Source organism: Selaginella moellendorffii, unplaced genomic scaffold (genome assembly GCF_000143415.4).
Source record: "Selaginella moellendorffii unplaced genomic scaffold, v1.0 SELMOscaffold_4, whole genome shotgun sequence".
NCBI classification, from domain to species: domain Eukaryota; kingdom Viridiplantae; phylum Streptophyta; class Lycopodiopsida; order Selaginellales; family Selaginellaceae; genus Selaginella; species Selaginella moellendorffii.
In genome coordinates this window covers 675,131-797,026 of record NW_003314265.1, presented here as the reverse complement: position 1 = coordinate 797,026, position 121,896 = coordinate 675,131, and the positions used below count along the sequence as shown (strand labels likewise).

The following is a 121,896-nucleotide window of genomic DNA, read 5'->3' as shown; positions in this document are numbered from 1 at the left end:
CCAGAAATATTTACCCCTGATTCTCTTCGGCTGAAAGCTATTAGCCCATAAACAAGATACTTCAGAAACTTAAGCAAAGCTGTTTTCTCTGTGATGTCCTTTTCAATGATTTGTCTTTCAGCATAGCAGACTCAAGGGCTGCCAAAGTGGCAAAGAAGGACAAAGACAAAAATATTTAAGATGGCAAACCGATTTGTGAATCTAGATTTATATCATTTCTCCTGTTTGACAGTTCATGGTGAAAAAGGGACGTGTTTTGACACCCTCTGCCAGATTACTGCTGACCATAACATCTTCATTAACAGAGTTTCACACAGCAGATGAGGTATCATCTAGATGGAACATTCTTCCAATGCTATAGGTGTGGACAACGGGAACAATGGGAGAGCTCACACTGGTATTTACTAGCTTTCCATATCATTTTCATCTGTGAATTTGCAAAATTCCTGATGATCCAGGTCATAGAGATCAATGGCCAACAAATTAGAAGGTCATGTCTCATAACCTCGAGGATCCAAGCTGCTTATGAAGCTCTCACAGACAAGGAAGGCAAGCCCTTGCAAGTGCTGCTGTCTTTCTTTTCTCAAGGCCACCTTCTTGGTGAGTTTTATCTCATAATTTCTTGAAAAGGCTTAAACCGTGGGTTCCGTGAATTGCCTTTTCTTGTTCCATATAAATAGACCCTTAGGTTTGACGAAAAGGATTATCAGCGATGGAGAGCGTGGACAAGAAGGCCAAAGCTTATAGCGTGGCAGCGATGGAGAGCGCCAAAGGTAACAGCGACGCGATCAGGAAGGGAAAGAACACGAAGAGGCAGCGAGAGGAGGAGGGACAAGCGGCCGGGGCCCCAAAGAGAAAGCGCCTCCAGGAAGTAGTGGGCATCCCGAAGAAAAATCAGGTAGCATGTAACATTGATGGGTTAGATATCACTTGGCATCAAGATTTCCATGACTTCTGGCCGCGACCGACATCCAAGCTACTGACACCGGACTACCTCCACTGCGCTGGAGCTCAAGAGCTTTACACGCTCCTCACCCAGGAGCTCTACTGCGTCCAGGAGAGAAGAGATTGCGACGATCATGACAAGAGGAACGCCCAGCTCTTGGTGGTGATTGGCGGAACGCGATGCCACATGATGAGGCGCCTTGAGGATCTGTGCAATTCTAGAAGATCTAGGGGAGATAAAGTCTGGTATGGGGTTCAAATCAAAGAAGGCGGAAACTTTTGCACGCTATTCAAGTACAAGTTTGATGGGATGAAAGTGCGCATGATCCGGGAGATGTCCAAGGAAATCCATACCCAGAACTGCGTGAAGAAGACAAACAACACGATCCAAGAGATCCTCTCCCATATCACTGGGAATGGTTACTTCTCTCCAATCCGTGTGGAGAGCGTCCACCATTGATCTAAAACAGTGTATTTAATGACTCTATAAAAATGGAGAACAAAAAATAGTGTGTTATTTCTCGTGTCTCTGTCTCTCTCTCTCTCGATCGACATTGTCAAAGCATGTTTCGCTTCTTAAATTCCTGGTGCATCGCTTCACCAATCTTGGCTGGTGATTCTACAACCGTGACTCCCGCAGCTTTCAGTGTTTTGATTTTGTCCTGGGCCGTGCCTTTGCCTCCCGAGATTATAGCTGCAAGGAACACACCATTTATCTTTTATGCTTGAAATTTCAAGCTTACCTCCAGCGTGACCCATTCGACGCCCGGGCGGGGCTGTCAATCCTGCAATGAAGGACACTACAGGCTTTTCCGTCCCACTCTCCTGCAAGAGTGTCCTCCTCAAGTTATGTCCAAGGCGTTATACAAATTAAGAGATCGAGTTTCACCTTGATAAATTGCGCAGCATCCTCTTCCGCGGTTCCACCAATCTCTCCAATCAAAACAATGCCTGGCAAAGCGGAAAGGACTTGAACCGACACTCGCAGCGTAAATAAGAGAGCGTCATACCTTCCGTTTGTGAGTCCTGGACAAAACGCTCCAAACAGTCCACGAAATTCGTTCCGTTGAATGGATCGCCTCCGATCCCAACGCAGGTCGACTGGCCCAGACCAACAGCAGTCGTTTGAAAAACCTGCAAAAGAAGAAAAGAGAAAAGCAAAGGATGTCACATAAGCTAACTCTGATAAAACGAGAAAATGTTTCAGTACCGCTTCGTAAGTCAGTGTACCGGACCGAGAAACAATGCCAATGCGACCCGGCTTGTGGATGTATCCCGGCATGATTCCGATCTTACACTCTCCAGGCTTGATGATCCCAGGGCAGTTTGGTCCGATCAAGCGCGTCTTGCTCTGGGATTTCATGGCAGACTTCACCTTAACCTGTCAAAAGAAAGTATATTCAGAACTTAGAAAAGATAAACTTTCAAAGTCATATCTAGATCTAGAGAAGAAACTTAGAAGTCCTAGAGAACAAAACTTAGAGCTTTAAGTCAATCATAGCACACAAACCAAGCTCTAGAAGCAAAACTACTAGTCAGTCACGACTCCAGGAAAAAAATGATTCCAAGTAGAACAGCACAACTCTAAAGAAGAAGAAGAAAAAAAAAACTCTCGTACCATGTCGTGCTGTGGGATGCCTTCCGTGATGCAAACCACCAGATCGAGCTCGGCTTCCACGGCCTCCATGATCGCGGCAGCTGCGAACTTGGGCGGAACGTAGATGACGGTCGCATTGGCCTTGGTCTCGGCCTTGGCCTCGTGCACCGAGTTAAACACCGGGAGCCCTAGGTGCTCTGTGCCTCCCTTTTTGGGAGTGACGCCCCCGACCTGGACCACCAAAGTATACACGAATCCATCGATCCCAATTCCAATCCCAGATCTTCCCTCTTTGACCTAGAAATCGCGAAAAGGCTTACCATTTTGGTGCCGTACTCGATCGCCTGCTCGGTGTGGAAGGTCCCATTCTTGCCCGTGATGCCCTGGCAGAGGACGCGCGTGTTCTTGTCGACGAACACGGCGGGCGTGGACGCCGAGCTCCCGAAACCCCGGCGCTGCGATCCAGCGCTGCTGCTGCGCTCCACGAATGCCGCGATCCTCCTCGCCGCCGATCTCATCGCCCCGCCCTCCCTGTGGCTCCTCCTCTCAAAGCATATTTCCTAGAGAATATTCCAAATCCCTAATTTATCGCCAAGAACCCTAAAAGCGTCGTCTTCTACCTCGGGTACTGGAGAGTCTTGCGAGTCCTTCAATCCTACACGCGCTAGTGCCCAAACTGCGTCGTCCTTGTAGGATGAGTGGCCAATCAATCGATCCGACACGCCACAGAGGACAATGTTGGTGTGATACACGATTTAATCGGAACAAGGCAACAAACGGTCCGTGCTAAGATTCTTTCCCCTGGCCCATTTGTGATCGAGCGACACACTGCCAAAACCCTCAATCGCTGGATCGTTCTCCATTTGGTCTCTAGCGATTAGCGTGTTACCGTGTGTGTGGCTTCCAATGGCGCTAACAAGTGTTTTTGTCCACGAGGGCATCCACGTCACAGGACGTGTCCACGCGGCAACGCCGGCGGCGGTACACGTGGCAGTCGCATTTATAATTCTTCTTTCCCCTTTCTCACAAACCATTCTCGTAGAGGGCTCTTTCTCCTCCTCCTTCCTCGAGCAAGCAATCAGCAACTTGGCTATGGCCACTGGCGCTTGCTCGATCTCATCCAGTCGCATAGGATAAAGGGTCTCTCGGGTTTGGGTCTCCTCGTCTTCTTCGCTACTCGCTCGATTCCTTCCGTGTCTTGTTGCGTGAGAGCACGCATTCCCAGCTCCCACTTTATGCCAGGATCCAATCCCCAAGCTCTCGGGCTGATGATCACACCAGCGGCCAGTCTCCCAGGACTCTGCTCGTCGCTGCACTCTCCACTCCGTCGAGCAGTGACCCTCTTGCTCGCGGCGGCGGCGGCGGCCAAGAATGGAGCAGCTTATGCCCCGTAAGTTACCCAAGTCGTCCATGTCGCCGTCTTCCTCACGCTCGCAATCCACCTCGCGCTGTCCGAGCAAGAGGAAGAAGAGCCCACCACACAAGGATGGCTCCTCGCATACTCCCAGATCTTCCAAGCTGCCACCTCCACGGCCACACCATCCTGTGCATCCGCCTTACGGCTCCTCCTACTCGTGGGACTCCGCCCAAGGCCAAGCTTTCATGGACAAGGTCGCCACTCGGACCCAGTCCGCTGCGTCGATCCATGACGCATCCCAGCAGCAGCAGCAGCAGCAGCAGCGGCAGGACGGCACCAAGGATACTCCATATCTCGCACTCGTTCAGCTCTTCAATCAGTTCCAGGTACCTTTCTTCTTCTGGTTCTTCTTCCATTCTTTCTTCCGGTTCTTCGTCGCTCAAAGCTTCTCCTTCTTCTCCTTCCAGGGGATGCCGATTGATACCAAGAAGACCCTTGTAACTGTGACTGTTCTCGGCAGCACGGGCCCTCTGAGGATGGTTGTCACCAGCGACGCCACCGTCAAGGAGGTGATCAAGATGGCGCTTCTCAAGTACGCACACGAAGGCCGTGTTCCAGCTCTCGGTCGTAGCACGCGGGAGTTCGAGCTGTATGATTCTCAGTTCAGTTCCCAAGGTTCGCTCCATCTCTCCTGCTCGTGGAAGTGTCAGTCTTACCAAACGTTTCCTGCCGCTTGGTTTTGTCAGCACTCAAGCCAGATGATCGGATCGCCAACATGGGAACCCGGAACTTCGTCCTGTGCCCTGTTACCCTCAAGAACAGCTGCGGCGAAGAGTCCAAGACTTCTTCCACCTCCAAATCCTGGTGGAGTTACGTCACTGGCATCAAGTCGTTGGTTTAGCTCAACCGCAACGCAAGGCAAAGCCAGAAGAAGATATTTGCCGTGAATGGTTGGTCTATAGCGTAAGGCATCTCCGCGCATTGTTTATCATTGTTTCTCCATCTAATCCACACGAAACCATTTCTTGTGTGCATAAGTCTCCAACGTCATGCCTGGTGATAAATCCCATCTGATCATCTGATCGTGCCGAGCCTTTTTTTATATTCTCGTGTCTTTGCATGATCCCAGACCGGAAACGGTCCCACGCCTGCTTTCCAGAAGCTGCCAGGAATCAAATTCTTGAATGTACCTGTGACCACCACTGCGGTCAAACTTGTCGGTCGATCATCCTCCCACTGCACCGTCCACCAATCCATCTCTATCTCTGTCCCTGTCTCTTATGTCCTTGTCTCCTCCACTGCCTCCACCACCCGTCTACAAGCTGAAGGAGAAATCCTCGTTTTCGTAACGGACGGAACAGTGATTGCCCGAGTCGCCGCTGTCCTGCCACTTCACCACCCTTGACGAGCTCGAGCTCGTTCTTGTCCTGGAAACTCGCTGGCTGTCGCTGCTGAAGTCGCTGGACGAGAGTGCCGACTCGACGCCGTCGGCTCCACGCGGCAGTAGGACGACGCCGTTCCACAGCATGACGAACATCTGGATCGGCTCCAGTGACTGCTTGTGCAAGGAGAGGATCTCGCTGATCAGTAGCGTGTCGAAGCAGCGAATGGCGCCGGAGGACTGCACCATCCAGGGGGCGACTTTTCTTCCAGTAATCCGGGAAATCACTAGTAGCTTTCCGGCTGCACGCCCGGAATCATGCAGTTGCTTTAGTCCAGCACGGTCGGCTGCAGTTCCAGATTCGACCGATGATACGTAGAGAAACCCCTGGAAGTTCTAGACGTATAAACAAAGAGCAGTAAAAACAAATAAATCCAACATACCTCCTCAGTGTGACTGATGCCGACGCCTAGTCTTTCGCTTTCATGTGGAACAAGATTCAATGCCAACTCTGATGCAGCAGGAGCGAACCACAGACGAACTCCTCTCAGCACCCCTATATCGCTTCCAGCCTCATCGTGAACAGTATAGCTTCCCGAGTTTGCAACACTCGATGCCTCTTCTTGACCAGCCACGCCAAATCCTCTGGCACTCGAGCCCTGCAAACAGAATTTTGTTAAGAAACTTTAACTTGCTACTAAAGGCAGTTACCTGTCTGAGAATTGGTTCTGTTTGGATGTTCACAAAAATGATAGGTACTCCTACCTTTTGTGAAGCCGACAGCCACGCCATTGCTCTTGCTGAAGTGTCATCGACATCGTTGTAACCTGCTCCCAGTTGAGCTTGCTTAAACGGCATAACGAGCAGTGAGAAAACAATTGACGAATTTGGAGGAGGAAGAAAATGCTGCATCTTTTGTTGCCACGCGTACGAAATAACGCAGCCTCTCATCTGTGTGTTGGAAGTTCTGGACTTGCCTCTGCCTTCTAAAACCTTCTGCGTCTGGTCTAAAAGTCAAGAAAAAAAAAAAAAAAAAAAACTGGCGAGTTGAAAATTCGACGCAACTGCTAAAAACGCAAAGGCCTTACCTTGAATAAGAGCGCATTCCTCTTCAGTAGCATCCATAAAGGTGGCCGTGTAGCTCTTATCTTCATAATCTGCCAGTGCATAATGCTTTCGAAGCACAGACTCCTCAGCAACCACAGACGCAGTGATTTCTAGCCTCCTCCCTTGCCGAGAAATTCTCACATAGATCCTTTCTTTTGCAGAGGCAAGTTTCCGGAGCTCTCGACCAAAGCCAGTCTTCCCTCCCGAAAAAGGAGATTTTACAGCAGCAACCACCTGGCTTCCGGTTCTGAGCTGCTCGATCACGTCTCCCGGAAGAAACTTATCCTCGCTCCAGGCCTCTGATCCCGCAGAAACGCTTTTCACAGCCAGCACAGTCTTCTGGCCGACGCCCATTTTACCCAACCTGTCGGAGATCAGAATCATGGACCCGGGAAGAGCATGGACCCGAAAACTGTCTCCAAACTACTCCGAATCCAGCTATGTGATGTCAAATACTGATCTGCAAGTTACAAATCAAAATGCTATCTGCCATACAGCGTTTTGCACTAGAAATCTTTCACCTTGCCAAGAACGCCCAACTCCTGCTGGAAGTAGCCGGCAGCAGCACTACTGAAACGTAGAAAAGCACATCATTAGGGCTCTCCTCCTTTCCCAGGTTAAAGAAACTCACTTTAACAGCTGAGCAGTGCGTCCTTTCGAAAATTCTCCTATTGTTTTGCAATCACAATCGCAGAGATAAGTCAGCTACGAGACACCGAAGGAAAAGAAAAGAGGAGCCTCACCTTTAGTCTTATGTTGTTGACATGGACAGTAGAACCGTGTCCCCCTATCGTTGACTTAGAGCAGTATTTCGGTCTGAGCCCGGGCTCCGAGTAGCTCGCCGTCTGGATCGTAGTCTCTCTCAATCACCAGATTCGTTTTCTCTTCCAATCTCCAGCCAGCACCGATTCTCAGGACGCCTGCTGTGGTCAAATGGACGTATGTGTAGATGTCACCTGGCAGCCACAGCACGGCCGGTTCTTGCTCGCTGCTGGCCGCTGGTATCCTCCTGCGCCTCTTGAACTCTGTGCAAGTGAATACTCCGCTATCCTGCTGTTGAGTGACTGAAGAATATATCTCAAACACCTTCCAAGTTCCGACCAAGTCCTTTGATTGGAGGCGTGAGCGCTGTGATAGCAACTTGAGCTCGGGGTTGCTCGATGACCTTTTCAAGTTAACCAGCCATCAGTGCCAGGCATGTACTGCGAACTTGATTTACCTGAAGCTTTGCTCATTTACAGGTCCTAGCCATTCTTCCTCGTACGCAGCGACGCGCAAGACTTCCACTTCGTCTGTTTCGTCATTCACTGAGATCGTGTGACATATCCGCACCCGCTTATGCCCAGCTCGAACTAGACACTTGAAAACACCGGCTTTCAAAACATGGAACCAAGAGAAAATGTCTACTCACCTGCTCTACTTTGTGCGTTGGTGAGTAAAAGTAGCCCCTTGCAATGGTTGTGTCATCTTTCGCTCTGAGCAGGCGTGTTGGTCCCCGAGAAAAAGCTCCGTCCTGATGTAGAAAGAAAAAAAATAGCAGAGGGAGTAAAAAGGAAACTGTTACTTGACACAAACCACAGGCGGGCTTTACCTCAAAGAACACAAGACCCGGCTCCATGCCGATTGTTTCCTTCTCCATCACATCCTTCATGCCTTCGTATGAGTGCTTGGCCTTGAGTTCACATAAAGTAAACGGTTCGACACTTCCTTCCTGAGACGTACTACCTTCAGTTTCAGAAGAGCTTCCTTCAGGATCTTCGACCCCTGCAACATCGTCCGAATCTAGTTCTTCTTCGTCATCTTCATCAAAGTCATCCTCATCGTCATCAAAGTCATCATCAAGTTCCTGTTCGTTATCATCAAATTCTCCATCACCGTCCGTCAACTCTTCTTCACCACTAGTCCCATCGGCCTCTCTCTCCACATCGTCTTCGTCGGAGGCTCCATCTTCTACAGAACCTTCTTCGCCACCACTATCAGTCTCCAAATCTAATCCTGCCTCTTCTATCGCCAAATCTTGCTCAATTAATTCGTCTTGTGATTGGACCTTCTCCTGTGTTTTGCTAGCGTAAGGATTCTGCAAATTCCACAGCACTTCCCTGTCGATGCTTCTCTTCTCGGGAACAGACTCCACGAAACTGACGATCCGGCAGTCGTAGAGATACTCGTTTCTACCACCCAGACCCACTGGCTCCACCGCTGCTGTGTCCGGAGAAAAAACTGCTCCGACTCCTCTCCAAACACCATGGCTGTTGCTAGCAAACGTATTCCAAGCCGGTGTTGGCACTATTTCCTGCCAGGAAAACGAGAGTCACAAGAATTCTAAGGAGGTTGGGATGGAGAAACTTACTTCTTCTTGAAGAACTTCCTCTCGATCGATTATAAACATTCCCGACACATCCTTGGACACAGGTTTCTTCTTCTTCCATTCTGTCTTCTGTTTAGGACGAGGAGAGCTTCCATTCCTCTTCTTAGCCTCGTTCTGGAGCGCTTGGTTCCAGGCATTGTCGCTTTTCCTAGCAAAATTCCTGTGCTTGGGAGCCGCGGCGCAAATCCTCAGCGCCGGCATTCTTACCGAAAATCCAGCTGCATTTCGATGCCGCGGACTCGGCCAGCGATCGAAATCCACGCCGCCGCAGCGGAGGAGCGGCAATCCAACCAGCGCTGCCATGCATAAACCCTAAAAAAGAAAATAGGGTTTATAATGCCGATGGAACATCATGAGCACCAATTTTCCGGTATGCGGCATTCCTCTTCTCCTCCCCAGCTAGGGTTCTTCTAGATGCGGCTATGATGAATCCAACAGCGCTTTCAATAGCATGCGCGCCTCCAGGATGCCGGCCGATCGCCAGATCTCTCCGCAGGCTCTCGAGCAGTTTCGATCCGCTGACAATCCTCCGCAAGCACAGATTCCAGCGGCGGATTATCAGAGCGAGCAATTCGGAGCCGCGGGCCGTGAATCCGTCGCCGCCGCCGCAGCGCAAATCCAAGAGCAGCCTCAAGGCGCTGCTGGATTTTCCCCGGTCGATGTGGAACCAAATCTCGCATCCTCTGAGTAACTTTGGATTTGGAAAGAAGAGCCTGTGGGAGGCCGGGCTCGGATTGTTTCTTCTGGGTGGAATCGTGCTGCTTGGGCTCACGCTGGCTTGGGTCAAAGGCACACAGCTGAGAGCTCGCTCTCGCAAATACTTTGCCACATTCGAGTTTGCCAAGGCTTGGGGGATCACTGTCGGGACTCCCGTGCGAATTCGCGGTGTCGACGTCGGGACTGTGATTCGTGTCAAGCCAACTTTGGAGAAGCTCGACGTGGAAGTCCAGGTATTTCTCTTCCTCGTTTTTTTTCCCTTGGTGTTTTCTTTGGTTCTTATCTTTTCTCTTTAGATTGTCGATGCAAACCTGGTGATCCCTCGCAACGCGCTCGTGGAAGTGAACCAGTCGGGCTTGGTGAGCGAGACGCTGATTGATATCACGCCGCAACATCCCATTCCCAGTCCGACAGTCGGTCCCCTTCATCCAGACTGCAAAGGCGAGGGCCTCATTGTTTGCGACCGGGAAAGCATTCGAGGCGAGCAAGGTGTCAGTCTGGATGAACTCGTCGGGATATGCACTAAACTCGCGAAGCAGATTGATGCACAAGGAGTAAAGAGGCTTTACGACGTTGGCGAGCGCATGAGTCTGGCGGTAGAAGAAGCCAAGCCTCTTCTCGCCAAGGTAGGCATTGGTTTCCCAGTTTTCCTAGTCCCAAGTGTGGATTTTTGTCTAACAAAGTGATGCTGGCCCAGGTTCAATCAATGGCTGGCGACATGGAACCTCTGATCAAGGAAATCAGAGATGGTGGGCTTCTTAAAGAATTCGAGAAGCTGACAAAAGTTGCAGCGGAGGCCGGGGAAGATTTAAGGTGCCAAAGTGGTTTTTTCTCTTTCTCCTCTGCCACCACTAAAGCTTATCCAGTTTTTTCTTGTAGAAAGCTCAACAGCTCAGTTTTGACGCCAGAGAACACGGAGCTGCTTCGCCAGTCGGTCTCCACATTAACAAAAACTTTGAAGCACATCGAGGTAAAGAAAAAGCTCTGTATTTCTAGAACAGTACAGGGATCTCATCTCTGTCGCCTTTGGAATCTTGTCCAGAGCATTAGCGAGGACATAAGTGGGTTGACAGGAGACGCTGGAACACGCTACAACCTCAAGCAGCTCATCCAATCGCTGAGCCGGCTTGTCGCAGACTAGAAAACCCAAGTAAGAAGAATCTACGGTTTTTTTTTTTGCAACAGCAAAGATGAAAACAATTCTTGGTTCTTTGCTTGCGAGAGGTTTTAACAAAATTCCAGAGCTAAAAACCTCTACTGCGCTCTCGGCGCCACAGGTTCCAGAGCTTCGATCATGGCGACGCTGTTTCCCCTGATCACCTGCGAGAGTAAAAAGAAAAAGGTGTGACGAAAGCTCGAGCGCAGAGTTTTGCTACTACTTACCACCATGCCAATCTCCGTTCTCTCGTTGCCACTGATCTCCATGGTGTTGTCCAGGACGAGGTTCATGAACTGATCGAATCCTCTCAGCACGCCCACCACAACTCGGTTTGCGTTGAGCTTGACTGTTAGAAACAAAGGAAACGAAAAGAACCATAACGAAAGACTGGGAAGAAGAGAATACTCACTCATAAGCTTCAAATCCATGTACCTAGCGCCGGCGAAAGAAAGAAATCAGTCAAGCAGTGGCCCGAGGAAAACTTCTACACTTACTTCTTGAGATCCGGCGGCTGCCCAGACTTGCTCATGGTGCTTTGGCGCTCGCTTCCCTCGCCAGGAACCCTAAAAAATGATCTTGGCTACGTGGCAGCATCCCAGCCGTTAGAGTACCCAAAAACGGCCCTAGGGCTTAGGGTTTTTAGCTTGCATTCTGTGCTGACCACTTTCGATGGATCAATGCACTTTTGTAGAAAGAGCTCTCGTTTTTGGTGATCAAAATGGCTCCAAAGGGCCTTTGACTATTAAAATTCTTCGTGAATTTTCTCTGACCATGCTTGGTTGCTCATCCATCAAGTCATTGACCGGGAACCTTCTCTCGCCATTGTTTAGGAGCGTCCCATGGGAGAAGTCCAAGCGGTGCCTGTTTTATAAGCCTGGGGCGTCTCACTCCACAAGCTCTCCCCCACAGCCGGGATACGAATCTAAATCCCCTCGCTCGAGCCATGCAAGCTTGATCTTGCAAATCTCCACAAAACCTAGAAAAATGAAGAGTCGGTTAGGGTTCTTACGTGCCACCGTTGTACACGCCAGCGTTTGCAGGGGCGGTGGCATGCAAGGCTCGTGCTTGTGTTTGCATGTTGTGTCCTCTCACCCAGAAAACCCAATGTAGCCCCGTTCTAGCTCCCGCCAACTTTTTCTTCTTGTGGTCCTGGAGAAGGATCATAGGGCAGAGAGCCTATAGAAATCTCGACCTTTTACCGTGAAATCTACCATTGTTAATCACGAAGCTTGAGGGGCGAAGGGTCCGTCCAAAAGATTTGTACTTCGTTCTGGGATTTTAGTATATAGGCTATGCGCACTGGTCTCTCTATTGACAAGAAAGAAACGTATGTATGATCAGTCCACCACGGGTCACTCATCTCGCTGTGTCGGCTTTTTCTCCGTGCTAACAAGCAAGCCCCAATTCCCTACACATTGATTGAGTGGGGAGAGAAAGAGTGAATAAAGGGACGTGGTGGCTATGGCGACCTAATTGGATCCGTCGTTTAGTCCCAGTCGTATGTTAGCACTCTTCTTGCTTCTTATCCCTCGCATTCGTCTTTATCTCCTCCACTGAAAGAAAAAGAGAGAGAGTGAAATGTTCGTGTTCTTCCGGAATTCCCGATCCAATCGTCTCGGCATCACACACAACAACACCACTTTGGTTGGTGGATCGACATTTTCCTTCCCTCGCTCTTTCTTTCCTGCGAGCCCCAAACTTTGCTTTCGTCACAGGAAACATGCCGGTATTTGTATTGTCGCGATAGAAAGTTAGCGCAAAATCGATCGTGATCAATCACTCTCCCCACCTTTTCCCCCTGCTCTTTAAGATCCCACTTCCTTTCACCATAGAAAACATTTTGCTTTACAGCCCCCCGTGTGTGAGTGGTCCTTGTTACGCATTTCATGATCGACCATTCAAAGCTTGTGGTGGTCTAGAGAAGATTTGTAAAATCTCTTTACAGCCTTTAAAAATCTCTCGCTCACAGAGATTTCCTCACAGTCCAGCGCCAACAAAGAGGCCAGAGAGCTCAGGAGTGTAGAAGAATAGCAGTAGAGCAAGAGCATCCCCAGCCCCGGCCCCAGCTCAAGGGCCAGGCAGCCAACAAAGCTCTGTGGCCTCTTTGGACACTGTGAAGGCTGGTGGTGTGTGCATGGTTTTAATTGCAAGTTTGTCCTTCTTCTTGGAAGAAAGAAAACAAAGGAGAAAAAAAGAAACAAAGAAGAAGCAAAGATCTCCCCAGCCAGCAGTAGTGGAGGAGTGATTTGAGTGAGTGTAGTGAATGGTGGTATTGCTTTCTTCTCCAGGAATCCAATTCAATTCAAAGTCAGACAGGAGACTTTAGTCCACCGCATCAGTGAGCAGTGTCTCAAAAGGGTGCAGTAGCAGAGCTCCCCAGTTCTTGCCCCCCACAAGGAGAAAAGGAAAGAGGGGGAAAAAAAATCCCAAGAGACAAGAGGCATTTAACGCACACTGTCCCTTCTTCTTTCTTCGTTTGCTCTTCTTTCTTGTGAGTCGGATCGCATCTTTCTATAAAAATGGGGAGAGGAGCAGCGCAAGCAGCAGCAGCAGCAGCAGCAGCAGCAGACGTGCCTTCCATTCCAAGCAGCGCCAGCAGCGGTCTCGCTAGCGGCAGAAGATTCATCAGCAAGATCAAGCTCACGCGGCTGCCATACCATCGCCTGGACGAGATCCACGAGGAGGAGGAGATCGGGGGCGACGATCCGGTAGATTTGTTCCAGAGCTACATCGAAGAGGAGGAGGAGGAGGAGGAGGAGGAGGAGCAGGAAGAAGAACAAAAAGGAGAGGAAGTTTCAAGAGCTCAAGAACAGCAGCAGCACCAGCGGTCGAAAACGAGGAGGATGTTCACTCGATCGTCCAGCAGCAATTCATGGCGTGTGCCTCTCCGGGTGGGATCGGCGGGCTACCACGCGCGAAGGAGGAGCCGGTGGCGGCGGATGAGGCTCCGGATTTGCAGCCGCGTACGATGGAGCTGGCTCTCGCCGCTCGAGTTCCTCAAGAAGCTGCGAAGGGCTTACATCCAGGCCATGATCGGCCTGTCCACCAAGGAGAGCCAGTGTGGGATCGTCTTGCTGAGCAGTCCCTGGAGCTTCCCTGTCGTCGTCCCATTCCGTAGTGGAATGTGTTGATCGATCCACCCAGCGATCGCAAAGCTTGTTCCTTCTCGGTGTCTTCTCTTTTCTCTCTCGTGTTCTTCGTGCTTGTGGGTCTTTCCAAAAGGGTGCTGGCAATTCATTTAGATAGGATTTGATTAATTTGCAAGAGCTCCGCGCTCGCTGTAAATACCCAGAGAAAGCAATAGCCAGATCGAGTGATCCATCGCTCCATCGATTGACAAAGCTGTCGTTTGACTCTGGATGGGTGGAAACGACGAGCAAGCGATCCTGGAGGAGGATCGGTGCCACCCAAAAAGATATACGGGCTGCGTGACAGTGCTCAGCGGTGGCAGATCATCAGGATTCAGGACAGTGGTGGCAGTGGAGCAATTTGCAGGAGAGAGAAGAAAATGCGCCGATCTCCTAGGTAGGACTCCGAGGGAGCACGGTAAGATAGAAAAAGCGTATGGATCGAAGAAGCACACTGTTCTTCCTGTGAGGAGAAGCGTGAAAGAGAGAGTGCTGCCTGTGACTGTGTCAATTCCCAGTCAGAGAGATCCTTGGGAAGAAACAGGGGTATAGCGCCATGCCATACCGTAGCTAGAGAGTAGATCGTACCGTCTCGAAATGCGATTTGCCGACGTGGAAGCATCGCAGCGGGCATCATCCGTCGCCATAGAACGGGAGGCGCGCTAGCGCCGCTGCGACGATACCCATGGAAGCCGCCGCCAGCAGCATGAGCTCCAAAATCATGCGCCAGTTCGCCATTCCCGCTCCTGGCGATCGATAGAAGAACCCTAGAGATTGGATCCAGAGGCAAACGATCACTCCTTGCTTCCAATCGTTCTTGACATTTGAAATTCACGCGCGGGCTCGAATCCTGCCAAGCGCAACGAATGTATTACTCCATAAACCGGGAAAATTCTTTTTTATTCCACTGTCAGGAAATCTGGGCCGTTAATCGGGTGGCATTTTCCGGGTCGAAATAGTCAAACCTGCGCGTTTTCTTTTCAACCCCAAACCCTACAAACGAGTTGTTGGGATGGATCGTCGTTTTGATGCGCTCTAGCTCGGTGTCGCGCGCGTGATCTTTCCAAATCGCGGCGAGGATCGTTTCGCGCGGATCTGGTATGATATTTTGATGCTTGGCCGGGGCTTTCACCGTGATTCTCCTCACAGATCGCAATGAATCGTCTCACCACGAATGTGGAAGAGCAGCTCATAGTCAAGGCTATCCAAGAGGAAGTGACATGGGAAAATCTTCCCAAGCGTCTCAAGCTCTTCATGGCTTCCAAGGATGACTGGCACAGAAAGTAAGCGATCGATTCTATTTTCCAGTTTTAGGCTTTAAGCTTGGGCTCGCAGGATCAAAGAGTACTGCATCAAGAAGCGATTGAAGTGGAGCGAATGCCACGCTCGGAATGCCTGTAGAGAAGGCGAGTACTACGACGATCTAATGCGCTACCTACGTAAGAACCTTGCGGTGTGCATTCCAACCTTCACGTTATCATTTGAGAGACTCTTTTCTCACACAATGTTGCTTTCTCTGGACAGCTTTTCCCGTATCACCTCTCCGAGAACATATGCCGACTCATGCGAGTTTCTCCATTTCGATACTACTGCGATATGCTTTACGAGGTGATGAGAAACGGTAAGGATTTTCTTCTTTCGTAGTGGCAGTGGTTTTACCTCTCTTTTTTTGCGATCATCAGAGAAACCATACGATAGTATTCCCAATTTTAGTGCGGCTGATGCTCTGAGATTGACCGGGATAGGAAGAAACGAGTTTATAGATACCATGAATAAGTCTAGAGGAAAGGTATTTTAGTGATTACGTTCCTCACTTTCTTCGAAAGATATTTCACGTTGCTACTTTTGCAGAAGTTTATGTGGAAGATGAACAAGTCTATTGTGAAAGATATGCTGCCGACCGTGCCGGTGGATATTGCTATAGAACCATGGTGGACTGTTTGCGTGGTTAATCTTTCTCTGGAGGAGTATCGGGTATGGTTTCTTTATTAGCTGCTTTCTTAGAGAGCTTACTGTTGTTTTTAGAAATTGTCTCCAGAGGAGCTGTACGTGATCGACAAGATTTGTAAGGAGGACATAAAACTGTACTGCGAGTTTGATCCGAAGGTCGTGCGGAGTTTGTATCGCAGGGGACTCGTCTACTTCGACATTCTGGTGCTTCCAGATGACCGTTTTCAAGGTTATTGTTTTCTTCATTTGCAGCCTCTTGTCCTAAGAATTATTTTTCTTCAGTATCGAACTTGGAAGGATTTGTCTCCAATCGAGAACAGTCATACGAGGATCCTATTGAGGAGTAAGTTATAAGGATTCTTGTGGTCTTGAGTCTAGTTTTGTGTTGTACAGAGTTTTGTATGCCGTTTTCGTTGCCTCAAGTGAACACGCAACTATTTCCGAACTGGCAGCCACATTACAGGTCGATCTGGATCAGCTAGAAGCTGCCGTTTCGGTTGCCTGTCGCCTTGGATGGGCGACTAAAATGCTCGATCCAGCAGCACTATTGAATGACTCCAATCAACCCGGATCACCTGGAAGCGAAGGCGAAGGTCTTTCTTTCTTTACAAGTCCAGGAGGTCAGAGTCCGTCACACGACGGAGGTGGAGGAGACCAACCCCGTTCCAAGTCCGGAATTCGAGTTGCATTTTTAATAGACGCAAACATGACATCGTACCTCATGATGGGATCTTTTTCACCAGGTATTCTCCTTGCTAGTGTATCTCCGATTTACTCGGCTTCTGAACGTGTGCAGGGCTGAAAAATCATGCGGTGACTCTATATGAGGCTGGTAAGCTCGGTGACAGCAATATTGCTGAATTCTGCAGCGACTTGAAATCTTTAGAAAGTACAAAGCTTGAGGGGGAGCTTCAGCAGTTCGTCGACCATGCTTTAAGCCTTCGTTACGCATTGGAATGTCTAAGGTCCGGAGGAACAGCTACAGACACTGACGACGAGCTAGAGGAGGCAGGTCCTGGGGTTGTTAATGGAGAGCTAGAGAACGCTTCAGACTTTGAGTCAGAGTTTTCCTTCATCAACGGGCAAGGGACGACCGCCAACAGGCTTAGCTTGTCAAGTGACACGGGGCTGGCAGGAATTGTCCGGGGGAAAAGGAAGAAATACTACAGAGTGGATGTTCTTCGATGTGAAAGCCTGGCAAGTCTGGCCTCAGCCACGCTTCAACGTCTCTTCCAGCGAGACTACAGCTTCGTCGTTTCTATGATCCCGCTGGCTTGTCCACCTCTAGTTGCCTCGTATAACGCGGCGGGTCCAGTGCACTTCGGTCCTCCATCTCGAGCTGCCGTGACGCCGTGGATGAAGCTGCTTCTGTACACTGTCTTCGAGTGTGGCCCCGTGTCTGTCGTTCTTCTAAGAGGCCTACGACTGCGATTGCTTCCACCACCTTTGGCAGGCTGCAGCAAGGCTTTAGTGTGGACGTGGGACGGGTCTACTTTTGCTGGGATAGGTGGCCGCTTGGAGGGGACCATGATTCCGGGAGCAGTTCTCTTGCATGGCTTGAATTCGGTGCTGAGGCATTCAGCAGTCCTCGTGCAGCCTTTTCAAGAAGGGCCGGACTCCTCTCCTGTCACGGTGGACGTTCCACTTCCGCTGAGCGAAGACAGGTTTAAGAGTCACCTTAGCGGCAGCGACGACGAGACACTCCAGTCGTATATGGAGTCTGCAGACGAGCTCAGCTTGAAGACTGTTGGATACATTCGTTTTCTGCGGGTGGGAAGCCTCGAAGACAGTGTGCGCTGGGTCCCTCAGGCTGTGGAGTTCGGAGTGCCTCTTTCCGACACCGAGCTGTGCAAGGCTGTCTGCGAGGGTGCCGTTTCTTGCGAGCTGTTCCACTTGTTTTCGCTTCCGAAGCACCAGGATGCAATGCAGCAGCTGAAGAAGATGCTTCATGACTTTATTGGAGAGTACCAGGCAAATGGACTAGTGGCGAAGCTTGCTTATACGGCAGAAAAGACTGAGACGGGCAGGAGGCCAGAGCTTACTGTCAACTTTAGCAGCCGGTGGAACCCGTTTGCGGAGCCTGATAGCCCGTCGCCCAAGAAGAACCCACGCAGCAGGAGGAGGCATTCCAGCATGATGAGCTTCGACGGAGATATCTTGAGGTAGTGTAAAACTATAGCCTGTGTTTCAGGCACGACTAAATTCTGTCATGCAGAGCTTTCTCGCTTGCTCCAATCGATCAATCACCAAGCGAGCCGTCCTCTGCAAACAAGTCAGACCCTCTCGACGATCTGGACGTAGGAGACGTCCCTCTTCCGGGCGTAAACTTGGTGTTCGACGGCACCAGTCTCGTGCCTCTGGACATCGCCCCGTGCTTGCAAGGCAGCCTTGCTCCGAGTCTCGTCGCTCGGGCGAGCGCTCCAACACCGTCGCACAGATAAGTCTAGTTTTCCGTTTCTCTGGTCAATTTTTTTCTTCCGGGGGTCAACACCGGGTCAGCGATCGTATATATATATATATATCTTCGACTTCTGGGGTCCAGACAGCAGCAGCAGCTATGGGGGAGGTTGTCAATCCCGCTGTGAAGCTCGGCATCCTGGGATGCGCAAGCATTGCCAGAAAGGTTTCCAGAGCAATTCTACTAGCAGGGTCCGGGGTTGAGCTCTACGCGATTGCCAGCCGGTCCCTGGAAAAGGCACAGGAGTTCGCCAAAGCCAACGGATTCCCCTCTTCGGCTAAAGTCTATGGCAGCTACGATGAACTCCTGGACGACGACGCCGTGGACGCCGTCTACGTTCCTCTGCCGACGGGGCTCCATTTGGAATGGGTGCTCAAAGCGGCTGCCAAGGGGAAGCACATTCTGCTGGAGAAGCCACTGTCGCTCAACAACGAGGATCTGGACAAGATGGTGGACGCCTGCGAGAGCAAGGGGCTGCAGCTCATGGACGGGACTATGTGGATGCATCACCCGCGGACCGAGCGCATGCACAAGGATTTGCAGGCCCTCGGGGACATCAAAGAGGTACTTTTCTCCTTCCGAAAGTTCTCTCTGTTTCGTTTCTTGTTTCCATGCCAGGTGTTCTTGAGCTACAGTGCTTTAGATCTTTTGAGCTTGCTGTAGCGTTCATTTGGCTGCTTCTGTTTGTTTTTTTTTTCACCATCTTTGATTCATCGTGATCCAAACTCATTTTTTTCTTGACTTTTTTAACTCCACAGGTCCGGTCGACTTTCAGCTTCCCGGCTCAAATCCTCTTCCCGGGCTTCCTCAAGAACAATATCCGAGTGAAAGCCGGGCTGGACGAGCTGGGGGCGCTGGGCGATATCGGCTGGTACTGCATCCGCGCCATCTTGTGGGCGCTCGACTACCGCCTCCCGGATCTCGTGACGGCCTTGCCCAACGCCACCATCAACGAGAGCGGCGTGATCACCGCCTGTTCCGCGAGGATGGTGTGGATAAAGAAGAATCGCCAGGACGAACAGGACGAACAGGAAGAGGGCGAGACAACAGTGGCGACATTTAGCTGCTCCTTCCACGCCTTCATGACAATGCACGTCACGGTGCAGGGCACGACGGGCGCGCTCGCGTGCGACGACTTCGCCATACCCTTCAGCGACGCGCGGGCGGCGTACCGGGTGCTGTCCAATGCCGGGTTCGCGGACATGGATCTGACGTGGCGGCTGGAGTCGCGGGACGTGGTGGTGGACAACGAGGTGCCGCAGGAGGCGGCCATGGTGCGCGAGTTCGCGAGGATCGTGTCCGGGATCAAGCGCGGTGGCGGCGCGGTGGAGCGCGGGTGGCACGACAAGGCCAAGAAGACGCAGGCGGTGCTGTGCGCGGTGAGAGACTCCATCGCTGCGGGATACAAGACGATTTCACTGTCCTAGGACAATACGTCGGTACTACCCCTTCAAAAATAACAGTTACCTGTTTTGTTTTAGACCATGATGTCCGTACTATTAAATAAAAAAATGAAACCATCATGTTCGTACCATTAGTGATGTCCGTACTATCAAAACAAAAATTTACCAAAACTTACAGGGTTGGAATATGACTTATACTTCGAGACAACCCAACAAGTTAATGCGCCTATGCCCTACAATTTAAATAGAAAGTTTATAATCACGCCTATGCCCTAATCCTTGCTAGGTTTAGTCCGAGTTTAACACAACCCACTCTAATTTAAACTTTGGATTCCAAACGATGCCTTTGGCGGCAAAATAGAGGAGAGCGTCTCGGCCACCATGGCCATGGACGGCCTCAGCACGGCCTCTTGCTGGGCGCAACACTTCCAGATCTCGCGCAGCCGTTGATCTTCCGCGGGCGCGCCATCGCCGCCGTCGAGCAGCGCCGCGACAATGGCGCCAAACGCGCGCACGTCATCGCTGGGGTTTGGGGGCGGCCGACGCATGAGGGAGGCCAGGCCATAGCGCGCCAGCCTAGGGCTCGAGCTCCCGCCGTGCTCCAGGTCCAGGAGGACATTGCCGGGGACGAGATCGCCGTGGACGCCTCCATTGGCGTGGAGGAAGGCGAGGCCTCTCGCGATTCCCAGCAGGATCTCCTTCTTGGCGCTCCATTCCAGGGCCGCGCGCTCCAATCCAGGGTTCTTGAGGATTTCGTCGAGCGATCGGCTGCCGCTGGTGCTGCCGTCGTAGATGATGTAGCGCTTCTTGCCGTGGATGCAGTAGCCGAGCAGCGCCACCAGGTTGGAGTGGCTTCCCAGGCCAGCGATGGCGGCCAGCTCGGCCTGGAATTCCCGCGGCGAGCATCCCTGGAGCTGGACGACCGATATTCTCCGGGTGTTCTTGGCGGATTCGATCTCGGAGAAGGGGAAGCGCTTGGGAAGACCTGAGATCGTCTCCAAGAAGGCCTCTTCGTCCGAGTGGTGATTCACCTCTTCCTTGTTCTCGTCCCTTCGTCTGGATCGGCGGTAATAGCAGGCGAAGATCAAAGCGGCGATGGCCAAGAGCACAGCCAGCACGAGGATGGAGATTTGCAGGGCTCTCGAGGTATGGTGCGATCGGCCTCTCTTGGCGATCCGGATGAATCCCAGGTTGTGCGGGTTGGAGCTGGGCAGCATGCTTCGGATGGAATCCGTGTGGAAGCAGACGCTGGAATCGTTCCGGAAGAAGAAGGCCTTGCACGAGCAATTCCCGAGGCACAAGGCGCGGCATTCCTCCAGGGTCACTGTGGATACACCAAATGCCGCGACGACAAATCGGATCGCGAAGTAGTCCACGCCCTGGATCATCAGGAAATCATCCTCTGACGAGTTCTTGGACGGAGTCTCCATGCAAGAATTGGCATCCGCGGCATCACTCCGGCATCCTTTTGCGGCGTCTCGCGAATCCACAGGCAGGAAGGCGATGGTGGAGTTTCCATCTGCAGTTACCCCGACCGGGCATTTGCAGCTCTTGTTTTGGAGCTCGGAAGAACAGATGCCATAGCTTCCGCAAGAATCCGGGAACTCACAGGGATCTCGGAGAGCAGCATAGTCTTCCACCATCCGGCCGCCCTGCCAGTAGTAAACGCGGAGGTTTCCATCGGGACCCAGGCGAGCTCGCCGGGTGAAATTCGTGGACGCCCTGTTCAAGCTCGAGAATGGCACGAAGTGGACGCGAGTTTGCTCGCTCTGGTAGAGGCCGATGTAGCCGTCGGGCTGGATTCGCATGTAGATGGTGGATCCGGAACCATTCTCGTGCTCTTTGAGCGCGGCCTCGGTCCAGTATGGCTCGGAGCCTGCCAGGAGGAGTATCCGATCTCCCTGGAGCTGGAGCGAGTAGGATCCAGAGCGTGGATCTTGGTTGGAGATGGAGGAGACGAGCCGCATGGCCTGGGTGAAGTTCTGGCCCTGGAGCAGCGTGTCTGTTGGGTGATCGAAGCTCTGCCACACCACGCCAGCTTGATCATCGCTTGGAGGACTAGACGACGACGATCGAGAAACGACTCTCAAGTTCCCGGAATCCAAGAGCTCGAGAAAGTCTCCGCTCGAGGAGGAGGACGGACTAGTGGTGGATGACGAGGAATTCCACTGGACGTTTTGGTGGATGGTGACAAGGAGGGAGCCGGAGAAGAGGAGCTCCGGGGTAGCACGGAAGGGATCGTCTCTGTTGGCCATCCAGATGGTGTCGAGCGGCTGCGAATTGGCATTCATCCCAGCGACGGCGAGCGCGAAGTATCCTGCTGCTGGATCTCGCGAGAAGCCAGCGGCGAAGTCCCTGTTGGAGCTGACGAGGAAGGCCGAGAAATCTCCAGCGCCTGCTGGTGGGCTGAAGCGAAATCCTCTGGGGACCGAGCCGACGCTCTGCGCGGCGGAGGAATGGAGGTGGAGGAAGAAGACGAGGCCGCCATAATAGAGCTTGGCGAGACTCTCCATGCTGTGCTTTGAAAGCGCTAGCGGCGAGAGGAGAGGGCGAGGACAAATAAAGATCTCGAGGCAACTTACGAGCGATTACATCAGGAGCTAGCAATGATCCATCATCCGTGCGTGACCTACGCGCGAGCCCAACCATAGGCCGCTCGGGGCTACCAAAGTCAGCCATTGGCAATTTCGTGTCAACTCCATAGCGGGCTTCTTTGTCCTTCTTTCCGGCTGTATTAATGTTGAGATGCCCAACAGGCGCGAGAAAAAAAACTAAAAGACTGCTGCTTGGGCGTTGACTTTTCTGTTCCGGACGGGACGGGGTGAAATGTCAACGCACCAATCGCGAAAAGAAAAACAGTAACAAAACAAAACGGGGGCGCCGTTTGACCCGTGGCAATTGGATTTTAAAAGACCAACCCCGCCATATGTGGAAGTGGTAAAACCCTCGCTGACCACGTGGCATTTGACACTTTTTAGGGTTTTGTGAAGGATTTGGGGGTTGGACAGCTGGCTTTAGGGTTTGCGGATCATGGCTGTAGAGAGCGCTTCCACCGACGGTGCGGGGCTTCTTCGTGTGGAGCCTCGCGAGTTGCAGTTCCCGTGTGAGTGGATCTAGCGGAATTTCGCTTGTGTTACTGGATCTGAAGGTTTCTTTTTTGGCGGCTGCGATGAACAGTCGAGTTGGATCGGCAATTGTCGTGCAAGCTTAAGCTGGGGAATGACACCAAGCATTATGTTGCTTTCAAGGTATCAAGCTTCTTCGTTTGATCTCGAATTTCTTGTTTGCTGTTAGTTTTTGTTTGATCGAGAGTTTCTTGTTTCTTGTTAGTGTTTGTTTGATCGAGAATTTCTTGCTTGTTGTTATAGTTAATGTTTGATCGAGGATTTCTTGTTTGTTGTTGCAGGTTAAAACAACATCTCCCAAGAGTTTTTGTGTAAGTCCCAGCACGGGTGTGCTCCAACCACGGAGTGCTCTTGAAATTAGTGGTAATCCTCTCCCTCTATAAAAATGTTGGCTCTTTCCATAAGAGAAACTTGTTGCAGTTACTATGCGAGCACAACATCGAAAACCGGTGGACGGGCAGAGCAAAGACAAGTTTTTGATCCAAAGTGTTGTTGCTCCGGATGAATTCCTGGCGAGTGACATCAACCAGGAAATGGTAAGTAGTGGCGATTTTTCTCTTCGCAGCTTTGATGGCGATGCAGTTCACAAAAGACCTGGGGAACGAGATCTTCGAGACCAAGATGAGGGTGTCATTCGCGTTCCCTGCGAAAGAAACGAGCAATGGAGCTGTGCCGAATTCTCATGACGTATGTGTTATCAGTATGATTCAGTTTTGTTTACGTTCTTCCTTTGTTCTTCCAGGCTGGTTATCTGAAGGAGAAAATCCAAGAGGTTTGAGCTGTCATTCCTTATTTTCCTCGTTGTCCTAGCTCACTTTATTTGCAGGTAAATGCGGCTTTGACAACCGTTTCGGAAGAACGAAACGCCGCTGTTGCATTGAGCCAACGCTTGCAGCAAGAACTGGTAACACATAAAACTTGCCTTGCTTGCAGCGACTTTAGCTTTGTTTCTTCAGGAAAGTTTGACAGCAAACAGGAACCGATCGGCCGCACAGAACGCTGGATTCTCCGTCCTGGTAGTCCTCCTGGTCGCTCTCCTTGGCATTGTGCTTGGATTCCTGCTTGGCACATAGCAGTAGTATCTCTTTCGGACTTGGTATGCACTCCAAAAATCAGGCTGCGTGTTATATAATCGACTCTACAAATTCTTTTCACCGCGTTCCCAGATGTTTCTAAATCCTGTGTTCTCTAGTGTGTGTGAGAGAGAGGTCACGCAAGCCGGCCAAGCACGAGCGCCGCGGCTAGAACCCACGCAAGCTGGAAGCACCGAAGCGAGGCGGAGGAGGAGTCCGCCGGTGGCGGTGGTGGCGGAGCAAACTTATCAAAGTTGGGAAAGTTTAAGTCGTCGCCGTCGTCACTTCCATCCTGGGGAGAAGGCGCAGCCTTTGGCGTGGCTGGCAGTCCCTGGCCAAAGCTAACCTGGATCGCGAATCTCATTCCCGAGTCTCGGCAGTGGGAGCCATCGTCGGCGGAGCAAAAGAAGTACGTGGTGCCGGTGGTGGTGAGCATCACGGTACTGGAGCCGCTCGAGGACCAGATCTGGAGCGTCTCGTCGTCGGCGGTGGCGTCGCACGACTGGTAAGTCGTCAGATTGTTGGTCTGGACGACAGTGTGGCTAGGATCATATCGAAACACTGCCGAAAAGAAAAGAGAACTTTGCTTTTAGTGCTCGCTAGCTAGCTTGAGAGAGGCTTACCCAGTGAATCTCCGAGCGAGGCTGTCAAGCTGGAAGCCCAGGCGGTGTAATTCACGATGGTGTTGCTCGCCGTTGGGATGGTCCAGCCAGTGTCGCCCCCGACAATGTAGGTGGTGTAAGCTCCCACGAGCTGGGACGCGATTTGGATCCACAGTGACACAAGCAGCAGCAGCAGCGGCGACGAGTTCCTCATCTCTTGGAGCTTAGAACTTGGAAACCGGTGGCCCTGCTCGCCGCTTGATCGCTTTGCTCTGCCTGTTGGTCCGTAGAGATGAATTCACTCCTGCTCGCCACGACGGTGATAGTTGTGAAAGTGTCGCTTTTAAATTGGCTCCGACGTCACGTATGACAGGCCACGTCCTTCTCGCGGGTCCACTCTCGCTTTCAGCTGGAGGAGCTTTCTACTTCATGTTGCGCGGTGGTGTTTTCCGTTTCTTCCATGTTCTTCCCTCTCGGTCGATTTGTCTCTAGGCTTTTGTCGTGAAACGCGGCTGGCTGGTTCTTATTGCACAAAGCGCCGAGGGAGTTACTATCCTCCAGCCGAGCTCGCGGATCGTGGCTCTCGTTCCAGAATGTCCGCCTCGTTCTTCCAGTCGAATTCTCTAGCAGCCCGATCCACGACGGTCGTCGCGATTGCCAGTGATGAGGTGCAAGCCGGCGATGGAGCGTTCCTTACGTTGAGAACTCGACCAGCTTTGCCGCTCTCGAACAGAAAGTCGCCGATGATTTTCCCTGTGTCGTCGATGGCGACGGCGTGGACTCCTGCCCAGCCTTTGGTCGTGTGTTCTACTTTCAGACTCGGGCAGTATCTGCGGCAACAACAGTTCGTGAACTATTCATTGTTGACGATTCTGATACCTCTGTGCCTCCCCGACGAATGCTTTAATGTTGATGTCTCGCCAGATCTCTTGGAAAACGATCTTGGGATTGCCAAGAACAAGCTTCCACAGGCCCTTGGTAGCAGCAAACGTGAGCGCGTCCTTGATGTTCAAGTTCCAAAATGCATAGCCTTCTTTCGAAAGTGCTAGAGCCGAGTTTGGGCCTATGAGCACCCGTCCATCAACACGAGGTGTCAAATGCACGCCAACCATGGGGAACCTGTTCGGTGCTCGAGATCAATTCTCTAGAAACAAAACACAAAATACTTACTTTGGATCGGGTACCGGATAGATATTGCGCTTGACGAGCTTCCGGTACTCGGGCTTTAGCTCATGATAATTCCCACGAAATGGAAGAACAGTCGGTCCCTTCGCACCACCGGCCAAGCGTGCTACGTAGTCAGAATGGAGCCCGGCACAAGTGATGAGCCACTTTGCCTTCACAGTCTCATTCCTCTGACTTGTAAGTTCCACACCTCGGTTCTCATCGGCATCGATCTTCTTCACTTCAAAACTACGCCCAAGATCGAGCTAGTGTCACGAAACTAGGCAAAAGAAAGAAAGAAAGAAATGGTGGCGACTTACTTGGTGTGAATTTCACCCCTCCCACTGTGAAGAAAGTCTCGAGCATACGATCGTCCTACAGCAGCATAGTCCACAATGCCAGTGTTGGGCGAATGAAGAGCTTGGAGGCAGCGAACGTTGGGTTCCAGCTCTTGTACCTGGTGTCCATCAAGCAACTCTATGCCTTGTACCTTATTGGCAGTAGCTCGCTCGTACAAATTCTTTAGAATGGGGAGCTCCTCCTCGGCAGTGGCAACGATCAGCTTGCCCACCCTCTCATACGGCAGCTTGTTCGATTCGCAGTACTCGTACATACGGCGAGCTCCATCCACGCACAGCTTCGCCATCGCGCTGCCGGGCTCGTAGTAAATCCCGGCATGAATCACTCCACTGTACACTGCAAGCTCAATCAAAACCCAGGAAAGAGAAATATTTCGATCGAATGATCGATCACCTGTTGTGCGACGTCTGGTGAGGGACCAGATCCTTCTCCTTCTCCACCACTGTGACGCTCGCCCAGGGAAATCGCGAGACGATCTCTCGCGCTGTAGCTAGCCCTACAATCCCCCCGCCAACGATCGCGACATCGGATTCCTTGCCGGAGAGAGCGCTCATCCATCGCGGCTGGCGTGGATTGAAGCGATTCCTAGCCGATCTGGGCAAGATCCGAGCTGCCGCCATCGATCCCTCGCCACTCCCACGAAGACCCACGAGAAAACACCAAGAAACAAAATTGGGACGCCAGTTGGCACGCATTTATTTGCTCGGCAAGGTAAAGGTTTTATTCCCGATTATCACTAATACAATTTTAGTACTAGTCTCATGCTTTAGTATGTGGATCCATTATATCCAACATTGCTTCCCTGGATCATCGAGAAAACGACCAGATCAAAGAGTGTTTGCTCCAAAAATCACGACAATTTCCAGAAGAGAAGCTCGAGAAGTGACAAAAGATGATAAAAATCTCACCTTGACATCGTAGAACTTGATGTAGAACCTGGAAGGCGGCACCGAGAGCCTGGACTCGAGGATCCCAGCAAGAGCTTTGCTGACTTTGCGATTCGAGTCGGGTGCGATCGCTCCGATGGAGACGAGCTCGCCATACGCCGCCGCTTCTCGGCTGCCCCCAAAGAGGATTGGAACTCGATCATTCAAAAGCACCATCATGCTCTAGAAGTTTGAGCGACAAAGAGTTAGACAAGGAAATCTGGGAGCAACGATCCATGATCAGAGCTTACACTCTCGGGCTTGCCAAGAACTCGGGCCACCGCGGCTGTGGCCTCCTGGAGAATGTAGAACGAGGTGCTGCTATCCACGCTTGTGTTGGTGCTAATGGTGAGAATCGGCATGATTTCTTTCCCCTCGCGAGTGTTGCAAAGGCAGAGAAAGAAAGATCTTCTCGAGCTCGAGAAGGAACTAGCAAGCAGCAATGCGAAGAAAAGAATGCCTTTGATCTCACAATGTCACGAAGAGGCCTTTTTATTCGGCTCCTGGAGCCACTGTAGTAGTCTCTCGCCTTTGTACCGCCAAAAGCTGAAAGATATTCGGAAGCTTTCCAGGCATATCCGTGGGGACCAAAGTACCAATACCTGTACCCGCGATGACACACTGCGCGTCGCAAGCAAATGCGACCCAATCCATTCGATTAATGAGTCCAACCAGCACCTGAGGCAAATCATCATAGAAATTATAGCTCGAAGAGCCCTAAAATATTGTGAAGCCCTAAAATCTAGCGGTTTCCACGTCAGCAATGCATTGGGTTCGAATCTCTTTACAGAAAAAATTCGCTTGTCCCACGCGTGGAAAATTCATAATGGTATGAAAACAAAGAGACATTAAAGAGGAGATGCCTGCGTCAAAACAAAGACGCAGTTGGGTAAAACGTGAGAAGAAAAGAGGGGAAAAGAATGTGCGCCGGGGAAGGGATTCGAACCGGCCACCGCTTGGCCGCATAAGACGTTATATTTAAATCCAGTTCTCATGTCCGTAGGAGGTCTCTTCTTCTTGGCCTAACGAAGGCGGGATACTTTCTTGACGCCGCCGCGCGCGCGAGGCGATCGATCGCGCGCTCTCTCCTCCACGATATTTCCTAGCTGCGCTGATTGATCGATCAATCGATCGCCTGGATCCGCCGCCGTGCGTAAGACGCAGGGAAGTGGCAGTGCGCGCAATGTCTTCGTGGCGTTCTTCCTCCTCCTCGGCGCTCGTTGTGCTTCTATCCGCGCTGCTGTTCCTCGCCTCCCAGGATCGCGCGGAGGCGGTCCAGTTCGTGGTAGGGGGCAGCGCTGGCTGGACCTTGCCCTCGTTCGGCCATGTCAATTACACACAGTGGACGCTCGGCAACAGATACCATCTCGGCGACACTCTCGGTAAGATTCTTCTCCTCCATTCTCCAGAATCTCTCGATCTCATTCCTCTGCTCGATCGGCTTCCCTCTTCTCGCTATGCCATTGCCTGATCGAACAATGACCGATCCGGGGCTTTGATCTCTCGCAGTGTTCAACTACTCCAAGGATTTCCACAACGTGCTGGCGGTGAGCAAGGCGGATTTCATCGCTTGCAGCACCGCCAATCCGATCGCCACATTCCAGGACGGGCACACCATCATCAATCTGGACACCACGGGCCCGCATTTCTATGTTTGTGGAGTGCCGGGCCACTGCGGCCAGGGCCAGAAGCTCCTGGTGGTGGTACGGAAGCCGCCGGTCGGCCGCCACCATGGCCCAGCCCCGTCGCCGCTACCGGGCGCCCTCCCTGCCGTACGAAACCCGGGCAATGGACCGGCCGAGGGGCCTATGAGCGCCGCCAGCGCCGTACCGTGGCCATGGGCCACGGCCGTGCTCGCGGTCGCGGCGGTGCTGGCGTTATGAGGGGCGCCGCATTTCCGGTTCTTGGCGGGATTTTTTGTTCTCTTTTGTTGCCACCACCCCACGCCCGTTCTAATTTAAAGCTCTATCGTTTTCTTTGCTCGTTGCGTTGCGTAGGGTGGACGCGAATTGACTGTGGGGATCTATGGAAAATCTCTGTGGCTTTAATGAGTGTTGTGTGTGTTTGGTGTGAAACAAAATCTTGTTGTGTTAGTTCGAGGAGGTGGCCTTTAAAAAGTCTCGCCCTGCCAGACTTTAAGGTGTGAAAATCACGGCAAAAGCTTTTCTTGTGATTGTGATTTTGAGGGAGTTGCTTGCGGTGGTGCTATGACGCTAAGTTCCACTGATCGTGGTGGCGGTGATGGCAATTCTAGACTCTCGATTGCCTTCCACCGGCCATTTCATCATAGCTAAGTTTATTTCATCCATGTAAAATGTGGAAATAGCGTAAACGACAGCTTCACGAGACGGAAACTAAGTTACCTCGCTCTTTCAGAGTTTTTGTCAACGCGAAAACAAAAAACCCGACTTTTGATCGCTCAGAGATATTATTTCTTGCTCGCGGCTACAAACAAAGCAACAACAAGATCTGTGTTTCACGTGAATCCACCAAATTAAACTTAGACAAAGCCTTACTTCGCCAAAACATTTCGTTCCGTTGTCACAAGATCCTGAAAATGCCCTTGAGCTTCATTATGAGTTTCCACTCCTCGCTAGAAAGCTCAGTCTGCAACACAAAATAGCCGTAAACACAACAAGGATTCGCTGGGAACATAAATCCTACCCGGTAGTTCTCTTTCAAAACGTCGATTGATCTTCGTGTGATGTGGCTCACCAGCAAATCGTCGTAGTCAAAATGCCTTCCAAACATCTTCTGGTTCTCGTCACCCATGATCTGTGGCACGACAACACTATGAGCAAAAGAAAAGAGAGTAAAACCTGAGCTTGCCTTCATGGCCACCTCCTCGCCTTTCTTCGCAACGTCGACCACCTTGTGATTGATTTCCAGCGACGCGATTCTTCCCAGATCAATAAACTCGCCGTCTTTACTTGGAACACAAATGGGCGTTCCAACCTGCGTGAAAGACAAGCACACCGATTATCTCACAGAAGATGGAGAAACAAAGGTACCTTTGCGAAGCCATCGAGAACCACCACTCCGACAATGATTGGATCTTTTTTGTTGAAGACACAGTTGGGTAAGATCTTGAGGATGCACGGAAATATGGCTTCCTCCGCTGTATCCCTTCTTTTCTCCTCTCTTGTGTTCTTGAGATAGGCCGTGAACTGGTCGAACAAGTGATAGATGATGTCCGCCGTGAAGATCTTCACACCCAGCTCCTCGGCCAGCTCTCTTGCTTCCGGTGTCACCTTAACGTCGAAAGCAAGTATTGTAGCGTATTCTTTCTTCCTCTCGAGCATCACACTTGCACGCATGATGTCTTTCTTGTGAACCGGACCGATACTGATGCCACTCACAGGAATGTTGACGTCGGGAGTTTTGAGGAACTCGAGCAAGGCTTCCAAGGATCCCAGTGTCGAGGCCTGAACGCAAACTCCCTCCCCGCTCTTGTCAATACGACCCATAACGCTCTTCATGTCCTTCATCGCCTCCTCTTTGATGGTCTCCACGTCCTCGTCTTCTCCCACAACATAGAGTTGTGTTCCTGCTATCGCGTGCTCGAGACCCTGAGGAAAGCATTAGCAAAAGAACAGTCGCAATGAGGAAATATTAGAACGAACCTGCGCCGTGATTTTTATTCCTTGGGCTGCTTTAAGCTCTTTGTGATGCTGATATGATCCCTGAAAGCAACAAGATAAGATCCTCTACTCAGTCGAGCTAAACCAACCTTCACTCGGAGCTCTTTCATAGGATGAGGAGTTAACAGTGCCCTGATAGTTGTCACAATTGGTCCCTGCAACCGAACGTCGTAAAGCTTTTAACCGAAATGAAAGCACTCGACTACGTACTTGCATCCCGCAGACCACGATCTGATCGCCTTCGTGCAATACGCCGTTTACCAACACGACGTCGATAGTCGTCCCAAGTCCTTCTACAACCTTAACTTCCAGCACCGTGCATTCGACCTCGCTTACATACATAAGCTTCTTTTCCATCATCTCTTGTGTCAGCAGGACTAGCAAGTACAGGAGATCAGGTATGCCCTCGCCACTAAACGAAAACTTGAGAATTCTAGAGAAAAAAAATGAAAGAAAAATCAGCAAGCATGCCTTATCGCGCTTGTGGGAATTATGCTGACGGCCTTTCTCTTGTCTTTGTTTTTCCAGTAGAGCTCAGAGTTAAGAGACTGTTCTTGGAGCTGCACCATTATCTGCAACAAGCAAATACCGCTTGATAAGGAAACTGCTACTAAGGAATGACACTTCCACGTCACCTGCTTGGTTCTCGTCTCAAATTCTGATTTCGTATGGCGCTCCTGCTCTTGCAGAGTGGTTCTTATCGGAGCATTGTTGCGGGGCTTCCATTGGTAGAGACGATCAACCTGCACTAGAGCATAAACAAGTGGTAAGGTACACACAAAACAGAGGAGTACGCACCTTGTTTAGAGCAACAATGAACGGTGTCTTTCTCATCCTTAGCAAGTTTATGGACTCGATCGTTTGAGGCTCCAGCCCATGCATAATGTCGATCACCAAGATTGCAATATCGCACAGTCCGGAACCTCGAGAACGCAAATTTGTAAAGGACTCGTGACCAGGCGTATCTATAACCAGGAGGCCAGGAACGCGCATGTTGGCCGCTTCTGGTAACTCTTTGGTTCTCTCTCGTATGTTTTCCATCGGAAAATAAGTAGCTCCAATCTGCTGCGTAATTCCACCCGCTTCTCCTTCTTGGACGTTAGTCCTACGAATGCAGTCGAGCAGCTTGGTCTTGCCGGTATCAACGTGTCCGAGGATACAGCAGATGGGAGATCGCAAATCGTCAGCGCTGCGCTTTGTGAGAGCTTCCGCCATCCTGGCTTCCCTTGAAATCGCTGGCTGCTTTGGTGGCTGTGGGGATGGTACTTCCTCAACCTTCGGAGCAACCTTCACGAGTTTTTCTGGAACAACCTGTTCCTCTTCCTCCTCGTCCTCGTCTGCAAATGCATCCTTCACGGTTGGAAGTTTGGATTCGTCGTCCCAACTCTTAGCTTCCCAGTCATCATCCTCGTCTTCTTCTTCTTCCTCTTCTTCTGCTTCTTCTTCCAGCTGGCCCTCTCCTTCAGGTTCATTCTCAACTTCAGGCTCGTTCTCTTGCGCCTCAGTAGCCGTTTCACTTTGGACCTCGGCAGCCGCTTCACTTTCTTCAACGTCCGGTTTCACATCTTCCGAGCTTACTACTTCCACTTTCTTCTTCTTCGTCTCGTACTTCGGCTTCCTGGGAGTTGGCGACTGCTCTTCACCAACAAGCGCCGGACTACTTGCTAAAATCTGCTCCTTTATCATGGCCAGACGACGAGCTTCCATCTTCTGTTTTCCAGTGAGATAAAGTCCCTTGGCTTTCTTTTCCTTGATTTTCTCCTTCTCACGTTGCTTTCTTCGCTGCTTCGCTTCTTCTCTTAACCTCTCTTCCTCCTCGAGTCTCAGCCTTTCTTCCTCCTCTTTCCGCAACCTCTCTTCTTCCTCACGCTTCCGGCGCTCTTCTTCCTCCTTGATTTTTGCAAGTCGCTCTTGCATTTCCCGAATATGCTTCGGGACCTTCTTCTCGACCACCTTTGGCTTCGCCTCTTGAGTTTCCAAAGGACCTTTCTTCTTTTTCTTTTTACTACTGCCAGTGGCTTCCGTCGTCTCTTCTCCTTTGGTATTATCCACAGCATCCACCTTCTCTCCTTCAACATCTGGTACAGCCACTTCGACAGTCTCCTCGGCCTTCTTCTCCCCCTGTTTCTTCTTCTTCGACTTCTTCTTCTTGGCCCCCGTCAAGTCTAGCTTGTCTTCCTCCTCATCTGGAGCAGCAGCAGCAGGTACTTCACTCTCTGGAACACCAGCTGCAGCCGCGGCCTCCGCAAGCTCTTCTTCAAAAGTTTTCTTTCTGTCGTCCTGTTTCTTCTTCTTCTTCTTTTTCTTATTCAAGTCCAGCATCTCTTCCTCGTCATCAGGAGTAGCAGTAGGTTCTGGAGCAGCGACAGCTCTCGAAGAATCATCTTGAGCAGCACTAGGTACTTCCCAATCTTGTGCAGCAACTTCCGGATAATCGTCGTCGAGAATCTTCTTCTTGTCCTTCTTCTTCGGTTTTTTCTTCTTTGCCGCTGTCAAGTCTAGCATCTCCTCTTCTTCGTCCGCCAGCGAGGGAATGTCCGGGGCAGTAGGAGCAGCAGCAGGCTCTGGAGCAGCGACAGCTCTCGAAGAATCATCTTGAGCAGTACTAGGTACTTCCCAATCTTGTGCAGCAACTTCCGGATAATCGTCGTCGAGAATCTTCTTCTTGTCCTTCTTCTTCGCTTTCTTCTTCTTCGCCGCTGTCAAGTCTAGCATCTCCTCTTCTTCGTCCACCAGCAAGGGAATGTCCGGGGGAGTAGAAGCAGGAGAAGGAGCAAGAGTATCCTCCTCCAAAATCTTGTCTTTCTTCTTCTTCGGCTTCTTCTTCTTCATGCCTGATAAATCCAGCTTCTCTTCTTCTTCCTCCTCGTCATCTCTATCTAAAGCTAACGCTGGAGCTACTAAATCATCCTTCTTCTTGTTTCTCTTGCTCTTGCTCAAATCCATCTCCATTACCAAATCCTCGTCGTTGCCGGCAGCTGCCACAACCGAGGCTCCCGTTGTCGATCCAGCAACAGCCTCACCATCACCGTTCAACTCCTCGTTCCAATAATCGTCCAGCGATGGCGCGACCTTCTTCCCCTTCTTTCCCATCGCGCGTGGAGCTCCTCGCGATGCCCTAATTTCCTAAACCCTAGCCCTAAACACTAAAGCCGACAGCGAGTAAAGGGCAAAAGCTCTCATTTCTTCTTTCTTAACTTCGTTTTTACCACATAGAATGTAAGCCCGGAGAAATAAACAAACCGCAAGAGATTTGGTGTTGCTGATTCGGGAGGCTCGTCACTGGCCATCCATCTCGACTAGCCCTTCTGCCAAGAACAAAAATTCTCTTTTTTAAGAACTATAGAAGATCAAACAAAGCCTTTGGAACTCGAGGAGCACTTACTCTCGAGCTTTGCGCTCGTTGTAGTCGAGTATCTGGGAACGGAGGACGTGATTCGGCCGAAGAGTTCTATCCACATTGTCTGGAGGAGGAGCTGGAGGCAGCTCGATTCCAGTGATCGGACTAGTTTTGTGCTCCCTACTCAAACAAAAAAAAACCACTTTGGTTAAAAGCTCGGAAACAAAAGAACTTACTTCAGCCATGCTTTGATCGTCGATCGATCATACGAGTGCCCGTCAGCAGTGGTCACCGGATCCACCATGATATCACGAGTTATGCAATCCAAAAACTCCGGAGGAACGTTGTCCACCTCGTAATCGTACTGCGGTAGCCAGCTGCTGGTGTCGAGCGAGGGTGACAGGCATATATCCTCTGGAAGCTGGATGCAAGGATCTCGCACGGTTTTCTGGGAGAACGGGCCAGGCCAGGCAAAGTCACTCGACACTGAGCGTGAGACTGGCGAGAGCAGTGTCGGGGACATGACTGAATAAGTAGCATCGATGCTAGTCGGAGGTGGTAAGACGGTGGTCGATGGGAAGAACGAGGAGAAGAGGGAGGTGGAAGACGCGACTGGTTCGCTAGTCAGTGTGTTATGCTGTGGAGCAGAGATGGGAGGAAGTACTGGAGCGGTACCTGGGAAGTAAATGGGATCGGTGGACACTGGAGTCGAGCCGCTAGCTTCTTGACAGGGAGGGGCTGCTGTTATTTCGGGTGATAGAGGTTGCGGCTTCGAACTTGTGGTTGTAGCAGCAACAGCACTCTTTGAGAAGAATGAACCACCATTTGCCAGTGGTTTTGGAAAAGCCTGTAAGTTAAAGTTAGCAACATCCACTGGAGAAAGATAAGAAAGCACCTCCGAGGAAGCGCTGCAGGCTTCCACTTTGGTGTTGGCTGCTCCACACAAGGCTTTGGACCAGCTCATCGAAGTCCCGGGGGGCGCCACCTCCTTAGGCGGAGCCGCACTAGTCGACTTCGCTGGCGCGTTCGTCCTAATCTTTGTCGAACTTAAGTTCTGGTGCTTTCCGAGAGGGGTTCCACCAGAGCTGGAGCTTGCTCTAGAGTTCCTATAGTCGCTGAAGTAGCTGTAACCCCTCCTCCTGCCAAAATATCCCACCTTTTCAATCCTAGTCCGTGCCTCTTCTGTACTACTACCAGGACTACTACCACCAACACTCTTGTCGCTGGCCAACTCCTTCTCCTTGGGCGACGCCTTAGTTTTCTCCTGCCTCTTCTTCTCAGCCTCTCTATCCCTCCTCAACTCACGTTCCCTCTCGGCAGCGGCTTCTCTCTTACTCGCATTCTCGGCCTCAAGTAGCTCAGCACGAAGTTTGCTCCTCTCGTCTACGAGTTTCTTAAACTCCTCCCTGTCCCTCCTTTCCTCCTCCTCCTTCTTCTCCCTCTCTAGTCTCGCTAGACGCTTCTCCTCCGCCTTCCTCCTCGCCCTTCCTCTCTTCTCCTCCGTCTCGTCTATCTCCTTCGCGTTCTGCTGTCGACCCTGCGAGCCATCCCTGGAGCCATCCTGCCGGCAAAACTGCTTCCACAACCAGGCCAAAAGCTTCCCTGCCAGCGCCACCCACCTATGCACCAGATGGAAAAATCTCTGCTTGTCCAGCTCCTCCCAGAGCGATCTCCAACACGTCGAGTGGTCGATCAACTTTAAGTCCCTGGGCCGAGGATCCCCGGGGACGTGTAGCTCGGGCTTCTTCGAGGCGTGGCCACAGTTGGTGCACATATACTTGCCACTCGCCTGTGGAGTCTGGTCGCGGTAAGGAGTGTGGCAATTCCGGCAGTGCTTGGTCGCCTCCTTTCGCCACCTTGCGGCCTTCTGTGCCTCTATACGCTGCCTCTCGCGGAGAAGGATCGCTCTCCTATCCCGCCACTGCGAGAGATTGGGGACGACGAACTCGTACCAAAAGAGGCTGCTCAGAAGCACTCCCACGCATGCCAGCCTCGTGGACGTGATCTCGAAGCGGTAGCCGGGTGGCAGGAACTGCGAGAAGGCCCAAACGATGACGAAAGGGATGATCAACCATGGTAGCATGGCGACGATGCGTCGCGAAAACTTTGCTCCAGCGCACAGTATGCACATTCTTCAGCCCAATGCGACCTGTTGAAGCCCTTCTCTATGCTCTAATCTTTCTTTTCCAGCTACAACCTGCTATAGCAACCAAAGAACCAATCAGCCGATCTGGCAAAGAGAAGAGGCGCACAAAAAGAAACTGAGAAGAAAAGAAGCAAACTTGCAAGGGAGGCAATGCCGGTTCAAGCAGTTCTACACAGTAGCAAATCTTGGAGGGCGCCCATGGAATGCTTACCCTAATCCCTGGCGCTATTGCTGCTGCTGATGCTACCGCGCCCTGGAATCGACACCGGCATTTCCTATGGCAGCCCCAAGAGGGCCAAATCCTCGCCCTCGTCTAGCGCGCGCCGGAGGAAACGCCCATCGCCAAGCTCCAATGCCGCGGCGCCTTCATTAGGTCTTGGTCGTGGACAACAAGCATCATTTCTCCCCAAAGACGAAAAAAAAAACTTGTTGAAATGGACGGCTGCCGTGACTGACACGTGTATGCCATCAGGCCGTTTAAATCAAATAGGGGTAATTTTCCTCTGTTTCTAGGGCAAGAGAGTGGAACGAGGAGGAGCTAGAGATGGGGCGCCCGCCTCAAGCCGCCGGCGTGCCGGTGTTTCGATTTCTTCCACAGGAGGTATGGATCGATGGAAAGGATTCCTGCGCTGCATTCTATGGCGTGTGAATTCTTTGTAGGTCGCTCAAATGGAGAGGGCGCTGGAAGCTAACAACAACATAGCGTTGCCAAGGCCGGAATGTGACGACCTCGCGGAGGCTTTCACGTACGTGTTTCCTCAAAGTTTGACATCGTTTTACCTTCACTGAATTCTTCGTTCTTTTCTTTCGTTTTTTCTCTCAGCAATACTCCAGAACGGGCTGGGCAACTTCCAATAACAGGGAAACAGGTTCGTCCGGCTAGACGCTTTTTCTGTTTCTCTTCTCGTGTATACAAATAGTCCTCAAAGTTTGGCCTCTTCTGATAATGCTCCTCACCTTATTTGTGCTTCTTTTCCAGGTCTTGAATTGGTTCCAGAACAGGAGGCACTCGCAAAAGGCGAAGAAAATCCTCCAAATGCAGCAGCAACAGCAGCACCAAGACAGCGGTAGAGGCTTTACTCCCTCGCCTTTGGCGAACGCCGCAAGTCCCATGCAATACATGTACGCTCCGCCGCCAGGTTTGTTTTAAGTTCTCTTCCATCCCGCTTCTTACACGTCGGGATCTCACAGAAGTCGAGAAAGAGATGGACTTCGAAGCCAAATCTTCTCGTGACGGTGCCTGGTAAGAATGTATGAGTTTATAAACTCCGTTACTAAGACCTCTTCCAGGTATGATGTATCATTGTTTCTGGCACATCGTATAGAAGCCTCTGAGCACGTAAGGCAGAAAGTTTTACTCTTTTGCTCCACATTTTGTTTGTACTGATTGATCCAACTTCTCAGGAGGTCCGTGTTCGTTTTGTTGGGTTTGGATCCGAGGAAGACGAATGGGTGGACGTGAAGACATCAGTCCGGCAGCGCTCTATGCCGTGTGACGTTGTGGAGTGCATGGTTGTCCTTCCGGGAGATCTCATCTTATGCTTCCAGGTAGAGGAAATGCAAAACTTTGTTTTCTTTGTTAACTTCTTCGTTTCTCAACAGGAAGGAAACGAGCAAGCCTTGTACTACGATGCCACGGTTCTGGACATCCAGAGACGGAGGCACGACTTAAGAGGCTGCCGGTGTCGATTTTGGGTCCGCTATGATCACGATCAATCAGAGGTAACATCAGTCTAAGCTCTCATTTACAATCATCGGAATTTTCTTTTCTTTTTTTCTCGCAGGAAGTTGTGCCACTTAAAAAGATTTGCAGACGGCCAGAGACGGATTTACGAATCCCCAGGAACAAACAGCACTAAAGAAGCGTGTGAATATTTTTGTACGGACGACAATGAGATTAGGGTTCTTGGGCTTTTTTCCCCAAATGACGAGATTAGGGTTCTTTGATGTTTCTCTGTCGCCCAGGCTGGGCCGAGGAGTTTGCTGCTGCCTCGGCATCCACCTCCTCGCCGCAGCAATCGGCGTGCAATGTGGTGGCGGAGCTGGTGGAATCGCTGGTGGCGCAGCGTCAGCGGCGCGAGGTTGCGCTGCGGCTGCGCGAGGCGCTGCGTGATGTGAAGGCCAATTTCTCCTTCGCCAGGGTCAAGGGCCTTCGCCGTCTGCTCGCATTCCTGATGCTCGCCGCTGCGTCCGAGAGGGGTGTGGAGCTCTTCCGGGAGAGCCAGAGCTATCAAGAACTCCAAGGTGAGAATGTGTTTGGAGTAAATTCGATTGCTCTGGTTGGTGGATGCTATGAATTTCTTTCCTTTCCTAGAATCGTTGTTTGCTTGCGTGGATCAACGATCTCATGAGCGAAAGTTCTAAGATTCTTTTGTGATCTTTGGTGTAGTGATACCGGCGTTGTTCAAGCACACATTGGCACCGCAAAAATCACCAGCGAGCGCGCCACCGGTGTTTAACTCCTCGGAAGAAGCGGCAGAAGTCTCGAATCCTCCCACCCCTGCGGAGATCGTCCTCGCTCTTCGCGTTCTTGAGGGATGCTGCCTCGTCGACAACTCGAGCAAAGCGGCCGCGGCTCACCACATGGCCGTCAAGGTGAGCGATGAAAAGCACCAACTTTACCTGTCAAGAAGAGCTCCTTTTCTTGTTCCAGGAGCTGCTTGATCTGCTATCGGCGACTGGGATCCCGGAGCGCACGGCTTGCCTGGACGCGCTCTTGGCACTGTTGCTGGATTCTCCTGCCAATCAAAAAGTACGTTCTTCTCTAAGATTGGCACGCAAACACTCTCTTGGTTCGCAGGAATTCGAATACTACCGAGGTGTTTCAAAGATCTGCGACTCGCTAAAGAATCGCCATGTCGACGTCGCACTCAGGTGATCGAAAAGCTTCCTCTCCTTCCTAAAACGCAACAATTTCTTGGCTGTTCCAGGACGAAATGCGCCGAGTTCTTGTTGCTGCTCGTGGGAGACATACTCCCCAAGACGGAGGCGCTGCAAGATCAACTCAAGGAGTGGATGGGCACCGAGTGCTGCGTCATTCTCTGGGACGTTTACTCCAACCTCGAGCCTGCCTTTGCCGATCCAGAGAGGAAAAAGAGGTCGCTCAAATCGCTAGCGGAGAAGATGCTAAGCCTTGTAGATAGCTAAGCATCGATGCTCAAGCCATTCGTGTAAAATTGTGCGTCGATCAAAATCTTTTATCACGTTTTAGAAAAACATAAAAATAAAAATAAAATGGCAAACTTCATTGGTATGACTGGGACGTGACAACCCATCAAGTTAACTGCATTATAATCTCCACACTATTTAAATAAAAGTATTACAACCCCAATTATCTCAAGAACCCTAAAAACAGGGGAGAGGAGCGATGGAGAACCTGGCGGCGTACGCGGTGATGGCATCGGCGTCGGTGGGGCTCTGCAAAGGTGAGTCGCTCGCCCACATTTGGATTGCCTTAGCGCCTACATTTCTTGGATCCAGAGCTCTTGTTTCCCTACGAGGACGATCAAGCGCTCCTGGGCAGCGATTCGAGCTCCTTCCTCCATAGCCGGCTGGCGGCGCTGCGGCGGCAGGAGGACGAGGACGACGACATGACGGTCGCGCTGCTGTCGACAATGTGGCAGGACGAGATCGTTGCCTGCCTCGCCGCCGACAAGAACAGCAGTAGCAGCAGCGGCCAGGACCACGATCTCCCTCCCGAGGAGGAGAAGATCCCCGAGAGGTCATCGCCATCGCCTCCTCCATCCTCGTCTCGCCTCAAGCGCTCTAGGCAGCAATCTTTGGCGCCTCGCACTCCTTACGAGGACGAATTTGGGCTGCGATTGAATCTGGATAGCGGCAGCTATGCGCAGCAGCAGTTTGAGATCTATCCGGGATCCACGAGCGATCATCATCCCCGGCGCGTCCATCACTTCGACACCCACCACGAGGATCATCCTCACGCTCTTCGCCATCGCCACCACCAGAGCTTGTCCGGCGACCTGGCCGAGCACCCTTTCATGACGCCACACCATTTTCCTGGCGCTCCGTCGCGGGATTGGCCCCAGAGCTCGCAAGACTAGCAAGCTCGCCAACTTTTTTCCACTGTTCCTCCATATACTTGAGATCACAGAATTCTTCCAAGTAATCTGCCCATCTTCTCATCTTTGCAAAGAAATGGAGGACTTCTTCCAAGTAAACGAAAGAGAGTCTGGCATCGATCTGACCACGAGTCTCTAGTAACGCGAAACAAAGATATAAAACGCACAGCGCACCTTTGACTTGGAGCAAAAGCTCGAGAACCAAATATTCCTGGGCGATTGACAATGCGAGCCGGGCAAACCCAAAGTAGTTTAGTCCCCCCTCGCATTGCTTGCATCACCCAAAGGGGTCACTTCGCAGCGATAGATTTTGCTAGAAGATGGATGTGGCACACTTATTAGAAAAGCCCAAAGTACGCATGCCTTCGCGCAAAGCTCTAGCAAGCGTTAAAAGATAATTGCTCACTCACCCACCCCTTACACGCATGCCAAGCGAATACGTCCACCTCCTCGAAAGCCGAGGAGAGTCGCTTAGAATAATCACTGGGGGGGAACCAGAGCATCTCCGCCTGCAAATGCAAACACAAAGGTAGAGTTAGAAGCCATTGCTTTTTTCCTTTTGTTTTTCTAAGGCTTTTTGTTCTCTCTAGAAGGAGGCAGCAAGGAGCAGTCACCCATGCAAAGCTTTGTTTCCAAGCACTTATTATGAGACCAAAAGGTCGGAGGAGAGAATATAGAACTCCAGGCAAAGCGGTACGATGATTTGGCATATCAGAGCCTGTATGCCTGGAATGATAGCAGAAATCTAAGGTGCCATACCTTGACAAGGAGGAGGGAGTACTTCCAGTCCTGGAGGAACAGGGAAGGCCCACGGATCTGAAAACCAAATTTGACAGCCGAACGAGACGACGAGCAGGATCAAGCAGGCGAGCTACATGACAGAGGCCGAATAAACAACGAGGAAGAAAAGAGCATATATATATATCATGAAAAACTCACCCCGAGCGAGGAGATATGTTTCTTTTCGTCGTCTCTTTTTCCCCTTTTTTTCTCTTTCGGGTTGAGCACTTTGTTGCGAATAGCGGCCATAAGTAGCTGAGTTGTGTGCACTGTGCAGGCCAAAAGATTTTATCAGTCGGTGCTCTCCGCTGTATCTGGCTGGCTTGCCTCCTGGTAACGAGTGCTGCTTCTTACAGTGACAAAGGCCATAATTCTTCAGGCGCTATTGAATTCCGATTCCAGGACGCTTGGCTTTGTCCACCCTGGGACGAAACATATCATGTTTGGTGTTGCCTGCTGCGCTGCAATCGATCGAAGAAAGACGCAGAGCTACTTACTGTAAGCGTCTCTCCAGTTAGCGTTTTTCCATGTTCACGAACGAGCAAGACAGCTTACCTCGCAAACAAAAACTAAGTACGCTGGTTTAATAAAACTGAGCAAACCTCTGTGTGCGTGTCTGCTGCTCCCGTAACAGCTTCGCCTACATATTTTTATTCCGCGAGCCACTGCTTGCACTTCTGTGCGCTATTAAATTACGTCCCATGCGCTGTGTGCCGTGATGCCTTACAAAAAGAAAGCTCAACAAGAGACTGCGATTAGAAAACAGAGCCTCGCTTACCTGGTCCAAGGATTGGATCGTCGCACAGCTCGAATGAAGCGCAAGTTAGACGCGCACACACAAGGGAAAAAAAAACAAAAAAACAAAAAAACAACCATGACGATTACGAGCAGCAAAGGAAAAAAGAGAGGATGTATTGAGATCTCACTCACCAGCAAGAGAGAGAGTGTGTCTTTTCAGCCTGGACCGCGCTTTCAAACCACAGTGGAGCTCCCACTCTTTTTCTTCTTTCTGCTCTGATATTTGCATTACTGTTCTCGCTCGTCGGGACGACAAGACAATATATGTGTGTGTACGCAAGTCGCACCTCCTTGACCCCTGCCTTGTTATTCCCCTCCATTTTGTTTTCCAGAAGTTGCTGCTCGTCTTGACTTGTTCGATCCTGCTCCCTACCTCGTTCTTCGCATATCATGTCAAGATGGAACGTCCTCTCCTCGTCTTCGCCATCGTCGTCTTGTTCGCATCTCACCTCCCGGCGATCCAACTTCGTCTCCGGGTCTGTCGCTCCATCACATGTCTTGACAGCCAGCACGCAATTCCGAGCATGATCAAGCCAGCACCACCCCTCCATGTCACCACCACTGTTCCCTGCTAAAACTCGTGCTTCTTCTTCCCCCAGTTTCTGCTCTCTCTCTCTCTCTCTCTCTTGTTTTCCTGAATCCCGTCCGTGAGCCGCCAGCAGCAGTGAGTGAATGAGTGGCGGCCGAGCACGAGAAGGATCTTTGTGATGAGCCGCCTTGTGCTGCTCCTGCTCGTGATAGCGCTGCTTGTGCTTGTCCAGGTGAAAGGCGCACCCGAGAGTGAATTAGTGTCGAGATTGCCCGGGCAGCCGCACGTTTCGTTTAAGCAGTACGCCGGTTACGTGACTGTTGACAAGAACGCCGGCCGTGCCTTGTTCTACTACTTCGCAGAGGCCGAAACGAGAGCCAGCTCGCAGCCTTTGACCCTCTGGCTAAATGGAGGTAACCATGCCTGTCTAGAGTTTCTTCTGCATCGATTCTGGAACAAAAAAGAAAGAAAAACAGCATTGTCTTGTCTCAAGTCTCGACTGAGAGAAGTTTAACTCTGGTTCTTACTCGATCGGCAGGGCCTGGTTGTTCCTCGATTGGTGGAGGAGCATTTACGGAGCTTGGACCCTTCTATCCCAATGCTTCTGGACAAGGGCTGTTAGTAAATCGACAAGCGTGGAACAAAGGTGCAAACCTGCATTTTCGATCGGTGCTTTAACCCCTCTTTCTTCGATCCAGTGTCCAATATGCTCTTCCTCGAAGCGCCTGCTGGAGTCGGCTGGTCCTATTCCAACAAAAGTTCCGACTATGAGCAAGTCACGGACAGGATAACAGGTAACTAGAGCTACTTAGAACATCAGAAACTTACCTCGTGGTTGCAGCCGTGGACACGCTAAATTTTCTTCTCGGTTGGATGGACAAGTTTCCCGAGTACCAGACGAGAGATTTCTACATCACCGGCGAGAGCTACGCAGGTCCAAAGCTTTCGCCCATTTCCGACGAGCGTTCTTACAAGAGCTCTCAGTTTCCTGGTTGATACAGGGCACTACGTTCCTCAGCTGGCCGAGTTGATCATCAAGCACAGCCAAGTCCCTGGAAACTACGCTTTCAGATTGAAAGGAGTGGCCGTAAGTTAGTGAATCTAGATAGGCACGAGCTGACCTTGACGGTTGAGTCGACTGGAGCAGATTGGCAATCCGCTCCTCAACTTGGCCGTGGATACATCAGCGATGTACGAGTACTTTTGGTCGCACGGGCTCATCTCGGACGAAACATTCCAGGCGCTTTCCAACTCCTGCAAATTCGAAGACTATGAGCTCGGGCTCGCGGACCACAACGTTTCCAACGCATGCAACGACGGCATCCTCCAGTCCAACACCGAAGTTGGAAGATTCATCAACAATTACGACGTCATACTCGACGTCTGCCTTCCATCAATCTTCTTGCAGGAAGTGAGGCTCAAGCAACAGGTAAAAGCCTCTCTGTTCCTCCTAAAACGATGAAAGAACCGTGGAAACAGATGGCTCAGAAAAGCTATGGAGTGGACATATGCATCGACAAGGAGAGGGACGTCTACTTCAACCTTCCAGAGGTGCAAAGAGAACTCCACGCGAACACAACTGGACTTTCATACTCGTGGAGTATGTGCACAGGGTAATCAAAAGAACAACGCTACCAAAGTTTCGAAACTTAACGAAAAGACTTTTGCCATTTCCCGTGAAACAGGCCTGTGGACTACGCAATGCAAGACGGAAGCACAAACATGGTACCTCTTCTTGGAGACATCCTCAAAGCGGGACTCCGCGTTTGGATCTTCAGGTACGCAAGTGGAGCTCAAAAAGTTCTTCCCATTCAGAAAACGAAAGAGTTTGAAGCTTACCGCGTGTGCTTTGTAACAGTGGAGACCAGGACTCCGTAGTCCCTTTGACAGGGACGAGATCACTCATTGGAGGCCTGGCAAAATCGCTGGGAATGCAAACCACACAACCATACACGGCATGGTACCAAGGTGGTCAGGTATAAAAAACCATAGAGATCGATGAAAGAAAAGGAAAGAGGAGCAGAAACTGAAAAATTCCCTTGCAGGTAGCTGGATGGACTCAAAGCTATGGCAACTTGACATACGCGACAATACGAGGAGCGGCCCATATGGTTCCCTATGCCCAGCCGGAGCGCGCCTTGCTGCTCTTTCGGTCCTTTATCCGGGGAAATGCGTTGCCGATCAAGAGCGCCTAGAATCACACACACACTGCATTCTTTCCAAAATGTACCTAAAGAGAATACAGGAAAAGATCTACCGGAACCCAGACTTTAAGCGAGCTGGTCCCATGGTGTAGTGGTTATCACGTCTGCTTTACACGCAGAAGGCCGCGAGTTCGAACCTCGCTGGGGCCATTTTTTATTTTTATTTATTTATTTATTTATTTATTTATTTTTTATTTTTATTTTTATTTTTTATTTATTTTTTATTTTATTCATTAGTAGTAAAATTAATTTCTAATTCATTAACTTGATCCACTTCCTTGAGTATCTTTTGCTTTAATGCTCTCAAATCATTTAGCATTTTATTTATTGTAAAAATTCAAAGTAAACAATGAATTTACTAGTCTATTATTTAAGTAAAGTTTATGTTTATGTGTTCTTTCAGATATGCTACAAATTTATGCATATGAATAGCATGTGAATCCATGATTAAAAGCATATCAAAATGAAACTATAATAAATATCACCTAAATGTCATGTTCATCCTTTATTACCCATTCATAACTTATGAAACTAACATTGTTCCCTATGATCCCAAACACCGAATACACTAAAAAAAATGGATTTTATACTCTATCAATGTCTTATGAATAACTATTAAATTTGTAGAATTCACAAGTATATATTTGCCTCTCTTTGTATTTATTAAGGAGCATATTCACTACTATTTATTTTGAAAAAACTAAAGCCTAAACAATTGCTTATAGGATTTGAACTCAAGATTTAGTATGCATATAGATGAGTATTTTCAATTAGCATGGACCTATACCTAGATTAAACTTTTGGATGAGCTTGGGGTTGGACTAGATTATTTAATATTTTATTATTTTTTTCTTTTTCTAATAATAAGCTCTATGAGGTAACACTACTAAGACTCTCTAAATTGCATCAATGTCCAGTTCCAAAAGATTAATACATACATGATAGAATATACCTAACTTGAGTGGCTCAAAAATGTTAGGATTTATATGTGTCAGCAAAATTTACATGCACAACCAAGTCCACCTCATCCCATGCATATGCATGCTCTACCATCTCTTTGATAATGACTTTCTCCATAGTGTCAAGATTTATCCCCTCTCTCATTGTTCCACCGGTACCATGCCCAAGCTTTGTCGAGTAATCAATTGAGTATTGTTCTATCTCTCTTACTTCGTTGTAATGATAAAAGAAAAGGGTGAGCTCATTATATTTACCTAGAACAGAAGAATTGTGGTAAGCACAACTCTTAACAAAAATAATATAAAGTAAACTTTATAAGATTTTAACTTTTAATTTTATTCTTGGTAGAACATGAAAGAAGATGATGATTTATTTCTTGATAAGAAAATTTAAAATAATGTAAAAATATTCATATAAATATCATGATTAAAATTCATATTTTTTAGTTGAAAATAATTTAGAAAAACTGTAAATTGTCATTCACTCCACTAGAGTTTTATTATTAATTTTATTGATTAAACTGTTTAGTGCTAAATAGAGAACTACAGTTTAAATCTATATTTCTAAATATAAAATAAATTATTATTTATTTATTAAATATAAAATATATAATCAAAACTGTGAGTGCATGGAATATGGAAAGGGAATACAGAAATGTGCATATCAATTAGCCCAAAAACCCTAGCTTATATACAGGAGCGAGTGGTCCGGATTGAAACCAATCCAACGGCTACCAAAATCCACTACGCTAATATTAGTATACGGCATCGTAGCCGTACACTTGGCCCTCACATCATCCCTTCCTCTCGGAATAATGGAAGGCCGTCAGGGTTCTCTTATAGATGGGCCGGGATCTGGAGGAACGTCAGGAGGAGGCATCGGTGGATCTGTAGACGGTATTAACTGCTCCTGATCCCTTTGTATGAAGCGTTTTAACCGCTGCACATGCACAATCTCCGGAGGATCGGCCTGCTGAACGTTATGCCGAACCTCATAAACTTGTGGTCCAACTTGCCGCAACACCCGATACGGTCCTTTCCACTGCGCAAGGAGCCCCTTAGAAAAACCACGTACCGTAAGATGGGGAAAACGGACTAACACCAAATCATCCACTTTATACTCCGCAAGTGGACGATGATGGGAATTGTAGTGCCGTTGTTGTCCCACTTGTACGCGGCCTAAGTGTTTAGCAGACTCTGCTCGGACAAGTGGAAGAATGCTTGTCAAATATTGATCCCATGACCTAGCATTAGGAGCTCGTGGCAATCGCGAAGGTAAACCCAGCTCTGTTGGTAATATTGAATCATGACCATATAGAAGTTTATATGGTGAAGCACTAACAGAACTCTACACCCCTGTGACATAGGCATACCGAAGAGACGGCAAATAACCATCCCAATCCGAATGTTGAAAATTCACATACTTCGCAATCATCCCTTTGAATGTCCGAACGAGCCGTTCCACCAGACCGTCTGATTGTGGATGATAAGCACTCGTAAAAGTGTGGCGTATCCCCAACCGAGATGTCAAAACATGAAATACCTCAGCCATAAATGCAGGACCATTATCCGAAAGAATCCGCTCTGGACAAGAATGCTGGAACACCACTCGATTGAGGAGGAAGTATCCAACAGCAGTTGCAGAGGCACTAGCAAGAGCACCAACTTCCACCCAACGAGTCAAGTAGTCAGAAGCAATAATAACATACTCATTGCCAGCAGTCAATCGCAGAAAAGGTCCCATAAGATCAAACGCCACCAACTCAAACGGACAAGAAACTGCAATTGACTCCAACCGTCCTTCCGCAGCACAAGGGGGAGTATTACGAGCTTGGCACCAAACGCAGCTACGCACATACCGGATAATATCATGTCGCATCTCTGGCCAATAGAAAGATCTGCGCAGCTTCTCGGTGACACGACGGTGTCCCATATGCCCACCTAGAATAGGAGAATCATGGTAGGCATAGAGAAACCACGGAATAAACACCGAAGGCACCACTAGCCGTAAATGATCATCAGGATCCGTCCCCACAAAAGAAAGAAGGCCATCTTCAAGGCGATATTGAGAATGTAAATGCCGAAAAGGCAAGTCATCAGCAAGTGATGCAGGATTCTCAAACCCATCTCGAAGCCTTCGAATCCACAGCTCAATCTTTTGAGCCTCGCGAACCTCATCCAGAGAAGGTAGATCTTGCTCTACGCCCTGTGGACACTGAACGTCAAGGATAGCAACTGCCGACAGCACAGAATCCTCATTTAGAAAATCCACAGATGCTGGAACAACAGGTTCGTCAGAAACATGAGAATGGAGTGGTGAAGGAAGAGGAGCTCGAGAAAGGGCATCAGCATCAGCCATAGAACTCCCTGGGCGATGAACAACATCGAAATCATATATCTGAAGCTTCAAAGCCCATCGAGCCGTACGACCAACCAGGTTCTTCCGCTTCAATAATGAAGTAACAGCAGCATGGTCACCTTCAAGTAACGTCCGAGAACCATGTAGATATGCATGAAGTTTTTCGAAACCCCAGACTGCTGCTAAACACTCCTTCTCCGTCGTGGAGTAGTTCATCTCTGCTGGTTGTAATGTACGGCTTATGTATGCAATGGGATGGCGCTGACCAGGCACACTCGAGCTCTCTTGCATCAACACACCTCCAAGACCAATGTCATAAGCATCCACGCGCAAAATAAAAGGTCGAGTGTAATCAGGATATGCCAAAACCGGAGGAGTCGTCAATAGCTCTTTGAGATTCACGAACGCCCGCTCACAATCGGGAGACCAGATGAAAGATGACGTTGATGACTTCAGCAACGCTCGCAATGGTGTAGTGCGATCGGAAAGATGATCCACAAAACGACCGAGATACTGCACCTTACCCAAAAAGCGCTGCACATCATTCACACACTTCGGAGTAGGGAACTTTAAAACAGCCACAATTTTGTCAGGATCAACTTGCAAACCCTCACGAGAAATACGGTACCGAAGATAAGTTGTGTCTTTGGACCCAAACACGCACTTCGACCGCTTCAGCTTTAAACCAACGTCGCGTAGCCGATCCAACACTTTACAAACATCACGAACATGCTCCTCCTACGTCCCCTCCGAGTGGATCAAGACATCATCAATGAAGTCAGCCGTCACCTCCGGCATATCGCAAAGAACTTCATCCATCATCCGCTGAAAAGTTGCTGGAGCATTGTTCAAACCAAACGGCATCACCAAAAACTCGTACAAACCAAATGGTGTACGAAAAGCAGTCTTAGGAATATCTTCTTCAGCCATCGGTACTTGCCAATACCCAGAAGCAAGATCTAACTTGGTGAACCAACGACTTCGCCCCAGACGATCCAAAAGATCAGCAGTGTGAGGAAGAGGGTACACGTCCAGGATCGTCACTTCATTTAACGGACGATAGTCGATGCAGAAACGAATACTCCCATCAGGCTTCGTCACAAGATGAGGTTCACATGCCCAAGGACTCTGCGACTTCCGAATAACACCCTTCTCCAACATCTCCTTGACGTTTGCACGTAAAATCTTGATCTCCTTGGGTGACCGACGACGAACAGGAACCTTGATTGGACGAGCATCCCCGGTTGGAATGGGATGACGTGTGGCAATCTTGGCCCCAGACGATAGGTCAAATTCAAAGAGATCAGAATACTCCTTCATGAGCTGGTCAACAGCTGCAACACAAAGATCATCGGAGGGATCGGAAAAGGGAAGAGCAGAATAAGATGGAAACACAAGAGGAAATAGTGGGGGAACAAAAGTAATGGAAGCAGAGGTAGAAGTAGAGGGACAAAGAGGTACGGAAGTGAGAGGAATGGATGAAACATAAGGAAGTATGAGACAAGGGGGAGAAGCCTCAAAGTCACACTTGGCATGATTGTGCTGCAATCAATCCATACCAAGAATGAGGTCAAAAGCTTGACTCGGCACCACCCGCAACGACTGCAACTCAAGCTCGAGATCGCCCATACGTACAACCAGGTCCGCCTCATCTCGTGCACATGCATGTGTACGGCCGTTGCCATAAAGAATGAAAACTGAATCCGCCGCATGACGCAAGTGTAGACGACAACGTGTGGCAACAAGTCGAGCAATAGAAGATAAACTCGAACCTGTATCAACCAACACGGAGAGAAGAATAGGAGACCTCTTGTTATAAAAACGAGCTTGAAAAGTAAACACTGGATGAACCGGTGCCGAGTGAACCCCTTGATGATACTCCCGAAAGAAAGATTGAGGGGTCACTAACTTATTCGCGCAAGGTCCCTCCATTACTCGCGCGACTCCTCATTTCCCGAATGCACCTCGGTATCCAAACCTTCCACCGCAGCAGCACCAACGGGACGTTGCTGACGCCAAGGTCTCCACCCAGGAAATGGAGGTCGCCAATCCGGAAAGCGCCGACAACGCCGATAAGTATGACCAACTTCATCACACGCCCAGCAACGAACATCACGGCCACGACCACGTCCTCGCCCTTGTCCTTGGACTCGAGTAACAGCAGCATCAACCTCCATGGGAACAGGACCATCACTCATAGGAAGTGGAGCTGAAGGACGTGTAGCAAGAAGTGGAAGAGGCGACGTCTCATAACGTTGTGCCAAGCGAAGAGCATCGTCAAGAGTGGCAGGAGCAAGTGCATGCACAAGTCCGACAAGATCTTGACGAAGTGCTGGCCACAGCATTCCTAGCTTGATCCGCTCCGACATATTTGGCTCCGCACGAAGCAAAAGACTTCGGAAACGAACGCCAAATTGTATCACCGACTCAGATGGCCCTTGGCGAAGACGATGCAATTGTTGGAAGGCATCATCACAATCGTCGGCGTGTCCGAAGGCGCATTTGAAGACGTCCGGAAGAACACTCCAATCGCCACGAGTAGCTACGCTCAATCCATTGTACTACTGCAATGCCGTCCCTTGGAGACATGTGGGGAACTCACGCAAACGTCGAGCATCATCCCAAGAATGATATGTGGCAATCACCGTGAAGTGATCGAACCAATGGTACACATCATCCCCAGGATTCCCACGAAAGAACTCCGGCTGAACGCGAGGATTGGCACCAAAAGCAGGAGGAGTTGTACCATGTGCCGTGAACGCCGCCATCAACTGAGTTTGGTTGTTCAATTGCAAGCGCATAGCATCAAGCAATTGAACCAACTGCTGCTCTAGAGTCAAAGGAGGAGATTGCGGATCGGCCATAAAAATGAATGAAAAAGAAAGAGCAAAAGAAGAGAAATGACAAAAAGCTGGAAAGAAATGGTAGATCTAGACAATGCAAAAAGCTAGATCTAAACCAAAATCCTAAAAGGAAAGAACAAAAGAAAGGAAATGGAAAAAGCTAGATCTAAACAATGCAAAAGCTAGATCTAAACCGAAATCCCAAATCCAAGCACTCCCCAGGGACAATCAAAGGTGCCCCTCACCTCCACCAATGTGAGTGCATGGAATATGGAAAGGGAATACAGAAATGTGCATATCAATTAGCCCAAAAACCCTAATTTATATACAGGAGCGAGTGGTCCGGATTGAAACCAATCCAACGGCTACCAAAATCCACTACGCTAATATTAGTATACGGCATCGTAGCCGTACACTTGGCCCTCACAAAACGTATTTTAGTTGGTTTTTATTATTTCTATTTTATACTATGTTTGTCAGAAAGTATGATTACTCAGTATAAAATATATTATTATATAAAACTGTATAAAAACCTTTATATATGTATTGATATTTAATATAATTAATTAATTATAAGCACCCATATTTCTGAGGAAATTATACTAAAATATGCTTTTAGCTAGTTAGACACTTAAATAATGTGTTAACATGAATATAATGGTAAGGACTCTTTTCAAAAGTGATTTCTTAAAAGTTATATATTTTATTTTTGTATAATTAAACAGTTATAATCGAATAATAAGTTATATTTTTATAAAACCTTTTTATAATTTAGTTAAACAAAGGGCTAAAGGGGTGTACTTTTAAATTACTTAACTTATAAAATTGTAATTCAATAGTTATAGTAGCATTAATCATTTTTGGTAATAAAATTTTTTTAGATAATGCTAACTGGTTCACACTCCCATTAAATTAGCTAAGTTAATGATACTCTATTCACACTAGGAACAGTAGTGTTTGTTCTCCTTCCAGTGTCTAGCTGCAACTAAGATTGAAATCTTGAATAATCTGTGTGTATAATTTTGCAGCCATAATTTCGGGAGGAAAATCAAGACACTGAAAGCTGCAGGAGCCATGGTTGTAGATTAGCCAAGATTGGGGAAGTAATGCACAATTTAAAAAACAAAACACCAAAAGATAGAGAAATTTCATGTTGGTTTTAGTGTATTCTTACAGCTGTTTTAGATCAATGGTGGACGCTCTCCACACGGATTGGAGAGAAGTAACCATTCCCAGTGATATGGGAGAGGATCTCTTGGATCATGTTGTTTGTCTTCTTCACGTAGTCTCGGGCATGGATTTCCTTGGACATCTCCCGGATCATTCTCGCTCTCATCCCATCAAACTTGTACTTGAATAGCGCGCAAAAGTTTCCACCTTCTTTAATTTGAATCCCATACCAGACCTTATCTCCCTTGCATTTTCTAGAGTTGCATAGGTCCTCAAGTCGCCTCATCATGTGGCATCTCGTCCCACCAATCACCACCAAGAGCTGGGCGTTCCTCTCATCATGATCATTGCAATCTCTTTTCTCCTGGATGCAATAGAGCTCCTGGGTGAGGAGCCTGTAAAGCTCTTGAGCTCCAGCGCAGTGGAGGTAGTCTGGTGTCAGTAGCTTGGACGTCGGTCGCGGCCAGAAGTCATGGAAATCTTGATGCCAAGTGATATCTAACCCATCAATCTTACATGCTACCTCCTTGCTGCTCGGATTGTTTTTCAAGATTCCCACTGCTCCCTGGAGGCGCTTTCTCTTTGGGGCCTTGGCCGCTTGTCCCTCCTCCTCTCGCTGCCTCTTCGTGTTCTTTCCCTTCTTGTCGCTGTTACCTTTGGCGCTCTCCATCGCTGCCACGCTATGAGCGTTGTCGCTGTCAATCCTTTTCGTCAAACCTAAAGGGTCTATTTATATGGAACCAGAAAAGGCAATTCACGAAACCCATAGTTTAAGCCTTTCAAGAAATTAGATGGTGAGAAGCGAGACGAAAGTCACCGAGAAGGTGGCCTTGAGAAAAGAAAGACAGCTATCTCTAGCACTTGCAAGGGATGGACTCGCCTTCGAGCTTTATAAGCAGCTTGGATCCTGAGCTTCCAATCCGTCGGCCATGGATCTCTATGACCTGGATCATTAGGAGTTTTCCAAAATTCACACATGAAACGATATGGAAAGCTAGTAAATACCAGTGTGAGCTCTCCCTTTTTTCCCATTGTCCACACCTATAGCATTGGAAGAACACAACTCTTAAGTTACATCTAGATGATGACGGGTTTACAAAATGTTACCTCGTCTGCAGTATGACTCTCCTTGGCCAAGTTATTGAGCTCGTGAAACAAGAAAAAATCGCAATGATGAGAAGAAAAGCTCAGCTGGAAAGATGTTACGGTTTCTAGTGTGATTCCTGGTAAGCAGTAATCTGGCGAGGGCGTCAAAACACGTCCTTTTTTCACCATTAAGTGTCAAACAGAAGAGATTATATGAATCTAGAGTGTTTCCCTCCACCTAGGAAAGGCGAATCTTCGAAAAGGACATCATAGATAAAACAGCTTTGCTTAAGTTTCTGAAGTATGTTGTTTATGAGATTGTTATGGTGAATCTTCAAATCTAGGCACTGTTTACAACAAGGGACGCAACAGAAGTTAAAAACCCAAAACCCAACAACCTTACTTACATTTGGAGAGTTTCTACATGATTAATCAAATTCCTCCACTGTTGTCATAAACTTGTGGCTTGCATTCAGTGACAACTGGATGTCATTCACACTATTTTTTTTTTTTCCATTTTGATTCACAGGAGTGTTCTGTTCTTACAGTCAATGGTAGATGCTCTTGGAATGCCTAGTGACCATATCAACCAGCCCAAGCGTTGGAAGTTACATCTTCAAGTAACACTCCTTCAACTTGCTTTAATCCCATTGGTAGGAAAGAGTAATTTCTATTAAAATTAAAAAATTTGTCTTTAAAACAGTAGCCATTTTTTCAATTAAATTATAAAAATATAATAAATATAATAAAATGTATTCTCAATGTTTAATTATTCATGAATAAAATTTATAAGGTTGAATGTAATTAGGTCTTTGCAATTATACTAGCATCTAACTCAAAGTTTTTATATGAGAAATAATATATAACTTCCATATTTAGTTCTATTTTTCTATCTCATATAGTAATTAATTGAATTTAAACATAAAACTATTATCAAACTTTGAATGTATTTTCTTCAGAAATGAGAGTGTACATAAATCATTTTTTATATCATCTATAGTGAGTGAAAATAAATATATTACTTGGGGTTTAGACAAGGATACAAGGATATACAACGATGGATGGACTAAATTCAATGCCAAATTAATAGTTTATATGTTATAGTACTATAATTAATATATTACTTAAATACACACACACACACACAAATATATATATATATATATATATATATATACACACACACACACGCACACACTTTACACCATTCTTCCCTCTAGAAGATGAAAAAGTGATAATGATAAATCAAGTGAAATATTCTGAGTTTTTGCTAAGTGATTATAAATTACCACAAGAATTGCTCCCATGGAACCACTAATGTAATTATTGACAACCATGACTGAAATAAAACCCAAAACCATAGCACAAACAACAATTTACTATGGAATTTTAATGAACCAATTATGACTCTATATACAACTAGTAAATGCTTGAACCAACCTTGAAGATATATCTTTGAACCAAAATAAAACACTTCAAAAAACACTGTAGTCCATAAAGCACTATTGTGGCAAATAATAAATTTTATATCTAAGTTAGCTTATTAATAATTCTCCAAAACCATTATTAATGTTGAGTAAGTGAATATTGCATAAACTACACTAAACATGTTTCTAGAAGCACAATCCAATTTCTAAGAATACTCAAGAATACCAATTCTCCAAAGGTATAGAGAGGTAGTATGCATGAGGTGGCAAGCCACATAGCAAACCATTGAAGAAGTAGATAAGTGTAAGGTGGCATACCATATGGTAAATCTTTAGAAAGGTGGTATCTTTAGCCTTCTGTATGATTTTGTGCAATAAAATATTTATTTACACTTTCTAAAAAGTGGTGAAAAAAGTTTAGGTATCAAAAATTACTTATTAATGAGTCATTTTAAATATTCTTCACTTATTACTATCATGATAGTAAATCAATATTACTAAACCCTTTATCAATCCTTTTTATACTAGTGGGTATAAGGATGGAATTCTTACAGGTACTAATTAAGCATTCTTAGCCCAATAAAAAGTTTGTATCTCATTATGTTTTGCATTAGCTAGTGACAAGAACTCTTATGTATTAAGCACTAATCCTTTAATGTTGCTATATGATAGTTTATCTAGTTTGTTGGACATCTTTGCTATTGTGATGTGTTAATCTCATAAATTATTTATGGAAAGTGTCTAGATTTGCCATTGAAGCATATCTATAGAATGTTTTAAATTTGTAAATGAAGCATATCTACAAAATATAAATAACATTATTTGGCTCCCCATTAGGTATATCTATCTTTGTTTAATGTCTGACTTGGGCTTAAAGCCCAATTTCATATGGTAGAGTACCTATATCTTTGTATTAAACCACTACTATATTGAAATCTAGCTCTATTTTACATATTAATCTTCACGTTTGTGCTCTAGAAATGTTTTAATATTACTTTATACTCCTGTTTTTTAGCTCTTTAACTATATGCTCAGGAGTTTAATAATTTTACTTTCAATGGTTAAAGCTCTAAAACTTTCCTTCTCTTGACATACATGCCTAAAAATTAGGTTTCCCTCCATAAAGCGTGAGAAAGAAAAAATCAACTTTCAACAAGATAATATATTCTATTTGAAAACATCAACAGTAATTAAGTTTTTTAATTATAATAATTAAGTAAACAAATCATGGATGTACAAAATTCCTTCTCATTTTACATTAGTTCTAATCTGCATGAGAACTGTTTACCGCTTACTGGCCCACTCATCTGGGAAAGGCATGCTGTTCTTAAGCTCGAGGAACAAGGAGAACATTACATGTAGAGATTCAATGCGGCTCTTGTAGCTGTTTGGAAGCAAGGAAAATAAGAAAGATAAAAAATCTCAATGCTTACTTACACAGGAATGTCAAGGATCGAGCAGCACACATCTGAAAATGTGCCAATGTCCAAGTCCAGCTTCTCTGTTGGCAGTTCAACGGCTGTAAGTATCTTCTCTAGTTCAACAGGCCATTCCTGAAAACTCCATTGTTACATCAGAATAATATAAAAAAGAAATGGGAGAAAACCAGACGACTCTACCTGCACGAGTTTGTCAATGCTAGGCATTGGCTTCGAGTATGAAACCGAAGGAGGCGGCTTACTTCGATGTAGCTCCTTGATACTGTTGATCCATGAATCCAGCTTTTTCGGATTCTTCTCGGGATTTTCGACTGATGCCACCTTGATCATCGACGTAGATAGTTAAAAAAGCAAAACAACGAAAAAGGAAAACATTATCACGTTTCATACTTGAAGGGGATGGAGGTTTGATTTCATCGATGAAGCCCGCAGCTGTAAGTTTATCACCGCAGGATCACTTTGCTTGGGTCCGCGTTCATCTAGAACCTGCGAAGCGAGTTAACAGTGAGTCCGGACACTAGAAGAAAAGAGAAAGGGATAAACTACTTTCAAACCAAGGAAGTCAGGCTGCCCATCGGGGCGTGGAATCTTGATAAATTCGTCCACTCCACCAACAGCCGGAATGAAGTCCGGAATAAAAGGTTTCAGGATTGTCCGCAGTTCCAGTTCCTTAGGCTTGTAGCAATGGATGAGCTGAAAGAGACCTTCGATCTCTTCACTAAGCTGCAAGAGAAAGGAAAATTTAGACAACGAGAAATGAATGAATGAATGAATTAAGCTATTACCACCGATCAAACATGTTCTTGTTGAAAACCATCTTACTTTGGAGGGCCGATTGCGCTCAATTGTTGCGGGATGGGATTTCTTCTGAGCTGGAAAATCACTAAACAAGCTATCGTTTGGATAGCTTCTGCTCGTTATGGAATCCTCTTCACTGCGTAAGAAAAACAAACACTCAACGCTCGCCTCCTCAAATCTTTGATTTTTCACCTGTTTGATTGGACGCTTGCATCCTTCTAACAAAAGAAGAAGATTTGATTCAGACAAAGTCTAGTGAGAATACTTAAAAAGGGGTTGTTACCTCGGGTTGGAAAAACATCTCAGTTCGAACACTAGCATCCGCAGGAGTTCTTTGCGATGATCTCCGGCTAAGGACCCGATCACCTACAAAGAAGAAAAAACCAGCCTCAAAACAATGGAGGAAATTCTCCAAACCTTCAGCTACACTGTTGTTCTCCTGGAAGCCAAACGCGTCTCGAAACCCCTTGGCACTCAAGCCGAACGCCTCCTCGAGCGCGCTCTCGGGGACAGCAAGCGAGCTCTCCCTGACCGTCTTTTCCGCGTCGCTCTCCTGCGATCCAGCGCCAATGTCCGATAGCTGCATTTGCGACGCCACGATCACATCCGAAAGCTGGAGCACGAAATTTCACAGGAGCTCAATCGCAGCCACAAAGAGGAGACTTACATCGTCCTCCTCCTCGTCGTCCAGGAGCAAGCCTTCGAAATCCGAGACACCGGAGACCCGCGATGACGCCATGCGCGATGAAATCTAGGGCTTCATAGGGAAGAAAGGATCACCATGGAATATTCTTCCATTTGAATTAGGCATCGCTATAGAAATATCCTTCCATCAGAATTCCCTTGCAAATATACAACAAAGCTCTACAAAATTTAGGCAAAACTGGGGGGAGCTACTTGGCCTCGTACCAGCTCTTTGCATGGTCAGCGTCCACGTCCAGATTTACCTTGAGGAAGTTCTCGCCCTCGAATGGAAACGACATACACTTCACGACTATCTCTTGCGCTTCTTCCACCGATTCCGATGGCCCCTCGAGTATCACTTCGTCGTGGACCTGTTTCCACCGCTTTTTGTCAATCCACAGAGATCGAGAAACTGGATACCTGAAGGATTAGTTTCCATCCCAGCTCTCGAAGCCTGGAGTTCCGGTCGATCTCCAGCATTGCGCACATAGCAACGTCCGCGGCACTCCCCTAGAATCGAAAGGATAGAGAAGATCAAGAACAGGACAGGAAGTATACCAGTGTACCTGCACAGGAGTGTTGATCGCAGCTCGCTCGAGGTGTCCGCGAAGTACCGAGATCGATGTGTTGATGTCCGGCAGATGCCGACTCCTGCCGAGCAACGTGTGCACTCGCTTCGTGATGCGTGCTCTCTCGATGGTATCCGTTTGCCATTCTTTCACTTCGCTTCTATCGTTGTACCAGAGGTCCAGGGTCTGCTGGGCTTCGTACAGGCTTACCTGCAGGAAAGAAGAATGAAAACAACGAATTGGAAGGAAACTGTGCTAACCTTCCAGTCCTTTGAAAGGCCCATGGCAGTTTTGCCGTATGCAATGGAGAAGTTGAGCATCTTCGCTTTCCTCCTCTCGCTACCGAATTTATCCTGCCAGTAACACAAGTTTTGGACTACCAAAAACTAGCGAACAGCAGTACCTTGAGTAGCGGGACTGGCGACTTGCCTTCCCCAGACCATTCCAGAAGGACTTCTCCGGTCTCTACAGCTTTGCGGACGTGAGGATACATGTTTAGCGCTGTTCTCGAATGGAAGTCACCACCAGCTTCGAACGCCTCCAGCATGCTTTTGCAGCCACTCATGTGAGCGAGGATTCTAAGTTCCAACTGTCCAACGAGATCGCAAACAACTATGAGGTTGAAGAAACAAACAAATATACCTGTCCGTAGTCCGCAACAATCAAAGACTTCCCAGGAGGGGCGATAAATGCTTTTCGGATTTTGTAGCGATCTTTTTCCAAAGCAGGTTGGTTCTGCAGACAAAAGTTACCACACTATGTTCAAGAAAGATGATCTTTGTAAACTTGCCTGTAAATTTGGTCTTCTAGCAGACAGACGTCCAGTCTCTGTGTTTATATTGAGGGAACAATGAACGCGACCGTCCGGACCAAGAATTTGGCCATTCTGTAGAGCACCGTTAATAAACAAAGCAATGATTGAAATAAAAGTATACCTGTAAAGGTTGGATAAAGTTTGATATTAGCGTATCGATGGAGGATAGCTCACAGAGCGCAGCAATTGCCATGCACGCCTTCTTGCCTTCTTCTCCACCCCCAAAAGCGCCATATGCTTTTCCATAAGCTGACAAGTCTTCACTTTTATCTCCGTCAGTCCCTTCGACACCACCGGATGTAATAAAAGTGGAAGCCTCGGGAGAGAATTCCGCCTCGTCCTCTTCTTCGTCGTAGTCTGTGACGACGTTGCCGGCAAGAGATTTCAAAACTGCACCACTGACCGCCGGCCAACCCGATGGAGTGAATGTTTCAACAGGAAGTTGGACGTCAATGCCTTCCAACGATATAGATCGATACTTTTTCACGGTCTTCGCACCCGGTTCTAGATAATTATCGGAGTTTGGAACTTTGAAAGTCCGCTCTTTTGGGTACGAAACTGAAGGATCCTTTCTGCAAAAGGGAAATGGTAATTAAATGAATGAATCACGAAAAGCGTTGGAGAAGCTTACTTGTTAGAAGTTCCCCCGAACAAAATTTGTCGAATTTGGACGTCACTGCAAACATTCATGTACATTGCGTCGGGGCAGTACTGAGAAGCCCATTTCTGGAAGCGGCTTACGGAGAGCTGCTTCTGATTAAGCGCAACCTTCTCAACTTCCGCAAGATGTACTGTGTCAACCCGCATGCCTTCGGCTTCCATTTGGACGAGAACATCTCCGAAATGCCGCCAGTAGAGTTCGTAAAACTGGTACATGTTACCCCTCTTATCGCCTTCCATATACCATGAAGCCTTCTGCAGCTTCTTCTTGAGCGATGACCACAAGTGCCATGTACAAACCGAGTCGTGCGCCGAGTAGTAAATCCATTTGTCACGGGTGTCTTTTGACGTTTGGAGCTCTTCCACGGGTGGAATAACCTTCAGCTTCCCTTCACTGCCATCTTTCTTCACGTTTGTAATTGCGAACAGATCCTTCATCGACGTCTTGCCATTCTGTAATGGCCTGTCGTCCATAACCTTCGGATCAGCGGTCAGCGCTTCCAGCGAATAACCAAGTCCTCCCCGTGCAGAATCCCAGAGGCGGGCAAGGTGCATCGTGTCGGCATAAAAACCAGCAGCTTTGATACCATAGTTCCCGAGAATGTGCTTATCAAAGCTGTAGTTGTGCCAGATCTGCAGAAACAGGACATCGTAAGAGACATTACGGGTTTTTTTTGTTTTTTTTTATCAAATACCTTTTTGATTTCTGCGTTCTCAAAGTAAGGCCTGAAGACATCCAAAATTCCTGGTCCACCATTGAGCAAATCCACCCAGACTCGGGACTTTCCACCACCGAAGTCCACGTTTACTCCGCAATAGATGCTGAAGCACGTAAGCTTTCCATGACCAACGGGACTCTCCTTTTTGACATCAATATCCGCAACCTGCATGAAGGAGAAACAGCTCGTTAGCAGGCAAGCGGAGGTAAACAGACCAGAACCAAATACCTCTGTGTCACAAGCATGAACTTCATCCTTATACTTCTCCATCAGCAGCTTCACCACCTTCTCTGCACTCTTCTCGTTTTCTACTACGAGAATGTCGTCATTCAGGGTGATGTCCCACGTAAACACTGGTGCTGCCTTTTTGTTCAGTGGGATTTGAGTCGGAAGCCGTCTCTTCGGCTGAATAGCTGGAGGCACAGTCCGAGCTTGTGGTGAAGGCTTTTGCACCACTGGTTGAGGTGGAGGAGGAGCTGGTTTCGTCTGTGTCTCTGCCGCATGAACTTCGACTTTCCTTGCGGTTCGACTCTTCTCTTGTAGCAGGCTTCCATTTTGTGGAGCACATCTGGGCTGAAACTGAGGAACCTGTCTTCGTGGGAAACTTACAAAGTTCCTCTGCGTGAACTCCGGAGCAGCAACACGGGGCTCCACAGGAGGGGGATGAGTTAGCAAAGAATCACTGTAATTCTTCTGCCTGGATATGGACGCGCTCTCCGAGCGAGGTGGCGTTGCTCCGGGTGTTTCCTTGGTAGTACTCGAACTGAATGGCGACTTTCCTTTTGGCTCTTGCAGCGAGATAGTGTGCCTCACAGGGACTTGAATGCTGATCGAATTGGCATAGTATTTCTCTCTGTAAAGCCTGCATTTAACAAAGCGCCAATAAGAACTAGAAAACTTTCGAGAAAACTGGGAGCGTACCGAAATAACGCAAGCTCTTCCTCTTCTGGCGCTGGGAGAGTCTTCACGGGCACTGCTGAGAAGGATTGCGAGCACGATGAGGGGCGAAATCGCGAATTTCTCCCAGGAATCGCCGCGCTGCTGCTTGGCCATGGCGGCACTGGTCCTATCGCTCCTAATGCCATTCTTCTCACACTCACCGCTCTCCACTTCCAAGCGCTGGCCCCAAACATCCAAGGCGCTGCTGCTGCTTCATGAAGAACGCCAAAACCCCGAGGTTAGGGCTCTGGGGTTTAACTCCATTCGTTTTTGCGAGAACTGCGGGCATAAATCCACGTTGGCGTGATAACTCCACGTGGCGATATACCACTGGTATTTAGCCGTTTTTACTAGTGAGGAAGAACCCTAAAATCTCCTCCTAGGGTTCTTCCAAATCGCGAGAGAATGCTGCGATCAGTTCACTGCACTGGACGGATTGGAGGCTGCCTGGCGGAAGTAAGTCGATTACCGGTGGATAATCAGCATTTTGATCGTTTTCCTGGCGTAGGATCGAAATTTCTCTTTTCCGGGCTCGCGCAAGCTGCCACCGCGGAGCGCCCGCCTGTCTTCCAGATTTCGATCTTCACCAGCACAGCCGATTCGAGCCTTAGAACAGGATTTACAACACCAGCGCCTCGACATCGAGGAGGAGAAGAGATCGGGGGGTTTCTTGGAGCGCCTGGCCCGTGCTTGGGAGATCCTCTTCCCTCCAGAGGATACAGCCGCCGCCAGGCCCTTCGCGTCCAATGCCGAGATCGCCAAGCAGCGGCTGAAAATGATCCTCATCTCGGATCGCTGCTCCATCACCGACGACGCCAAGAAGAAGATCGTGACCAACATCGTGGGCGCCTTGGCCGACTTTGTGGAGATCGAGTCGGAGGAGAAGGTCCAGCTCAACGTCCTGGCCGACCCCGAGCTTGGGACGGTCTACTCGGTCACGGTCCCCGTGCGAAGGGTGAAGCCGGAGTACCAGGAGTTTAGCAAAGAGATCGAACAAGGCCTGGAGTACCAGCCCGTGGGTGATAGCGGAGCCCGCACAGTGGCGATCAAGCTCGAGGAATCGTGACGAGGTACGATTAAGGTTCTAGACTTTTTCACATCGTGGCAAGACCAGAGAGGGGTGGTGGTCATCTTATTTCTTCCAGGGCAGGCAAGCACTTGAGAGTCTTGAGAGACTGCGCAGAGATATTCGTGAGATCTTTCATAGGAGCTTGGCCATTGTTATATAGAAACAGGGACAAAAGCGATGAGAAATCGGTGAGCTCGTTGTTTGTGAGCATGAAGCGTCGTTTTTCATGCCAGGAAGGAGAGGCATCGGTGAAGCTGAAGTCGAGGTTGTGTTCGTGGCCTTGCTCGCGTCGCAGCTCTATATATCTCGAGCTTTAGTCGGATCGATTCTTTTTTAGCTTGAGCGCTCGCGAGCCCAAGTCTCATGAAATGTTGTTCCTTGGACAGAAAAGAAAGAGTTTTCTCTTGCTAGCTTAAGCATCGGCTGCGCTTTTTATGGAGAAATCCTAGTACTATAACATCCCCCCTAGAGCTTTGCCACCTTGATTGTTGCTCCACAGTTACCTCTGTCCAATAAAATGATCAAGGCCACGCCTTCCCAAGAGCGCTCTTGATCGAGCAAAAACATTCTTGATTGAGCAAAAGCATTCTTTTGTATTTGTCTTTCTTTTGGACTAGTTTCACTGTACACAAGGGGAATTGATTTTGCTTGCCCCAACTGAGCAGCTTTGATGCGCAGCATTTTATGAAGAATGTGGTTAGCAGTGTAGTTTTGTCCAGCTAAAGATTGGCCACTGGAATTCTTGTTATAATTTCGAGTTTCTTCTGTATTTTACTTCCTGATACTTGCCAACAATACAGACTAATAGTTGCACATCTACAACAATAAAACGATAGAGGCCGGAGGCTCGTGGCCGTCAGATCGCAGGTCCGGGGTAGCCATGGTTATGGTAAAACTTTTCTTGATGGTTGTTAGACTAATGAGAGTAGCACATCCTGCATGCTCATTGGGGGAATTTGACACAAGATAAAACGGGATTTTGGGTGCGGTGTGCTCGCGTGAGAGAAGCGTCCACTTCTGGCGCGAGCGGATGCTTTAAAAATTCTTTAGTCTCATGACAAAGAAAACCAAATGTTTGGCCAACACACAGGCTGGACAACATATTAGTTAAAACAGCAAAGAGAGAAACACTCTGCCTATCTTCTCCTTTGCCTGCAATCCAGCATGGAAGAGGACAAGGGCACTTGACAACTGGCTGTGCGAGGTTGGCCTTTACAAGTTCTCCATCATCATGGAGAAAGATGACATCACAAAGAAGATGCTTCTAGCTTTTTGAGAAGAAATGGTGTGTGCCCAAGAACATGAATATATCTTCATCACGGGCTACATCGCATGGGTCTTCAAGCTTCCAATCAGCAGAAAGCAAGTCACATCCATATTGTGAACAAAAGGGATGCCACCGGGATGCATCAAGATCATCGAGAATTAGAACTCTGGAAGCTCACTTCAAATGAGCAATGCCACCAACGAGGCAAAGCTTAGGCTCAAGTTCCTCATCTCAACTCTCAAGATGTGCAAGTCAAGCAGCTCTACCAGTAAAGCTATTGCAATCCTCTACAACATCTTGCAACACAAAATCAAAATGGACATTGTAAGCTACCTCTACAAAAAACTCATCAAGAAAATCCACTTGGCTATGAAAATAATCCATAATGGCCAAAAATGTGAAACTCTTACACTCCTCTACATTGTCGCACTTGTGCTAGCTCTTGACTCAATATTTCCACTCAGCCTGAAAGTACCTCCAACAACACTATAGGTAAGAAGGAAGTGAGAATGCAAGTCAAAGAGGAGAGAAGATCCACTCCACAAATCTGATGAAGAAGACGAAAAAGAGGAAAAAGAAGAGGATGAAAAGGAGCTTTCACCACCGACAATGACACCATTGGCAAAAAGGACCAAGATAACAACAATCTTGCCTCCAAAGAACAGGACAAAATCAACCACAAGCCAAATCAAAAGCATCATCTCCAAGGAAGAACTATAGGAGAAGAGTCAGAAACAAAGTCAACAAATTAATCTTGACTCTGTAACCACCTCAACCAATGGTGTAGCAGTTCATGCTAAGAAAGAAGGGCCAACATCCCCACCCATTGAAAAGAATTGCCAGTTGATGACAGCACCATGCCGCAGCACCACAAGCACCACAGCAGGGAGCATCCAGACTAGGAATGATGTAGGGAGCCAGAGAAGGAGCAATGACATGAACTAGAGTTGCCACACTGGCTGCTCAGCTTGGTCTAGTTTTTTTATGAAGTCCAGCGCCTCCAGCCAACACCACAGATGCCAATCCATGGCAGATTTTGCAAGGCAGTTCCAGAATGAACAAATGAGTACTTTTCTATGTGACAGAGTGTAGGCCATGATCAATGCTATTGTCTTCCAATCCCTGGACACAAAGCTCAATAAGATCCAAAGCAACATCCAGTAGCTCAAAAGGAGCATTTGAGGTATGTCCTTCTAGAGGATAGTGTGTGTGGAGACATAATACATCAATGACCATTTCGCTAAAGAAAACATGGAGCTCCACAGTGAGATCTACACTCTTAAGGAAAAGCAGTCTGCAATAATGGAAGATGATAATGAGAGTGAGCATGACAATGACGAGGAGTTCCACCAGCGACTCAATAAGTTCAAGGTTGAACTCACAGGAAATCCAATGCCAACAAAGTCAACTGATGCGATGGAGTAGTAGGAGCCTCAAGACAAAGCTTTGTTCAGTCCTGAGAGAGTGAAGTACTATAAATTAACCATGCATTTGAGCATGTTCTTGATAGTCAGGATTACAACCTTGACACTCAAAGTTATGACCTTGACACTCTCTTCTTTGTTGTAGGCTCTAGTGTTTGTGGATGTGAAGGACCTAACTATATATTATTTACCCAATGCAGATATGGAGGTACACATTGAGCCTGCTAACTAGCCTTGTCTCTCAGCCCCCGGATGATGAAGAGAGTCCAGCAGGCCTGTCCGCCATCGCCAAGCTCTTCTCGCGATCTAATTAATTTGTGTGTTTAGTAGCATGTTCTAGGGTGAGAAATATAGTGCCAATGCAAGTACAATGACATTGAAAGCCCTTTGGTTTTTTGTAACCACTACAGCAAACCGTTATAACTAATTCTACATTGAAATCCCTCTCACACTTGCAATAGAATTGCAACTTGACTTCACCAAATTCTTTTAGTTTTTAAACTTATAAAGCCATTTGTCTTGTCCAAAAAAAAGTAGCATATTGAACATCAAATATAATAGTGTTCTATGCTTTCAAATAGTCTTGCTATGTCATAAATAAAATCTTGTAAAAACATGTGGCATTGCTTTTGAAACACTAGAGGGAATCCCTCTCTAGTAGCAAGATCCAGAATTTTATATATAGGGAGCTCTAGTTGAGCTTCACTAGAACCCCTAGTAGAAAGGGGATTGTTATGTGGAGATGAAAGTGGAATGTAAGTAGAATTTTAGGATGGAGATGAGGATTAATATGAAATGCTAAAGGGCCAAATACGAGTAGTAGTGACTTTCCTTTGAGCCATTTCTATACAAACTTCCAAGGAGCTCAAGGAGAACAAAAAAATTACAATAACTATAATTTTTCAAAGTAGTTTTCATACTAAGTTTTAGTCTTGGGAATGAGGTTTATTTATTATGACACTGACAATACTTAAATTCTTGAAATGTCAGTCTTAAAAATAGGGCTTCATAATCATAACTTGTTTATAAACAGAATTCTAAGCTATAGTGTATACATATACTCTATCATTATGGTGAAATCTTACTTCACTATACATATATTCTTTTCTATACATACTAATTTTCTAGGGAAATAGACTACAGGGAAATATACACTACATTATAATGGCAGAGCATGCTAGCACGATGCCATTCTCTCATGTGAGATTGCCTTTCAGTCTTGGAAATGTAGGTAGAGTTGATTCTTTGATGTGATATCACTTTTGAGTCTTTCGAAAGATTTCGATTTCTTTTATTATTATTCACAAACAATTCCTAAAACTTTTTATTGAGGATTCACTACAAAAATATACCTTAGTCTTTTTATATGGGAGGATTGTCAGGCAACAAAGTTCTTGATATAAACTAATATATAAATTACAAATGTCATAAAAAGTTTTATAGAGTAGATTTCTTGGTACTTTTTGCCGTATTATTCATTTCTTCATTTCTCTTGCTTTAAATTGTTGTTTCAAAAGTAGCAGGAGCATTTTTATCAATCATGATAATGGTCTCCATATTCTTAGATGGGTAATAAGGACAAGAAGTGTAATATGGAGATTGTGTTAGTGAAATTAAATTAACATTCTCACATTTCTTTGCACTCCAACTTTTACTCATAGATTTTTTATTTTCATTGCTTATCATCTTCTCAAGAACCCTAAAAAATTCTTTTGAATGAGGAATAGTATGTACAATTGTAAAATTAGTTAAAATATCAAGTAGTCAAATCAAAATTTGACAATTGTAGCAATGTCATAATAAAATAATATATCTTTACAAAACATAGGTTCTTATGAACTTTTTTTTTAAAATGACTCAATATTATAGAAATTTTTAACTCAGATATTTATATATTTCAATATTTTAAAGTTGGCTAGAACCTTCATTTCTTCAATTTAGATTTCCTTCATAAAACTTTTAGTTGACTATGTTGACTTGAGTTAACTTATGCTGAATTGTGACCTCAACTCAACTTTGGACCATCCCCTACCAAGGATGGGCACAACAACAATATGATCATAACAAAAAACGCAATCTAATAAAGTAGTATAAACTCCTTCAAATGATATACTCTTTAATTGATGGTGTAGCATAGTAAAAAAAGAAAATGCCATGTAGAAAGAAAAGGAAGAATAAATATAATAACTATAATCCTAGATCTAGAGAAAAATTAACATAAATCTATATCTAAAAAAGAATGAAGGAATAAAAAAAAGCATAATCCAAAATATTGAATAAAGCATTATCGAAAACATTTGCTTTATAGGGATAATTTGTAATACCCCTCACTTTCACCAATGTGAGTGCTTGGGATATAAAAATAGGTATAGTAATTAGGGTACTTATATATAAGAATAGATAGACTTTGAATTGACAATTCATATACTATAGTACAATAATTTATATATTACCTATATAATATATATATTATATAGGTTTTCTTAAGGAAACTCGTATGGGGACTGAAATGGTAGTGGATATATCTAGAATATGCTTGGATATTCTAGGATATTCTACCATCTAAAGGTAGTTATTCATTTAGATTAATTTTATATTTATAATTTAGAAAAAATTTTAAACTCTTTCTAGTATATTATTTTTTATTCTACCATCTAATGGTTGATATGGAATAAGATTAATCTTGTGTTTAAACATGCTTATAATTATAAACTTTATTTGATCAATTGGATTAATAAGTAGAAATAACACTACTATTAAGAAAACCAAGTGTTGCTAAATGCAACACATAAAAAAGTTTATTTTATCTAAATAGTATTTTTAAACTCTTAGTGCTTTAAATTTATTCACAAGTTATTACTGTTCTTAAAATCATAAAGCATAGTGAGAGGGATAAATGAGGATTACCAAGACTTATAATACAAAGGATGGTTCATGTTTTTCTGATATGGCAATTAACTATATATGTATAGACATCAAAATTGCAAAATAAATTATAGATTTTCGTATTCATTATCATTTTTTGGGCAATATTAGTACCATATATAGAGAACGATAACAGAAAAATAAAAACAAGAGATTATCCACATGTCTCATTAACTAAATATCTAAGTGCTTACTAAGAATCTAAATACAATTAAATATTCTTATTGCCAAGTGTATCATGTTAAATCAACTTAAGAAACAATGTTAAAAATGTTTTTATCCTTTATTTTAAAACTTCACTTTTATTATAAAGCCATTTCCATTTAACAACAATTTTAATAGGCATAATAATTTTTTCTTTAAATATGGGATTAGTAAAATTTTGTTCATTCATCCTTATTTTGGTACTAGGATTTACATGTTCTATAATCTTTACTGTTGCTCAAACTTTTGACCATTGCTGGAACCCTGAAAATATGCAAAAGTCTATGATGTGTAAATTGCATTTTTACAGCTCAAAACATAAAGAAAATAAGGTAAATATTTTTATATATAATCAAGCAAATGAGAACAACTTTATGGAAAAAACAGATCCAAATCCAATAATAGAAACTGATGATTTCTCCATGGGTTATGAAACTTATCATGTAATAATTTTTACTGGTGCAGCAAAATATACCACTACAGGTTGGGGCACTTGGTATATGTGGTCTTTCAGTGGTTGTTTTGAACATGCTAAACATACTGTTGAATTTTATGAATGTTCATAAGTTCTTAGTAAAATTTCTGGAAATGAATAGTAAATAATAATTTTACACTAGACATTCCAAGGCAAGAATCTAGTTTTGGATTTAATTGTCAAGCCAAAAGGCACTCTCATGCTCCAATAGAAATCACTCCATCCCAACTATGGGAAACTTGACTCAGCTCAATGATTTTGCCCCCTATTTGGAACATGGCATCTCTCAATATGATACTAATAATCTTTGCTAAAAACGGAGTCTTGGTAACTTCTCAGTCAAGGGGATCCATAGATTCCACATGTTGCCCTTGTCCACCTTGTTCATTGTGAGGCTCAAGGTCTTGGGAACCAAAACCAGCCTTGAGTCAAGGACCTTTGGATGACTAGAGAGTATAGATCAATTCCATGACCACTTTTAGTGCTGTTCTTAAACTTCCATGATTCTCATGGGAAAGAAAAAGTGTAAGTCTTTCCATTGACAAACTTCTCTTTTCTACATACAAGAGAAATTGATTTGTAGAGGACAAGCTCTTAGGTTGTTAGGTGTTAGCCTTGATCATACAGGTAGGGTAAAGAACTTAACCTACCTTAAGGGCTCATAGTGGAGTGATATAGTGAGCTTTTGAGGTAGTTGGGGGGTGGTTTAATGGTGAGGGACCTTAAAAAGAGGTGTAGCATAATCTAGGGAAATTAAACCTTTGTATCTTTATTATTTAGTGTTAGTTTAAGGAATTAACTCCTCGAGGTGTCATAGGTTAAAAGATCCCCGAAACCACAACCAAAACAATAAAGAGTTCATTGAATGAGATTGAGTTTAAGATCGAGTTTGAGACCAAGTCCAAGTCCAAGTTTAAGATCGAGTTCGAGATCAGAAATCAAGTTCGAGACCAAGTCCGAGATCAAGTCCAAGGCAAAGCAATCATCCCTTAGTAGGGGGTGTTAGGGTTTCAAAAGTATAGTAGGGATAGTAAGGATAAAAATTTAGTCTTAAAGGAACTCTTTAGTAGTGCTTCCAAACTGAGTTGGGGTTGAAACTAGGGGTGAGTAATTTTGGGTGGGAGTGAATATGGGCTTGAGGAGTGCCAAAGAGGCTCCTCAAGGAAGTGCTCAAGAGCAACTCCCACTCTGAAAGGGAAATTGATTATAGTGTTTCTGGGTTAGATGAAATGGTCCTTACTTGAGTACTATATGGCTTATTAGTCTTCACCCCTTCTTAGAGGCTTAGGCCTTCCCTTTGGTATGGAGGTGGGGAGTTGAGGTATCTATTTCGGGCTATTAAGCCATAATATTTCCCCCTTGTGTCCCAAATTAAAAGATGCATCTAAGACATGGGATTTAAAAGGTCCTATAATCAAGTCTTGTGTATCATGGGATGTTAAGAACTTGGAAGCTTGGTGTGTTGGCTACTTATGCTTGTAGAAGGTGTAATTGAACATTAAGTTTAGTCTAACCTGAGAAGGGGGATTGGGAGAGAGTTTGGGAATCTGTGAAGAGTTGGCTAACACTCTATTACTTATGTAGTAAGTAGCTGAACCTAAGTTGGACCAAGCCGAAGTTGATACAATAGGTAAAAACCTAACAAGGGAATTTAGCGAAGGTGAAAGTAAAGGTGGTCAGATAGACAAGGTAAGTTAGCAAATTGGCAAAGAAAAATTTGTGGCTTACAATTTAGTATTGAAGCCTTTTCCTCAATTCTAACGAAGGATAGAGGTAGATAACTAAGAGATGGCTAATGTAAACTGTAAGTGCATTAAGGCAAAGATGGAACCTCCTCCGAAGATGAAACCTCTAGTTGAACAAGAAGCTGTGGAGAAGGAATACCTACATGAGGACTCTAGTAAAGGAACTTCTAAACAAGAGTTTGGTGGCAAGGTTCAGTTGTCTAAAGCTTGATTGGACACTTTGAAAGGAAAAATGACACATACTAATGCTCTGCTAGAGACCCTCGTACGCAAGCTAAAGCATGATGAGAAGCAAAAAAATAAATAAAAGACTGCAAATGTTGGCAATGTAGAATGCATGAACTGAGGCAAGATTGAATAAGGTCAAAAAAATTGAAGTAAAGTCAGTCCTTCAAGCAATTCCTAAGTACAAACCTAATCCTCTATTGGGAGTGAATGACTATAAGGTGGTGGAGGATTAATTTTACAATATGGAAAATTCCTTCTGAGTATTGTGGTTACCAAGCCCAAAAAATGTCCCATGTGCAAAACCATACCAAGCAAGTCTTAATGGAGAACAATAAAAACTAACGAAGAATCAATAGCCACTTGGGAAGTGATAAAGGTGAGGATTTGCACAACTTATGTTCCATCAAATGCTACTCTACACTTCAAGAATGAGTTGAGTAAGTTGAAGTAAATAGGAACCATTCAAGAGTATGGGAATGCGTTTATGGCCAAAAAGATAATTTTTATGGATATGGGTGACATGGATGCATTCCATGCTTTCATATCAAACTTGCAAACCTGAGCTCTGGAAGAAATGATGCTCTAGAACTCGACCAACTACAAGGAAGCATTAGATGTAACTATCCGAGTGTATTTCAATGATAACTTGTGAAAAGGGAACATGATAGGGTTTGGATTCATGTTTAGCAAGGGAACCAAACCAAGAGGGACATTTGGAAAAGGGAAATTCAGGAAGAGTTTTTCTAAGACCAAATCCTCAGAGTTTTGGAAAGGCAAATTTAGTGGCCAAAGAGCAAGTACATAAGGGAGTTAGATGAAAAGAGAAACCCACTGATAAAAAAAACCAAGTATACTAGTAAAGTAGGGAATAACGTATGTTATAATTGCGGTGAAGTAGGATACTTCTTAAGAAAATGTCCCTACTCAAAGCAGGCCAAAGCCAATATAGTCATTAAATCAGGTGAAATTTAAATTAAAGTATGTGATTCAGCCCCTAGTTCAAAGTAACTCATCACACTAGCAACTTTGGTAAAGAGTTATTCGCGACATTTACTAACCTTTCGAGAGAAGCTCGAAGGCAACTTTATTAAGATCCTTATTGACATGGGTGTTTTAGATAATTTTATGGTTATAGACATACTTTGGCAAGCCAAACTAACAATCCAGCAACTAGAAGAACCAAGGACTATAGAGTTTGTTCAAGGTAACTAAAGCACTAATAAGGTACTTTGACAAGCAAGAGTCAAAGTAGATTTCACCATTTTGGACATGGTGGGGTTTTAAATAATCTTTGGGATGGATTGGTTCAATCGGTTTGTGATAATTTTGCATGGACAAAGTAAGAACTTAGTGGTATTGGCAAATGCTTGAGAAGAATGATCTAGGGTAGTGTAATGCATGTGGTTTTGACCTTTATCCTATGGTGGTTTACCATAGAATAACACCACGAAGCGGAACCTAAACCCTCTTTGTGCCACATGACAAATGCCACGTGTCACATGCCAAAGGAACGTGGTGTGGAACCCGAAGTTCAGGGCCTTGGGCTACTAAACAAAGGAACAGTGCCAAACTCCCAAGCATGGAGCCAATGAGTGATGGAACCGGACCACGGAGCAACTCCCGAGCATGTAGCCCAAAGAGCGAAGGGACAGGAGCCTGGAGCGACTTGGAACAGTCCTGGAGCAACCAGCATCCCAATGCCAGGACTAGCATGCAAAACGGAGCCAAACGGAGTCTAGCGCTATTTCGGCATACCGGTGGCCTAACGCGAGGACATGGGTACTCCACCAGCTAGCATGGAATGGAACTTGGGTTTAGACCCAAGCCGGATGCAGAACAAAGACAGGCATGCAAGCGAGAGCTAGACTATGCCTCAGGTTGGTCAGCCATGCCCGACCTACCCCACTATCCCTACTATACATTTGGAACCCCACACAACCCCCCCCACCCCCCCACCCCTTGAGGAACACACGCTTTGGGCTTTCACCCCAGGCCTTAGTATCAGGAGTTAGTCTCTAGGACAAGCTCGAAACGTACTAAATATAGAATGTTCCTAGATTGCGAATTTGGACACGGGACGAACACCATTGTGTTCAAGACAATCTCTACATTCCGTAGATATGCCAAATGAGCAAATCTGGACACTTTCCATAAATAGCATTTAGGACCGAAAAAGCTCTATTTCGTTAAAGTGGGAATTGTCATTATCCCACTTGTAAAATAAGGTTTCCAAACCTTTATATAGTATATAAATATAACAAAATTCAACTGCATTGAGGCACATGCCATTTTATTTTAAACAAGGAAATGTCTACTCAATCACTTCTCCTCCCCCTGCCACTACTTCACCTCTCTCTTCTCCTTGTCATCGTCGTCCAATTTCTTTCCATCCTTTTAATATTGGCTCAGTTGCTCCGAGTCTAGGTGGAGCCCAAGTCCCCATTCAATCTTTACTTTCCCCTTATTAATAAAACAACTTCGTAGACTTCCAATAACATGCTGTAACACTTCTAGTATAATGCAAATCCTTTCAAAGAATTGTCTTTTAATATTAATACAATGGCATGGAACCCCATGCCATAATAAGTTACATTTTTAAATAAATACATGCCATCTCAGACTGTTATTTTTTGCCTCCAACGCCTATACAATAATCTTGGAATTTCATCACTCTCCACACTATCAGGATTTAAACCCAATAGTAATGCCATCTCTTCTCTAATACGTCCACGCTCATGTTCAGTGGTCGAAGAACCCATCCGGTTGAGCAGATTATGGAGATGCGGATAGTGCTTGGCTAGACAATATACATGCCATAAATGATGACTGGTGTCTGTCCGATCAAATGGCTTCTGATATACCGTTCTATCTGCCATTTGGTTGATTTCTGCAGCCACCTCCTGGACTGGCCGGTTCTCTATCACCATCGCTCCAAGCCGTTTTGCAAGGTCCCTCAGAACATACGGTTTCTTCTCCCTGGTTTCCATACTGCAAGAGATGGGGTGCACTGCATATGTGTGCGTGTTCGCTGCAGTTTTAATCGGTGAGTCATCGATGATGAGGATTTCACTTGACCTAGCAGTCCGGTTCATCACTACAGCCTTTGGCTTGATGAAGATGGGCTTGCTACCCCTCACATGGACCATAGTCAAGCAATCCTCCTGCGTTAGGAGAAAGTCAAATGGTAATATTACTCGTGTCTGATCGTGCATCATCTGTAGCAACGTTAATGCATTGTGGCGCATCATGGATGTCCAAACTCCCAATTGCAAATTGAACCCGGCCCTCTGTTTTAAATGTTGCATGGTCATTATTAGATCCCGCAGTTTCTCCCGTGTGATTAATGTGAATCTGTCTCTTTTGACCAACTTGCGACCGCAGGCTTTGGAGGGTGTAGTGACATTCGAGGACGAGCCACGCTCATGGGAGAAAAGGACACCGTTCAGATCAAAAACGATACAGTACCTTCGCCGTGACTCTGAAATGAAATGCGTCAGCATAAAAAATGGTAAAAGTCAATTTTACCATCTACAATATTAGCGAATGGTGCTCCCGATGGTCGTTGAGAGGGTTTTGGTCGAGGAAACGTGAAGGGCGGAAATACTCTCCTCTGCAATGTGGGGTCAATCGCATCCGATGGCGTGTGGGCACATACCATTTCAGCTGTAGACTCTGGTACAACTGGCTCAACAGTGGCATGGGGTGGTTCTGATGGTGTGTGATCACACGCCATTTCAGCTGGTGCCTCCGTTGGCAAAGTGGACATGACCGAACAGGCAGCAGGGGCGGTGTAGGGAGGTTCCAACGGCGCGTAGTCAGACGATTGGGCACATGTTGAGTCCGTTGGAAATGAGGATACGACCGGCTCGGCGGCTGGGGCGGCCTCACCATTAAGTCAATGATGGAGTGTAAGCGACTAATTTTTCCATTCTACTTTAGTCACTTAACCACACCTCCGACCACTTGGAGGAGTCTCATTCACAACCTCCATAAGCCCAACTCAGGACTTGGGGCTTGCTAGCCCCGAGAATGGCATCCATGCCACTCAACCTTAGCACTTGGTCCAAGTGCTCCACGTGTCCGATCCCATGATTGACACCCCAAGGTACCACCGACATATCGGCCCGTTACGCTAAGGCCATGCCCATTTACCTTGGTCACACTGGTGGTCCAACACCACCTACATTCCAATCCCGTCTCTCAAAGACTGGGTCATCCATCCATGAGTGGTCATCCCAGATCCACTCCTTAACATCCTTAGGATGCCTACAGACATGGGGAATAGCCTTCCCCAATATCTCTGTTCCGGTCCCCACCAAGTCCCTTTCTGTCCTTGGCTGTGTTCGCCAACACTGCCACTGGATCGAGGCCCACCGGCCCGACCACTAAGTCCCACTATCCTCTAGGACTTCCTCACTGTGTGACTGTGTCCTTGGTCACCACACCGGAGGGCTACCCCTCTTCCTTTCCACAGTCTGGGACTTTGGGACACCATTTCGGAACACCGTGGCCTTACGCAAGCCTCATGGGTACTCTCCCCGCCTTTCGTCTTTAGGTGCTCTAGCCATGGGCTTAGAGCGGGTTCCGTTGAGCCACACCAGGTATCCAAGTAGGTAGTGCCACCCACACTTGGACTGGGAGCATCGGCCAGTCGATCTCCCGGGGGAACTAGAGCCAACTCTTGAACACTTCACCAAGCTACCCCGCTTGTCGGTCTGTGTTCACTCTAGTCTTGGACTTCCCAGTGGGCAGCTCATCACCCAACACTGGGTCCGGCCTTCCTGGGCCAAACTAGCCTTTCCTGGCCAAACTGGCTCCACTGCAGTCCTCCCCCTACTATACTTTTGGAGCTCACCAAACCCCCCAAGGTCTGGGAGACGAACGCTTTGGGCTTTCACCCTCTCAGGCTCCGGACTCGGACTCAGACTCGGACTCGGACTCACACTCGGACTCGGACTCGGACTCGGACTCGCGCTCGGGCTCGGTCTCGGCCTCGGCCTCGGTCTCGGTCTCGGTCCCGATCTCGGTATCGGCCTCGGCCTCGGTCTCGGTCTCGGTCCCGATCTCGGTCTCGGTCTCGGTCTCGGTCTCGTACTCGGTCCCGGACTCGGTACTCAACTTCGGACTCCATCTCTGACTCCATCTCGGACTCCATCTCGGACTCCATATCGGGTCCATCTCGGACTCCATTTCGGGTCCATCTCGGACTCCATCTCGGACTCCATCTCGGGTCCATCTCGGACTCCAATCTCGGACTCCATTTCGGGTCCATCTCGGGTCCACCTCGGACTCCATCTCGGACTCCATCTCGGACTCCATCTCGGGTCCATCTCGGACTCCATCTCGGACTCCATCTCGGACTCCATCTCGGGTCCATCTCGGACTCCATCTCGGGTCCATCTCGGACTCCACTTTGGACTCCAACTCGAGTCCATCTCGGACTCCACTTTGGACTCCAACTCGAGTCCATCTCGGACACTTCCACGTGTCATGTGTTGGTCCTTTTGGGTCCCTTTTTGGAGCCTCGCTTTTTGCTCGCTTCGTGCTCGTTCCTCGAGCACTTCGTTGGGAGTTCCACTCCCGCTCTTGACTTTTCAAGTCGGAGCTTTTGGTCCAAACGTGTTACGCTCGTTTGGCTCTCGCTTCGGCCACTACCACGTGGCGCCCTTCCGGCTCCACTTTGGGGCCTAGGGATTTTGTGTCTCACAACTCCACCACCCATAGACAAAGTTCGATGTCCTCATCGAACAGTAAACCCTTTTATAAAGTAAAACCCACACGTGTTACCACTTCCATCCTTGGCACCTAGCCAATAGTTGTCTATGGTTTGACACCAAAGGCTCACCATGCCTTGTCCGTCCTGTAAGGAGCATAGCCTCTCCAACTTAGAGGCTCATTTGACCACTTGTGGTGGTTCTCTCCATTTATTGGTCTAGTTCTCACTAAACCTGTTAGAGACACCTTCTCTAACTTGATCCCACTATTCATTCTCGAGTGGTCTCACTTTCCCTCAACATAATCCATGCACCTTGGAACTTTTAATTCTGACTTTTCGAAGTCAATTTCCTAGGTGTCTCCGACACCTTGCATTGCACATATTGTGCAACTCCACTTCCTCATCCTAGGAAGTTCTCCACTTGAGGGCACCATCATCCTTTGTTCGATTTCATGCCACCTTTGGGCACTGAGTTCCAGTTATCATATTTTGGTGCTAGGGCTGTCCACGGCCCTATCTTTTGGCTACTTTGCCGCTCCCTCACTTGGAGCTTTTACTTCGCCAAATTGGAGCACTTAGGAATCCATCCTTGGAAGTCTACTTCCTTTCCCACAAACCGTTAGCATCAAACACATTAGTGTTCCTTGGCTAACTTTGCCATTTGGATCCCTTCCATTAAATTCCATGGCCCAAACTTGGCCACTAGTCCTTTGCTCCTACCCTTGATTGTTGCACCCAGCAACATAGGATCGCTACCTCCATTTTTGAGGTATTCTTTCGGTTTCATAGCAAAGACTCTTCTTTGCCAAGTCCGGAGGATGTTCACCCCTAGTACGTCTCTTTAGCATCTTCTGCTATGGGCTCTATCCACGGCCCAACTTCGTGACCCTCCCATGGGTCTCTTATAGAGACTACTTTCCTCGGACTCACTATGCCATCGCAAGGACATAGTTTATTTCCGTTAGGTGCTCTTCCCACTTGGTCATCATGACCAAGCCACACCACCTTAAACAGTTCAATTTCAACATTTTGAACCAGGAACTTCATTCCTTAGCCAACCAAGGACCTTGTCCTTATTTGGCCATAAGATCACCTAGTGATCTCACCTTGGCACTTTAACAGAGTTGCCAAGAGGTACTTGGTCTTCTAGACCTTCAAGTTGTTGACTATAACCCCGGGGGCATCCCCCACACTTGGCGGTGCACCCAAGCCAGCCCTTACGGCTAAGGGTTCATAGCAACCGAGATTAGGTGTCCCCATCTCACTCACCACGTCCTTGGTGCCACTTGCACCAAAGCGTTCAAGTTAGATATGCCGAGCTTTCACTCTAAGCAATCTAACCGTGCATCACGACTCCGAGGCATCCCTCGCTTGGCGGTGTGCCCAAACCAGTCTCCCCACTGAGAGTCCATGACCACCGAAATATGAGTGTCCTCATATTCCAAACCATCACCACGCCCTAGTGATTTGGGACTCGAACCCAAGCACTAGAGGGTCGGGACTCGAACCCAACCTCCGTATATGCATCTATGGACGGCATCACACAAGATGCCTGGCGTGACTCCCCACGCCGGTGCACCAACCTATTTTTAAAGCGCGCTATAGATCACAGCTTAGAAACCTAGTTCCTCCACACTGCCAAGTCCTCTCACTTGACATGTCTGTGATCATGCATGGACTCCTCCATGCTCGGCCCCATGGCCCACCCTTTTTGAAGTTATCACCTTCAACTAGGGTATTTGTTCCCCCGACGTGCCAATCTCGCTTGGCAAGTTCTCCGACCACTGTAACATGGTTCCTGCATAAGCGTGAAAGTCCTTGACCATCGACTTTCGTTCAAAGCCCTCTCTTTGAACACTCGGGAACTACTTCCCTAACCTTGATAGCCTTGCCTCATGGCAAGCTTCAAGACCACGTTTCTACTACGCCACTCTGATTTCGCGCGTTCCATGAACCATTTACACTTGGCCTTTCTAGGCACTAAGCTACCTAGAATTGTTTTTAGGAACCTTGAAGGAACTCTGTCCCTCAGCTTGCTAAGGCCTCCCTTTTGCAAGCCTTCCAAATGCCACATAGTCTAACATGGACAATTCCATAACTTAGACTCTCCATGGCATCACGGTTGCTAGCGGCAACCCCCTCGAGCCCCCACTTGATTCTCCACTCCCAGCTGGCATAACCAACCTTGGTTATGCCCTTCGATTTCTATGGTTCAGTTCCATCCTAATACTACTTGCCTTTTGGCCCCATATGTTTCCTTTGGTTATTTTCCTCCAGACCAGGAGGATAACTTTGCACTTTCTATCATGCCTTAGCAAGTATTCTTAGGGATGAACCTACCCAATAGCCCAGGGAGTGGTTCCTCAATCCGGGTATGCTCACCTTATAATCCCACACACTGGGATTACATTGTTGCTTATGGGCCTTTACATGCCCATCACTAGCCTTGCCAAAATTCCATTCTTGGCTTTGTCCAACTCGGGTAGACAGTCCTCTCCTGTCTCCGCAACCTTGGACATTTGGATAGCACCTTTATCCATCCTTCGCTAGGGACTTAGTCCCTTGGGCTTTATCCATTGCCCTCGCGACATCAAACACCACCTTCTGGTGTTCTAGAGTGTTCAGGTGTCCCAATGATAGCTTTCTTGACAATGAGTATTTCCTTTTATGACATTGACTTACTATATCGCAACACAAGCAACTTATCCCCCGTAAGGGTATATCCAACTTCCCTATGCTATTAAGAAGTCTTGGGTAGCTACTTTCTACCCGTTTAACCAGTTATTTTGCACCTCTTGCTTAGTTGCCTCATAGTTGTCAAGTCCTACAACTCATTGCTTGGTGCTTTCACACCTCCATCATTATCTGGGTCACCACACTCCAACTGCATGCTCTGCAGCTTAGGCTATGCCATTCCCATTTCCACTGGGATTCCTTTGGCAAGGGGTTCTCATGAACCCACCAACATAGCCTCAAGGTATCACACCTTGGCACATTTGGTGTCTCCACACCATCGGCTCCACGAGCCTACCTCTACGACATTTCCCCTTCGTGTCTAAGTCTTTGCCAAGACCAACACTGCTCTTTCTCATGCCAACCATCCGTTAGCACTGCACCATAGAGGTCACACACAACTTCATGTCAAAGTTGTTTTGTTCTGGGAACACCTTTCCCATAACTTTAGCATGGCACATTTTGCCATCGATGAGATACCCTCTGTTCTCATCCTTGGATCCTATGATCCCCCCTCCCCATCCTTTGTGGGGTACAACACACCTCAGTCCAAATGCTTCCATCAGTCCTTTTAGGACCATGCCTTGACTCTACTTGAGTCATCCAGTAGTTTTGGAGTTGGTTAATCCACAGACCTGTAAGGTCCTACTTGTGAGGCACTAGCTCACTGGAATACACTTCTTGCATTCCTGTCCTACTCAAAAGGACTATTTTCACAAGTGTTACTCCGACACTTGATTTTGTTCTCTGAGGGCAACCTTTGCCCCTTAGGACTACTTGTCCATGTGATGAGAATACCAACTCATCCACTTAATACACCCCCAACTCCTTGGGTTGTTCCAGCGTTTATTAGAGGTAGCCCCGGCTACCATTTCGAGGACTTGCGTCCTCATCCATACTTGACCTCTCACGGTCATCCATTCCGGTCTCACCTTCATGAGCACCAGCCTCAACCATGTGAGGATAAACTTGTGACTCCTTTATTGTTTTTGGAGTCTCTATCTTCCCCGTGATCCCAACTATAGTTGTTTACCCCAACTACATTAGCCCGTTTGCTGAGTCAAACGCTCATCTGGATCACCTCCTCAACTCAATGAGGAAAACCTTGCACTGTTCCCAAGATCCCAAAGTCGTTCCATTATTGGCCCCTTTTCTATCCACCACCTTGTCTACAAGTTCACACATGAACTGTAATAGAGAGCCATGTCTTCCCGACCTGCTACTCCTCAAGGATAGGCCCACTTCTCGGACCTTCCGTTGCCAACACCAGTGGTGATATACTTGAGCACCAATAAAAGTCGGACTAAGGAACAGCTCCGATACCAAGTTGTAAGCGACTAATTTTTCCATTCTACTTTAGTCACTTAACCACACCTCCGACCACTTGGAGGAGTCTCATTCACAACCTCCATAAGCCCAACTCAGGACTTGGGGCTTGCTAGCCCCGAGAATGGCATCCATGCCACTCAACCTTAGCACTTGGTCCAAGTGCTCCACGTGTCCGATCCCATGATCGACACCCCAAGGTACCACCGACATATCGGCCCGTTACGCTAAGGCCATGCCCATTTACCTTGGTCACACTGGTGGTCCAACACCACCTACATTCCAATCCCGTCTCTCAAAGACTGGGTCATCCATCCATGAGTGGTCATCCCAGATCCACTCCTTAACATCCTTAGGATGCCTACAGACATGGGGAATAGCCTTCCCCAATATCTCTGTTCCGGTCCCCACCAAGTCCCTTTCTGTCCTTGGCTGTGTTCGCCAACACTGCCACTGGATCGAGGCCCACCGGCCCGACCACTAAGTCCCACTATCCTCTAGGACTTCCTCACTGTGTGACTGTGTCCTTGGTCACCACACCGGAGGGCTACCCCTCTTCCTTTCCACAGTCTGGGACTTTGGGACACCATTTCGGAACACCGTGGCCTTACGCAAGCCTCATGGGTACTCTCCCCGCCTTTCGTCTTTAGGTGCTCTAGCCATGGGCTTAGAGCGGGTTCCGTTGAGCCACACCAGGTATCCAAGTAGGTAGTGCCACCCACACTTGGACTGGGAGCATCGGCCAGTCGATCTCCCGGGGGAACTAGAGCCGACTCTTGAACACTTCACCAAGCTACCCCGCTTGTCGGTCTGTGTTCACTCTAGTCTTGGACTTCCCAGTGGGCAGCTCATCACCCAACACTGGGTCCGGCCTTCCTGGGCCAAACTGGCCTTTCCTGGCCAAACTGGCTCCACTGCAGTCCTCCCCCTACTATACTTTTGGAGCTCACCAAACCCCCCAGGGTCTGGGAGACGAACGCTTTGGGCTTTCACCCTCTCAGGCTCCGGACTCGGACTCAAACTCGGACTCGGACTCAGACTCGGACTCGGACTCGGGCTCGGGCTCGGGCTCGGTCTCGGCCTCGGCCTCGGTCTCGGTCTCGGTCCCGATCTCGGTCTCGGTCTCGGTCTCGGTCTCGGTCTCGGTCCCGGTCTCGGTCTCGACTTCGGACTCCATCTCGGACTCCATCTCAGACTCCATCTCGGACTCCATCTCGGGTCCATCTCGGACTCCATTTCGGGTCCATCTCGGACTCCATCTCGGACTCCATCTCGGACTCCATCTCGGACTCCATCTCGGACTCCATTTCGGGTCCATCTCGGGTCCACCTCGGACTCCATCTCGGACTCCATCTCGGACTCCATCTCGGGTCCATCTCGGACTCCATCTCGGACTCCATCTCGGACTCCATCTCGGGTCCATCTCGGACTCCACTTCAGACTCCAACTCGAGTCCATCTCGGACTCCACTTCGGACTCCAACTCGAGTCCATCTCGGACACTTCCACGTGTCATGTGTTGGTCCTTTTGGGTCCCTTTTTGGAGCCTCGCTTTTTGCTCGCTTCGTGCTCGTTCCTCGAGCACTTCGTTGGGAGTTCCACTCCCGCTCTTGACTTTTCAAGTCGGAGCTTTTGGTCCAAACGTGTTACGCTCGTTTGGCTCTCGCTTCGGCCACTACCACGTGGCGCCCTTTCGGCTCCACTTTGGGGCCTAGGGATTTTGTGTCTCACATGGAGCTGACTTCGTCTGCATGAGTGATTTCCTCGTTTGTGAAGTCCATCACACAAAAGATGTTCTTGACCTGCTCATCTCCGCGGGAAATGATGCTCCTCCACCTTTGATCCTTATCCGAATTCACGTATACCCGGTAAGGTTCTCGATAGGCCTCTGCTGCGGGGTCGAGCTGTTTCTGAAGCCGACGGTCGACATCCCTCTTAATGAAATTTGGATACTGATCCAACTTCTCAGCTTTACTTTTCGTGGCATCCCGCAGCAGATCGATGAACTTGGGGGCCCCCTTCACGTACTCGTCGATGTCTTCATTTGACAACTCCAGCTCTTCCATCATCTCTTGCGTGGTGTCGATGCTCACCCTCTCCACGGCCACTTGCTCGAAGATCCAATCCTTCAATAGCGCACGAGCTCTCAGAGTCGTGCACAAGTCCTCGTATGTCACAATATGGCCGGGAGTCATTTTGCTCTTGTTGAAGACTACCTCACCACATAGAAGAGCATTAGCCACTGTCAGAAGGTCGTCGTCGTCTAGAGACGCGAGAAATGCAAGGCGTTGAGCTTCAAATCATTGGGCTTCCGGCCGTCCTCCACACCCATTGAGTTTAGCAACTCCCCGTCATGGTACCTCCTCAGCACATCTACCCATTTGTCAAAAACAACTTTTGTCGCGAGTAGAATGTTATGGATGCTGAGTGTGTCATTGACCGCCAGTGTTTTCGAGAGAAGACTCGAGAATTCCTACAATGGAAATGGCGTGAGGCCACATGCTATGCCACATGCAACGAGGCTTACCTGCCAAGCACTAGTTGCTAGTGCACGTCTTTGTCCTGGTTTTTGTGGCTTCTTCAGTTGAACCCAGAGCTTCCGTGTTCGTGCCAATGTCTCGTGCAGACCACGTTTCTTGCTTGACATTCTGCGCGTGGGAGATGTATATGATAGATCGGAGGGGCGAGTTGCCTTTTATCAGGCGGACAACTCTTGTTTTGAAGACTTTCTTCACCTCATCGCCCACCATAATATCCACAACTATCTTTTGCATCGCCAAGCTAGAATGCTGCCCGGAGACGGCATAGAACCGGATGTTCTGATCATCCAACACCTTCCTATTGATCAAGTCTGGAAACCTCGTCTCGCCCTTCATTGTTCGGTAGTAGGGGATCATGTCTGTGATGTCGGGTGTTACTGGACTTGCCAGTATCTTCTGCTTCAGTTTCTCCTCCCACTCATCAGATACTAGCCTGTGGTTGTATTTGCTTTGGATGTCGATACGGCTCACGTCGATTGTATATACTTTGTTGGAATAGTAACAAGTACTATTATCTGCGACGATTTTTGCTGCCTCTTCTTGCTCTTTCTGCTCTTTGCGGCTCTTCTTTTTGGTGGGTGTAGTGTTCGAACCCGAGGCAATGGCATCACCGAGTAGCTTCTTTTTTGGAGCAGGAGAGTCGGACGTCGGCTTAAGCTTGACCACCCTTTTCTGCTTTGGGGTAATTTCCAGATCGACCCCCTTCCCCTTCGCTTCGCGAACTGGAGGCACTCTCAACGGCTCAATGTTGGAATATAGTTTTTGAACATCACCGTAGGTGAGGTCCGTGGATTCTATGTGATCTTCATAGACCCGTAGCGTCTTTGAAATTGTGGGCCTCCTGGACAACCTCTCCCTAGCTCCCTCTAGGAATTCCTCATAGCCGCTGCCCCCCTCTGGGAAGCCGCTAGGATGTGCAAGGTGGATCTTGAAGGCGGATGCTGTCTCTACCACAAGTGCCAGTCCATATTCTTGCATGGAACTGCATGGAGTGTCTGTCACTTGGATGAGGATCCCCATGCATTCTTTTCTCCCACCATCTGTGTTGTACAGCCTCAGATCCTCGCCTTCCATCCCGAAAGTCCAACTGGTGAGCTCCTCCCCCTTCTCTGCATCCACATTGACAGTGGCTGGAAGAAGAACGCAATTCCTCGCCTGTTCAGAAATGCACAACAATTAGAGATGACAGATGAAAAGCTAGTAGCTGGAAATAACGTGAGGCCACACGCCATTCACCACTGCATCAGATGTCTTGAGGCTGCATCCTAAGATGGCGTGAGGCTACACGCCATCTGTAACCGGACTGCACTCGAGAGCCCAATCGGTGCATGCCAATGTTGCTACTGAATGGCATGTGGCCTCATGCCATTTTCTACTTGGCCTAAAAGACTTACCATTTGAAGCCGAATGGAGGCGTGACAATCGAGGCCGGACTCGCTGGCAAATGTGCACTGTGTGTGCAGCGGATCGTAGCAGCAAGGCTACTCTGCCACTTACAGTTGGAGAGTGGCGCTGAAATCTTCCGGGACGCCAAGTGGGCTGTGTGTGGGTGGCGGAGTGGGCGGCGGAGTTGGCGGCGAAGTTACAAACTGGGTGTGTCTTGAAGTGGACGCCGATGCACACGAGCGCGATGCGAGCGCGAGTATGATGCAAGCGCGAGTGGACGCCGATGCACACGAGCGCGATGCGAGCGCGAGTGTGATGCAAGCGCGAGTGGATGCCGATGCACACGAGCGCGATGCGAGCGCGAGTGTGATGCAAGCGCGAGTGGACGCCGATGCACACGAGAAACCTGTAGAGAAGGTAGATGAGTGCGAATGTGAGCGTGATCGCGAGTGGGAGCGCGATGCGAGCGCGAGTGTGCGAGCGCAAGTACGATGCAAAACCTAACCTCACACGCGCGAAATGTCACAACGGTTGGTAATCCCGCAACGTCATCATTCCTCGGACTTGGGCGCCACCATTAATTTCTGGATCGCCGCGCGCATGCATGCACGTGAAATCCAAAAGAAATCCGCAACGTCATCATTCCTCAGACTGCATGCACGCAAAATCCAAAAGAAAGATCATGATTGGGATATCATTTAATACCCTCGCTATATTTATACCATGCATGATTGGATATTCCAAAGCATCTTATATTTCCAAAAATGCCAGATGTTCAACTAAATAAAGAATGGTATACAATGTCCTTCTTGATGACCCTGCAAAGAAGCATCTCGATCGGACACCACATGAGACCACACGAGCCTTATAATGTTTCAAGGGCATTTGCCATAGATCCGAACGTTATTTTGCTCCAAGATTCTACAGTTTGGTGTGCATTGACCTTTCCATCGACACTGCAAAGGGACATCACAATCAGATGCGGGATCACAAGAAACCAACTTCACTAACTCTGGTTTCACCAAGATCTACGTAAGGAGTTATGAAATGAAAGGACCCTCTCTATTGAAATATGTTTATGGTCCTAGGGGCATTGTGACATATAAAAGGATTTTGCATCAAGTTTTGTATTTGCATGTTTATCAAGCTACTGAGTTGCTAAACCCTAAACCCTAAACCCTAAACATGTGGCAAATGCTGCGTGAAGAAAGATGCCCTTTCTGGGCAAATGCTGTAAGAGGCAGATGCCGAGCAGTTACACGGCGAATAATCTTGGTGCGGATCGCTGACATGGCATGGCAAAGTTCGAATCACTGACATGGCACAGCTGGATCGAGGCAAGGACATGATGTGACAAAGTTCAACGTCCGACAGCAAAGTCTAGAAGCTACTCAGTTTGAAATTTGTCAGAGGAATTATAAGATCTGGTTTGTCAGAGGATTTGATGTGACGTTCAAGCGTGTGGGCTCATGCAATTTTGATCCCAAAAAATGCACCAAAAAATGGTCGGCGTCATCTGGCGTTATCTCTTGAATGGCGTGGGGCCGCATGCCATTTTCAGGGGCACATAAGAGTATATTCCTAGAATATTCTGACATGCGCGAGATTTTTTTGAGTTTTCTGGAGATCCAACCGTTAGATTGCAACTAGATTTTACAGAATGGTATACAATGTCTTTCTTGATGACCCTGCAAAGAAGCATCTCGATCGGACACCACATAAGACCACACAAGCTTTACAATGTTTCAGGGGCATTTGCCATAGATTCGACCGTTATTTTGCTCCAAGATTTTACAGTTTGGTGTGCATTGACCTTTCCATCGACACTGCAAAGGGACATCACAATCAGATGCGGGATCACAAGAAACCAACTTCACTAACTCTGGTTTCACCAAGATCTACGTAAGGAGTTATGAAATGAAAGAACCCTCTCTATTGAAATGTGTTTATGGTCCTAGGGGCATTGTGACATATAAAAGGATTTTGCATCAAGTTCTGTATTTGCATGTTTATCAAGCTACTGAATTGCTAAACCCTAAACCCTAAACCCTAAACATGTGGCAAATGCTGCGTGAAGAAAGATGCCCTTTCTGGGCAAATGCTGTAAGAGGCAGATGCCGAGCAGATGTATCTCAGCCTAGCGAAGGGGACAAACGAAAGCTAGCTATAAACATGACGGGATGCAAATAGATTACTAGGCTGGTCCTGCGAAAATCAAAAACCATAATTGAAAACATTGAAAATGCAAAAAGAAAGGTTTATAATATTTTTGAATTTTAAGCAACCAAAGGAATGTAAGTAGGGCATGTGTTTGTAAGTTTAAAAATGCCTCAACCACTTAAATTCCCAAGTAAATAAAGCTGTTTCTATTTTTGGTACAGGTAAACTTTATAGCGTGTGGGCTCATGCAATTTTGAACCCAAAAATGCACCAAAAAATGCTCGACTAGCATTATTCTTTGAATGGCGTGTGGCCTTATATTGCCATAAATGGACGTACATACACAGCATAATTATTCTTTTACACGGCAAATAATCTTGGCGCGGATCGCTGACACGGCATGGCAAAGTTCGAATCACTAACATGGCACAGCTGGATCGAGGCAAGGACATGATGTGACAAAGTTCAACCTCCGATAGCAAAGTCTAGAAGCTACTCAGTTTGAAATTTGTCAGAGGAATCATAAGATCTGGTTTGTCAGAGGATTTGATGTGACGTTCAAGCGTGTGTTATTTTTGAATTCTCGAACTCATTCCTAGGTCTATCATTTTTATGCGCCGTGTTCTTGGTTCCGCTGAGCGCAGTGAGCGCTGCTTGTGTAAGCGGCGTTGTTAGCTGTGGTTTATGCGTCTACGAGCGGTTGCGGCATTGCGAGCGCCATTGCGAGCGGCAGTTTATGTGAGTGGCAGTTTGTGCGAGCAGCGCTACGAGCAGTTGTGGTGTTGCGAGCGGCGCTACGAGTAGTTGCGGTGTTGCGAGCGGCACTGTCTTTGGTGTGGCTACCGCTTCCTCTTGATATTCGGCCTTTGTGCTTCCTGGTATGTTCACCATGGAATGGCTTAGGACCACATTTAGAAATGGCATGAGGCCACATGCCATCTTGGGCCCTTGCAATTTCATGGCTAGCGTATTGTCATGTATGTTTTTACTTGCCTGCAGCTGTGTGTATATCAAGATGGCATGAGGCCTCATGCCAATTTTGTGAATGCGAAATTTCATGTGGGTGTCAATAGCATGTTTGAATAATGGCATGTGGCCTCATGCTATTGAGGTTGTTTGGTATGTTATGATTTAGGCCATTCTCCAATCATTTTTTGTATGGTCTTAACTTCTTTTCTGCACTTTCAAAATGGCCTCCGCAAGTGCGATGCATGTTCCCTCCGTGAATCTTAAGAACCGTGCTACATGGATTCAGGCAAAGGTGTTTCTAAACAACCCCGAGGGGGAGGTGGTAGTTGAGGGCTTAGCCACAGTTGTCGATCCAAGAGATGCGGTTGCTAATCAAGAATTGGGCTGGGATGATATTGGAGTTGCGATTTTAGAGGTTGTTGACACAGAAGAAAACAGTCTGACTATTGGAAGCATTGTGCGGTGGAAATTGAGGCACTTAGTGTTTGAGAATGTGAAGGATTCACAATCAAACACCACTACAACTGATGACAAAACATCTCTTCATGGGAAAAGAAAGTACACCTTCCTAAAGCGTAGCCAAAGGGATCTGAGCAACGAACTGAAAAGGCAGAAAATGGCGATGGAGGTTCGAATGGTCTCGACAGTTGCTTGTTGCAAGAGGAGGTGCTGTCAACATGCTGATTGGGATGCTATTGAAGAGGAGAGAGCAAGATACAAGACATTGTCCTGGAAGGCAGCTCGCAATTTTGTGTATGAAGCATTACGGTCATCTGTTGATGCTTCAGAACATCAGGTGGGGGGCATGGTCTTCCAGAGGGGTTTGGTCTGCATGAAGGCATGGAGAATCATTTATGGAGTCCCTCGAACCACATTCTATAGAATCAAAACTGAGTTCGAGGAACAAAGGGTTCAACAGGCAGTCCATGGGAACGACGGTACTCACAAAACCAGGGGTCATGTTGTATATGGAGAGGCAATCTTCAAGAGGTTTGTTGAGACATGTAGCGAGCAGCAACCACATAAAACCTGCCTTTTGGAAGATGGAACTCGAAACACCCAACGAGTTCTCCCTTCCATGTATACCAAGGGGGCCATATTGGAAGATGTGAATCGGGAACTCCAAAGTAATGGCTACAGGAAGCTGAGCCAATCTAGATTTAGTAGATTGTGGAGCAACAGGTTCAGGGATGTGAGTATAGGAAAGTACTCCAGCTTTTCAAAGTGTGACGAGTGCACTGCTATTAAAATGACTTTGTCGAAGAATTCTTGCATCGCTCAAGAGCGAGAGACGTTGGTTAGAAGGCGGCTCGACTACAACATCGAGCAGAGAAGCTGCAGGACTGCATATTATCATAAAAGGATTCTCTCCATGGAGAGACCTGACTCTTACCTCTGCATCATCCACGACAAAATGGACCAGAAAAAGACGTGCTTACCTCGACTCAATCCTGCCCCCAAGGCAATCTCTTCATCCATGCAGCTGTCTGTGTCTCTGTTTGGCATAATCGCTCATGGGCATGGTGCCCAGAACTATGGGAACTTCTTTGTACCTCTATGGGGTGGCAGGGGTGCAAACATGATGATTGCGTCCCTAGCAAAACACTTAAGGTCTCTGCAAAGTGCGCAGACTGAGCTGAACGGCCAACCCTTGCATAAGGCCCTTGTCAATCGAACCCCATACAGGGTTCAACTGGAGGAGGAGCAAAGGCTTGCAGTATCGCGTGGGGCCCCATGCCATCCCAGTGAATATGTTGGCCGTCAGATTGTAGGGTTATCACGTGAGGCCTCATGCCATTCCGACGAGGCTGGTCGCCCGGTGAATGCACAGCCTCATCCAAACGAAGCAGAATCTCAAGGAAGTTCTTGCGGCCGATGTGGCCTTCCACCCCATCTTTTGCTCCAAACAGACAATGCTGGCAGTGTACATCTTTGCGTACTTGGCGATGCTTGTTGCCAAAGGCATATTTGAAACGGTTACACTTGGCTTTCTCATGGTTGGGCACACTCATGAAGACGTCGATGCCATGTTCAGTCACCTGGCAGAGTCCCTCCGGCGATCCAATGTCCTCACCCTCCCACAACTCTACGATGAATTCCAAAATTGCATCAAAGGCACTGTTGAAGCTGCACTTGTGACAGAGGTTCCAGACTTTAAGGGGTTTGTAAGAGGCTACATCAGGGATGGATCCGAAACACTGATTGGCCACTCCAAGCCTCTTCAGTTTCATTTCAGCATGCGTGACAGTGCTCCAGTGATGAGGTACAAGATGAGAGAATGGGACACAGTGTGGCTGCCAGTGGACGGCATTGAACTCTTCAAGAGAGATCCCATAACTGGGGAACCTATGATTCCTCAGGGTTCCCCACGGCCGATGCACCCAGATGGACTCAAAGACCAGGAAAGTATAGTGGCCGGGATTAGACAGCATATTGCCTTCTGGAAGAGGGGGTTGGTGTTTGGTGGAGAATCCTATTTTCAGAGGTGCAAGCCTTTGCTCGAATACTGGGAGAAGATTATATCTACTATCCAAAATGGGCCGGTTGTATATGAAGAATTGGAAGAGTCCTTTTGGCCAGAACCCAGAGCACCAGATAGTAGCGGAACAATGTCCTCTAGAAATGCAGTGACAGATAATGATGTTGAGGATCACTATTGTGGGCCGAGGAACAAGAAGCCGGATTCAGCATTCAATCCAGTACAGGTCTGCAAAGGAATGGTCGTGCTTGTCAGACCCAGTAATAAAAAACAAATGATATGGGTGGGGCACTGCATCACTGATGCAGAGGAGGACGCGGAAACTAACTCCTTCAATGTAACTGTGGAGTGGTTCAAGCCAAGTTCCGGATATACGAAGGATTGCCTAGAAAAGAGATGGGTGCTGAATCCAAGGGATCCCAACATGAGCATATCGGTGGATAATGTTGTGCATGGTTGGATGCGGAAGCAGAGTGCCACCATCACCTTGCCAGACCATGCAAGAGATGCAGCAAGAGCATTCATAACCCGGGTTCAAGGTGAGATTCATTAATATTCCTTTACTAAGTTTCTAATGTATTTTATTTCAAGGTGAATAATCCGAATCTGAATCAGAGGAGGCGTGATGGCATGTGGCCTTACGCCATTCCTAGGTGAGATGATACAAATAACAAGTATAAATTCTTAGTTGTTCTAGCAAATCTTACTTAAAGTTCAAGGTGAACAAGCCGAATATGAATTCATCGGATTGTTATAACAAATTGCGAGGTGATGGCATGAGGCGATACGCCATTTGAGAGTGGTAGCCATTCCTATATGAGGTGAGTGAAATATTTATTAGAAATACCTCATTCAATTGTGCACTTCTAAGTCTTGGTCCACTCATACCTGTTTGCATGTTTCTATTTTAATTCTTTCTCTAAAATGTTATTTAGCATGTGGCTTCATGCCATTGCTCTCCACAATCATGCATTGAATTTTTCTATCCTTGCATAATACTTCTCCATATATATAGCATCTGCGCACATGTGATATGGTTCATTAGGCTTGATATAGTGTGTGAGGTAAAACAAAGATGATGTGACATATGCATTTACCAATCACACGTGCATAAATCTAATAATATGGCGTGTGGCCCATATTAATGGCACATAAACCCATATTATGGGCTTACGTGCTTTATGTACCATCATTCCCTTGCAGCATGTGTGTTGGTTTTCTTTTATAACACAACGAACTCCATATTTTAGGGTGAAGAGCGTTCTCATGGCAAGCACAAAATCTGTAAGTGAGGCAGAAAAGGAGACGGAGAAGGAGATAGGTGAAGATGTAGAATATATAAGTCTTCCAAACTCCCCGTACTATACTCCAGGTGATCATTTTTCTGAACAAACGGCAACATTAACAACTATCGAGAACGCCCCAGTAACGTCAGAAACAACAATCCAAAGCAAAACAACTGACCCGGAGAAGGATGATACTACCGCTGAGAGTACCAAAAAGGAGGTGTCCACTAGCGCTTAGGCTTATAATGGCGTGTGCCCTCATGCCATTTACTTGATCACCAAATACCTTTTTCCCTTTGCACTAGTATATCTTAATACCGGTCTGAGAAATAGAATGGCATGTGCCCTCAGGCCTTTTACTAAATCACCTTTGAAAGAAATGCAAGCCTTTATGTCGTAAAAAAAAGGTACTAGAGAAATTCCTTAATAATATGAATGTTATTTAGTTTCATGAAAATACACTAAGGGTCAAATGAGTTAAATGACTTCTCCAGACTAGCAATGCCTCTTGCTACACCTTCACAATTAGATTCGTTAGAAAAAGATAACATTGAATAATATCTACCATTAAGTTATATGTCTGGCTAATAGGAATGACGTTCATCTTGGAAAGCTCACCACACGCTCAATGAACAAACAAATAATGTGTGCGCACATGCCATCGCTCTTCTTTAACTTCAGATTCGGCTTGTTCACCTTGACAATGAGATTTATTATACAACCAAATGGACTCAGTCTGGACACAAAGTCACCGCGCTAGTCACCATGCCCCAGATATGTCTAGCCCCTGGACAAAAAACATATAATTTCACGTCATTTTCAAATACTTGAAAATTTGTACCTAGTCCCATTTTACTAAATAAATCCCACTTTAACGAAATAGAGCTTAATAGAGGCATTCACAGTGGAAATGTTGTAGCCATAGGCATTTTGAGCTTAAGATTGAGACTTTTACTTCTACTTCTACTCCCACTCCCACTCTTACTCCTACTTCTGCTCCCTCTCTTACTCCCTAGTTGCGGCTATGGGCATCTTGAGAGAGAGAGAGAGGGGATATTCTGATTCTTGAAATATTCTAAATGGTTGTATAAAAACCACACCAAGGGTGAAATATCATGGTTTTGTGCTTTGTGTCTTGAGCTAGAGCATGGAGAGAGAGCTTAGAATGTGACTAAAACCACAGAGAGGAGGAGGATTGAGGTGTCACACCTCAATATGGTGAACTTGACATAACACCTACCTTCTTTCTTTCTGGAGCATTTCTTGATTAACGAAGAGGATCCACGAGATTTGAAGTGGAGATCCTAGAGAGGGATAGGCTAAGAGTAGTAGGAATTACCCCCATAGAGAAATCTTTAAGTATGGGAGTGAGATTTCATCTATGCGGAGCTATGGCATGTAGCTATAGTGCCATATGACGAATGAAGTTACATACTTCTCTAGTGCACAAAGTTTTTGCCTTTCTCTCAATTTCTTGCATCAAGATTGTAAATCTTTTTATGATTTATCATTCCCAAGTTCAATCATCCAATTTGGTGCCCAATCCTGTGAGATCTTGTTATTATTCACTAGCATTCATCTTTATTTGAGCATGATCATTTGTTTTTAAGAGTTTTCTCCCATCTTGCACTTAATTTTTGCAAATCTTTTGCATGAGAAGGATGACCTAACTTCTTAGGCCGGCATCAAGCCACTTTCCAGGTAGTTCCATCCATCATAGCAAGAGCTCTCAATAGAAAGCACAACACTCATTTCTTTTCGAGATATTTCAACATTTTCATGTCTCTTGGAGTTTTATTTTTGGAGTTTGTGACATTCACGACCATTTATTTTGCTTGTGAGTTTTGCTTAAGGTGTTTGGAGGACGATTCAACTTGTTAGATTGGATGGATCACTTTGTAACATTTACCATGTTTAGGCATTTGTAGTGATTTGAACATTTTATGTTGTTGACAATATGTTCATAATCACCTAGAGGATCAATTTGGAAGGCCACTCTTAAAGGCATTCTCCATTCAACTACCTCCTTGAGCATTTGATTGCAGTGGTTTCTCGCCAACCTACACCTAGAGTCGTGGAAGAGAAATTGCCACCAACGTTGGAATCTGCCATTACAGAATTTCGCCAGTACAAAGATCTCCTTAAGTGTCAATAGCAAGACCTCTTGCAACAGAAACAACACTAGACCGCCATCCTTGAGAAACTTAAGGCATTAAGACTTCAGCAAACAGAGACAACATCAAGACAACCCTATCATTGGTGTACCCATTGTGAGGCTAGTACACACTCAATAGAACGGTGTTATCACCTCTATCCAGAGCTTCGACCTCCCAGGAGCCAAAGTGTCCAGGAGCATCCCCTTGATAATAACTCTGCACTTTGGTGTAAGGAACAAACTCCCTGAGAGGTCGTAGGCTAAAGGATCCCTGAAAGCACAATCGAAATGATAAAGAGTTCATTGGATGGGACCAAGTTTGAGATCGAGTCCAAGACCAACTCTGAGACCAAGTTCGAGATAGAGTCTGGGATCAAGTCCAAGGCCGACTCCGAGACCGAGTTCAAGACCGAGTTCAAGACAGAGTCTGAGATCGGAGATTGGGTTTGAGACCGAGTCCGAGGTCAAGTCTGAGGTCGAGTCCAAGATTGAGTCCGAGGTCGAGTTCGAGACTGAGTCCGAAGTCTGGTCTAAGATCGAGTCCGAGATCGAGTCCAAGATTGAGTCCGAGTACTAATACAGGTCGAGGGGTGAAAGCCCAAAGCGTGTGTCTCCTAGGGGGGGCGGGTTGCAAGGGGTTCCAAAAGTATAGTAGGGATAGTGAGGTCCAAGAACCAGTCTTGAAGGAACTCTCCAGTGGTGCTTCCAAACTGACTTGAGGTTGAGACTGGGGCTGCGGGGCCTTGGGTGGGAGTGAATATGGACTTGGGTGGTGCCGAAGGGGCCACCCAAGGAAATGCTCAAGAGCAGCTCCCACTACCGGAAGGGAAACCGACTGCAGTGCTCCCGGCTTATGTGGAGTGGTGCCGCACTTGAATACCTTGTGGCTCATTGGTCCTCGCCCTTCCTAGGGGCTTGGGCCTTCCCTTCGGGATGGAAGTGGGGGGGTAGAGGTACCCATACTGGGCCGTTAGGCCACGGTGTTTCGCCCTAGTGTCTCGAAGCAAATGTTGCACCCAAGGCTTGGGATTTAGAGGGTCCCATAATCAAGTTTTGTTGTACCAAGGGATGTTAGGAACCTGAAGGCTTGGTGTGCTTGGCTGCTTATGCCTATGGGGAATGTAGCTGAACCTTAAGTCTAATCTAACATGAGGAGGGGGATTTGAGAGATTTGAGAATCCGTGGATAGATGGTTAACACTCCATTACTCATGTAGTGAGTAGCTGAAACCAAGTAGGACTAAGTAGGAGCTAGTACAATATGTGGGAACCTTGGCAAGGGAACTTAGCAAAGGCTAAGGTGGTGTTGGTCGGATAGACGAGGTAAACTGATAAATTGGAAAGGAAAATTTTATGGTTTACATTTGGCCACCTCTAGATAAATATCAATAGCAACTCCAACAACGCACAATTGTAGTTGCCCCATCAACGAGCAAGGGAAAAGAATCGGCTGTTTACATCAACACCATCAACGATGAGACACTTACAATTGTGATTCGAGCTTAGAAGAAATGTCAACCAACAGCCCTAGACATCAATGGAGAGCACAACTCAATTGTTCAACAAATACCAAGTCCAACTATTGCATGCAAGTTGCCCTTTAAGTCAATATTTATTTGATTCCTTGTAGATGATGTTAGAGCTTCTTAGATCAACCACACATCTTTTCTAGGCTTGGCTAATACATCTTCCACGACTCCCCCCACATCTACAGCTCTTCCAATGGACGTCATGCAGTCGGTCTTGGACTCGAGCAGCTATTGCACTCAATCACCCTTTCACTCGGACAACTTTTACAATCAGTCTCAAGATTGGACAGCAACTAGAAAGTCTTGCCCATTCCAGCCAACCTCTTCTTCATGCTAGAGAGGAGATTCATATCGTGGATATCACAACAACATAGGATCCAAGAGCTTTAATGGCATCAGTCACTCTGGGAGATACCATCACAACTCTTGGATTTAGGATTAGGGAGCAATGTCATCTCCTTGGCATTGCCAAAGTCTGTTGGGTTACAGATCTTGGATATTCCAAGGAACTCCACATCTGGAACTGTTTCATTGTGGTGAGAGATACTTGCAGTATATTCATCTCCTTCTCTCTTCAATCTTGCAGCTGTGGGAACATCTCAATTGCTCCTAGGAGTCCTCGGGGAAGTGTAAATGTGTGCCAATTCCCTTGAATCACATTACTACTCGATCATATGTAGTGGGGTTTTGCCAATAACTTTAAAAAGACAAGCATTGTAGCGCACTTGAATTTGGAGCCGAACTCCAAGCCCGTTGCCCTACGAACGAGGGTCCGGTATAATCCCATGAGCACCAGCTCCCCATATCCAGCACCTGCACACAAAATGGTGTCAGATGGAGTCTGGCACAATTTTGGCATACCGGTGGCCTAACGCGAGGAGGAGGGTACTCCACCGACTAGAGCAGCATGGAGCTTAGGCTTAGACCCAGGCTGGACACAGAACAAGGAGCGACACAGCCCAGCAGGAGCCAAACTAATGTCTCAGGTGGTCGGACATGCATTCCAACCACTATCCCTACTATATATTTGGAACCCCCCCCCTTGAGGAACACACATTTTGGGCTTTCACCCCAAGCCTCCCTTAGTACCAAGAGTTAGTCTTTGGGACAAACTCGAAACTTACTAAATATGGAATGTCCTTAAATTGCGAATTTGGACACGGGACGAACACCATTGTGTTCAAGCCAATCTCTACATTCCGTATATATGCCAAATGAGCGAATCTAGACACTTTCCATAAATAGCATATGGGACCGAAATGAGACTAACACAAAGGGCATGATAGCGAGGGTGTTTGGCAGACACGGTAAGCTATCATCTAGCGATATTGAGGGACTAGTCTCAATATACGAAGGTTCTTGTCACTAGCAAGTGCAAGACAAAACGAGATGGGAACTCCTTACCGGGCTAAGTATGCTTAGCTAATAACACGTAGGAATTCCGTCCTTATGCTCGTCCGGTCTAAGTACACTCAAAATGCCCAGTTAACTCCACTAGCACAAGAGGGGCTACTAAAGGGATCCAACTGTACCGATCTCCTGCTGTCATAGCAGTAAGGAAAGAGTGTCCGTAAGGATTGGTCGACAAGTATCTTTCGATACCCAAAGTCACATTCGCGACACTCTCCCCCCCTTGGGGAAGATCGATGTCCTCGTCGATGCATACCCGAGTCTAGCAAACCATCAAGGAAACAACTCCGAAAGTTAACGAAAAGCACACTATGTGGGAAACGCACCGACTTAAATGAGTTATGGAACTACCTCTCCTCTACGTCCAAAGACGTTAAGACTCAAACACCCTCTAGCCGTCACCGACAAGAAAATGACTAACGGAGTTAGCCACCCTTGCTACTCCGAGTACCACTCGGCTTACAAAGGAATGATACATCCCTGCCCGCAGGGACATAGGGAGAAGGCTAGAGGCCCAACTTCTCCTGAGCAAGAAATCAACCCTGTCGGGAAGATTTAGACAACTATTATAAACTGGCAGATTAAGTTGTTTACACGACCACGCCCCTTTTTCAAAAGTGAGTCATCGAGAGAGGCGGGGACTTGTGATCAGTCTATAATAGTTATCCCCATGGTTATGGATTGGACCCATGCACCGAATTGCCGAAGTCAGCCTGCCAAAACTGACCCAAGTACGAATGAATGAGAGAAACGACACTTTGATTTATAGAAATATATTACTTTATTAATTTGCAAGATTTATTACAAGATTTACAAAAGCTAGTCTTTATTACTATTCTCATACTCCGTGACAAGCTCACGGGCATGTGTAAGATTACTAAGAGGTTCCCAAGTTGATTCACAAGTCAGGTAACCTTTCCACTTAACTAGATATTCCTTTGTACGAGCCTGTCTTCGAGACCGAGCATCCAAGATAGCTTCAACTTCATATTCTGGTTCACCGTCCACAACATCTGGTGGCGGACGAATCTTCCCACGTTGCGCAACATCCATAGTGTAAGGAGCCAAGAGATTGGCATGAAATACATTATGAACATGGGACATCTCCGCAGGAAGATCCAACCAATAGGATACATCACCAATGCGTTTCAACACCCGATAAGGTTCAACATATCTCGGTAATAGCTTCCAAGACAAAGATCCCTTAATGTTCAAGTTCCGGGAAGATAGCCACACTTGATCTCCCACTTGATAGGATACATCCCGACGATGCTAATCCTTATCACATTGATACCTATCCTGAGCTTTGCCCATCGCCTCAGTAGCTTTAGACCAACTTTGGCGTAGTTACTCCGCATAAGTTTCAACGGCTGGGACCAACACTTCGGTCATTGGTTTCTGTACAACGATTTGTTAAGGAACCCCACGAGCATTCCCTTGCAGCATCTCCCATGGAGAACAGCCTATAGCGCTGTGAAATGTGTTGTTATAACATATTTCTGTTGTATCCAAATGCTCAACCCAGTCGCGTTGGTCAGCTACGACATAATACCATAGATAATCCTCAACTTGAGCATTCACGCGTTCAATCTGCCCATCAGTCTAAGGATGATAAGCCATACTAAACTTCAATTTGGTACCAAACAGCTGGAACAGTGTGCCCCAAAACTTCCCTGTAAACCTCAAATCTCTATCCAAGATCATCTCTTCTAGAAGACCACGAACTCGCACTACTTCATGGAAAAAGAGCTTTGTTGCCTGTTTCGCATTCACTGTTCCCACAGTTGGAATGAAGTGTGCAATTTTCGACAACCAATCCACAACCACCATCAAAGTATCATAACCCTTAGACTTCGGCAAGCAAGTGACGAAATCAAGTGTCACACTCTGAAATGGCCATGCCGGTGCTGGAATGCACTACAACTTCCCAACTGTGAGACACAAAATCCCTAGGCCCCAAAGTGGAGCCGAAAGGGTGCCACGTGGTAGTGGCCGAAGCGAAAACCAAACGAGCATAACACGTTTGGACTAAAAAGCTCCGACTTGAAAGGTTGAGAGTGGGAGTGGAACTCCCAACAAAGTGCTCAAAGAACGAGCACAAAGTGAGCAATAAGCGAGGCTCCAAAAAGGGACCCAAAAGGACCAACACATGTCACGTGAAAGTGTCCGAGATGGACCCGAGTTGGAGTCCGAAGTGGAGTCCGAGATGGAGTCCGAGATGGAGTCCGAGGTGGAGTCTGAGATGGACCTGAGATGGAGTCCGAGATGGAGTCCGAGATGGACCCGAGATGGAGTCCGAGATGGACCCGAGATGGAGTCCGAGATGGACCCGAGGTGGAGTCCGAGATGGACCCGAGATGGAGTCTGAGATGGACCCGAGATGGACCCGAGATGGAGTCCGAGATGGACCCGAGGTGGAGTCCGAGATGGACCCGAGATGGAGTCTGAGATGGACCCAAGATGGAGTCCGAGATGGACCCGAGATGGAGTCCGAAGTCGAGACCGAGACCGGGACCGAGACCGGGACCGAGACCGAGACCGAGATCGGGACCGAGACCGAGACCGAGGCCGAGGCCGAGACCGAGACCGAGCCCGAGCTCGAGTCCGAATCCGAGTCTGAGTCCAAGTCCGAGTCCGAGTCCGAGTCCGAGTCTGAGAGGGTGAAAGCCCAAAGCGTTCGTTTCCCAGACCCTGGGGGGTTTGGTGAGCTCCAAAAGTATAGTAGGGGGAGGACTACAATGGAGCCAGTTTGGCCAGGAAAGGCCAGTTTGGCCCAGGAAGGCCGGACCCAGTGTTGGGTGATGAGCTGCCCATTGGGAAGTCCAAGACTAGAGTGAACACGGACCGACAAGCAGGGTAGCTTGGTGAAGTGTTCAAGAGCCAACTCTAGTTCCCCCGGGAGATCGACTGGCCGATGCTCCCAGTCCAAGTGTGGGTAGCACTACCTACTTGGATACCTGTCGTGGCTCAACGGAACCTCGCTCTAAGCCCATGGCTAGAGCACCTAAAGGCGAAAGGCGGGGAAAGTACCCATGAGGCTTGCGTAAGGCCACGGTGTTCCAAAATGTTGTCCCAAAGTCCCAGACTGTGGAAAGGAAGAGGAGTAGCCCTCTGGTGTGGTGACAAAGGACACGGTCACCTAGTGAGGAAGTCCCAGAGGACAGTTGGACTTAGAGGTCGGGCCTGCGGGCCTTGATCCAGTGGCAGTGTTGGTGAACACGGCCATTGACAGAGAGGGACTTGGTGGGGACCGGAAAAGAGATATTGGGGAAGGTTATTCCCTAAGTCTGCGAGCATCCTAAGGATGCTAAGGAGTGGATCTGGGACGATCACTCATGGATGGATGGCCTAGTCTATGAGAGACGGGATTGCAATGTAAGTGGTGTTGGACCACCGGTGTGACCAAGGTGAATAGGTATGGCCTCAGCGTAACGGGCCGATATGTCGGTGGTACCTTGGGGTGTCGATCATGGGATCGGACACGTGAAGCACTTAGACCAAGTGCAAAGGTTGAGTGGCATGGATGCCATTCTCGGGGCTAGCAAGCCCCAAGTCCTAACTGGGACTTGTGGAGGTTGTGAATGAGACTCCTCCAAGTGGTTGGAGGTGTGGTTAAGTGACTAAAGTAAAATGGAAAAATTAGTCGCTTACACCAACCTACTTCTCAGTTCTGCGCTTACATTGCTGGCATATAAGGCAAGAACGAACATGGTCCGCTACATCACCTTCCATACCAGACCAGAAAAATCCCTTTTTCAATGAAGCCAGAGTTTTTCGCTTCCCACCATGTCCCACTGCCGGAACATCATGATGTTCCCGCAGAACCAACTGCTGCAGATCCTTAGAGGGAAGATACAATCTTTCTTGCTTATAGAATATAAGCCCATCCCGAATTGAGAAGTGAAGCTTTGCATTAGTGCGACTAACAACTTTTGCTGCTTCGCTACCAGGGCTCTGCTTCAACAACCCCGCATGGCATAAGATTGACTTCGCCAATGGATCACTTACATATGAAGCCCGAACGTCCTCCAAGTAGTCCGAACTGATTGCCGATATTGCCTGGAATTGAGCTTGATGACTCAATTGTAAGCAACCAAAGGGAACGATTCGAGAGATGATCCATTGGGGTTCAAATATAGAGGGAAAGGGCCCATGAACAAGAGTGCACCCCTTTTTCCAATCGGTTAAGGGTCTTGGGATATTTGGGGTTAAGCGTCCTTGGGTTTGAATAGTACTGGGCTGGGTGACTTCCCGGGAAGTCCAAACTCAGGAACTTACATTTGGTATCAGAAGGGTCTCGGGTCCGACTCTGTTGGTTGGCTAAAAGAATCACACCACATGTTGATTGACATCTGGCTGGTCCAATTTGCTCCTGCTGGGCTAGACCCGAGGGGTAGGGTGTCAAGAGAGTGGGGCTCTCGGGAGAGCTATGGCTCTCAGCTTCCGTTCACGAGGGCGTGAACTTGCAAGGAAGCGTGGTGGATTGTAAGCAACCAAAGGGAACGATTCGAGAGACGATCTGTTAGGGTTCAAATATAGAGGGAAAGGGCCCATCAACAAAAGTGCACCCCCTTTTCCAATCGGTTAAGGGTTTTGGGATATTTGGGGTTAAGCGTCCTTGGGTTTGAATAGTACTGGGCTGGGTGACCTCCCGGGAAGTCCAAACTCAGGAGCTTACATCAATGCATCTGGAACAATATTATCTTTACCAGGTTTATATATGATTTCAATATCATATCTAGCAAGCTTCTCTTGCCAACGAGCCTGCATTGGCGTAAGCTTAGGCTGCATTGCAAAGTAACTTAGTGTGTTACTATCCGTATAAACCTTAGTATGTCCACCCAAGTAGTGTCTCTAGTGTTCCAGGGCCGACACTATAGCAAACATTTCTTTCTCATGCGTTGGCCATCTTCGTTGAGTTTCATCCAATTTCTTGGAGTAGAACACAACGGGACAACCATGCTGCCTTAGCGTAACACCAACCACTTTGTCACAATCTTGCTGCAACACGGCACCAATAGCATAGCCAAATGCATCACAATGCACTTCGAAGGGTTTATCAAAATCTAGGATCCTAAGAACAGGAACCGTAGTCAAGATCTCCTTCAGCTGTGCAAAAGCACGCTGACAAACTGGTGTCCAATGAAACGGAATATTATTCTTCATCAACTCAGTTAACGGAAGAACAATCCTTCCAAAATTGCGGACAAACTTACGATAGTATCCGGCCAAACCGAGAAAGGAACGAACATCTGATATAATGGTCGGGGCTTCCCAAGACTTCACCGCTTCCACCTTCTTTGGATCGACCTCAATCACGCCACCACCAACTATATGTCCGAGAAAGTTTACGCGCAATTGACCAAAAGCACATTTACTTTCCTTAGCATACAGTTTATGTTCGCGCAACTTCTAGAACACCAGCTCCAAGTGTTTCAAATGATCCTCCAACGTTTCGCTGAAGACTAGAACATCGTCGATATAAAGGACAACAAATGTGTCCAAATAATCACCAAATATTCTATCCATCATAGTGCTGAATGTTGCTGGAGCATTGCATAACCCGAACAGCATAACAAGGAACTCATAAGATCCGTACCAAGTCTTAAAGGCTATCTTCTCCACATCCTGATCCACCACCCGTATCTGATGATACCCGAACCGCAAATAAAGTCGCGTAAAATACTTAGCCTTTAAGAGTTGGTTAAACAAGTCATCAATGCGAGGCAAATGATAACTATTCTTAACTATGATCTTGTTGAGTGCCCGATAGTCAATACACATCCTCATGGTTCCATCCTTTTTCATAACAAAAAGGACTAGCACTCCATAAGGTGACTTGCTTGGTCGGATATGACCTTTGTCAAGAAGCTCCGTGAGTTGCTTCTTGAGTTCAGCCATCTCCTTGATGTTCAACCGATATGGAGCTTTCGTAGGTGGTTTAGAACCCGGAATAACCTCAATCCGATGATCAACCTCACAGCTAGGAGGTAGCCCTGGCGGCAAATCCTTCGGAAAGATATCCTGGTTCCTCGCCAACAACTCCAATATCCTCTTTGGTATAGGATCAACCCCGTCGCTGATTCGAACTGAGTCATTAACACCCTTAGCTTCCATCACTTGAACCCAAAAGGTTTGACATCCCCTCTTAGCTGCTTTTTAAGCACCCTTGCAGTCAAGAACTTTGCATCCCAATCCTTTGAGGAACGCTTTTACAACTGAAAGGATACATCAGAACATCCTTCTAACTTCAATGTGATACGACTTTATCCAGCACCATAAATCCCTTTTATATATTTGTTGAAGAAGTCCATACCAAACACCATCTGAAAATCTGGTGTCTTCAACACTACCAAGTCCACTCTTTCTTTCCACTTAGATATCTTTATTGGAACATCACTCACAAACTTTCTGGCTACTTGCCCACCTTCTGCAAACCGGAAGTGCATAGGCGACATTTGCTCAGCATTCAATCCTAACAACTTAACTAAGTCTTCGGATATCATGCTATGCGTAGCTCCCGTGTTAATCATCACTCAGATTCGGTGTCCACGGACAAAGCCTACCAGATACATCAACGGATCAGTGTTTGCATTGACTGCAAGAAAAGCTTGAGGAAAGCAACGAAAGTTACTCACCTCTTCTTCCTCATAGTCTGCATTGACCAACTCGTCAACCCCTACAGCTTCACACCACCGTCTTCCCTTATGACATTAACCCGACACCTTGTCTTATGTTTGTTGGGACATTCCGAGGACCTAAGTTCCAACTCTCCACAATGGAAGCAATGACCCACACTACCCGTTCCGCTAGGAGCAGGTTTTGTAGGTTGCTGCTGCTTGTACCCACCAGGAGGAGGAACAGAGGGCCTAAGACCAGAAGAAGCTGCTGGCGGTCTCCAACCACCACCACCTTTGTTAACCGTTTCTTCTGAGCCTTCAGAGCAGAACCTGCCTTCCACCCTCTGTTTCCGATCACCTTGTTTATTCTCAAAAAATTTATTCTTATCCGAGTTACCAGCATACGATTGCTGATATTGTTCCATGAGCGAGTGACTAAAGGCAACTTGCTGCACTGCCTCCTTACACTCCAGATACGTCTTTAGTTTAAACTTCAAAATCTCATTACGAGAAAGTGAACTTAAACCCTCTAGGAAATAACTCCGAGCATCTTTGTCACTCATATTTGCAATCATAATGTGCTTCTGAGCAAATGCATTAACGTAATGCATGAGATCCCCTCGCTGCTTTAACCACCACAGCTCCGCGTGAAGTCTCAAACCAAGATTATCCGGCAAGTATTCCTTACGGATATGAGACCACATCTTGGTCCAACTTCTAGTCTTCTCTTTTTTAGCACACACCTGGTGCCACCAAGTTTTGGCATGATCGGTGAAAAAGGATTGCGCATACACAACTTTCGTATGATCATCTACGTCTGCCGCTATGAAATAGTTTTCCATATCGTAGACCCAGTCTTCCAAAACCTAATAGTCCCGCATGCCTCTGAAGTTGGGTGGTTTCAGGGGCTTGAACTTTGAAACTTGTGCAACCGGGGGCGGCTGCAAAACTTCATCATCCTCAAAACTTGAGGAGGAGTCCCGTTGCTTAGGCTTAGCTGGTTTAGCTGCCTCAACTTCTTTCTTCCTCTTCTTGTTCTCCTTCTTCAATTTGTGAATCTCCCTTCGCAAATTCTCGATCTCGACTTCCTGAGCTGTACGCTGCAGCGCTGCAGCATCCAGCTCTTCCTCTTCTGACTCAGCCTTTGCCTCTTCCGCAGGATCTCTAGCAGGAGTTTCCTCCTCTTGATTCGCCCGTCTAGAGGTTTCAGCGTCATCAGCACGGTTCCTCTTCACCATCCTGCTAGCTGCATGCATGCCTCTATCAGTAACTGAACATGCATATAACATTCTTACCGAATGGTGCAATCCAACTAATCCTACACAGGTCGCTTCGAATCTACTAGAAAAGTCTCTGCGTATGCAACTTGAGTCAGAAAATCCGACAAAAGTTGGATAGGAATTGCTGAGACAATTTCTCTGATACCAAATGTAGCGCACTTGAATTTGGAGCCGAACTCCAAGCCCATTGCGCTACGAACAAGGGTCCGGTACAATCCCACGAGCACCAGCTCCCCGTATCCAGCACTTGCACGCAAAATGGTGTCAAACGGAGTCTGGCACAATTTTGGCATACCGGTGGCCTAACACGAGGAGGAGAGTACTCCACCGACTAGAGCAGCGTGGAACTTGGGCTTAGACCCAAGCCGAACACAGAACAAGGAGCGACACAGCCCAGCAGGAGCCAAACTAATGTCTCAGGTGGTCGGACATGCATTCCAACCACTATCCCTACTATCCATTTGGAACCTCCCCCCCCCCCCCCCCCCCCCCCTTGAGGAACATACGTTTTGGGCTTTCACCCCAAGCCTCCCTTAGTACCAGGAGTTAGTCTTTGGGACAAACTCGAAACTTACTAAATATGGAATGTCTTTAAATTGCAAATTTGGACACGGGACGAACACCATTGTGTTCAGGCCAATCTCTACATTCCGTAAATATGCCAAATGAGCGAATCTAGACACTTTCCATAAATAGCATATAGGACCGAAATGAGACTAACACAAAGGGCATGATAGCGAGGGTGTTTGGCAGACACGGTAAGCTATCATCCAGCGATATTGAGGGACTAGTTTCAATATGCAAAGGTTCTTGTCACTAGCAAGTGCAAGACAAAACGAGATGGGAACTCCTTACCGGGCTAAGTATGCTTAGCTAATAACACGTAGGAATTCCGTCCTTATGCTCGTCCGGTCTAAGTACACTCGAAATGCCCAATTAACTCCACTAGCACAAGAGGGGCTACTAAAGGGATCCAACTGTACCGATCTTCTACTATCATGGCAGTAAGGAAAGAGTGTCCGTAAGGACTGGTCGACAAGTATCTTTCGATACCCAAAGTCACATTCGCGACAAGCATGAACCCTGACTGGTTGGAGGTGGCCTTCTGCTTGTTAAGTGGAGCAGCAGAAGGTTCCATTGAGTACCACCGTAATTTATGGGCTTTGGGCATTGCTGCAATTGGAAATCTTTGTGGTGGCTTTTGTCAACCATAGGGTGGAGCAATTCCAATGCAAGTTCCAATTCCAATGTAGTGTCAGCCACAAGGTTGAGCAATTTAAATGCAAAGCCTAACACAGGGATGGCTATTTCATGTAGCATCAACCACAAGGTGGAGCAATTCCAATGCAAGTTTCAATTCCAATGCAATATCAACCACAGGGTTGAGCAATTTTGCAAGTTCCAATTCCAGTGCAGTGTCAACCACAAATGGAGCAATTCTAGTGCAAGTGCATAATGGCATCCCTTGCACTCTCTATAAAGTCCTATGTATAGGCAGGAGCATATGCACAACCCTACATAGATGCACTAAACTTACGTGCACTCCATAAAAATTCTGCCCCTGTTTTAATGGGATGTGATTCCTCATTATATGGTTTCATTTTCCAATTGAACACTAGCTGGTATACTCAATAGTTGAGCCAGACTAATGGTCATTGATCACAATAGAGTCACCATATCCACTTCAACACATTGTTGACTTGCATCCTTCTATAGGGAGTGACCCACTAATCATGCCTAAAGGGATTGATCATTGAGCCTTCGAAGCACATATTCTTGCCATGATTAGAAATGCATTTTTCACTGATCCACCACGAAAGATTATAAACACTAATCTGTCAAAATGGGGAAGTATCAACCTAGCCAATGGCACTAATTATGTGGATCAAGACATATTTCCATGCCCCTCTTCTTATTTATCAAGCTGGCCAATAGAAATTTAAAGAATATATTCCCATTGTAGGAAGATAAAAGTTCCTCACCTCTCATGTACTGGAATTACTTCAATTTTAGCTATAATGATCAAGATTGCTGAAATGCCTTATCCACTACTTCAAAAATTAATCTAAAAGGAATACACCTCTTTATTTGAGATATGTCCAAAAGCTTATTTTCATTGGTAAAAAGAATAACAACTTCATCCTTCACTCTTTGTACAATTGCCTGTAAAATTGATACTAGATTTTTTGACCTGATTACCTTTATTGCAACATACATTCTCCAAACTAATTAATTATGGCTTTAAGTCCTCTCTTATAACACTCAATTCAAGGCTCTTAATCAAACTTCAAAGAGAATTCTCTCATATCTTCTCCTTGCTCTAGCACTTAAAAAAAAATTAGGGAGAAACTGATAAGAAAGAACAAAGATATTCTTCTATATTGTGAGCTTTAATTAGCTATGTCTTTGTAAAGAACAAGTTAATTATTTTAGCAAAATATACAACCATTTAAAATCTAGAGATATATGAGAATCTTAAAGAGCCATACATATTAATTATGTGATTGATTATAAGAGGATTAATACTGTTGAGATGAATGGGGTTATGAGCAAGAGGTGATAATCAATTCCCAAAGTTATAATGCTAATAGCTTGTTTTCCCTCTCATTTTGATGCTCTGCAAAAGAATTTTAGAAAGAGTTAGGCTCAAAGAGGTTGATTCATATGTCATTTTATCACATGTAAACAACCTCTTAGAGCCTACACTTCTCACAAAAGAATAAAACTTTTTTGTAGGGAAAAAAGCATGGAGATGAAAGGGAGAATAAATTATCAACACTATAACTTTTATAGTTGTAGGGCCTCTTTTATAACCCTATTCATCTCAGCAAATATTATTCCTCTCACAATCAATTACGCATATTTTAATATCCAAAACATTGATTGATTATGTTCTTATAAAGAATATGTTAAATCTTTGTTTATAGTGGATTTGTCCAATAAATATATCCTACTATTTGCAAAATTAAAATAATATTAAAAAAATTAGCATATCACTAGAATCTAGAAAGCAATTGCCATTGAAGAGAAATGACTATTGATCGTGGCTGTTGATTGTGACTTTTAATTTTTAGGGTTTTACAGCTAATAGAGTTAAGTTACTTTTATAATTGTCATAAGCTGATGATACTAAAGTTGTATTCTCAGCCAAAATCTATGCAAGGTTGAGAAAATGAATTAACATTATGTTATCCATTTATATTTTAGTTTAAAAGGCTCAATAGAAGGGATTTTAAGTTTATAAGGTTTAACTAGATCTTCTAAAAATTATATATATACAACAATTAAAACACTTTATACATCTATGAGTGGGATTTTGGTTTGGATTCAATCTTTACTATTTTCTTCTATATATAAACTAGATACACACGTGGAAGCTTTTCAAAGGCTTTGAAAATTGTGACCATTGGACATACAGAAGGACACTTGACGAAGGCTTTGAAAATTGTGACCATGGACATGCAGAAGGACACACAGACCGCTTGTGACGATTAATCATTTGGATGTCGAATTTTAATATTTCCCCTTCCAAATGCATTTTTTCTTTTAAGAACCAACTCGACTTTACAAGAATAAAGAATCGATTTTGATACAATAGCGGTGACTGCGGCGAACTAAGACTGCGTACACAGCAAAAAAGACAAAATCCAGAGATACGAAATCCGCTTCACCAGAACCACTCGCGCTTGGAATTCACGGCCTTGACGCTGCTGGGAACGAGCGGCATGCCTTCAAACAGAGTCACGAAATGGTTTAAACATCTGGATCTCCGGTGGCTGTGACCGGTCAAGCTGCTGATTCCAGAAGAGCCAATTTCTACAACGCGGCCTGGAACAAGCAATCACACTACGTGTTAGACATCGTCACAGGCCAACAAAGACGGACAAGCAAGTTAGAATCCGTCACAGGTGTTCAGTGCGTATTTTACGCACCTTTAACCCAGATTGGTGGAGCCTTTGTGACGTTTGCTACGAGGAAGGACATGGCGATGTCCTCGCAGTTCCTGTGAGTTGAAAGTCACGAAAGGCGTCAAAACAAAGCTAGACAATTGCCACGCAAGAGGTCGAGAGACGTGACGCAACAAACCTCTCGTTGGCAACGTAGCTCCGGATGCTCTGAGGCATCTGGTAAGTGTAGAGCTCCAAATACTTGCTGTGGAAAAACGCGATCTTGGAGAGGACCATGCTGTATGATCCCGTCCACCATACAGACCACCACCCTCCGTATCTATACGTCGGAGTTTGGCCCTGGAAATCGGCAATGCAAAACCACTGTAAGAAAATACCAAAAGAAGCAAAGCTTACTGTTCTAAGTTTGCAAAAGAACTGGAAACTAGCCTAAGCCTATTGTTCGTTCTAAGTTTCCAAAGAACTGGGAAAAGAAGGGAATTTTTCCAAGTACCTTAGATTGGAGCCAGTGCATTCGAGGAACAAAGCCGACCATGGAGTCTCTAGCGCTCAGCCAAACGTTGAAAGCAAGCTCCATGGTGTCGCAAGAGACGAGGACGTCGTCGTCCACGGAGAAGACGGCGTCGGTGTTGAGGCCAGTGATGGGCTTAAACCTGTTGTTGAGATTGTCCTCGAGGTTGACATCAAAGTGGAGCTCGGGAGCTCTGGATCCGCGCCGATGCCTCCTGGCGATGGTTTCCAGCAGCGACAAATGCAGCTCGTCACTGGGCGGCTCCGGCTCGCTCCACACGACGCGGAACGCGTCCACCCCCTTGCACGACGCGTAGTGCGCCACGGATTTCTTGAGAAGATCCTCCCTCTTCCAGGTGTTGACAAGCACCGTGTAGCGCTGCCTGGATATCCAATCCCGAAAGTTTCGCATCAAACACTTGGATCCCACTGCCAAGAGAGATTTTTTGTGCTCTTACCTGAGATCTTGATCATCGCGCTGCGGCTCCTCCAATCTGTGCTTCCAGCCCACCAGAGTGGACGCGCGCCTCGCCAGCAGCGCCGTGGACAGGAGAATCACCACGAAGACGAGCAGCTTGATGTGATAGGACGAGTGATTGGAGAAGAGAATCCGCAATCTCTGGACCAGCAATCGGTCCCTCTGGCCCTTCATTCTTGGGCCTGGATTGCCGGGCTTGATGTCGAGCACAACCATCCCGCAAGAAGAGGCCGCGCAAAAATAAACCCTCTACCTCACTCCAGTATTTCCATCCAAGAACGCTCCAATCCAGGTCAAGAACCGCGGAGCTCGCAATGCAAACCCTAGATCAATCCGGCAGCGCTCGCTGCCAAGCTCTCCCTCGCAGGCCAACGGCAGAATCCATGCCCTGCCCTTTCAAGATTACCCCCTGCCTATCTAACAGAATATTCCATTCCCTACACTTTGCCGCGTGGTTTGACAAGGTTTTGCCCAGGACGATTTCTAGGGTTTATGGCGCATTGCTCTCCTCGGGCGCGCGATGTCGACAAGATCCAGCAGCGTTTTCTCGGCAGCACGCTAACGCGCTGGATGATCGGCGGGCCACCCATGAAGTGGATTTCCGGCCAGTTCAGAAGCCGACTGGTAAGATTTCTTTGAGCTTCACGTCATTGTCTTACTGCAGCTATGCATTGCCGTGTCTTGTAGAGGAGGCTGGGCGAGTCTTACACTCTTTTCCCTCGGCTCTGCCAAGTGGTGCTCGTCGTTCACTATTCTTGACTGCGTGTACTTCTTCTCGTAGACTTTCTACGTTCTCGATCGACGCCATGTGTTGGCCCGCGGTATGGAATGCCGGCGCGTTTGGAGAGATTCTAAGCTCGCCGAACGGATCTCTATGAATTCCGGTTCACGACTGTGATGCAAGGGCGGCGAACAAACCTTTTCTCGAGATGGAATTCTCTACAATAGGTGGGGACGTTCTTTTTCTTGGCTTGAGTCTTTGTTTCACTGGTAATTGTTGTGATCAGGATACCACCGTTCGCCCTTTGGAAAGACGCAGACTGTAGCCGATAGCGATTCCAAAGGCGACGTGCCATCAGGTTTTGTACTAGCTGGTGTATCACTTGTAGCTGTACGTGCTCCAACTCCACTTCCCGTGAGGGATGGTCTTGCTGTGATGGAGGTTGATGCTATTGCAATCGTTTCCTCGCACAGCTGACACTGGTTTAAGCAGGTAGTCCTCGAGCTAAAGGCAGATGGTACTACTGGTATTCGTGATGGTCCATCTGTGAACCATGCCCAAACAAGTTCTTGATCGAGATCTCTTATACGGTTAGCATCTTATTCTTCCTCCTTCCCCAGGTAAGCTTTCATTTTCATCAACTCCTATGTGGTTTTCTTTTCTTTTCTTTTTCTTTCAGAATCCTGGGTCATTACTGCGCTTCGCATTTGCAGCTGATGCCTTTAAAATGGTGACTGCTCCAAAGGAGAGCTACCGCGAGTCGATATCAGATAGCTGTACTATATTTTGGCAACCGTGGAGACGAGTGAGCTTGACACGAATGACAGTGAGGCTAATTTGATTTGCGTCTTTGGTAATTGTATCGATTTTATTTGCCTCAAGCTCAAGCTTCTAAACATCAGCGATTTGTTTATATTTCGTTGGGAAGTATATCTCCACCCCACTACAAAAAAGAGGTGGCCATACAAAAGAAGAAATCGTGGCACGACATTCGCTCTCACTCTACGATCCAATTGACTTTCTGGAACACTCCCTTCTGAGCATTATAAGTGTACCTGACGGGAAGAAACTTTGTTATAGGCACACAAAGTCAGGCTTTCTTTCAAGTTACCTGCAAAGGAAGATTGGAGGGAGCTCGTCAGCGGCACCAGCCGGGAAGAGGTTCTGGCGCCTGGCCGTCTCCTCCGCGTACTTTTGGGGAACCAGCACCTGGCAAGGACCTTGTATCGATCCAACCAAATTGTTATCGCAATGGTTTGATTCATACACCTGATCCAAGAACAACGAAGTGAGTGTGTCATCTTTAAAAAGAATGTATGCTCAAGTTACCTCGCCAGCCTCAGCGTCATCTGGTCGACCCGCAATCGCTGGCATGTCGTTTGGATAGTAGCACCAATTGACGCGAACCCACTTTGCGCCAGACTCGAGATCCTCCCACAGAGTCTGGAAAACTTAAGCTTGAGCGAGAACTAGAAATGAAAACTTGGAAGTACCTGAAGCCTTGCAATGTAAGGTGGGATCTCGGGCGACTCTGGACGAAACAGCGCGCAGTCTTTTATCTTGTACGTCCAGCCTCCAACGCAGCAGGAGCTATAGTAGACTCGCTTGTCCACCACCTTGGTAGGAGCTCCAACCCAATCGACGTGAAGGCAAACTTGGCCGCCCGAGTTGTCGGGCTGGGTTGTAGTCGCAGCGTTTTCGGCCGGAGACGGAGCTGGGGGCGTTACTTGCTGAGCTTCGGCTTGAGCTTCTTGAGCCTGTACCTGGGCGGCTTGAGCTTGAGCTTTCAGCTTTTCCATGGCCTCAATAACTTCCTGCGATGGAGCCTTCTGCTGCTGCGGCTGCTTGGTTGCGTCACTCGGACCATTAGCCGACGTAGCTCCTGTTTGCTGAGGAGTCGTAGGCTTAGTTTCGGGTTTCCTGATTGGCATTTTGTTTGGCGTCCCAGAGCCTTTCTTCACGGGTCCATATCTCGGCTTCACTCCGTTGCACTTTGGACAGGACCAGTCGCCTTTTGGATACTCCCAAAATGGTACGCACTTGTAGTGGAAAGCTTTCTCGCAGCCATCGCAGACCACCACACTCGCTGTGTCCCTCACAATGCACTGGCAGAGATCGCACGGTACCAGCGTCATCATGTAGGCGTTGCTGACATCGCACATCTGCTGGGGTACATAGCTCTCGGCCTTTAGCTGTTGGACCAGCGTCACAAGCTGTTTGTGTCTAATCATCTGTGCTTGCTCGTCAATCTCGTCGTAGTCGTCAGATTGTTTCAAGTCGGCATCCGCGTCATCGTCGAGCGAGAGAGCATTCGGGGAAGTCAGGAGAGCTGCATTAAATGGATCCCAAGCTAAGCAGATGATTCAGAACGACAGAACAACGAAAATACAATATAAAAAAAAGGTACCTGATTGAAGCTGATTTCCATCATCCTCGGAGCTGTCATCGTCCGAATCCGAATCTTCGCCTTCAACTTTTACTTTCGCATCCTGCAAGGAAGTCAATGAGATAAGAGCACAACGAATGATAAACTCCGTTACCTCTTGAGGCCGCGGAGCCGGCTCAATGCTCCCTTCGACAGTTTTCCGGTATCCCATTGTTGATATCATGCTGTCGAGTGACTGCTTTGGCAGGAGACTGCTTGGTGATATCCTCGCAACCAAGGCGCTTAAATTAGTTTCTGCGTCATTCGCCAGTTGCATTTCTATCTCCGTTGGCGGCTTACCACCTCGCATCTGTGATAGCCCGGCCAGCACCAGAATTACATCCGCAGTCTTCCCAAGAATGTGGTTCACCCTCTCCTCGACCTTTTGCTTTGACTTTTTCGAGCCACCATCCACTAGAGAATCTCGCGCTCGTTTCCTGCTGTAAACCCGTGCAACCAGCTGAGGACTTCCCTGCTTGTCCACGATCCCATTCCCGTGTTTCAAATGCAACCCATTCGGAACTCTCGCGTCGGCGTCGATGAGCTCTTCGGGGTCCATTCTCGTGTCACGTAGCGACTTGTCTTTCTTTAGCACGTCCAGTTTCTTCTTGTTGTCGAGACCTGTGCAGTGATTTTCCATGGCTAAATTCAGCTACTCAAAATGAAGCTACGAGCTTGCGGCTTGCAAAGAAAAATTGGTTCCTGCAAAACGAAGAAAAGACCAAACTGTTTAGAAACGAAGATATATGAACCAAAACATTCCACCAAACCTTCTAAGCAAAGAAAAAGAAAACAAAAGAAAAACTCCACACAAAGCAAACATCCTCACAAATCTGAGCTAAGTGGAAGCATCGAAAAAATGCGTGACGAGAGAGCTCGCGGGTAGCCAGCCAGCCTAGGGTAAAGCCAAGCTCACGCAGCACACACCTCTCCCAGCGCTAATCGCTCTAATCCTGCGAGAACAAGCGGTGCCCTACCAGGAATTCCCCAATGCTGGCAGCCGCTGCAGCGACGAAATCCCGGGTTACCTCATCGCGAAGCTCCCGATTCGGCCATGGCGCGCACGCTCGACGCCGCCGCCTCGCCGCCGCCTCGCCCCCCGGCCCTCGGCCGCCCCGGCGGCGCCCGCCCTGGCTTCTTGGGCCTCTTCTTTTTCAAAAATTTGAAACGATTGATACCGCGGGGGCCTTTTTTTCTCTTCGTCTACTAAACCATTTGGGCTGTGGCAACTAAGTGCCCTCGCCAAAACCCACAACAGCAACTTCTACCCTCAAAGGCAAAAAAAAAAATTGCTGCCCTAGCCCTTTGGAGCTATGACGTTGGCTAGGGTAAAATCGCCCGAAAGGGTTCCACGTGGCGAAGTATAGTCTGCCACGTCATTGGGGTTTTAGTGCCAGCGTGTAGGGATATGGCGACGACGACGAGCATGGCGTCGCTCGCCAGCTCCATGGCGGGGCTCTCGCTCGGATTCTCGTCGAGCTCGGGATGGAATCGGCGATTGGCGCCGCTGCAAGTCTCTCCGGCGGTGAGTTTCTGGCCGCATTGCGCGTGATTCCGTGTGTGTTGGTCCAGATTTTGCTCATGGATTGCGCGGTGGCGGTGTGTTGTGCTTTGCATTGTTGTCGCGAGAATGTCTCACGGCCTGGATGGGAATTTCATGTTTTGGAGATCGTTCTCATCGCATCGAGCTCGGGAAGCTGAGATTTTTTCTTGTGGAAATGTCCTCCAGGGTGGAAGGCTGGCATCCAGACCATGCACGATCACAATGACGGTAAGCTCTGCTCTCGCAGCAATGTTTTCTTCTTTCTAGCTGATCAAAGCTTCTACTTGTATACAGATAAGAAAATGGGAGCTTAAGAAGCTCAAGGAGAAGAAGAAAATGCACGTCCGCCTGGGCGACACAGTGAAGGTGATCTCCGGAAGTGACAAAGGCAAAGTTGGAGAAGTCACGAAGCTCTACCGCAAATGGAGCCGGATCATCGTCAAGGACGTAAACATGGTGACGAAGCATATGAAGCCCAAAGAGAAGGGCGAAAGTGGCCAGATCCTTCAAGTAAGCAAAGATCAAACGTTTCTCTCCTCACAGCTTCGAATCTCTCCTCTAGAATTGAAACTTTGCTGCAAGAACTTGACTCTTTTTATCTTTCCTTGCTCGCAAGAGTTTTGACCCCTTTTTTTTCTTTTTCTTTTTTTTTGTTCAGGTGGAAGCTCCAATACACAGCTCCAACGTCCAGCTCTATTCCATCAGTGCCGAGGTTGTGAGCCGTGTGGGACACAAGGTCCTCGAGGATGGAACTAAAGTTCGCTACTTGATCAAAACCGGGGAGGTCATTGATTCTATTGAGCGCTGGAAGAAACTCCGCTTCCGGGACAAGGACAAAGACAAAGAGAAGGATTCCAAAGCCGGCGAGCAAAAGAAATCCGACGGCGATAAGCAATGACGATTGGAAAATCTGCTGGACATTTCAGTCCGTAACTTTCCAGGGAACAAGCACACATCGTAATCCAAGGCTTTGATTAATTAAATGTGGTTAACAGCCATAGCGATGGGTTTTTCCCAATTATACGAACGCGATGAATCGATGTTTCTCCTCAGCTCTGCCATGTAACTGCGAAAGGCAAAACTCTTTCAGGGAGATCTTCATGGAACTTTCCGACTTACATGACTTCTGTGAGCTTGATCCTCCAGGGGGAAAGCCTTGGACGGAGTTGATCTCATGAGCTCCGGATCGAGTCTCCAGCGTCCTTGAAGCAACCAAACGAAAAACAGGATTTTGATCGTCAAAAGTATGAAACGAAGGAGAAAAACTCTCTCCTTCTCACCGACTTCCTTGAAGAGACTCCTTCACTGTGAGGCTGTTGATCCGCTCCAGCTGATCCTGCCGCGAGACACAAACGAGGAACTCATAATCTAATCATCGAAGGAAAGAAGGAAATCATCCATCACGAACTATGGACAAGAAAAATGAGGAACCATACCTTTTCATCTTTGCAATGATTCATTTGACGTTAATGACCGCTGCTTCTAGATGTTGAGTACGTGATCTTAGCTGTGGTGGTACAGACCTGCAAAGATTTACGACCAGGTGAGATTTACGAGAAAACAGAGACAAAACCACCTCCAAAGAAGAGTGGAGCAACAGGAAAAAGCTTATCTCAATCGAGAGATCGACAATCGCTGCCGTTGAAACTTCCCGATGACGCGAATACTCTGGAAACCCAATCTATAGGTTGCCTCAAAAGAGATGTTGCGCGTAAGTTCCGGTCTAAAGCGGACTGTGGTGCTTGGACAATGTGGATGTGCCGGAGTGGTTATCGGGCATGACTCGAAATCATGTGGGCTCTGCCCGCGCAGGTTCGAATCCTGCCATCCACGTAACCTTTTCCGCCTGAGCGCGATGGCGCTGTGTTGTGCTTTGATCTCACGGCCTGGATGGGAATTTCATGTTTTGGAGATCGTTCTTCGAGAAGCTGAGAATTTTTTCTTGTGGAAATGTGCTCCAGGGTGGAAGGCTGTATCCAGACCATGCACGATCATAACGACGGTAAGCGCTGCTCTCTTCTTTCTAGCAGGAACTTTTCCTGATCAAAGCTTCTACTTGTATACGGAGCTCAAGAAGGTCAAGGAGAAGAAGAATGTACGTCCGCCTCTCTTCGGCAGACAAAGGCAAAGCAAATGGAGCCGGATCATGGTCAAGGACGTAAACATGGTGACGAAGCACATGAAGCCCAAAGAGAAAAGTGAAAGCGATCAGATCCTGCAAGTAAGCAAAGCTCAAACATTCTTTTCTCTCCTCGCAAGTCTTCCCCGTAGCTTCGAATCTCTCCTCTAGAACAGAAATTTTGACTATCTTTTCGTGCTCGCAAGAGTTTTGACTCTTTCTATCTTTCTTTTTTTTTTTTCAGGTCATTTCATGTCCTTTGTGTTCTAGATGTGTAAGATGCTCGGCCTGCATTTCTGAGGTTTCAAGAGCTTGCTTCCACTCCCTACTATATTTCTCTTCACATCCAGCTTCTATGAATTACTGGGAGAACGTTCTAAAGTTCTAGAGAAACATTGTGAGCCGTGTGGGAGTCAAGGTAAGATTCCAAAACCGGCGACGAAAAGAAATCGGACGGCGATAAGCAACGACGATTGGAAATTCTGGTGGACATTTCACTCCGTAATTCTCCAGCGAGCAAATTTCAGACACTCCTTGTATATTCGAATCTGCGAAAACAGGAAGATCTGGGCCGTCCATGCGAGAAAAGGGGGTCAAATAAACCCCTTTACCCTAGCTATTTTCTCCAGGGGTTGAGCTGAGCGAGAGGAACACAATGGCGCTGGAAGACTGTCGTCGGTCCAGTGCGCTGCCATCGTTCCTCTACAAGAGCAAGGGATTCAAGGCGCCAGCTCCGGCGCCAGCGATCAATGGCGGCGGCGGCGGCGCTCTCCAATCTTCCAGGTTTCTCATCCCATCCCCAGACGAGTCGAAAAAGATCGCGATGTACTCGCCGGAATTCTACGCGGCGTGCACTGTCGGGGGGATTCTTAGCTGCGGCCTCACTCACACGGCCGTGACGCCCTTGGACATGGTCAAGTGTAATATGCAGGTAAGCTCGGGTTTCTTGTTTAAAGCGTGTGGCTGATGAATGGATTCTTTGCTCAGATCGATCCCGCCAAGTATAGATCTATCGGCAGTGGATTTGGGGTTTTGTACAAGGAGGCTGGCCCCAAAGGTTTGTTCAAGGGATGGGTTCCGACGCTGTTCGGATACAGTGCGCAGGGAGCTTTCAAGTTTGGCCTCTACGAGTTCTTCAAAAAGTACTACTCGGACTTGGCCGGAGAGGAGAATGCGTACAAGTACAAGACTTTCATTTACTTGGCCGGATCTGCCTCGGCCGAGTTCTTCGCCGATATTGCGCTGTGCCCGATGGAGGCCGTCAAGGTCCGGGTCCAAACCAAGCCCGGATTCGCTAATGGGCTTCTCGATGGCCTGCCAAAAATCACGAGGGCTGAGGGCGTTCCTGGGTATGTTCTTGTCCTTTTTCTTCTCTGTTCCTTTTTAACACTAGCTATTTCTGTGCTCAGACTTTACAGAGGACTGGTGCCTCTCTGGGGACGCCAAATTCCATGTAAGCTATCCAACTCTCGAACGCAAACACGACGAAAGAAATGGTTTTTGCTGACTTGTTTGTGACAAATTCTCGTTTCTGGCAGACACGATGATGAAGTTTGCATGCTTTGAGGCCACGGTCGAGGCGCTTTACAAGTACGTTATTCCCAAGCCCAAGGACGAGTGTAGCAAGGTGGAGCAGCTGGGTGTTAGTTTTGGTGGCGGTTACATTGCTGGAATTTTTTGCGCTATCGTCTCGCACCCTGCTGACAACCTTGTCTCGTTCCTCAACAATACCAAGGACGCAACCATTGGCCAAGTATGTATCCTTGTTTTCTTCTTGTTCTTGCGCTTATTTCGTTATCTTTTGCTCCAGGCCGTCAAGAGCATGGGCCCGGTGGCTCTCTTCACCCGGGGGCTACCGCTGCGTATCGTGATGATTGGAACACTCACTGGAGCACAGTGGGGAATCTACGACGCCTTCAAAGTCTTCGTTGGACTGTAAGTTTCTCGCTCTCTCTTGTGGGGAAATCTCAAATCTCTATTCCAGGCCGACCTCTGGAGGAGTTTCGAAAGCTCCCGAGCAGCTAACCACGCCGCTACCACTTCCCTCCGCCTGAGGGCAAAGGATTCTTTTATGGCGAGACGAAAGAAAGGACCAAGTTTTGCTCTTCATACCCCCCCACCCCGGATAACTTATTGATGATGAACCTTTTGATATACTCCTATATATTGATCATATTGGTGCATTGTTTGGTAATAAAGCAAGAGTCTTCTTAATTGGTTTTTTGTTTATCTGTTAATGGTTTTATTCTCCAATATACAACAGTTCATTTCTGTCTCACAGCGCCCAGTGTTCAGCATCCAATTCCTAGATTCACTATGGTTGCGGTTGCAGTCCTTTGCTCTTCTGAATGGCAAGTGTGGTTGCAGTCCTTCACTCTTCTGAATGGCAATTGCTTGCGTGTCTATTTTTTGTCGTTCTTCCTCTATCATACTCAAGAAATCACAGAGCTTGGTTGAGCATTAATAGCATTAAATATCAATGGTGCAAATAATACAATGATTATATTTTTAAAATATATTAATAAAAAATTTTTTAAAAATAGTGTGAGGGCCAAGTGTACGGCTATGATGCTGTATACTAATATTAGCGTAGTGGGATTTTGGTAGCCATCGGATTGGTTTCAATCCGGACCACTCACTCCTGTATATAAGTTAGGGTTTTTGGGCTAATTGATATACACATTTCTGTATTCCCTTTCCATATTCCATGCACTCACATTGGTGGAGGTGAGGGGCACCTTTGATTGTCCCTGGGGAGTGCTTGGATTTGGGATTTTGGTTTAGATCTAGCTTTTTGCATTGTCTAGATCTACCATTTCTTTCCAGCTCTTTGTCATTTATCTTCTTTTGCTCTTTCTTTTTCATTTATCTTCATAGCTGATCTGCAATCTCCTCCTTTGACTCTAGAGCAGCAGTTAGTTTAATTGCTTGATGTTATGCGCTTGCAATTGAACAACCAAACTCAGTTGATAGCGGCGTTCACGGCACATGGTACAACTCCTCCTGCTCTTGGTGCCAATCCTTGCGTTTGGCCGGAGTTCTTTCGTGGGAGTCCTGGGGATGATGTGTACCATTGGTTCGATCACTTCACGGTGATTGCCACATATCATTCTTGGGATGATGCTCAATGTTTGCGTGAGTTCCCCACATGTCTCCAAGGGACAGCATTGCAGTGGTACAATGGATTGAGCGCAGCCACTCGTGGCGATTGGAGTGTTCTTCCGGACGTCTTCAAACGCGCCTTCGGACACGCCAATGATTGTGATGATGCCTTCCAACAATTGCATCATCTTTGCCAAGGGCCATCTAAGTCGGTGATGCAATTTGGCGTTCGTTTCCGAAGTCTTTTGCTTTATGCGGAGTCAAATATGTCGGAGCGAATCAAGCTAGGAATGTTGTGGCCAGCACTTCGTCAAGATCTTGTCGGACTTGTGCATGCACTTGCTCCTGCCACTCTTGACGATGCTCTTCGCTTGGCACAACGTTATGAGACGTCGCCTCTTCCACTTCTTGCTACACGTCTTTCAGCCCCACTTCCTATGAGTGATGGTCCTGTTCCCATGGAAGTTGATGCTGCTGCTACTTGAGTCCAAGGACAAGGGCGAGGACGTGGTCGTGGCCGTGATGTTCGTTGCTGGGCGTGTGATGAAGTTGGTCATACTTATCGGCGTTGTCAGCGCTTTCCGGATTGGCGACCTCCATTTCCTGGGTGGAGACCTTGGCATCAGCAACGTCCCATTGGTGTTGCTGTGGTGGAAGGTTTGGATACCGAGGTGCATTCGGGAAACGAGGAGTCGCGCGAGTAATGGAGGGACCTTGTGCGAATAAGTTAGTGACCCCTCCATCTTTCTTTCGAGAGTATCATCAAGGGGTTCACTCGGCACCGGTTCATCTAGTGTTTACTTTCCAAGTTCGTTTTTATAACAAGAGGTCTCCGATTCTTCTCTCCGTGTTGGTTGATACAGGTTCGAGTTTATCTTCTATTGCTCGATCTGTTGCCACACGTTGTCGTCTACACTTGCGTCGTGCGGCGGATCCAGTTTTCATTCTTTATGGCAACGGCCGTACACATGCATGTGCACGAGATGAGGCAGACCTGGTTGTGCGTGTGGGCGATCTCGAGCTTGAGTTGCAGTCGTTGCGGGTGGTGTTGAGTCAAGCTTTTGACCTCATTCTTGGTATGGATTGGTTGCAGCGCAATCATGCCAAGTGTGACTTTGAGGCTTCTCCCCCTTGTCTCATACTTCCTTATGTTTCATCCATTCCTCTCACTTCCGTACTTCTTCGTCCCTCTACTTCTACCTCTGCTTCCATTACTTTTGTTCCCCCACTGTTTCCTCTTGTGCTTCCATCTTGTTCTGCTCTTCCCTTTCCCGATCCCTCCGATGATCTTTGTGTTGCAGCGGTTGACCGGCTCATGAAGGAGTATTCTGATCTTTTTGAATTTGACCTATCGTCTGGGGCCAAGATTGCCACACGTCATCCGATTCCAACCGGGGATGCTCGTCCAATCAAGGTTTCTGTTCGTCGTCGGTCACCCAAGGAGATCAAGATTTTACGTGCAAACATCAAGGAGATGTTGGAGAAGGGTGTTATTCAGAAGTCGCGGAGTCCTTGGGCATGTGAACCTCATCTTGTGACGAAGCCTGATGGTAGTATTCGTTTCTGCATCGACTATCGTCCGTTAAATGAAGTGACGATCCCGGACGTGTACCCTCTTCCTCACACTGCTGATCTCTTGGATCCTCTGGGGCGAAGTCGTTGGTTCACCAAGCTAGATCTTGCTTCTGGGTATTGGCAAGTACCGATGGCCGAAGAAGATATTCCTAAGACTGCTTTTCGTACACCATTTGGTCTGTACAAGTTCTTGGTGATGCCGTTTGGTTTGAACAATGCTCCAGCAACTTTTCAGCGGATGATGGACGAGGTTCTTTGCGATATGCCGGAGGTGACGGCTGACTTCATTGATGATGTCTTGATCCACTCAGAGGGGACGTGGGAGGAGCACGTTCGTGATGTTTGTAAAGTGTTGGATCGGCTACGCAACGTTGGTTTAAAGCTGAAGTGGTCAAAGTGCGTGTTTGGGTCCAAGGACACAACTTATCTTGGGTACCGTATTTCTCGTGAGGGTTTGCAAGTTGATCCTGACAAACTTGTAGCCGTTCTAAAGTTCCCTACTCCGAAGTGTGTGAATGATGTGCAGCGCTTTTTGGGTAAGGTGCAGTATCTTGGTCGTTTTGTGGATCATCTTTCCGATCACACTACACCATTGCGAGCGTTGCTGAAGTCATCAACGTCATCTTTCATCTGGTTTCCGGATTGTGAGCGGGCGTTCGTGAATCTCAAAGAGCTATTGACGACTCCTCCGGTTTTGGCATATCCTGACTACACTCGGCCTTTTATTTTGCGCGTGGATGCTTCTGACATTGGTCTTGGAGGTGTGTTGATGCAAGAGAGCTCGAGTGTACCTGGTCAATGCCATCCCATTGCATACATAAGCCGTACATTACAACCAGCGGAGATGAATTACTCCACGACGGAGAAGGAGTGTTTAGCAGCAGTCTGGGGTTTCGAGAAACTTCATGCATATCTACATGGTTCTCGGACGTTACTTGAAGGTGACCATGCTGCTGTTACTTCATTATTGAAGCGGAAGAACCTGGTTGGTCGTACGGCTCGATGGGCTTTGAAGCTTCAGATATATGATTTCGATGTTGTTCATCGCCCAGGGAGTTCTATGGCTGATGCTGATGCCCTTTCTCGAGCTCCTCTTCCTTCTCCACTCACTTCTCATGTTTTTGACAAACCTGTTGTTCCAGCATTTGTGGATTTTCTAGATGAGGATTCTGTGCCGTCGACAGTTGCTATCCTTGACGTTCAGTGTCCACAGGGCGCAGAGCAAGATCTACCTTCTCTTAATGAGGTTCGCGAGGCTCAAAAGATTGAGCCGTGGATTCGAAGGCTTCGAGATGGGTTTGAGAATCTTGCATCACTTGCTGATGACTTGCCTTTTTGGCATTTACATTCTCAATATCGCCTTGAAGATGGCCTTCTTTATTTTGTGGGGACGGACCCTGATGGTCATTTACGGCTGGTGGTGCCTTTGGTGTTTATTTCGCGGTTTCTCCATGCCTACCATGATTCTCCTGTTCTAGGTGGTCATATAGGACACCGTCATGTCACCGAGAAGCTGCGCAGATCTTTCTATTGGCCAGAGATGCGACGTGATATTATCCGGTATGTGCGTAACTGCGTTTGGTGCTAAGCTCGTAATACTCCCCCTTGTGCTGCGGAAGGACGGTTGGAGTCAATTGCAGTTTCTCGTCCGTTTGAGTTGGTGGTGTTTGATCTTATGGGACCTTTTCCACGATTGACTGCTGGCAATGAGTATGTTATTATTGCTTCTGACTACTTGACTCGTTGGGTGGAAGTTGGTGCTCTTGCTAGTGCCTCTGCAACTGCTGT

General features: G+C 47.2%; 28 protein-coding genes, 2 long non-coding RNA genes and 2 other non-coding genes across 45 annotated transcripts; 15 read left to right on the top strand and 17 right to left on the bottom strand.

Moving 5' to 3' along the window:
• Nucleotides 1-1,434: 1,434 nt before the first annotated feature.
• LOC9655601 (succinate--CoA ligase [ADP-forming] subunit alpha, mitochondrial) lies at nt 1,435-3,136 on the bottom strand. Its single transcript, XM_024668741.1, has 7 exons — nt 2,863-3,136; nt 2,564-2,773; nt 2,156-2,326; nt 1,956-2,079; nt 1,835-1,896; nt 1,689-1,770; nt 1,435-1,639 (listed from the first exon to the last, which is right to left on the bottom strand). The coding sequence occupies exons 1-7, from the start codon at nt 3,058-3,060 to the stop codon at nt 1,503-1,505; spliced, it is 984 nt and encodes a 327-aa protein (XP_024524509.1). The 5' UTR covers nt 3,061-3,136; the 3' UTR covers nt 1,435-1,502.
• A 486-nt stretch (nt 3,137-3,622) lies between these two features.
• LOC112344297 (uncharacterized protein At4g22758-like) lies at nt 3,623-4,931 on the top strand. Its single transcript, XM_024668742.1, has 3 exons — nt 3,623-4,285; nt 4,367-4,574; nt 4,646-4,931. Exons 1-3 carry the CDS (start codon nt 3,914-3,916, stop codon nt 4,798-4,800), a joined length of 735 nt encoding a protein of 244 aa, XP_024524510.1. The 5' UTR covers nt 3,623-3,913; the 3' UTR covers nt 4,801-4,931.
• Nucleotides 4,932-4,970: 39 nt separating this feature from the next.
• Nucleotides 4,971-7,009, bottom strand: LOC112344296. Its single transcript, XM_024668740.1, has 5 exons — nt 6,909-7,009; nt 6,369-6,847; nt 5,992-6,287; nt 5,724-5,939; nt 4,971-5,667 (listed from the first exon to the last, which is right to left on the bottom strand). The coding sequence occupies exons 2-5, from the start codon at nt 6,769-6,771 to the stop codon at nt 5,215-5,217; spliced, it is 1,368 nt and encodes a 455-aa protein (XP_024524508.1). The 5' UTR covers nt 6,772-6,847; nt 6,909-7,009; the 3' UTR covers nt 4,971-5,214.
• Nucleotides 6,831-9,046, bottom strand: LOC9654393. 3 transcript variants are annotated; one of them, XM_024668738.1, is made up of 7 exons: nt 8,738-9,046; nt 7,979-8,680; nt 7,799-7,900; nt 7,607-7,746; nt 7,131-7,552; nt 7,019-7,063; nt 6,831-6,957 (listed from the first exon to the last, which is right to left on the bottom strand). In XM_024668738.1, exons 1-5 carry the CDS (start codon nt 8,954-8,956, stop codon nt 7,186-7,188), a joined length of 1,530 nt encoding a protein of 509 aa, XP_024524506.1. In that variant the 5' UTR covers nt 8,957-9,046; the 3' UTR covers nt 6,831-6,957; nt 7,019-7,063; nt 7,131-7,185. The 3 variants fall into 3 exon arrangements, with proteins under 3 accessions (XP_024524506.1, XP_024524504.1, XP_024524507.1); XM_024668736.1 differs by having other exon boundaries at nt 7,019-7,055; XM_024668739.1 differs by having other exon boundaries at nt 6,831-6,954; nt 7,019-7,055.
• A 44-nt stretch (nt 9,047-9,090) lies between these two features.
• Nucleotides 9,091-10,681, top strand: LOC9654392 (protein TRIGALACTOSYLDIACYLGLYCEROL 2, chloroplastic). Its single transcript, XM_002964337.2, has 5 exons — nt 9,091-9,705; nt 9,769-10,098; nt 10,170-10,285; nt 10,352-10,442; nt 10,515-10,681. Exons 1-5 carry the CDS (start codon nt 9,178-9,180, stop codon nt 10,611-10,613), a joined length of 1,164 nt encoding a protein of 387 aa, XP_002964383.2. The 5' UTR covers nt 9,091-9,177; the 3' UTR covers nt 10,614-10,681.
• LOC112344298 (probable small nuclear ribonucleoprotein G) lies at nt 10,652-11,232 on the bottom strand. Its single transcript, XM_024668743.1, has 4 exons — nt 11,126-11,232; nt 11,041-11,063; nt 10,856-10,977; nt 10,652-10,792 (listed from the first exon to the last, which is right to left on the bottom strand). Exons 1-4 carry the CDS (start codon nt 11,158-11,160, stop codon nt 10,727-10,729), a joined length of 246 nt encoding a protein of 81 aa, XP_024524511.1. The 5' UTR covers nt 11,161-11,232; the 3' UTR covers nt 10,652-10,726.
• A 2,626-nt stretch (nt 11,233-13,858) lies between these two features.
• LOC112344485 lies at nt 13,859-14,593 on the bottom strand. Its single transcript, XM_024669368.1, has 2 exons — nt 14,348-14,593; nt 13,859-14,261 (listed from the first exon to the last, which is right to left on the bottom strand). Exons 1-2 carry the CDS (start codon nt 14,394-14,396, stop codon nt 13,885-13,887), a joined length of 426 nt encoding a protein of 141 aa, XP_024525136.1. The 5' UTR covers nt 14,397-14,593; the 3' UTR covers nt 13,859-13,884.
• Nucleotides 14,594-14,757: 164 nt separating this feature from the next.
• On the top strand, nt 14,758-18,237 carry LOC112340410 (protein FAM91A1-like). Of its 2 annotated transcripts, XM_024669226.1 has the most exons (11): nt 14,758-14,857; nt 14,909-15,042; nt 15,095-15,212; nt 15,284-15,380; nt 15,442-15,548; nt 15,611-15,733; nt 15,785-15,938; nt 15,992-16,052; nt 16,103-16,452; nt 16,506-17,871; nt 17,925-18,237. In XM_024669226.1, exons 2-11 carry the CDS (start codon nt 14,915-14,917, stop codon nt 18,148-18,150), a joined length of 2,730 nt encoding a protein of 909 aa, XP_024524994.1. In that variant the 5' UTR covers nt 14,758-14,857; nt 14,909-14,914; the 3' UTR covers nt 18,151-18,237. The 2 variants fall into 2 exon arrangements, with proteins under 2 accessions (XP_024524994.1, XP_024524995.1); XM_024669227.1 differs by lacking the exons at nt 14,758-14,857; nt 14,909-15,042 and having other exon boundaries at nt 15,095-15,198.
• On the top strand, nt 18,200-19,701 carry LOC9655600 (uncharacterized oxidoreductase At4g09670). The gene is made up of 2 exons (XM_024669228.1): nt 18,200-18,731; nt 18,926-19,701. Exons 1-2 carry the CDS (start codon nt 18,267-18,269, stop codon nt 19,592-19,594), a joined length of 1,134 nt encoding a protein of 377 aa, XP_024524996.1. The 5' UTR covers nt 18,200-18,266; the 3' UTR covers nt 19,595-19,701.
• Nucleotides 19,702-19,868: 167 nt separating this feature from the next.
• LOC9654391 (PAN domain-containing protein At5g03700) lies at nt 19,869-22,485 on the bottom strand. The gene has a single exon (XM_002963963.2). It carries the CDS (start codon nt 22,081-22,083, stop codon nt 19,885-19,887), a length of 2,199 nt encoding a protein of 732 aa, XP_002964009.1. The 5' UTR covers nt 22,084-22,485; the 3' UTR covers nt 19,869-19,884.
• Nucleotides 22,486-22,523: 38 nt separating this feature from the next.
• On the top strand, nt 22,524-23,849 carry LOC9655599 (vesicle-associated protein 1-2). The gene is made up of 8 exons (XM_024669222.1): nt 22,524-22,673; nt 22,748-22,818; nt 22,977-23,058; nt 23,116-23,231; nt 23,278-23,382; nt 23,438-23,467; nt 23,522-23,599; nt 23,652-23,849. Exons 1-8 carry the CDS (start codon nt 22,601-22,603, stop codon nt 23,766-23,768), a joined length of 672 nt encoding a protein of 223 aa, XP_024524990.1. The 5' UTR covers nt 22,524-22,600; the 3' UTR covers nt 23,769-23,849.
• LOC112344445 (stellacyanin-like) lies at nt 23,797-24,616 on the bottom strand. Its single transcript, XM_024669224.1, has 2 exons — nt 24,392-24,616; nt 23,797-24,329 (listed from the first exon to the last, which is right to left on the bottom strand). Exons 1-2 carry the CDS (start codon nt 24,582-24,584, stop codon nt 23,905-23,907), a joined length of 618 nt encoding a protein of 205 aa, XP_024524992.1. The 5' UTR covers nt 24,585-24,616; the 3' UTR covers nt 23,797-23,904.
• Nucleotides 24,617-24,693: 77 nt separating this feature from the next.
• LOC9655598 (L-2-hydroxyglutarate dehydrogenase, mitochondrial) lies at nt 24,694-26,563 on the bottom strand. Its single transcript, XM_002963962.2, has 5 exons — nt 26,288-26,563; nt 25,855-26,223; nt 25,541-25,783; nt 25,250-25,489; nt 24,694-25,200 (listed from the first exon to the last, which is right to left on the bottom strand). Exons 1-5 carry the CDS (start codon nt 26,512-26,514, stop codon nt 24,921-24,923), a joined length of 1,359 nt encoding a protein of 452 aa, XP_002964008.2. The 5' UTR covers nt 26,515-26,563; the 3' UTR covers nt 24,694-24,920.
• Nucleotides 26,564-26,603: 40 nt separating this feature from the next.
• LOC9654390 (macrophage migration inhibitory factor homolog) lies at nt 26,604-27,411 on the bottom strand. Its single transcript, XM_002963961.2, has 3 exons — nt 27,072-27,411; nt 26,803-27,003; nt 26,604-26,696 (listed from the first exon to the last, which is right to left on the bottom strand). Exons 1-3 carry the CDS (start codon nt 27,180-27,182, stop codon nt 26,661-26,663), a joined length of 348 nt encoding a protein of 115 aa, XP_002964007.1. The 5' UTR covers nt 27,183-27,411; the 3' UTR covers nt 26,604-26,660.
• Nucleotides 27,412-27,835: 424 nt separating this feature from the next.
• LOC9655597 (stellacyanin) lies at nt 27,836-28,799 on the top strand. The gene is made up of 2 exons (XM_002964334.2): nt 27,836-28,202; nt 28,330-28,799. The coding sequence occupies exons 1-2, from the start codon at nt 28,004-28,006 to the stop codon at nt 28,701-28,703; spliced, it is 573 nt and encodes a 190-aa protein (XP_002964380.2). The 5' UTR covers nt 27,836-28,003; the 3' UTR covers nt 28,704-28,799.
• A 283-nt stretch (nt 28,800-29,082) lies between these two features.
• Nucleotides 29,083-33,618, bottom strand: LOC9654389 (eukaryotic translation initiation factor 5B). 6 transcript variants are annotated; one of them, XM_024669341.1, is made up of 11 exons: nt 31,260-33,617; nt 31,097-31,204; nt 30,933-31,033; nt 30,672-30,873; nt 30,551-30,616; nt 30,444-30,503; nt 29,832-30,389; nt 29,650-29,775; nt 29,485-29,595; nt 29,337-29,427; nt 29,083-29,289 (listed from the first exon to the last, which is right to left on the bottom strand). In XM_024669341.1, the coding sequence occupies exons 1-10, from the start codon at nt 33,552-33,554 to the stop codon at nt 29,362-29,364; spliced, it is 3,693 nt and encodes a 1,230-aa protein (XP_024525109.1). In that variant the 5' UTR covers nt 33,555-33,617; the 3' UTR covers nt 29,083-29,289; nt 29,337-29,361. The 6 variants fall into 6 exon arrangements, with proteins under 6 accessions (XP_024525109.1, XP_024525110.1, XP_024525107.1 ...); XM_024669342.1 differs by having other exon boundaries at nt 29,083-29,265; XM_024669339.1 differs by having other exon boundaries at nt 29,485-29,775; nt 31,260-33,618.
• A 6-nt stretch (nt 33,619-33,624) lies between these two features.
• Nucleotides 33,625-36,393, bottom strand: LOC112344475 (mitogen-activated protein kinase kinase kinase kinase 4-like). Of its 3 annotated transcripts, none has more exons than XM_024669344.1 (5): nt 36,159-36,382; nt 34,697-36,001; nt 34,038-34,648; nt 33,847-33,981; nt 33,625-33,769 (listed from the first exon to the last, which is right to left on the bottom strand). In XM_024669344.1, the coding sequence occupies exons 2-5, from the start codon at nt 35,930-35,932 to the stop codon at nt 33,667-33,669; spliced, it is 2,085 nt and encodes a 694-aa protein (XP_024525112.1). In that variant the 5' UTR covers nt 35,933-36,001; nt 36,159-36,382; the 3' UTR covers nt 33,625-33,666. The 3 variants fall into 3 exon arrangements, with proteins under 3 accessions (XP_024525112.1, XP_024525111.1, XP_024525113.1); XM_024669343.1 differs by having other exon boundaries at nt 34,697-35,998; XM_024669345.1 differs by having other exon boundaries at nt 33,655-33,789; nt 34,697-35,998; nt 36,159-36,393.
• A 62-nt stretch (nt 36,394-36,455) lies between these two features.
• On the top strand, nt 36,456-37,872 carry LOC9654388 (protein SAWADEE HOMEODOMAIN HOMOLOG 2). The gene is made up of 9 exons (XM_024669347.1): nt 36,456-36,548; nt 36,608-36,693; nt 36,771-36,816; nt 36,927-37,086; nt 37,139-37,190; nt 37,238-37,286; nt 37,352-37,495; nt 37,550-37,669; nt 37,732-37,872. The coding sequence occupies exons 1-9, from the start codon at nt 36,492-36,494 to the stop codon at nt 37,804-37,806; spliced, it is 789 nt and encodes a 262-aa protein (XP_024525115.1). The 5' UTR covers nt 36,456-36,491; the 3' UTR covers nt 37,807-37,872.
• A 3-nt stretch (nt 37,873-37,875) lies between these two features.
• Nucleotides 37,876-39,200, top strand: LOC112344476. The gene is made up of 5 exons (XM_024669346.1): nt 37,876-38,191; nt 38,337-38,542; nt 38,601-38,699; nt 38,748-38,821; nt 38,878-39,200. Exons 1-5 carry the CDS (start codon nt 37,894-37,896, stop codon nt 39,092-39,094), a joined length of 894 nt encoding a protein of 297 aa, XP_024525114.1. The 5' UTR covers nt 37,876-37,893; the 3' UTR covers nt 39,095-39,200.
• Nucleotides 39,201-39,252: 52 nt separating this feature from the next.
• Nucleotides 39,253-40,073, top strand: LOC9654387. Its single transcript, XM_002964332.2, has 2 exons — nt 39,253-39,372; nt 39,428-40,073. Exons 1-2 carry the CDS (start codon nt 39,315-39,317, stop codon nt 40,006-40,008), a joined length of 639 nt encoding a protein of 212 aa, XP_002964378.1. The 5' UTR covers nt 39,253-39,314; the 3' UTR covers nt 40,009-40,073.
• Nucleotides 40,074-42,293: 2,220 nt separating this feature from the next.
• Nucleotides 42,294-44,472, top strand: LOC9655596 (serine carboxypeptidase-like 42). The gene is made up of 10 exons (XM_002964331.2): nt 42,294-42,546; nt 42,672-42,779; nt 42,832-42,927; nt 42,975-43,067; nt 43,135-43,220; nt 43,281-43,562; nt 43,613-43,746; nt 43,819-43,911; nt 43,992-44,109; nt 44,179-44,472. The coding sequence occupies exons 1-10, from the start codon at nt 42,312-42,314 to the stop codon at nt 44,326-44,328; spliced, it is 1,395 nt and encodes a 464-aa protein (XP_002964377.1). The 5' UTR covers nt 42,294-42,311; the 3' UTR covers nt 44,329-44,472.
• LOC112344477 lies at nt 42,474-43,078 on the bottom strand. Its single transcript, XR_002991709.1, has 4 exons — nt 42,962-43,078; nt 42,788-42,877; nt 42,661-42,737; nt 42,474-42,583 (listed from the first exon to the last, which is right to left on the bottom strand). It is a non-coding gene; the product is annotated as an uncharacterized LOC112344477 (long non-coding RNA).
• On the bottom strand, nt 43,080-44,078 carry LOC112344478. Its single transcript, XR_002991710.1, has 4 exons — nt 43,973-44,078; nt 43,863-43,905; nt 43,255-43,387; nt 43,080-43,192 (listed from the first exon to the last, which is right to left on the bottom strand). It is a non-coding gene; the product is annotated as an uncharacterized LOC112344478 (long non-coding RNA).
• Nucleotides 44,415-44,487, top strand: TRNAV-UAC. Its single transcript has one exon. It is a non-coding gene; the product is annotated as a tRNA-Val (tRNA).
• A 10,929-nt stretch (nt 44,488-55,416) lies between these two features.
• LOC112344460 (intraflagellar transport protein 46 homolog) lies at nt 55,417-57,193 on the bottom strand. 2 transcript variants are annotated; one of them, XM_024669294.1, is made up of 10 exons: nt 57,086-57,193; nt 56,836-57,031; nt 56,702-56,784; nt 56,611-56,636; nt 56,443-56,554; nt 56,167-56,343; nt 56,011-56,106; nt 55,801-55,941; nt 55,619-55,734; nt 55,417-55,565 (listed from the first exon to the last, which is right to left on the bottom strand). In XM_024669294.1, the coding sequence occupies exons 1-10, from the start codon at nt 57,155-57,157 to the stop codon at nt 55,466-55,468; spliced, it is 1,119 nt and encodes a 372-aa protein (XP_024525062.1). In that variant the 5' UTR covers nt 57,158-57,193; the 3' UTR covers nt 55,417-55,465. The 2 variants fall into 2 exon arrangements, with proteins under 2 accessions (XP_024525062.1, XP_024525063.1); XM_024669295.1 differs by having other exon boundaries at nt 56,611-56,633.
• Nucleotides 57,194-57,221: 28 nt separating this feature from the next.
• On the bottom strand, nt 57,222-61,042 carry LOC9654386 (DNA polymerase I A, chloroplastic/mitochondrial). The gene is made up of 12 exons (XM_024669293.1): nt 60,786-61,042; nt 60,093-60,726; nt 59,841-60,029; nt 59,117-59,778; nt 58,607-59,057; nt 58,462-58,557; nt 58,314-58,406; nt 58,075-58,260; nt 57,932-58,024; nt 57,669-57,881; nt 57,523-57,612; nt 57,222-57,473 (listed from the first exon to the last, which is right to left on the bottom strand). Exons 1-12 carry the CDS (start codon nt 60,995-60,997, stop codon nt 57,312-57,314), a joined length of 3,081 nt encoding a protein of 1,026 aa, XP_024525061.1. The 5' UTR covers nt 60,998-61,042; the 3' UTR covers nt 57,222-57,311.
• A 126-nt stretch (nt 61,043-61,168) lies between these two features.
• On the top strand, nt 61,169-62,355 carry LOC9655595. The gene is made up of 2 exons (XM_002964330.2): nt 61,169-61,259; nt 61,312-62,355. The coding sequence occupies exons 1-2, from the start codon at nt 61,209-61,211 to the stop codon at nt 61,867-61,869; spliced, it is 609 nt and encodes a 202-aa protein (XP_002964376.1). The 5' UTR covers nt 61,169-61,208; the 3' UTR covers nt 61,870-62,355.
• Nucleotides 62,356-107,246: 44,891 nt separating this feature from the next.
• On the bottom strand, nt 107,247-109,059 carry LOC9655594 (glycosyltransferase family 64 protein C4). The gene is made up of 5 exons (XM_002963958.2): nt 108,604-109,059; nt 108,129-108,528; nt 107,814-107,974; nt 107,660-107,730; nt 107,247-107,555 (listed from the first exon to the last, which is right to left on the bottom strand). The coding sequence occupies exons 1-5, from the start codon at nt 108,837-108,839 to the stop codon at nt 107,395-107,397; spliced, it is 1,029 nt and encodes a 342-aa protein (XP_002964004.2). The 5' UTR covers nt 108,840-109,059; the 3' UTR covers nt 107,247-107,394.
• Nucleotides 109,060-110,230: 1,171 nt separating this feature from the next.
• LOC9654385 lies at nt 110,231-112,849 on the bottom strand. 3 transcript variants are annotated; one of them, XM_024668646.1, is made up of 7 exons: nt 112,747-112,849; nt 111,885-112,471; nt 111,752-111,833; nt 110,838-111,694; nt 110,674-110,787; nt 110,456-110,613; nt 110,231-110,399 (listed from the first exon to the last, which is right to left on the bottom strand). In XM_024668646.1, exons 2-7 carry the CDS (start codon nt 112,407-112,409, stop codon nt 110,342-110,344), a joined length of 1,794 nt encoding a protein of 597 aa, XP_024524414.1. In that variant the 5' UTR covers nt 112,410-112,471; nt 112,747-112,849; the 3' UTR covers nt 110,231-110,341. The 3 variants fall into 3 exon arrangements, with proteins under 3 accessions (XP_024524414.1, XP_024524416.1, XP_024524415.1); XM_024668648.1 differs by having other exon boundaries at nt 110,838-111,673; XM_024668647.1 differs by having other exon boundaries at nt 112,798-112,849.
• Nucleotides 112,850-113,138: 289 nt separating this feature from the next.
• Nucleotides 113,139-114,339, top strand: LOC9654384 (50S ribosomal protein L24). Its single transcript, XM_024668652.1, has 4 exons — nt 113,139-113,294; nt 113,499-113,540; nt 113,607-113,822; nt 113,971-114,339. Exons 1-4 carry the CDS (start codon nt 113,178-113,180, stop codon nt 114,208-114,210), a joined length of 615 nt encoding a protein of 204 aa, XP_024524420.1. The 5' UTR covers nt 113,139-113,177; the 3' UTR covers nt 114,211-114,339.
• Nucleotides 114,340-115,063: 724 nt separating this feature from the next.
• Nucleotides 115,064-115,145, top strand: TRNAS-CGA. The gene has a single exon. It is a non-coding gene; the product is annotated as a tRNA-Ser (tRNA).
• An 887-nt stretch (nt 115,146-116,032) lies between these two features.
• On the top strand, nt 116,033-117,651 carry LOC9655593 (mitochondrial phosphate carrier protein 3, mitochondrial). The gene is made up of 6 exons (XM_002964328.2): nt 116,033-116,362; nt 116,419-116,780; nt 116,841-116,884; nt 116,970-117,184; nt 117,242-117,366; nt 117,416-117,651. The coding sequence occupies exons 1-6, from the start codon at nt 116,087-116,089 to the stop codon at nt 117,483-117,485; spliced, it is 1,092 nt and encodes a 363-aa protein (XP_002964374.1). The 5' UTR covers nt 116,033-116,086; the 3' UTR covers nt 117,486-117,651.
• The last annotated feature ends 4,245 nt before the right edge of the window (nt 117,652-121,896 follow it).

What these genes read in the sequence shown, in the direction of transcription:
- LOC9655601 (XM_024668741.1), bottom strand. Translation starts at nt 3,060, where the DNA reads ATGAGATCGGCGGCGAGGAGGATCGCGGCATTCGTGGAGCGCAGCAGC. An exon ending in GCATCCCACAGCACGACATG is followed by an intron (nt 2,327 to 2,563) that starts GTACGAGAGTTT and finishes TTCTTTTGACAG; the next exon opens with GTTAAGGTGAAGTCTGCCAT. An exon ending in CCAGGACTCACAAACGGAAG is followed by an intron (nt 1,897 to 1,955) that starts GTATGACGCTCT and finishes CCGCTTTGCCAG; the next exon opens with GCATTGTTTTGATTGGAGAG.
- LOC112344297 (XM_024668742.1), top strand. Translation starts at nt 3,914, where the DNA reads ATGGAGCAGCTTATGCCCCGTAAGTTACCCAAGTCGTCCATGTCGCCG. An exon ending in AGCTCTTCAATCAGTTCCAG is followed by an intron (nt 4,286 to 4,366) that starts GTACCTTTCTTC and finishes TTCTCCTTCCAG; the next exon opens with GGGATGCCGATTGATACCAA. An exon ending in TTCTCAGTTCAGTTCCCAAG is followed by an intron (nt 4,575 to 4,645) that starts GTTCGCTCCATC and finishes TGGTTTTGTCAG; the next exon opens with CACTCAAGCCAGATGATCGG.
- LOC112344296 (XM_024668740.1), bottom strand. Translation starts at nt 6,771, where the DNA reads ATGATTCTGATCTCCGACAGGTTGGGTAAAATGGGCGTCGGCCAGAAG. An exon ending in GGAATGCGCTCTTATTCAAG is followed by an intron (nt 6,288 to 6,368) that starts GTAAGGCCTTTG and finishes CTTGACTTTTAG; the next exon opens with ACCAGACGCAGAAGGTTTTA. An exon ending in GCATCAGTCACACTGAGGAG is followed by an intron (nt 5,668 to 5,723) that starts GTATGTTGGATT and finishes TAGAACTTCCAG; the next exon opens with GGGTTTCTCTACGTATCATC.
- LOC9654393 (XM_024668738.1), bottom strand. Translation starts at nt 8,956, where the DNA reads ATGCCGGCGCTGAGGATTTGCGCCGCGGCTCCCAAGCACAGGAATTTT. An exon ending in CAACGCACAAAGTAGAGCAG is followed by an intron (nt 7,747 to 7,798) that starts GTGAGTAGACAT and finishes GGTGTTTTCAAG; the next exon opens with TGTCTAGTTCGAGCTGGGCA. An exon ending in GTAAATGAGCAAAGCTTCAG is followed by an intron (nt 7,553 to 7,606) that starts GTAAATCAAGTT and finishes TAACTTGAAAAG; the next exon opens with GTCATCGAGCAACCCCGAGC.
- LOC9654392 (XM_002964337.2), top strand. Translation starts at nt 9,178, where the DNA reads ATGATGAATCCAACAGCGCTTTCAATAGCATGCGCGCCTCCAGGATGC. An exon ending in AGCTCGACGTGGAAGTCCAG is followed by an intron (nt 9,706 to 9,768) that starts GTATTTCTCTTC and finishes TTTTCTCTTTAG; the next exon opens with ATTGTCGATGCAAACCTGGT. An exon ending in AAACTTTGAAGCACATCGAG is followed by an intron (nt 10,443 to 10,514) that starts GTAAAGAAAAAG and finishes AATCTTGTCCAG; the next exon opens with AGCATTAGCGAGGACATAAG.
- LOC112344298 (XM_024668743.1), bottom strand. Translation starts at nt 11,160, where the DNA reads ATGAGCAAGTCTGGGCAGCCGCCGGATCTCAAGAA. An exon ending in CAGCCGCCGGATCTCAAGAA is followed by an intron (nt 11,064 to 11,125) that starts GTAAGTGTAGAA and finishes CGCCGGCGCTAG; the next exon opens with GTACATGGATTTGAAGCTTA. An exon ending in GAACGGAGATTGGCATGGTG is followed by an intron (nt 10,793 to 10,855) that starts GTAAGTAGTAGC and finishes TTACTCTCGCAG; the next exon opens with GTGATCAGGGGAAACAGCGT.
- LOC112344485 (XM_024669368.1), bottom strand. Translation starts at nt 14,396, where the DNA reads ATGATGCCCGCTGCGATGCTTCCACGTCGGCAAATCGCATTTCGAGAC. An exon ending in GCAAATCGCATTTCGAGACG is followed by an intron (nt 14,262 to 14,347) that starts GTACGATCTACT and finishes GAATTGACACAG; the next exon opens with TCACAGGCAGCACTCTCTCT.
- LOC112340410 (XM_024669226.1), top strand. Translation starts at nt 14,915, where the DNA reads ATGAATCGTCTCACCACGAATGTGGAAGAGCAGCTCATAGTCAAGGCT. An exon ending in AAGGATGACTGGCACAGAAA is followed by an intron (nt 15,043 to 15,094) that starts GTAAGCGATCGA and finishes TTGGGCTCGCAG; the next exon opens with GATCAAAGAGTACTGCATCA. An exon ending in GATGGGATCTTTTTCACCAG is followed by an intron (nt 16,453 to 16,505) that starts GTATTCTCCTTG and finishes GAACGTGTGCAG; the next exon opens with GGCTGAAAAATCATGCGGTG.
- LOC9655600 (XM_024669228.1), top strand. Translation starts at nt 18,267, where the DNA reads ATGGGGGAGGTTGTCAATCCCGCTGTGAAGCTCGGCATCCTGGGATGC. An exon ending in CCCTCGGGGACATCAAAGAG is followed by an intron (nt 18,732 to 18,925) that starts GTACTTTTCTCC and finishes TTAACTCCACAG; the next exon opens with GTCCGGTCGACTTTCAGCTT.
- LOC9654391 (XM_002963963.2), bottom strand. Translation starts at nt 22,083, where the DNA reads ATGGAGAGTCTCGCCAAGCTCTATTATGGCGGCCTCGTCTTCTTCCTC.
- LOC9655599 (XM_024669222.1), top strand. Translation starts at nt 22,601, where the DNA reads ATGGCTGTAGAGAGCGCTTCCACCGACGGTGCGGGGCTTCTTCGTGTG. An exon ending in TGAAGGAGAAAATCCAAGAG is followed by an intron (nt 23,468 to 23,521) that starts GTTTGAGCTGTC and finishes CTTTATTTGCAG; the next exon opens with GTAAATGCGGCTTTGACAAC. An exon ending in AACGCTTGCAGCAAGAACTG is followed by an intron (nt 23,600 to 23,651) that starts GTAACACATAAA and finishes TTGTTTCTTCAG; the next exon opens with GAAAGTTTGACAGCAAACAG.
- LOC112344445 (XM_024669224.1), bottom strand. Translation starts at nt 24,584, where the DNA reads ATGAGGAACTCGTCGCCGCTGCTGCTGCTGCTTGTGTCACTGTGGATC. An exon ending in CTCGCTCGGAGATTCACTGG is followed by an intron (nt 24,330 to 24,391) that starts GTAAGCCTCTCT and finishes TCTTTTCGGCAG; the next exon opens with TGTTTCGATATGATCCTAGC.
- LOC9655598 (XM_002963962.2), bottom strand. Translation starts at nt 26,514, where the DNA reads ATGGCGGCAGCTCGGATCTTGCCCAGATCGGCTAGGAATCGCTTCAAT. An exon ending in CACCAGACGTCGCACAACAG is followed by an intron (nt 26,224 to 26,287) that starts GTGATCGATCAT and finishes TGCAGTGTACAG; the next exon opens with TGGAGTGATTCATGCCGGGA. An exon ending in AGGGGTGAAATTCACACCAA is followed by an intron (nt 25,784 to 25,854) that starts GTAAGTCGCCAC and finishes TCTTGGGCGTAG; the next exon opens with TTTTGAAGTGAAGAAGATCG.
- LOC9654390 (XM_002963961.2), bottom strand. Translation starts at nt 27,182, where the DNA reads ATGCCGATTCTCACCATTAGCACCAACACAAGCGTGGATAGCAGCACC. An exon ending in TTCTTGGCAAGCCCGAGAGT is followed by an intron (nt 27,004 to 27,071) that starts GTAAGCTCTGAT and finishes TCAAACTTCTAG; the next exon opens with AGCATGATGGTGCTTTTGAA. An exon ending in TCAAGTTCTACGATGTCAAG is followed by an intron (nt 26,697 to 26,802) that starts GTGAGATTTTTA and finishes TCGATGATCCAG; the next exon opens with GGAAGCAATGTTGGATATAA.
- LOC9655597 (XM_002964334.2), top strand. Translation starts at nt 28,004, where the DNA reads ATGTCTTCGTGGCGTTCTTCCTCCTCCTCGGCGCTCGTTGTGCTTCTA. An exon ending in CCATCTCGGCGACACTCTCG is followed by an intron (nt 28,203 to 28,329) that starts GTAAGATTCTTC and finishes GATCTCTCGCAG; the next exon opens with TGTTCAACTACTCCAAGGAT.
- LOC9654389 (XM_024669339.1), bottom strand. Translation starts at nt 33,554, where the DNA reads ATGGGAAAGAAGGGGAAGAAGGTCGCGCCATCGCTGGACGATTATTGG. An exon ending in TCATTGTTGCTCTAAACAAG is followed by an intron (nt 31,205 to 31,259) that starts GTGCGTACTCCT and finishes GCTCTAGTGCAG; the next exon opens with GTTGATCGTCTCTACCAATG. An exon ending in GAATAAAAATCACGGCGCAG is followed by an intron (nt 30,390 to 30,443) that starts GTTCGTTCTAAT and finishes TGCTTTCCTCAG; the next exon opens with GGTCTCGAGCACGCGATAGC.
- LOC112344475 (XM_024669344.1), bottom strand. Translation starts at nt 35,932, where the DNA reads ATGTGCATACTGTGCGCTGGAGCAAAGTTTTCGCGACGCATCGTCGCC. An exon ending in CCTGCAGCGCTTCCTCGGAG is followed by an intron (nt 34,649 to 34,696) that starts GTGCTTTCTTAT and finishes TTTAACTTACAG; the next exon opens with GCTTTTCCAAAACCACTGGC. An exon ending in ACGATCAAAGCATGGCTGAA is followed by an intron (nt 33,982 to 34,037) that starts GTAAGTTCTTTT and finishes TTGTTTGAGTAG; the next exon opens with GGAGCACAAAACTAGTCCGA.
- LOC9654388 (XM_024669347.1), top strand. Translation starts at nt 36,492, where the DNA reads ATGGGGCGCCCGCCTCAAGCCGCCGGCGTGCCGGTGTTTCGATTTCTT. An exon ending in TTCCAATAACAGGGAAACAG is followed by an intron (nt 36,817 to 36,926) that starts GTTCGTCCGGCT and finishes CTTCTTTTCCAG; the next exon opens with GTCTTGAATTGGTTCCAGAA. An exon ending in GTATAGAAGCCTCTGAGCAC is followed by an intron (nt 37,287 to 37,351) that starts GTAAGGCAGAAA and finishes CCAACTTCTCAG; the next exon opens with GAGGTCCGTGTTCGTTTTGT.
- LOC112344476 (XM_024669346.1), top strand. Translation starts at nt 37,894, where the DNA reads ATGTTTCTCTGTCGCCCAGGCTGGGCCGAGGAGTTTGCTGCTGCCTCG. An exon ending in CTCACCACATGGCCGTCAAG is followed by an intron (nt 38,543 to 38,600) that starts GTGAGCGATGAA and finishes TTCTTGTTCCAG; the next exon opens with GAGCTGCTTGATCTGCTATC. An exon ending in CATGTCGACGTCGCACTCAG is followed by an intron (nt 38,822 to 38,877) that starts GTGATCGAAAAG and finishes TGGCTGTTCCAG; the next exon opens with GACGAAATGCGCCGAGTTCT.
- LOC9654387 (XM_002964332.2), top strand. Translation starts at nt 39,315, where the DNA reads ATGGAGAACCTGGCGGCGTACGCGGTGATGGCATCGGCGTCGGTGGGG. An exon ending in GTCGGTGGGGCTCTGCAAAG is followed by an intron (nt 39,373 to 39,427) that starts GTGAGTCGCTCG and finishes TCTTGGATCCAG; the next exon opens with AGCTCTTGTTTCCCTACGAG.
- LOC9655596 (XM_002964331.2), top strand. Translation starts at nt 42,312, where the DNA reads ATGAGCCGCCTTGTGCTGCTCCTGCTCGTGATAGCGCTGCTTGTGCTT. An exon ending in TCGACAAGCGTGGAACAAAG is followed by an intron (nt 42,780 to 42,831) that starts GTGCAAACCTGC and finishes TCTTCGATCCAG; the next exon opens with TGTCCAATATGCTCTTCCTC. An exon ending in TCGTGGAGTATGTGCACAGG is followed by an intron (nt 43,747 to 43,818) that starts GTAATCAAAAGA and finishes CCCGTGAAACAG; the next exon opens with GCCTGTGGACTACGCAATGC.
- LOC112344460 (XM_024669294.1), bottom strand. Translation starts at nt 57,157, where the DNA reads ATGGCGTCATCGCGGGTCTCCGGTGTCTCGGATTTCGAAGGCTTGCTC. An exon ending in AGATGTTTTTCCAACCCGAG is followed by an intron (nt 56,637 to 56,701) that starts GTAACAACCCCT and finishes TTCTTTTGTTAG; the next exon opens with AAGGATGCAAGCGTCCAATC. An exon ending in CTGACTTCCTTGGTTTGAAA is followed by an intron (nt 56,107 to 56,166) that starts GTAGTTTATCCC and finishes CTCGCTTCGCAG; the next exon opens with GTTCTAGATGAACGCGGACC.
- LOC9654386 (XM_024669293.1), bottom strand. Translation starts at nt 60,997, where the DNA reads ATGTTTGGGGCCAGCGCTTGGAAGTGGAGAGCGGTGAGTGTGAGAAGA. An exon ending in TTCATGCTTGTGACACAGAG is followed by an intron (nt 60,030 to 60,092) that starts GTATTTGGTTCT and finishes TCCTTCATGCAG; the next exon opens with GTTGCGGATATTGATGTCAA. An exon ending in AGAACGCAGAAATCAAAAAG is followed by an intron (nt 59,779 to 59,840) that starts GTATTTGATAAA and finishes CTGTTTCTGCAG; the next exon opens with ATCTGGCACAACTACAGCTT.
- LOC9655595 (XM_002964330.2), top strand. Translation starts at nt 61,209, where the DNA reads ATGCTGCGATCAGTTCACTGCACTGGACGGATTGGAGGCTGCCTGGCG. An exon ending in TTGGAGGCTGCCTGGCGGAA is followed by an intron (nt 61,260 to 61,311) that starts GTAAGTCGATTA and finishes TTCCTGGCGTAG; the next exon opens with GATCGAAATTTCTCTTTTCC.
- LOC9655594 (XM_002963958.2), bottom strand. Translation starts at nt 108,839, where the DNA reads ATGGTTGTGCTCGACATCAAGCCCGGCAATCCAGGCCCAAGAATGAAG. An exon ending in CGCGATGATCAAGATCTCAG is followed by an intron (nt 108,529 to 108,603) that starts GTAAGAGCACAA and finishes TTGGATATCCAG; the next exon opens with GCAGCGCTACACGGTGCTTG. An exon ending in TGCACTGGCTCCAATCTAAG is followed by an intron (nt 107,975 to 108,128) that starts GTACTTGGAAAA and finishes GCCGATTTCCAG; the next exon opens with GGCCAAACTCCGACGTATAG.
- LOC9654385 (XM_024668646.1), bottom strand. Translation starts at nt 112,409, where the DNA reads ATGGAAAATCACTGCACAGGTCTCGACAACAAGAAGAAACTGGACGTG. An exon ending in CGGCTCCGCGGCCTCAAGAG is followed by an intron (nt 111,834 to 111,884) that starts GTAACGGAGTTT and finishes ACTTCCTTGCAG; the next exon opens with GATGCGAAAGTAAAAGTTGA. An exon ending in CCTCCAATCTTCCTTTGCAG is followed by an intron (nt 110,400 to 110,455) that starts GTAACTTGAAAG and finishes TCTTCCCGTCAG; the next exon opens with GTACACTTATAATGCTCAGA.
- LOC9654384 (XM_024668652.1), top strand. Translation starts at nt 113,178, where the DNA reads ATGGCGACGACGACGAGCATGGCGTCGCTCGCCAGCTCCATGGCGGGG. An exon ending in CGCTGCAAGTCTCTCCGGCG is followed by an intron (nt 113,295 to 113,498) that starts GTGAGTTTCTGG and finishes AATGTCCTCCAG; the next exon opens with GGTGGAAGGCTGGCATCCAG. An exon ending in AAAGTGGCCAGATCCTTCAA is followed by an intron (nt 113,823 to 113,970) that starts GTAAGCAAAGAT and finishes TTTTTTGTTCAG; the next exon opens with GTGGAAGCTCCAATACACAG.
- LOC9655593 (XM_002964328.2), top strand. Translation starts at nt 116,087, where the DNA reads ATGGCGCTGGAAGACTGTCGTCGGTCCAGTGCGCTGCCATCGTTCCTC. An exon ending in AGGGCTGAGGGCGTTCCTGG is followed by an intron (nt 116,781 to 116,840) that starts GTATGTTCTTGT and finishes TTCTGTGCTCAG; the next exon opens with ACTTTACAGAGGACTGGTGC. An exon ending in TTCAAAGTCTTCGTTGGACT is followed by an intron (nt 117,367 to 117,415) that starts GTAAGTTTCTCG and finishes TCTCTATTCCAG; the next exon opens with GCCGACCTCTGGAGGAGTTT.